Here is a 144,179-nt window from a genome sequence, read left to right as displayed (position 1 = left end):
CAGAGGAGTTTTGGATATTCATCTGTAAGATTTAATATTAAATTAAATTAAAATTTAATATTAAAATTCCTAGATCAACTTAGAACTTCTCAGATGTTTTTAAAAATCATTCATTCTGATACTATAGACTGGTTGAGCTTATGGGACACTGTAGTATTTTATTTCCCAATTCTGCTTCTTTCTGAGATATAGTCTCAATTAATTAATTATGACAATAAGAGAAGTTCCGCCAACCAATGCATTAGATTAATGAACAGGAAGGTGTTTGAAGGACAAGGTTTTCATGTGTGCATAAGGATGATGGTAAAGTGTGCTTCTGTTGGAGCAGCAGAGAGGATAAAATAGCAGGTCTTACATATTTTGTAGTTATCAACCCAGCATGAAACAGTAGCAAGACCAGAGGCTTATCATATAGCCTATCTCAGAGATGCTTGCTTATATCTTCACTAATTTCTTGTATTGGATTGCAGATTTGTCAAGGCAGCACCAGAAATTTTGCCAAAGAGTTCTCTCTTTACAGTTGAGAGCTTGATTAAAACACTATCATTTCAGAAATAAAAATAACCTTATTCTTAAAATCAATAGTGAACCAAGTAACTGTCAGATTGGTTTATTCCCATTTAGAAAGCTTTCAAAAAATCGACTTAAAGCATTGTTTTAACTTGTTTACCTCTATACAAGACATAGATAAGGATGGCTTTGTATTTATTACAAAAATCTGAAAAAAAAATAGCATGTATTACTAGCACTAAAGCTAGATACTGCAAACCAGAATAAAACCAAGCGCAAATACAAAACCCAATTAAACTATTGTTTCAGTGTATTAGCAATTTTATTGAAATACAATAAATGAGACCCTTTGTTTACAGCTGAGTTTCTCAAGAGTACAGAAGGCACTTCAATTGGATTTTATGGAAATTCATTAATCATTAATTCATCTAATTAGTCCAACTTGCAGTTTCTTTGCCTTGTTTGCTTCAATGCTTAATATAAGATGAAGCCCTTAACCAGGCTAGAAAGGCAATCATAATAATCATTTAAAGAAATGGTGTAAACATTAAATTCAGTGAACCATAATTATACATGCAAAACTGGGCTGTTTGTGTCTGTTTTGCATGTGTATTACTGAGAAAACCCTTAGTAGCTATGCATATTTTATTGCAAGCAGCTATAGCAAGGACTGTCACCTCACTGTTCAAAATATGCCACTTCACCAACATGAAAATATGGCTTTTTCTCCAAAGAGCTTATACAGCAGTTTTCACTAAACACTCAACAACTTTAAAAAATAGAAGACTTGGTAGTTCTTATTTAGAACTGGGAATCAATATTTGAAAAATACTATATAAAGATATTTCTGAAGTTGATTGCCGTGGAACAACAGCTTTAACAACAACAATAACAACCATAGATCCAAACATGACAATCCAAATAATTTGTCAACTAATGTCCATGATTTCTACCAGAGAAACAAACACAGAAATTGGCCCATGACACTTATTTTAGATGGAAGGAACCAGACAGGATACTCCACATGTTTAATATTTTTATTTTCAGCAAAATACTTATCCTTTTACTACAAGAAACCAGATCAAAACATTCATTCTTATCACATTATTATTAATGCAGAAGGTGTGCTTCAGTAATGTAGAAGAAAGTTTGAAGTTGGCAGATTCAAGGAAGGGAGGAATGTCTGCTTTGAAATTATTGCAAAAATTGTTAGGAGGGAGAGGAAAGACACCTTGCAACAGCAAGGAGGAGTTTGGAATTTTAAGGCATAACTCAAAATGCAAAAAATTGAAGCAAATCCTGAAGAAGAACATTCATGAAGAGTATTACAGGAGAAGTGCTTTGCCTTTGTCTGAGTGTAGTCAAACATACTGTTTGACATGTAGACAAACATACTGTTTCTGTATGAACTAGCTCAAGTGTTAGTCTAGTGCCTCCTATTATTTCATCATCTGAGGTTCGCTTGGGTACAGCTCATGTGTATAGGTCCTAATGGAAGAGGATAGGTATTCCACATTTACATATTAAATGTAATCTTTCCATTTTCTGGTGTGCCCAATATATCTGCTGTGCCCAATATATCTGCTGACTTTTCCCACCTGAAATTTTCTTCTATATCATACAAGGTCTTTTACCTGTTGTGGTTTGTTTGTTTGTTTTTTGTTTTGTTTTGTGTTTTTTGTTGGTTTTTGTTGTTGTTGTTTTGTTTTGTTTTTAAGTGCAAGTCATCTCAGGAAACCCATAGCCAAATTCCAATAGCAGTCAGGAAGAAGTTTTTTTACAATCAGGGTGGTGTAACACTGGAGCAGGTTGCCCAGAGAGGTGGTAGATGCCCCACCCCAGGAAACATTCAAGGTCAGGTTGGATAAGGCTCTGAGCAACCTGATCTAGTTGAAGATCTCCCTACTCATTGCAGGGAGGTTGCACTAGATGAAGTTTAAAGGTGCCTTCCAATCCCCAAAATTATATGATTCCACAATATTCTGTTTACATTAGGCAACTCCAAAGACAGGAAATAAATCACACAGTTCTGATGCTACTCAGTGCATGGGTTCTGTGCAAGGAGTTTGAAAACTAACTATTACAAAATGTAATTTTATAAGAGAAGGCACTTCCTTAAAAGTATCTGCTACTGGATTTTTTCTTTTTATGGAAAACAGATACAGAAGGCCTACAAAGGCCTAACACTGTTAATTAAGTTCTGTTCTGCCTCCTGTAATGTCAATATTCTGGTTTGAGTTAAAAGATCAAAATCATCATTATTGTTTATAGCAATGAAGAAGAACATAAAATCAGAACAAGGACTTACACAACTTATGCTTCAAACTAGCTTTTAAAATATTATTATTATTATTATTATTATGTCACAAAGAGGAGTCCTTTTGTAGAAATGGCTGTAGGTGACTTCATCTTAATTGTATTTCTGCAATTTCTAAACTAGTGAAAATGCTACTGTGTTTGAAGGCAGGTAGAGGACGGTAAAGCCATCAGTTCTCCCTTACCTGCTATTTCCTATTCAATATGAAAGAAAATTAATCTAAAATTAGAGCAGCAATTCACAGTTCTTGTCAATGTGCCACATTGTTCCCATGTTCATAGACTACCAGTACAAATTTCAAAAGTTTCAGGAAGGACTGACAATACTTGAGTTGGGACCAGGCAACACTTTCAATACAACAAAATGAGTCAACTCAAAAGTATGCAGCTGAATTCCAGGGACACAGTCTTCTATCAGACTTCCATTGGAGCATAAATACGTATCCAAGTAAGAGAAAGAGGACGTTTAAATAAACACATATAACTGCAAAGATCAGGATGCTATTACAGCATCTGCAAAAGAGAAGATGTAGGAGATGTATGCTGCAATATTTCAATATAATCAGAAATCCACTGGATTCAGCTTTTTCATTATCTGCTTTGATTATCATACGATTTGGCTAAGTCTAGTGCCAGATAATAATCCTTTGTTTCTTAAAAACAAAGTTTCTTTTACTAGTCCTGTTGGAAGGAAATGTATAGACCATGGATTGCATTCCACTTCTGCTATTGGAATGGAACTCGGCACTCCTGAGAACACAAAACCCCTGAAATGACAGTCAATTTCTCTAAACATTTCTCAGTTTTTCTTGAAGTAGCCCTAAGCAGATGGCAAACTGAAAGACTGGCACAGTATCATGCCTGGAAGGTAACTCTGTGGATGACTCACCTGTTTATTAGAGAGTTGAAGACTTTCAAAGAGACAAAGAGAACATGCACCAGTTTCTGAACTGCCTCTGCAACAGCTCTTCTTCATCTATCCAACCTTTCCTCTTCATTTCTTTCAGTGCTATATTGTAGCTCATCACTCAGCCTTGATGGCTCAGTAATAAGTCAGAGAACTATGGTTCAGAATCCTACTCTTCCAAAGAAAACAAAAAGCCAGCTTCAGCTCACTTGGGAAATTAATAGCTCTGCTGAAATTTCCCACTGCTGAAAGTCACCTAACCAAGTCATACATGCTCTCATTAGGAAAAGAAGTTCTCACTTCAGATCCTTCAGAATCCTCCCAGGAATAGCAATCCCTTCTTTTCAAAAGCTTAAAGTCCATTGATGTGACAACAAAATAAATCAAACAAGTAAACAAACCAAAATCCACAACATCAATAACCCCCTAAACACTCAAACCAAACCAAAAGTAAAAAACAAACAAACAAACAAACAAACAACAAAACCAAACCACCAAAACAGTCTTGCCAATATAGCCATGTTGAAAACGCAGCTAATAGAGACTGCCTTTCTTCAGAGGGCAAATCTGTCAGGCCCTAAATGCCAGTTAAGAAATTACGATCCTTTTAATCATCACAGTGTCAGCAACTACCTTCATTCCTGAGCTTAGTTACAGGGTTTTTTCCAATTATTTACCAAATCATAAAACAGAACTTAAGTCAGCTCTCTTTGCTATGAGAGCATTAGAATTTTGTGAAATTGGAGGGAGAGATTATACTGTATGCCAGAGTCTGGGAGAGGACTTATTAATCATTTATTTGTTAAATGGATGAAATCCCATTTCTGGCTCATTTTGCCTATTTCTGTATGGGATTACAAAGCATAACAACCAACCACAGACCTTAGCTGAACAAGTCCACCAGCTTGGTGCAAGTATCAGTGCAACAGCAGGGACACTTACAAGTAGGAGAGAAAAGACTGCATTCATATATCATAGCATAGATACCATGAACTATTCATGAACTGTTCACCAGCAGCGTTCTTCAAGGCTCACAAAATGTGTGTAGCATGCTGGAGGGTGTACAAACATTCGCAGAAGACAACTGTGGTGGCAAAAGTGATCTGTGTTGTGGAATAAAAAAGAGGTTTCTTACACATCATAGACCTCCTCTTCCATGGCATGACTGACCTCTCTACTAAGATGATCAAAGGTGTTGCGTCTCAGGATCTCCCAGCCACGGTGAGAACTAGTTCTGGATGTGCTCCGTGACAATGACAGAGCAGACAGTTCCTTCTTGTACATGATATTGCTATTGATTTCCAGCTTTTCTGAACCTTTGTCATAGTTGTCCCTATCCTGAGCCTTAAATGCTTCTGTGTACCACATCATCTTGTGTTTGTTGGGATCAACTCTGTCTTCAACTCTGTAAGAGGATAAAATATATAAACTGAATGAAGCAGAAACATGCCAGTTTATCAACAAAACCAGTCACAAGAAGCAATCCCCTCCCAAAAATATACTTTCTGACCCAAACATTCCAGAAAATCTACATAGAAACAGGAAACTGATTATAGGCATAGTGCTAGCAGCTACTGGCACACGATTATCTCCTTGAGCACCATCCCCATCACTGACTTTAGTACCCTTATCTGTCTGTGGTTTCCTGTCCTTTAACTGATATCCCAGCCATTATTTGTCCTTACCATTTTGCCAGCTGTAAGCTATTGGCAGACCTACCCCACCTGACTCTAGCTCCAGATCCTTTGTACATACATATATACTCATCCATTTCCTTTGTTCTTGTCTTTTTTCCTCTGATACTCCAGGATGTCTCTGGATGTCACTTCTCTTATTCCGAACTTTTATTTAGCTGCTTCTCTACATCCCATCTGCATATTGGACTGAAGGTGCAGCATATTGGTACCACTTTATGTCTACTTGTTCTATCCAGCAAACCTGAAAATCCACAATGTTCATTTCACAGAATCACAGAATCACAGAATCACAGGATGTTAGGGATTGGAAGGGACCTTGAAAGATCATCTAGTCCAATCCCCCTGCCGGAGCAGGAACACCAGGATGAGGCTACACAGGAAGGCATCCGGGCAGGTTTTCAATCTCTCTAGAGAAGGAGACTACACAACCTCCCTGGGCAGCATGTTCCACTGTTCTGTCACTTTCACTGTGAAGAAGTTTCTTCTGATATTTAAGTGGAACCTCCTGTGCTCCAGTTTGTACTCATTGCTCCTTGTCTTATCATTGGTTGTCACCGAGAAAAGCTTGGCTCCATCCTTGTGACACTCACCCTTTACATATTTACAAACATTAATGAGGTCACTCCCCAGTCTCCTCTTCTCCAAGCTCAAGAGCCCCAGCTCCCTCAGCCTTTCCTCACACAGGAGATGCTCCACTCCCTTAATCATCTTCATGGATCTGCACTGGACTCTCTTAAGCAGTTCCCTGTCCTTCCTGAACTGAGGGGCCCAGAACTGGACACAATATTCCAGATGTGGTCTCACCAGGGCAGAGTAGAGGGGGAGGAAAATCTCTCTCAACCTACTAACCACACCCCTTGTAACACACCCCAGGGTGCCATTTGCCTTCCTGGCCACAAGGGCACGGTGCTGGTTCATGGTCATCCTGCTGTCCACCAGGAACACCAGGTCCCTTTCCCCTACATTGCTCTCTAACAGGTCATTCCCCAACTTATACTGGAAGGTAGGGTTGTTCCTACCCAGGTGCAAGACTCTATCTACACTTGTCGTTGTTATATTTCATTAAATTTTTCCCTGCTCAACTCTCCAGCTTGTCCAGGTCTCCCTGGATGGCAGCACAGCCTTCTGGTGTGTCAGCCACTCCTCCCAGCTTAGTGTCATCGCAAACTTACCAATCATGCACTCTATTCCCCCATCCAAGTTGTTGATGAATATATTGAATAATACTGGTCCCAGTACCGACCCTTGAGGCACTCCACTAGATACAGTCCTCCAACTAGACTCTGCCACATTGACCAGGACTCTCTGGCTTCTTTCCTTCAGCCAGTTTACAGTCCACCTCACTACCTGATCATCCAGACCACACTTCCTCAGTTTAGCAGTGTGGATGCTGTGGGAGACTGTATCAAATGCTTTACTGAAATCAAGGTAGACCACATCCACTGCTTTGCCATCATCTATCCACCTGGTTATGTCCTGATAAAAGTCTGTGAGGTTAAACATGACTCCCCCTTGGTGAAGCCATGTTGACTGCCTCTAATGACCCTCTTATCCTTTATGTGCCTTGAGATGGCGCCAAGGATAAGTTGTTCCATCATCTTTCCAGGGATGGAAGTGAGGTTGACTGGTCTATAATTACCTGGATCCTCCTTCTTGCCCTTTTTAAAGACTGAAGTGACATCTGCTTTCCTCCAGTCCTCAGGCACCTCTCCCATTTCCCAAGACTTCGCAAAGATGATGGAGAATGGCCATCACTTCAGCCAGTTCCTTCAGCACCTGCGGGTGCATCCCATCTGGAACCATGGATTTATGGATGTCCAGCTTGCTTAATTGGTCCCTAACCCAGTCCTCATCAACCAAGGCAGACTCCTCCATTGTCCTGCCTTCCTCTGGGGCCTCAGGGGTATGGGGCTCCTTAGGACAGCCTCCAGCAGAGCAGACAGAGACAAAGAAGGCATTCAGTAACTTTGCCTTCTCTGTATCTTCTGTCACCAGGGCACCCACCCCATTCATCAGTGGGCCTACATTGCCTCTAGTGTTAATTTTATCTGCCATGTATTAGAAGAAGCTCTTTCTGTTGTCCTTGACCCCTCTAGCAAGGTTTAATTCTAAGGAGGCCTTAGCTTTCCTAGTTGCCTCCCTATCACCTCTGACAACAGCCTTATATTCTTCGCAAGATGCCAGCTCCTCCTTCCATGATCTATAAACTCTCCTCTTCCACTTGAGCTTGCCCAGCAGCTCCCTGTTTAACCATGCAGGTCTCCTGGCTCCCTTCCTTGACTTCCTACGTGTCAGGATGCTCTAATCTTGAACTCGGAAGAGGCAGTCCCTGAATGCTAACCAACTATCTTGGGCCACTTTACCTTCAAGTACCCTTGCCCATGGGATTTCCCCTAGCAATTGCTTGAAAAAGCAAAGTTCGCCCTACTGAAGTCCAGGTTGTGATTCCACTTCGTATTCTGTTCCTGTCACATGAGATCCTGAACTCCACCATCTCTTGATCACTGCCAAGGCAGCCCTCAACCTCTACTGCTTCAACCAGACCCTCCTTGTTAGCGAGGATGACATCCAGCAGCGCTCCTCTTCTAGTTGGCTCATCCACCATTTGCATCAGGAAGTTACTATCAATGCACTGGAGGAACCTCCTGGACTGTGGCTGGTTGGCTGAGTAGTTCTTCCAGCAAACATCAGGGTAGTTAAAATTCCCTGCAAGACCCAGGGCCTGTAATTGCGAGGCTGCTTTCAGCTGCCTATAGAAGGCCTCATCAACTTCCTTGCCCTGATCTGGTGGCCTGTAATAGACACCCACAACAGTATCTCCCCTGCCAGCTTGCCCCTTAATTCTCACCCACAGACTCTCAATATGCTCCTCATCTACCTCTGGACAGTACTCAATACATTGTAGTTGCTGTCTCACATGAAGAGCAACTCCACCACCGCACCTTGCCGAACTGTCTTTTCTGAGAAGGACATAGCCATCCATGACCACATTACAGTCATGTGAGCTGTCCCACCATATCTCTGTAATTGCCACCCATTCTCTGCTAAAACTTGCAGAACATCATATTTCATACAGTCACCACACACCACTTAAAGATAATGCAGTTAGAAAAGTTACATGTTCAAATAAAGCTTTTTCTTTTCTTTTCTTTTCTTTTCTTTTCTTTTCTTTTTTTTCTTTTCTTTTCTTTTCTTTTCTTTTCTTTTCTTTTCTTTTCTTTTCTTTTCTTTTCTTTTCTTTTTTCTTTTCTTTTTTTCTTTTCCTTTCCTTTCCTTTCCTTTCCTTTCCTTTCCTTTCCTTTCCTTTCCTTTCCTTTCCTTTCCTTTCCTTTCCTTTCCTTTCCTTTCCTTTCCTTTCCTTTCCTTTCCTTTCCTTTCCTTTCCTTTCCTTTCCTTTCCTTTCCTTTCCTTTCCTTTCCTTTTCTCTTTTCTTCCCTTGCCTTTTCCCTTGCCTTTTCCCTTGCCTTTCCTTGCCTTTCCTTGCCTTTTTTCTTTTTCTTTCCTCATCCTGGTATAAATATTGATTAAAATCAGAAATAATGAGGAATCTAGTGTTATCTAGACAACAGATAGTTTGCTATTTCAGTGCCTAAACTGAAATCATGGACGTAAGACTTGGCCACCTGTTGCAGTTTTTGCAAAGTATAGTTTATTTACTAGGTTCACACCAGAAAGAAATCTTGTCTTTAATTATTCCTGTCCTGTTTTTGAAGAATCTGTAGTGCAGTTCATTGCTGCTGAGTGGCTAATTGATTTATTCTGTCTGTGCCATTTCACACATCTAATAGATAGGGACAGCCAAACGAGCACAGCAGTGAAGCTTTGTGATAGTCATTGTAAGAAGTTCAAAAGAAAAAATCAGGCCTCATAAGCCATGCAACTTCTGGGGTCTGCCTCCTGTGGCTACTGCATAAGAAAACATCAGCTGATTTCTCAAGGAACTGCACAACAGAGCTTTCTGAGAGCTTTCTGTGCTTGTCTATCAGTCACGGAAAGGAAACCAATTGGGGTCTGTATTATGGAAAGGAAGGACTCCAAACATTCCTCACCAGGCCACTGGAAAGGCACTTTATTAACATCCATACATTGGATTTTTCTTCTGGGATCCTTACATGCACACACTGGAAGAGAACTCACCTGAGATACCATCGGTCCCCTAGCCCATAATCCCGCCCACAGATTCCAAAGCGAGGCCAGAGACACCGTGGCAGTTTCCGCTCCAGCATGACAGTAGTAGCAACAACCTTTAGAATTAAAAATAAATAAATAAATAAATAAATAGAAATAACTCAGATGAATTAGAAAGAAATCAGACTATCTTTCAAAACTATCAGTTTCATGAGTACTGACTCATTACTGTACCTCATTATAGCTTATGTGCTAAAGAAAAATCAGAAAGTCAATAAAGTTTATTATAGGAAAATTCACTGTTTTTGTCCTAACTGTGCCGTGTTTTGAGGAAGCAATGGTCCTCTTAAAACACAGTTAAATTTCTTTCCTTTTATACCTGATACGCAATGAGTAGGGTATCTAATTTGCAGGCTAGACAACAGTATTGTATCTTCATTAGCTATCATCAGAACTTACAAATGTGGCCAGAAAACTACATTTAACCATTTGAATTATTGCTTTCTCACAGAAAAATACTAGGAAAATGATTTCCTGTTGAGCAGCTATATAACTGATCTGGTTGATTTTTTTTTGCCTTTTGAGCAAGAAAGTCAGGCCAACTTCTTTTAATGGATCTAAAGATGTTACTGACCTACTTGCAATCACTACTTTGTATTCTATCTCACCTCAGTCAATTACTAAAATTATAATTTAACTTTCAGTTACACAGAAATGGTATTTGTAGAAAAAGATGCACCTTTAATTCTATTTAACAAGAGATTCCATGAGTAAGGAACAAACAGCTAGGGAGACACAGGATGGACAAGAAAGGCTGGATGGGCTTCCAGCTGCTATTTGAAATAAGGTAGGAATACCAGCATAGTAAAGATATACTGGAAGACAATTTCACATGGAAGTTATGCAGAAGAGTATTCTTGCACTGAGACACTTCAGACTTATAGAAAGGATGAAAGAAATTTGGTGGCTGATGTACAGAAACTGTAAAACAGAGTTTAAAGGACATGGTTGCTGTTTTAACCCTTGAGAAAACTGAATGCCAGGGAAAGGTTTTAAAGTACCTCCTTTAGAGAACAGATGACAGAGTAATCGCACTATCTAGCACATTTTCCCTGGACAATATTTCCCCTTCTTTATTCAAAATGAATCCCCTACCACCTAGATTAGATTACCTGGGCTCTCCAGAGCTCATCCCGCTCATGGGCCACTCTCCAGTGGGTGTCACCCATCATGGCAATTAACAGATTGAGCATAAGAAGGGTGGCAATGATGGCGAAGGCAAAGTATACCACACTGTACATAAAAGGCAGGTCCACATCATAGTTGGCAGGGCCATCAATGATAGTGAGGAACAGCTCAAAGGTGGTGAACAAGGACATGGGATAGTTGTAGAACTGCCCAAGGTTTTTTGGATTCTCTGTCTGGAAGATGATGTAAAAAGCTGGAGGAGAGGAACAGGAATAAAAAAAAGAGAATTTAACAATGGGAATCACATTGCAAGGGCAACAACAGGGAAAAAGAGACACTGACAACACAAAGTGGTCTGGGAAGAAGCTGTATGTGTTTCTATGCTAGTGAAGTACCCAACATAACAAAGAAAAATCTCTGACTAGAATCACTGGTCTCCATCATAAAATGACTCAGTATTTCTTTGACTATTTATTTGTGATCTTCTTCTTCCAGGATATAATAGATCTATTTATGTTAATCTCATTTTCTGAATACAAATATCATAAATGCAATGTGTTTTTAAACCTTGACTTACATATAAATAAATATTTGGATTATCCTAATTTCTATTGCCCTGGAAAGAGCAAGAATTGAAAATCAGACTCATGAGAACAGAAGTCAGTACTGGGAAAATGACTGTACTCAAAGAAATAGAAGCTATATATCACATCCACCTTTGCCAGATAACTCAAAGGGCAACCTGAGAATAAATCAAAACACACACACTTAATTCATGCTAAAGAAGTTGTCAGGGGTAACATAATGCTGTTTTCCTTTTGTAGACTCACCTGATGCAAAGCCTAGTATCACCACAGCCATGAGCCAGCAAAAGCGCAGAAGATCTCCAAATATCATCTGTAGAGCAATGGAGGAGTTTGCTTTAGTTGATGAGGACTGGGTTAAGGAGCAGTTAAATAGACTGGACATCCATAAATCCATGAGTCCAGATGGGATGCATCCGCGGGTGCTGAGGGAGCTGGCTGAGGTCATTGCTGGACCGCTCTCCATCATCTTTGCCAAGTCTTGGGAAACGGGAGAGGTGCCCGAGGATTTGAGGAAAGCAAATGTCACTCCAGTCTTCAAAAAGGGCAAGAAGGAGGACCCGGGTAATTATAGACCGGTCAGCCTCACCTCTGTCCCTGGGAAAGTAATGGAACATCTTATCCTTGGTGCCATCTCAAGGCATATCAAGGATAAGAGGGTTCTTAGGGGCAGTCAGCATGGCTTTACCAAGGGTAGGTCATGCTTGACCAACCTCATAGCCTTTTATGAGAATGTAACAAGGTGGATGGATGATGGCAGAGCAGTGGATGTGGTCTACCTTGACTTCAGTAAGGCCTTTGACACTGTCTCCCACAGCATCCTAGTTGCTAAGTTGAGGAGGTGTGGTCTAGACAGTAGAGTAGTGAGGTGGATTACAAACTGGCTTAAGGAGAGAAGCCAGAGAGTGGTAGTCAATGGTGCGAAGTCTAGTTGGAGGCCAGTATCTAGTGGAGTACCTCAGGGGTCTGTACTGGGGCCAGTATTATTCAATATATTCATTAACGATTTAGACGAGGGAATAGAGTGTACTATCAGCAAGTTTGCTGATGACACTAAGCTGGGAGGAGTGGCTGACACGCCAGAAGGCTGTGCTGCCATCCAGCGAGACCTGGACAGGCTGGAGAGTTGGGCGGGGAATAACCTAATGAAATTTAACAAGGAAAAGTGTAGAGTCCTGCATCTGGGCAGGAACAACCCCAGGTTCCAGTATAGGTTGGGAAATTGCATATTAGAGAGCAGTGTAGGGGAAAGGGACCTGGGGGTCCTGGTGGACAACAGGATGACCATGAGCCAGCACTGTGCCCTTGTGGCCAGGAAGGCAAATGGCATCCTGGGGTGTATTAGAAGGGGGGTGGTTAGTAGATCAAGAGAGGTCCTCCTTCCCCTCTACTCTGCCCTGGTGAGACCACATCTGAAATATTGTGTCCAGTTCTGGGCCCCTCAGTTCAAGAAGGACAGGGAACTGCTGGAGAGGGTCCAGCGTAGGGCAACAAAGATGATTAAGGGAGTGGAGCACCTCCCTTATGAGGAAAGGCTGAGGGAGCTGGGTCTCTTTAGTTTGGAGAAGAGGAGGCTGAGGAGTGACCTTATTAATGTTTATAAATATATAAAGGGTGAGTGCCATGAGGATGGAGCCAGGCTCTTCTTGTTGACAAACAATGATAGGACAAGGGGTAATGGGATCAAGCTGGAACACAAGAGGTTCCACTTAAATTTGAGAAAAAACTTCTTCTCAGTAAGGGTGACAGAGCACTGGAACAGGCTGCCCAGGGGGGCTGTGGAGTCTCCTTCTCTGGAGACATTCAAAACCCACCTGGACATGTTCCTGTGCGACCTCACCTAGGCGTTCCTGCTCCAGCAGGGGGATTGGACTAGATGATCTTTTGAGGTCCCTTCCAATCCCAAACATACTGTGATACTGTGATACTGTGATAAGGCCCGCACCAAGTCACAGTGCAATCCTATGTAAATAATCTTCCAGATTATAAAACCATGAGTGTCCAGTATAAAGGAAACTTCTGCAGTAAAGAGAGAATGTAAAGGTCCCAAGCCCTCCACACAGACAAGAATTTGTCAATTTGCCATTTATAATAGGCCTGATGGAGAAAAAGTATTATTTCAGTTCTCTCTGTCTGCAAAGAGATGTCAGAATGTGCATAACAAGCAAGTTTGTGTCTTATACCTTTTGGATCATGATGGTAAAGGGTCCGAGCATCTGGAAGCCTCGTGCGAAGTACATGACATTGCACCATCCTAGCACCAGGGCAAAGGACATGGGGACCACCTCACCAGTTATGCTGGTGAGACGCATCACCATGGTTACTAGAATCATGCAAGCATATGTGATGCTGCAAAGGAAGAAGAAACAGTGAAAAATATCTGGTAAAGAAACCTCACCCTCTTTTTTCTTTTCAAAAATTCCAAGATGGGCACATTTAGCCACCAGCCCCATAGGCAGAGTCCTCTCAGCTCTATCAGCTCTACCTGTCCACTTGCCTAGCTTTCTACACACCAGTTGAGCCAGTAAGAGAAGTAAATCAAGAGAAGGAATACTCTAAAATAATGGAGAAAGTGATTAATCTCACAGAAGACAACAGTGGGGAAAATAAGAGACAATATATTTATTAGACTTAAAAAGTGGTGTACTTACACAATTATGTGAAAAGGCCCTCCTAGGATGGTTTGTCCAAAGTATTTTGCTGCTCCAACTCTAAGGATATCTGGGATCTAAGAGAGACATCCTATTGACCTTAAGACTTGGACGGATTCCACTATACTATTAAATATCATGCTAAGTGCCAATATTCACATGATCTTGGGGTCGGCTGCATCTGCTTTGTTTGCTGGGTCATAGTTTGATTTCTATATTACTTGAAAAACTGAATGTTGAGCCAGGTTGGCCCCTCTCAAAATGTGACAGAGATTGCTGGAAAATCTAAGAATGCTTGGGCACGTTGAGAGACTTTGGTATGAGGTAGAGAGATGTTGCAACACAGAGCTGTGAGCTTGAAGTTCATGTGGATGAGTAGAAACCAGACAAACAGCTGAGCCTCAGAAGTGAAGACTAAAGAGATCTTCTTGGGAATCAAATGAGTTTGTTATAATTCGGACTCACTCTGTTAGTTGTAGTGTAGCCCCAGAGTCCTGAACAAACACAGGAAGAAGGATATATCCTTCCAAAACGTATATGGGCAGAGAGAAAGCTGTTTACAAGCCCCATTTTACTTCAGTTCACCCTGGCATCATCATTTGAGTTTTCTCATATAAATGTTTCAGTCATCTATTTCATACTATAATAAAATCAAGTGGGGGGATGTATTTGTTATAATTTAAAGAACTTTGGTTTCATTTTGTTTTGGTTTTGGTTGTTGTTTTTTGTTTTCTTTTCTTTTCTTTTCTTTGGAGAGTTCACGGTAAGAACAGCTAAACAAGTCCACCTCAGAATTCTGGTTGAGTAAGGGTACTGTTATAGGCCAATACCATCACTGATCTCCAATTAAATATAAACTTCTCTGTGTATGCACAGAAATAATTGCTTTAGCCAGCACCCTTAAACACATGAGTATTTAGGGGTGCTGGGTGGAGAATCTGTAAGAATCTCATGCAACGGCTGGGATTCAGCTGGACCCACAGATGGTGCTAATGAGAACCGTGACTTTACCTGACAGATAGTATTTAGCAGCATGGCCAGTCCTTCTAATTGTGTCTTCCACACGTGGAGTCTTACTAGTAGGTTGTCACACTCTGTTTCATCCAACAGATGCTGTTGACAGAGTCTATTGATATGGTGTATACCAAAGCACTTAGACTAAGCAAATAGCCCCTACCAAGTTGTGAGCAGATATCATGTTTGTCTAGTAGGTAAAATCTGTCTTGATTAAACTTGAGACTATATAGCTCACTGTTTCTTTTACCTCAAGAATCAAAATAACTATAGCTCCAACAACTGTGATCAGCTCCCCCACCAGCCTCAGCTCATCCTCATATGTCACATATGATTCCTGGAAAGAAAAAAAAAAGGTGAAAGAAAATTTAAAAAGAAGATGGGGGAAAATAATGCCCAGTGTTAGTGTAATAAACATGACTAAGCCTGACAAGGTCAGAGGAACCAGCCTAGTCACAGCTATGGAGAATGCTCCTCATTGACAAAGGTCAGCTGACAGACAGAGAAAAGGACAGCTGCAATAGCTGGCAACTCCTACAGACACAGTACCTGCAGCATTTTCTGGACATAAATTGTATTGTCTCTGCTGCTTGTTTTGTTGCCTGTTCGGGGTTTCAGTGGTCGGTAGACACAGCACATAGTGAAGCAGACCATGTAGAGTATATAGAATAAAGTCAGGAAACAGAAATATGGACGACCATACATATTCCACTTCAGGCTCACCAGCTCCTTCACAGGTGTTAGGTCCAAGATCTGGCGTGCCTAAGAATGACAGAAAGAATTAATTGACATAGGGGCATTTGTTTATAAGCATCATTCACAGTTTCCTGGGAGAATGTTAACAAAATATTCTCACCTACTGCATTCAGCATTTTGCAAAATGCAGTGCTCAAGTGAGTTTGGATTTGCTCAGTTTGCCACTAAAGAGCTTTGAAAAAAAAAAGTAAAAAAACATATCCTGCGGAGAACATCTTTTGAGTACCAGTGGGAAGTGCAAGAGAAATATGATAGATAGGGGAGTAAGTTTGTTGTCTGAGTAGGCCTGAATTCATATTAACGCTTGAGACAAACCTATGATCTAGGTCCATGAATACAAATATATGAGGATATGCTACAGAAAATAAGAAGTATTATTGTGGCCTCCAAGATCTGCAGTAGCTGAAGAGCTAAATGTCTACCTTGGAATCAAACGGATCACCTTGATGTGTTTTCAAAACAAAATGTTATTTTTTATTCAGTTATAACCCATAATCTGTTAAAGTGAAAGCAGAACAAAGGTATTTTGTTTATTGGCACCTGCAAGCCCAGAAAATCAGCATGGAATCTTTTTGTGGTTTTCTGTCATCTCACTATTACTGTTAAGGGTCCATCCGCAATTTGGAAGAAATCAGCATAGCTGAACTGAAACTACAATTGCAATGTTTTCCTACAGTTCAAGACTGAGCCTGTAATCCTTCATCTGTCTTCTGTAGATTAGTTCCCTTCTATTTTTTGCCACTTTTAATCCACTTAAGGGTCAGAGAATGTATCTTAGTACCTATTTGTTTATGCATCTCCCTTAATACAAGAAGAACCTGCTTCTGACTAGGGCCTGATACTGGCCTGGGAGGATATGAGAGAATGGAGTGACAGATTGCATTCTTCTAGAGCAGACATCAAGTATTTTTGACCAAACACATATCAAATACAAATGAAAAAAAAAATTATCTATGGATGCAAAAATCATTTATTGCATATTTAAGAGCATTCTGGAAAAAAAAGACATCATAATATCTCGTGGTATTTGGGGACATCTTATCCTCTGAAATTAGGAATCTTGGATCTGCATGCACTATATGTTTTGGGAGGAGATGGGCACCATATTCTTTTTTCTTTTCGGACTATGGTTTAGTCTTCTGGATGACTTCTTAGTTTATTCTGGTTTTTTGACACAGACTTCTTTCCATTGAACTTCTGTATGTATTGCCACACAGAGAAATTTAGAGGATTTTAAATTAAAGCAAGTGAGAGTTTCATAAGCTTCCTCCACATTGTGCAAAGTTCTCCGGGAGCTGAAACTTTTATTAGACAAGTTTGGCTACAATTTTGATAGTTGAAAATAATACAGGATGGATAGAATTGCACAAATTAGAGTGTTTTCTGATTAATTTCCTGCCCTATTAGGGTTATTTAAGGTGATTACAACTGATAGGGTAGTGTAACTTGAGAATCTTACATCTGTCTAAGCTTGCCATTATACTTTCCTGTTATTATCTTAGTGGTCCTTTTACAAGGTTTTGAGCCTGCAACAGAGATAATTCACCTACTTTGTTTGGAGTCATGACCTGGACAAGCAACATCATTAAATGAAGGGGAAAATAATAATAAGCGGTTTTAAAATGCATTGCAGATTAGGATTTCTGAACATAGTTGTGTCTCACAAGGACATTGTGACAGTCAGTCAGTATCACCATTATAGAAAGCTACTTGCTAGAGCTACTCAAGAGCTGCTTTTTACTGATATCTTTGAGCCTGGTGAAAGAGAGAGAACGCTTTACTGAATCACACAATGTCATTTCCTATGGAGTGCTCATACTAAGTTCTTTCAATCATCTGCAAGTTTCACACCTCAGAAGATGTAGCCAGACCATTAAAAAGCTACTAGATTTCATGTGTTCCCTGCAGCACATGGTACAAAGTCCTTGCTCTTTGGATAATATAAAACAGCTTGAACCTTCAAACTCATAATTCATCTCCTTTTATAATCACCATGATCTGCACACAGTACCTCTCTCTTCTTGGTTGAAACAATGAGCTCAAGGAATGACTGATCTTCAGCCCAGGAGTCAATCTCTGTGAGATCATAAAGCACAGAGGTCAAGGGGCCGAAAGACCAGAGAACGTGCTTCCGCTTCTGCATAAGGTATTGAAACATCTGAGAAGAAAAGAATGGGGTGGAGGATATCAGAAATTTCCAGTATACAGTGTATTTGCAATAAAAAAAAATAAAGTTGCCAGAAAACATTAATTACAATGTCTTTTCCTTTAACTTGACAGTTGTTGTGTTTCCCATATCTCTCAGGAACAATTATAGCAGGCTAAGAAGTGAGAGGACTTTTTCTGACTCCCATTTGATAGCTAGCTCATGCTTGAGGTAAAGGATGAGTGATTTTTATTCTAAACTTTAATCAAACTGCTGAAGATATTTGACACTGTTTCACATCATGACAATAGATTTCATATGGAATTATGTGTTGATTAGAAAAAATTATTTTATACTCTTCTACAAATTATCAAGAGAGAGGTGTGGCAAGGGAAATGATCCTGTCCTTTGTGCATCTACAGAGGAAACACTAACCATCTTTTTCTTTTTGTTAAGGGGAAGGATGAGAGTTTACATTAAATAAGGAGTTCTTGACTATGAATAAATGTTGATGCCTGAATAGGTTTCCTATGTGTCACATTTAGGGTAATGAAATCTAAACAACAAAAACAATAATTTCAGTCAGAATTCTAAAAAATTACTTGGAGTGGATCTTTCTGTTAACACCCATTTAATTCAACTCTTCAAAAGTGGGTCAAAAGATTATTCTTTCAGCACTCATTTCTTTAATTAGGGTCAAGAATTTTCTTATGCAGGTTTTCTGGTCCTATATGAGACTTCCAGAAAAAACAAAGAAACAAAACCCCACACCAATACCCCCCAAAACCCCAGCTTGTTATGTATATTCTACCCACTGAGAACATGCAGAAACTCAGTCTGGATTATGTTGTTTCAAGTTCTCTATTTCTGAATAACCTCTTTTGTATGTAGGTAAATGTGTCATTTAAACTTACCACTGTGTTGCCCTCAACTCCAGCCAGTTTGAATGGAGTAAGCCCCTCATTATTAGGAATTAATTCAAGTGATCCTGGTCCATCTTTGTTTCTGTCATAGGAAAGCATCAGGCTGTACATGTGGCAGGCAAATGTCTTATTAGGTTGGAGGACCAGGATGTGAAGAACAGTGTTACCTAAGAAGGAAGCAGACCAGATAAAGAATAGCCCAGCCATTTGCAAAGACTGGCAATTGAATGATGCCATTAACAGTGGCTTTCATTTTCCTCATGTCTCATTCCACAGCTGTTTGTAATGAGAGAAAAATATGTGCATACACAGATGACAGAATCTTATTTAAAGTGTCCAGATCCACTGCATACAACTCACAGGACCCCACAGCACATACCCAGATAATCTTGAGCTCTAATGTCAGCTCCATTTTCAATGAGCAACTGTACAATTTCCTCATTTCCCACACAGGCAGCAAATGATAAAACATGTTCGCCTGCAAAGAAAGGAATGGAGAGAAAGATTAAGACCACAGGAGGCAGGAGAGGTTGAAGCATGCAAGTGAAATCTATCCATGCTATGAAGCCAGAGGTTATGAAAGGAAGAGTTCGTTCAGTTGACCTGTAAATTTTCTGACCTATTCTTCATCTTACTCAGAAAGGAAAAGAAGACCTGCTTCACACAACACTAAAAGGAAGAAATATTATTTTCAGATTATTTTCATAAGAAGGTTGACACGTAAGTTGCAGTATATGCTGCTAGGAAGAAATAAGTTATAATTCTTGTGCATTTTTTATTTTTTGTATACATGAAAATATATAAAAGGTGCATAATTTATATATTTATATTTATGTAGTATGCACACACTCAGATGGAGTCTTACAGCCTGCTAAAAGGTGTGTGACTGATGACACTTGGAGACAGGAGCCTCTGTTTATCTGATTTAGATGGGAAACAAAGAAAGCTTCCCTCATCACTCCACTGATTCCCTTCCATAGCAAGCAAGGGGAGAAGATAAGGCTGTACCGAAATAGAGAAGACTCTGGGATCTGTGCCTGAAGAAGTTCCCAGTGGCTCGTGCTGTGCAGGCATTGGCCCCTCTCTTGAGTAAAGCCTTCACCAAAGTGACATTCTGGTTCACTGCTGCAATGTGGAGAGCTGTCTGCCCTGTAGGACACAGAAATAAACCCTTGCCTTCCAAGAAAGCAGTTTCAGGTTGATCAGTAGCCTCTTGTTTCACATTTCACTCATGGTAAATCTAAGTTTTTTGGAACTGCATCCATAGTGGTTACATGATTTAGCTTTGAAGTTATCCCTGTTGTGTGCAGAAGGTTGGACTACAGATTGTCCACAGGTCCCATGCTATTTGAATATTTTAGGAATTAATGAATAGTGACTTTACAACACGACCAAAAAACCCCAACAGGATGCATCTTCCAGGTTTTTTCAGGGGCGGGGACGGGGTGGGGTAGGGAGAAGGGGGGAAATGGATGTGCCACACTCTTCCAGGAAGCACACTGAAAGCTCATGTCTGGCAGAAAGGACTATGCTTTCCTTCAAGGTACATGAAGGCCAGGTCAAGACAGAGCTCCCAAAGAAGACTTGGCCTAATCCATAAAACTAGGTATTAGAATTTTTTAAACTCCACTTTTATTATTTTAGAGGTTTCAAGACCCTGTTTTGCATATCTGTGTAGTCAATCGGAACCATTCTTTAAAAACTTGGCTCAGAGTCTAGATTCAAAAGCAGTGGCCACATTGGCTTTCAGTCCCTATTCTTTGCCAACCAAAGAACCATTTATTCTCCTTTCAGAGGAGATCAGGTAGTTGGCCCATTTGTTACATGTCTATGACAAACAGCAAGCTGTATATATCCTTGCAATCCCATTACAGCCAACAGGCCCACCTGGGATTAAGGGTTTATCAATTACACGTTTGCAAATGTGTGTACTTGAGTTTAATATAATTCCACCTTCCACAAATGGTCAGGAGCCATTTGTATGTTGGTTTTGCTATATAGCAGTCGAGCAATATATTGAACCAGGAGCAGTATAAGCCACTTCCCTAAATGTGTGGGTAGTACTTCCTCTCTCCCCCTACAGATCCTGCCCATCCTAATTCCCTGAGATGTTACCTTCATAGAGCTCTGATGTCATCCTCTCATTGACAAGCTCAGGAGCTGCTTCCATCAGTGTCACTGCAGCCTCCACATTATCATACCAGGCAGCTACATGAAGTGCAGTCTCTCCCACCGCACCTGAAAACAGTAAGAGAAGCATATGAGTCATCTAGATATTCACTATATGGATTTATTGGTGTTGAGAGTTATGGGAGTGTTAGATCCTCCTTTGAGTACTTCCAGGTGGTGCTGCATCATATGTCATGATAACAGCCACATAAATACGTAGTCTTCACCCAATCAAAATCTGAAAGCTGAACAGAGTTTTCAGGTGCCTGTAAAGTGACAGCAGACTTAGGTGTGAAGTGAATGGACACACAGCCCTCCCACAGCAAATCACCTCCCTCAGGCCCTCTTACAAAAAAGGCCTGTTTGAGCTGTAAACCTCTGATTTTCACCATTCCTTCAGGGTTTGATGAGCTCTCCAAGTTAGAAAACACACTTTGTTGCAAAGCTGAGTCTGCTAACAGAGATGTTTCATCAAACTAACAAACATACAAATCGTTGTAGCAGGCTCTTGTCTTCCACAGAAAACAATTTGTTGAGTTACCTCTCTGATAAATATCACATGTTCTGTCAGTGAGAAGTTTCCTAATAGCTGGGAGGTTGTTCTCTTTGGCAGCCTGGAGGAGTGGAGTTTCCCAAATCCTGTAGTCAAGAAAAAGTATGTGATAAGAAATACTGTCAAACACATCGTGCCTCTCTGCAGAGCTCAAGACTGTGTGTATCTTCAACATTTTTACTGAAAGATCAGGAATGCATACTTACCATCGGAGGTATTTTTTTGAATGAAAAAAAAAAAAGAAAAACACCTGCAACAGCAAACAAGTGCAGTATGGTGGCGGCAGAGGGAAAGATAGGAGAAAGGAATAACCAAAATCTTTCTGGTTTATACGGCCCTCATTTTTGAGCCACAGAAGATAGCAAACGATGGCTGGGTCACTCTGATACCCCTCCTGCCAGTAGACCAGTTACTTCAGGTGCCAGAAAAAGCCAGTAGTTTTTCTACACAGCGCAATAAATTAAAAAAGGATCAATATCTGATTACTCCCATAATGGCTGGAAAATAAAAAGTACAAACAAGAATTTCCCCTGTGTCATAACAATGCTTCCTATGGTACAGTTAAAAGAGTGTGCTCTGAAATGTAGTTCCTCATCACACAAAGTTATGAGGAAAAATTTGAAAGTTTAGCTGTTCTATTTTTTTCTCTGATGCTGAGAAAATGGAGGAATTTGTCGAGAACTGATATGTATGCCTGTCCTGGGAACAAGCATGCCATCAAACAAGTTCTAGACTGAAAGGTTCACTTACAGTTGAAGAGTGTCCTTGGGTATTCCATGAGGCTCTGGTTTATTTCAGTAGATTCTCTGGGGCTAATGAAGAATTGACAAGTACAGTCACCAAATTTTGACTTCACAACAAGGTCTTTTGATGTAACAGCAGGCTAAGGGAGGTGATCCTCGCCCTCTGCTCATTTCTGGTAAGGTCATAGCCAGAGTCCTTTGTCTGTTTCTAGGATCCCCAGTACAAAAGACATAGGGAGCTACTGGAGAGAGTTCAGTGAAGGACTCAAAAGATGATTATGAATCTGGAGCACTTCTCATATGACAAAAGGCTGAGAGAGCTGGAACTCTTTGGCCTAGGGAAGAGAAGGCTTGGGTGGGGTTCTTATCAATGTGTATAACTACATGACGAGAGGATGCAAAGAGTTACCTGCAATGCCTACTTGCTCAGCATCCAACCAAGTTTGCCAATGTTCAAAATAATGAGTTGGCCACTCAAAAATCACAAAGAAAAAATAGAAGAAAATCTACTAATTTGGGGTAAATATTTCTATTATCCTTAAATATATTCAGAGTTGTCTTTTAATTCATAAAATGTGTCTTGCAGTAGAGTTTTTTTATTTTTCTTTTTATACAAATAAAGAATTCTAAGTAGTTCAAGATTTAAGGGGAAGAAAGACCCTCAAAACCAAAGAAACAGCCTACATCTCATGAATTTTCAGCATGAAATAGAAATAGATTCCTCTTTCCAAATAGAATAAATTTAGTTTTAAGTCTCTGTTCAGATGCAAATTTTGTGTTTTATCTCATCTCTGCTTTCTTATAATACAGATGTTTAATTTGTTGTTAATTATCTAGCATGGTTCAGGTGAAGCTGTAATGTGTGATACGGAATAGGTCTAAGGAATACAGTACAACGATGACAAATTCAAGCTGATATGAACAAGGATAATGTGAGCCCTCATTTTCCTGCCAGCCCCAGCCTGTCCTTTTACTACAAACTAACAGCCACCAATAGACTGGATATTAGTCTCAAATACATACAGGAAAAAAAAAGCAATCCTGTAGGACAAATATATTAGTCCAAACATATACCTGGACAGATATTAAATGTTTCATCCTTGTGATGTCCCAGATTTCTTCCTTGTATTCTGGTATTATTAATATTTAGTTACAAGATTTGGAGGTTACACTTCTTTATAAGGTAAATACTATTTATATATAAATAACAGGCATTTTGCATTAAGTGATAACACTAATGTTAGAATACATCATCTATGAATATAGCTCTAAAGCCACAAGAAAACCCACGTCAGAGAAAAAGAGAGAATGTGATAGAATCATAAAATAGTTTGGGTTGGAAGGGACCTTCAAAGCTCATCTAGTCCAACCCCCCTGCAATGAGCAGGGACATCTTCAACTAGATGAACATTACTTAAAGCCCTGTCCAGCCTGGTCTTGAATGTTTCCAGGGATGGGGCATCTACTACCTCTCTGCACAACCTGTTCCAGTATTTTACCACCCTTATTGTAAAAAATTTCCTCCTCATGCCTAGCCTGAATCTTCCCTCCTTAAATTTAAAACCAAAACCCCTTGTCCTATAATAACAGGCCCTGCTAAAAAGTTTGTCCCCTTCTTTCTTTTGGGCCCCTTTTAAGTACTGAAAGGCTGCAGCAAGGTCTCCCTGGAGCCTTCTCTTCTCCAGGCTGAACAACCCCAACTCTCTCGACCTGTCTTCATAGGAGAGATGTTCCATCCATTTGATCATTTTTGTGACCCTCCTCTGGCCCCTCTCCCATAGGTACACATCTTTCCTGTACTGAGGGCTCCAGAGCTGGACACTGGACTCCAGGTGGAGGGGCAGAATCACCACCCCTGACCTATTGGCCATGTTGCTTTTGGTGAAGTCCAAGATACAATCGGCCTTCTGGTCTGCAAATGGGCCTTCTGGGCTATAAGTGCACATTGCCGGCTCACGTCCAGTCTTTCATCCACCAGTGTCCTCCAGTCCTTCTCCACAGGGCTGCTCTCAATTCTTTCATCCCCCAGCTTGTATTGATACCTGGGGTTGCCCGAACCCAGGTGCAGGACCTTGCACTTGGCCTTGCTGAACCTCATGAGTATCACATGGACCCACTTCTCGAGCTTGTCCAGGTCCCCCAGGATGGCATCCCGTTCCCCAGATCTGTCAACTGCACCATTCAGCTTGGTGTCATCTGCGAACTTGCTGACGGTGCACTTGATTCCAATATCTATGTCACTAATGAAGATATTAAACAGTACTGCTCCCAGTACGGACCCCTGAGTGACACCACTTGTTACTGATGTCCATCCAGACATTGTGCCATTGACCACTACTGTCTGGGTGCAACCATCCAGCCATTTCCTCATCCACCAAACAGTTCACCCATCAAATCTGTATATCTCCAATTTAGAGGGAAGGATGTTGTGAGGGACCATGGCAAAGGCTTTACAGAAGTCCAGATAGATGACATCCGTAGCCCTTCCTTTGTCCACTGAGGTAGTTACTCCATTGTAGAAGGCCACTAGGTTGGCCATGCAAGACTTGTGCTTTGTGAAGCCATGTTGGCTGTCTTTAATCATCTGCCTGTCCCTCATGTGCCTTAGCATAGCCTCTAGGAGGATACGTTCCATGATACACCCAGGCATAGATGTGATGCTGACAGGTTGGTAGTTCCCAGGGTCCTCCTTTCTACTCTTTTTAAAAATGGGTGCAATGTTTCCCTTTTTCCAGTCACCAGAAACTCTACCTGACTGCCATGACTTCTCAAATATCATGGAGAGTGGTTTGGCAGCTACATCAGCCAATTCCCTCAGAACTCTGCGATACATCTCATCAGGTCCCATGGACTTAGGTATATTCAGATTCCTTTAGTGGTCACAAACCAGATCCTCACAGTGGGAGGGACTTTGCTCCCCCAGTCTCTGTCTTGCAGATCATTTTCCACTCTAGAAGCATGGGAAGAGATGTTGCCCATCAAGACTGAGGCAAAAATGTTCTTGAGTACTTTAGCCTTCTCCTTGTTTGTTGTCACCAGTTTACCAGTCTTGCTTATCTGAGGGGACATGGTTTCTCTGACCTTCCTTTTCTGGGTGACATACCTGTAGCAGACTTTCTTGTTCTTTGTGTCCCTTGCCAAGTTCAGTTCAAGCTGTGCCTTGGCCTTCCTGACCCCATATCTGCACAACTGGGCAGTGTCCGTATACTCTTCCCACAATCTCTGTCCCTGTTTCCACTGCCTGTGCATTTCCTTCTTGCCCTTTAGTTTGACCAGCAGGTCTCAATGCAGCCATGCCAGCCTCTTGCCCTCCTTTCCCAATTTCTAACACCTGGGGATCGCCAGCTCTTGTGCTCTATGAAAAACGTCCTTAAAGATCTGCCAGTTCTGTTCTGCTCCTTTGTCCCGGAGGGCAGTTTCCCAGGGGAACCTGTTGACTATCTCCTTGAAGAGCTGGAAGTTGGCTTTCCTAAAATTCAGGGTCCAGACTTTACTCTTCACCTGTCCCACATCCCTCGGTACTGTAAACTCCATGAGCACGTGATCACTGCAGCTCAGACTGCCTCCAGTCTTGACGTCACCAATTAGCTCTCTTGCATTGTATATAAATATAAATGACCCAATGCACAAAATATTTTCTCAGAACTTGTACTTATTAGGCATATGTTGATTTAAAAATAAAACCAGGGGAAAACAGGCAACATAAATTCTGTCTTACAGAAATATATACTTATTACTTTAAATTATTTTTTATGAACAACAGAATCTTGAAACAAAGCAAAAAATTGATATGTCATTATCTCTGGATTTAATCTGAAATGTGTGAGTATTCCACACCTTTATAGCAGAAGGATACTGACACTTAAGAGAATTTGGGAGACAAAGCAAAACAAAAAGAAGCGCCACATTACACAGATAAATAGGAATAATTTAAGTAAGTGTAAATTAATTAATGGGCATGGTCTACAGGTAATAAAAGTATAATTGAACATTATATTTATCATTCCATAACAGGAGCATTTCCTATCAACAACAGCACCCCATTATCTAAGTCACTGGAAACTAGTAGAAAAACTCTGAAGAACAGAGGAGAAATAATAGTCTTCAGAATATAAAGAATCATCCTGAACAAACCAGGGAGCCATTCTGAGATATTTGTATGTGTCCTTCAAACTCCTAGCCTTGCTGCTTTGTGAAACATTCTTTATTTAGCCTTCTGATGTGTCAGTTGCATTAGTTGCTAATTACAAGATGATTTGATGTAAACATTGCATCTAGGATCAGACAAATAGGAACAAAATAAAGAAGCACTCTGAGCAAAAGTTGTAAGATTCAATATCAGTGAAGCAAGCTTGCCATCTCTGCTATTATTTTAGCTGAGAAAGACTATGTTCCTGGAGAATGTAAGTTTCAGTGGCAGGAAGTGGGAAGGAGGTGAGGTTTCAATGATATAAACAGTGCTACAATTAACATGTTGATGCTTTACTGGGTAGACCTTTATCCCTCAAATGACCTCACAAGAGGAGGCAGGATTGTGCAAGAAATAATGTGGGAGGACACAAACAATACCTTCTCACAAAATTCTCCAAAGCCCTTGTAAACAACCAACTAAATTACAAGCCTGCTAAAAGGACACACCTAATAACTACTATACCCAGCTTTCAGAAATTTAGGGCAAAATTGTCAAACCTTTCTACTTGTTGTAGGAACCTCCAACCAGACTTAAAGAACCAGATATCTCAGGCCAAATAGCAAGCTGGTGAAGAATCCAGAAGTGTTGGTAAATGTTATGGCACACTGCCTCTGATATCTCCAAAGTCCATGACTTACATGTTTATAACATTTGCATTTACTCTTATTTAATTTTCTGTCCCCATCTGAGGCTCTCATTGAAAATATACCATTATCATTATCAGCTCATTTGTAATGCATTACGGAAATGTGTTGAGCTTATATATATGTGAAGTACTAGGTGAGCCACATTCACTAATATAAAAAATAAAACAAAGTCACCTGAATCTAGAACCTTCAAAACGTTTTATTTTTTAAAGTTCTGTATATCTAACCCATTTTCTTCCTGACACACCAAGCACAGCATAAATTTTACATTTTACAGCTCTAGTTCCTGTGTGTCAAAGCAGCAGCAGCTAAAATCTGTAACCTAGTCTCCTAACAGAGCTGCCTACAGTAGGCGCTTGCTTTCCATAACATACAATTATGTCAGTGGATGGAGAAGGTAGCTTTCAGAGAATGATTCAGCAGAGACCTATTTAGATACTCTAAATCATTCTCTTCATCAGCTCTGAAGTTAAGGGACACTAAGCTCCTAATTTAGCCAGCTAAGTTAGGTCTGTAACACTAGGCAGCACTGATGTTGCTTTACAGGGTCAGTTTAGGATAAGCACGGCTACATAGCTAACCAGTAGTTCTGATGGGCAATGAAAACCACAACAGTATCTGCATGGACGTGCTCCTGGTTTCTTCTTGCTGAGCTAAGGAATGCAGCTGTGTTGAGGCACCTAGTAAGCCTTGATCATGTGTTACTATATCAGCCAGTTGTCTTAACAGATGATTCAATCATACACTCAGGAACTGCGAGTTGTTTTTCAATATAGGTGAGGACAAAATCAGGAACACCCAAAAATGCATTGTGAAACAAAGAGAAGATAGAATGTAGGTCAGATTCTGACTGAAAGAGTCATGTAAAATAGTTTTAAACAAGGTTAAGGATTTCACAAGCACTTTTTGCTGGTAATACAGCAAATTTACAGTTTCTTCAGCAGTTCTTTGGGAGTGTATCCTGCTCATTACACTTATAAAGAGATAAAGAGTGCAAAGACAAGTCTGTAAGTCTTAACCCTGCTATAGAAAGAACAATTTGGATTTACAGCGTTATTCTTTTAAAACAATGAAATATGCTAACTGTTAACTGTCTGGACAACAACCAATCTGAAGATTTTTTTTCAAGGCTGAGCTCACCAGAGGTCCAAGGGAGCATTTCTTTCTCCTCTTTTCCTTCCCTTCTCAGAGGTTACTACTTGAGTCATTCATTGTATGGAATTTTCCTATTGTTTGCCTTAGTTTAAATTTGGAATCTGCTAGCTTTATTCTTTATCCCCTTAGCTATGTCAGTTATTGAGTGTCTAAAGCAATTATTTTTAACTGAGCTATAAATTCATCAGCAGGATATTATTTAATCTTTCTTTTCTTTCCCTGTTGTGCTGTTCAGGATATCCATTCTCAACACTCCATCATGAAATTGCCAAAGGAGACTAATCTTCTCCCTTCCTTCTGCATGTTTTTATAAGTGCGTGCAAGACTTCAGGAGAGCAGAGGAACACTCAGAGGAAGCTAACCAGCTAGAAAGAGGATAAGTGCAATCATCTAACAAGATGCTGAAGAATGAGTTTGAAAGTAAAAGCATGAAGTGAAAGGGAGACAGATAGCAGGGGCTATGACAATCAACACAGGGACAAGCTCAGCCAGTTTCTTCAGTGCTGACAGCAAGACTCAGAAAGTTAACTGGAACCTCTTGTGTATGTATGTCAAAGCACCTTCAGCTGACAGTAAACAGGCTTCTCTGGAAATAAATTAAACAGGTTACTAAATGCTGATGCTACTAGACAAGAAACGGACAGGGAAGTCATATCCCTTCAGATATTTACCTGTCTACCACACTAAGCAATAGAAATCTTGCTTAGTCACTTCCAGGAAGGTAATCTCAATGCACTAATCTCCTTTTTTAATTCTGCATCTGAGACCATCCTAAGAATAATCTTATGCAAGAACTGGATTAACAGTTCAACAGATGTTAGTTATGATTTATTATCACTGAGTTATTCGTAAAACAAATTTATTCTCTGAAGTATAACTTCATCCTGCATAAAAACTTCCAAGCCTCTTCAATAGGGATTTTTTTTCAGTTTTGTTCAACATTGTGTTTTTCACCCCATGTCTAATTAGTTTTGTTTAACAACTTTTTCATTTGGGGTGGGTTTTTTTTCAGAGCACAATTTTCATGTTTAATTCTTCACAAGGAAGCCTATAGCCAGGTTTAAGAAGACTAAGCTTAAGCTTTAAGTTTCCTAAATCTATGAGTCTAACGCACACGTTAGACACTGAGGTCAGCTTTGTGTTTGTCTGTGCACTGTTGTGGAAATGGGGAAATGCGAGTTCTGGAGGACCTTTAGGCTTGTGAAATTAAGGAGGCTTGTTTTCCATTGTTAGACTCAAAACTTCCATTTGGATGAAAGCGTAACAGTGCAAGAAAAGGCCAGAAATTCTGCCAATGATGCCTTTGACTTTAGTTTACATGCAGCAGCAGAGTTTCCAACAGGTTGTTCTTTGCATCTTGACTACTCAGAAGCACCGTTATTGAAACATATTACAAATGAAGTAGTAGAACTGGGAGTTGGCATCTTTAATTCATGGTCACCTTTGAAAGCAAAGGAACCAGTTAATACTGACAGGCATTGTGGATTTTTAGACAGGACAGTCCTATGCTAATTTATGCACCGAAAACTCAGTAATGCTGTTTAGACAAATGAACAGCAAAACTATGATTACATCTCTCATCTCCTACAAACCTGAAAAGCTAGAAGCTGTCTAGAAGCTGTCTAGAAGCTGATGGCTCTTGGTGTCCCTGTACAACTCTTAAGCAACTCACTTTATATCAGCTGAGCTACTTTATATTTGTGCTGTGTATGTTTTCAGGGTAAGCGAAACACTTCACTAATATGTCTGTGAGACTAAAAAAGCAAATTTTCCCGAGCACCTGTAATGCATCATTTCTCATAGCATAGATTAGATTTCTATATATTTTTTAAATGTACCACACTAGTTAAATGGTTTATTGTCATTAGAATAATTAAGCCTCAGAGCACCCCATGAAGTCCAGGTGATACCACTAATCCTTAAACAGCAGCTTGAGAGAGAAGAAACACAAAGAAGATAGATTTTGTATCCATCAAAATTATAGAGGCAGGCAACAGCAGAAAGAAAAATATAACATAATTGTCCTGGATCCAAGCTCTAATTTATTAGTTACTTTTTATCAAGAGTGCAATTGTCATGTGGTGGGATTTCTAATATTACATGCTAGGGAGATTTCGTTCACATTTCCTTAGATAACTGAAAGCCAAACTAAAAAAATAAATCAGGCAATGGCTCTCATAATTTCCAGAACAGCTATTAGACTATGAAAGACATGTGATTTCTTTTCACCTCTATCAGGCCTGAATTTTCATAAATGTTTATCTCTTGGTTCCCCATAATTATGAACTATGTTGGATTTTTATATTCATATGCTCCAAGCTATGTAGATAGCAGAATTTACTTCTACAGATAATTCTAGAAAGGATGAATGTGACCACTGCCCCTGAGACTCCACACTGAGCTACAGGCTATATAAAAAGGAGAGTCTTGGACAGAAACCAGCAGAGTAAGGTAAAATAAAATCAAAGTCCTCTTTAATATTAGGGGATTGTATAAAATTTCCTGAATTTGGATATCCATTTGGGAAGTGTTACACAGTGCAAAGAAATGCCTCACTGTGAATAATGCTGAGGTCAACTGCCAATAAGATTCAAGGAACTATTACACATGAAGAAAGAGAATGAACAACAGTTCCAGTGAAGGTGAGAACTACCGTAACAGTTAGCTTTCAGGTATTGCCATCACCAGTTGTAGAAGAGAGGAAAAAGCGCTGTTCTCTTGCAGACTTTCTTGTGTGTTGTCAGAGCATACTAGTTAAATAGTAAAGTATTTACCACTGGTTTTCAATAAGATAACAGTAGAATTTAATTGCTGCTTATTACTGTATGTATTCCAGCACCATTAACACTAAGAACTCTAGTTGAAGCCACAACACTGCATCTAGAAATGGCAAAGGTAAACAAAACACTGCACTTCCACACAATAAAATGAGAAGGTGAAGTAAATGTCCTCTTGGCTTACAACATTTTTTCCACAAAAGAAAAGGTTTTATAAGAGTAGTTCCCATAGACATGTCACCACAGAAGGTTCTCCTGTTGTGTTTTTCTATCCGTACATAATTAAGAATATGAAAGCAATAAAACTGATTCCAGTACTCTGCAAAATGTTCATTTTATTTCTTATCAAACTCAGGGCATCTGTGGGGACAAGAAAGAGAAGAAAAGAGTAGTATAAAAAGAGGGAGAAATGGTCCTGTCTCTCTTTAGGAAAAGAGTGTCCACATAGTGGCACCATGTAATTTCTGACCAAATAGCAGAAAGCTAATTTACGCTAGATGAAAGCCGTCGGAAACACATAGATCTGAAATGGAAGGGAACAATCGTGTCCCCATGCAACTCTGATTCCACAGACAATGATATCATATGCACTATATGTGTTGTTATGCAGAATTGTATAAGGAAACACAGAAATGTTAGGTTTGGGGACCACTGGCATTGTACTGTAGTGACCTAAGTGAAGTTTATGAAGAATGGTTTATATGCCCAACACCTTTTCTGTTCTTCTCTATCAGTAGCAACACACAAGATATCCATGGGCCTGCAGCATAAGACCGATGAGGACTGTCAAGCTAAGAGAAGGTTGCATGACAACCTAGTAGCATCCTATGTGAAAGGGAGCAACAAAAAGGAAGAAGCCAGACCCTCCTTGGTAACAGCAGGTGGTAAAAACAGGGCCTATAGCATCAAATGATGATTTTGGAGGTTCAGGCTGAACATCAGGAAAAAAAAAAAATCACTGGAAGGTTACTGCAAGACTGTAAGAGGTACCTAAAGATATGGTGGAATCTCTGTCCTGGTAGGCTTTCAATACTGAGCTAGACAAAGCCAAAGAAATGCGATCTGTTGCTGGCCAGAAATAGTTCAGCATCAAGTGAGAGGTTAGAGAGTGAGAAACCCTCACATATGTAGATATTTCTTTTTTACACATTCATTTTGATGTTACAGAATCTGCTGAGAACTTATTTTTCAGTTGCCTGTGGTGCTTTTTATGAACATACCAAAATGTAAACACTTCATTATTCTGTGGATACACTATTGTTCCACTGTTGCTCCCATTTTAAGTGTATTTAAGTGCCACTGCTCTTAAGTAAAATAGAACAGGCTTTTGTTATTTGGTCAAAAGATAGATGATGATATATGTAAGTTCCTTCCCTAAAGACAGCTATGTAGATTTGTCCCTCTTAAAGGTACTATCCTACTTAATTCTATACGTATATGTGTGTATACATACATACATAGGTACAGATAGATAGACTTTGCCCCACACAGCCATGTTTTTGTCCCCAGAGATGTCCAGAGTTTTGTGAGGAAAGAAGAAACATTTTTTAGAAGGGACTGGAAGCAATTTATTATTTGAGTACTACAGCATTTATGCATGCAGAAATGACAACAACAGCAACAAAAATGTTTCAGCTGTATTTCCATAAATTCTCCTGTATTCCTGTGTGAGGAAGGAGCAACCCTGCACAGCAGCATCAAACAGTCTAGATTCAGTATCTACATGTGAACACACGGGCAATCTTGATAATGTAAGGTCTAAGAGGAGTCACTGTACATGTTGACCCCCAGGCAGTGGGGGTGAGAAACAGCACCTCTACCCAGGAAGTCACTGACCACCACAATGTGGAACAAAATTAAGCACACTCTATCTGACAGTAAGGGTAACCTTTAGAGAGACAGAAAGCAGAATCCTTGCAAAAAAACCCCACCATTTCAGTTGACTGCAACATATATGTCACACACATGCTTAATAATTTAGAAAACCCAAACCAACTCTCATGCATTTTCTTATGAGCTTTACCAATGAAGCAGGAAAGACAGGAGTGTACGTTATTTATTTGTGATTGAAGTCCTATACTCAGGGTAATTCAATTGAAACCTAGTAAACCCATTTGTGAAAGCAGATAAGATTGGAACTCCAGAAGCATTCCACCTTGAAAGAAGAAATCTGATAAAGTGCTCCAGGGTTGTTTAAAGTTTATCTACTGGAAGAAAAGCCTAGGGAAAAAGAGAGAAACAGCTACAGGGAAAGGGCAGCAGAAGAAAGGCAAGACAAGAAGGCTGAAATGCACGGTACCTTTTCTGCTGAAGTAAGTAGATTTCATCCAGATGTTTATCCCATGACTTTTTGCCTTGCAGCTTCTGGCTTAGTCCGTTCCAGATTTGGAAATAGAAGGGCTTACTGTCCCCAAATAAAGGTACCCCCATAGCATGTCCCTTTTTTTCTCTCCTGCCTAGATGTCTGAAAGCTAGCAATCTTCACTTTGGAAAAGGTCAGGGAAGGATCACTACAGGCCACCACTCCTCCGCCCCCAGTCTGTTACTTACAGAGGACACTGTCTGGCAGCTGCATCAGGTGACCCAAGTACATATAAAAACACAAAATAAAACACTTATCCCTGGCAGACCACACCTTGAGCCTCATCAGTTACTTAGTTTCCAAAATAGCCCAGCTCAAAGTCATGTCTGATTTAAAAGTAGCTCACTAGCAGCCTTACCCCTCACAAGGACCCTATGCAGCACTGAAGAATTCATACAGCATCAATGTACTAGGCTTCTAGTATTTTGTTTCCAAAGTCTACAATTTAAAAGTAATCATCCTCCTTACATATCTCTGAATTCCTGAACAAGTCAGGCAAAACACCTTTTTGGTGAGTGAGCTTGTGAGAACGTGCCCTAAAAGACACTGTGCTCTGGGAAGGTAGCATAGGGGAGGACACACCTCCCACCTCAGTCATCTGCAAATCCCATTAAAGAAATCATAATTATAGACTCCACCTTCTCTGCGTCAAACAAAATCATTTAACAATTTGGAAGAAGAGTTTATGTAGATTAATGTGTAAACTTAGCATATTTAATTTTCCTTTAGTGTTCTACAGTGTTTCTTTATGTTTCTTCCAGAAAAGCTTATTTATTCTGTTCAGGGTGCCCACACCTAGGCAGAATCAGTAGGTAAGGGAGAAAAGTGTGTAAACCAATTGGGCTGAGTCATCTCTTTCAAACTCCTCATTCATTCAGAGGTTGCTTAGACTTACCAAACCAGGCTTCACATCCAAACTCCTGCAAACTTGTGATATATTCTATCCTATCAAAATATAAATCACCACACAGAAAAAAAACAATCCTTTATGGCAAACTTGAGTTGTATCCTGAAACATAAGAATCACCGAATTGTCCAGTTCTAGGAAGAAGTGTCATAATGGGAAACAAAATATTACTTGCTAAATTGAGAGGTTAGAATGTAATACCAACCAGATATTATAAGCAAAATGTGAGTGATTTTTAACAATGCCAATAATTTATTGCTTCTAACATTCTTGAGGGTGGAAAGCAATTCCAGTCAAAGTTGAGAAAGATATTTAGACACTGAAATATTAAGTGCCTATGACAGACAAACACAATTGCTATTTTCCTGGGCTCTTCTCCCAAGGAGAGAATACTTTCTGCTGTCTCTCCAAGGAGAAAAAGCCCTAGAAGACTGGCATCAGTGGAAGCGAACAGTGACATTCTTTTTTTTGGGCAGCAATACAGCAGCTCTAAGGTTGAAGAAACGAATAACAGTCAGAAAGCAGGTTGAGGAGAGAGTTTTCAGCTAACGATGAAGGCAACAGCTGCAGCAGGCAGGGCAGCTCAAACAACTGCAAACCAGCATCTCAGGTGTACTCCCCACATTGTCATGGAGGGCTCATTACAGTTCTCATTATAGCTTCAGATTACAGTAAATCTTACTCAATAGTTATCCTTTATCCACTTGTATGGACATGAAGTCTTAGAACTTCAAAAGAGTGTTTTCTTGTAATTCATGATAGAGGTCATTTTCCAAGGCAGTAGAATACAGAGACGAAAGACAGATGAAATATGTAGGAATATTGCATGGACCAAAGGCTCTTTAATAGATCATGGCTGTACCTCCAAATCACTATTGGACTTTCAGTCTAGCAGGAGGCTGTAAAGTTTTTCAAAAACTAAAGACCTGAGAAGGCCTAGTAGTGAAGGGGTGGATTATAAGTCTGTACAGTTTTGGTGTATATGGTTTCCCACATACCTGAGATCTGCTTTTAGTCCTCTGTATCCCTTCCCGTGGCTCCCAAGTCATACTGTGACTCTGGCTCCCAGACCTCTTTCTCAAGGCCTACCTTCAGCTCCTGACATTATTCTAGCTCTACCCAACCCTTGTTTGAGGCTGCTACTGCAAATAGGGTTTTCATCCAAGCTGCCAGTGATGCCTTTTCCTGCTGTGTGTCTTGACTTCTGTTATTTCTGACTTGGGCTGATTCTGACTGACCCGATTTCTGGCATCTTTTGACTCCACCTTGGCCCTACCTAACAGATATGACAGCTGATGACAAAAACTTCTTACACACAATTTCTCTCCTATGTCCATAGGCTATGAGTAGCAATGTAAGCATGAAGAAACATGAAGTACAACTTCACCAAATGTGTTCCTCACACAACAGTGTCTACCACCAAAAAATTAGGATAGGTTGATGTTGGTTCTGTGCAGTTCAGTCACCCCTTGGTTCTAGGGGATCTATCAATATTGTATATGTCACAGTTAGGATGTGCTGCCCTTTGTAGAGTTATAGAAACCATGTAAGTAAGACAATATGTGGAAATAATTCAGGAAGGAATTCCTATTTTCACATTTGCTGCTGGTGATTGTAATCTTGTCAGATACACTACTCTACACTTTTTTTTATAGTGCATTGCAATTCTTTTAAGTCAGCCCAGGTTTTTTTGTTTTGGTTTGGGTTTTTCTTCATTTGTTTTGGTTGTTGTTGTTGTTGTTTTTAATAGCATAAATCTGAACAGCTGAGTATGGATGAATAGACTTTTCTTGACCCTGGAACTCAAGTTAGCCTTTTCCAGTAACAAGGCTGAAAGGGAAAAAATTATTACACAGAAATTATAGAAAAAGGAAAATTTTCTGCAGTCTCCAGTTTTCACTTCATCTCAGTCACTTATCCAGTTCTTTCTTTCTTTCAAAATTATATCAAAATGGCTAATACTTGGCCTACTGTAAAAGTAATTTCAGTGCTAATGTAGAGACAGACATAATTTGCACAGTACATGGCATGGATTCCTTTCCTTCTGAATGGCTCTGACTCTTACATTCCATGTTCTCACAAAACTGTTAACCTTCCTGGAAATTCTGAGTGCTGAAGGTATGTAGGATTAAATCCAATGTGCTTATCTGGTAATAAATGAGGATGGGTATGTGTGTTCTTTTTTCTCTGTCTCTGTTTTTCTCTTACAGTTTCTTTAGATGGGGGGAATTGCAAAAGCTGGGTGACATTTTGAACTTACTACAAAGATGTAAGTGTAATCCTAGTCTTTCACAAAATCCATGAGAATGTGAGCTGTGATTAGCAGGCAACAGGGAAGAGAAAGGGCAATGTAAATGTAAGGAAGCCTGTTGAACCTAAAGGAGAAACAATATTAGCTGTACATGGTAGAAGTCTCTCATTTTTATCTTCTGTAAACGTTTTGAAGTTTTCTGTTAAGCACAGAAAATTATGTAATGAATGCTATCAGTAAAACTTACCCAAATTGGCTTTTGAAGAGAAAGGAAAAAACAGAAAGTCAACTTATTTATTATGATGAATTGAAATTCTCTTTTACATTTGCCTTCCACGTTTGCCCCCTAAATCCATGTTGAGCATTCAGTAGACAAATAAATTAGCATAACTAGATGTTTAACACACCTTCAGAGCATCATACAGCCACTGAGTAGCCAAGTTGTATTAGGTAGTCTATAGCCACCCCAAGCTGTCTATGTCAGGGATAAGTATTGCTCCAACCCTTCTGCTGATAGCACAAAGATTTGCCCATTTTGCTGTCTTAGGGACAGCATTAGAGCGAGAGGCTCCCAGGTCATTTCAGAAGCTCTTATTCTTCCACTGCATATTTCTCCCTGTCTTGTTCCATATATTCTTTCCAAATCACATATATTCTAAAACTTTAAAAATAAAATTACATTTTCTATTTTCTTCTCCAATTCACAAAAAAAAAATTCACCTTACCTCTTGGAAAAATTTGCTGTTAAGATATTCTCACTTCGGAAATTACAAGATAAATTCTGTTGCTTCAGCAAAGGCAAAAAAACGAAGTGCATGGATTCCATACCCAAGTTTAGGCTACCATCTTAAGAGTAAAAGTGGAAGTACAGCCTACAACCAGACTTCAGTCTTTCAACATCACATCACATCACATTTCTGTTTTTTTTCCTTCCATGCACATTTCTCGTTGTTTCTGAGTACAGACATTACACAGAACAGAAAGTCAAGAACTCACCAAATCAGCAGTAAGCAGTGATGTAGTATCTCTGTGTGTATAATGGGTAATCTGCCATCTGAGAAGGCTGTAATAATGACTAGTCAACAACAGCTTAATGTATTAGAGATACATTAGGGAATCCTGTAGGACTGTGATATTTCCAGCCGTTCAAGTTGTAGGATCTTACTTGTGTAGCACAAGAAAGCAAAGTTATGGATGCAAATGCACAGTATTATGTGCAGTTTCATTTCACAGAACTGAGTGGTGATATATATCAAAAACCAAAACTAAGTAAGAAAGGAAAATACCTAGATATTCCAGAAGAAGCATACCACCAGTGTTATCTCCACCAACCTTCGAAACTCTTGTATTCGCAAGATCTCATCTACTATGTAAATAGGAATTACTTAACCACCAGTAAGTCACAGTTAACTCATAAATAGAAGTAACTTTATAATACATTGTAAACTATATCAGGGCATACGTGTCCTTTAAGGATCTATTAAGCCATCGGGATACATTATGCAACTAATACTGACGTGTAATTATGTGCATGCCATCTCCTGGCCTGAAGGACTGCAAAAGGCTGGAGGCAAGTTTGTTTAAAATAAAACTTCATCCTGAATTATCTTAATAGTGTGCATTAGTAGTGTGTGAATTTGTGTGTAGTAAGATTTTTTTTAGTTTGAAGAGCGGATACTCAGTGTTTGACTGGGATAACATTGTTACTTGAACAACACACACCATCTCTCACAGCCTCCTCATAGGCAAGCTCAGGAAGTGCAGGCTGGATGAATGCTTAGTGAGATGGATCATGAACTGGTTGGATGGCAGAGCACAGAGGGTTGTGATCAACGGTGCAAGGTCTGATTGGAGGCCTATAGTTAGTGGGATTCCCCAGGAGTCAGTATTAGGTCCAGTCCTGTTCAACCTGTTCATCAATGACCTAGATGAAGAGACTGAGTGCACCCTCAGCAAGTTTGCTGATGATACTGGGAGAAAGGGCTGACATACCAAAAGGCTGTGCTGCCATTCAACAAGATCACAACAGGTTGGAGTTCAACAACACCAAGTTTAGAGTCCTGTACCCAGGGAGGAATAACCACGTCAGTACAGGTTAGGGGTGGACCTGCTGGAAAGCAGCACTGCAGAGAAGCACTTGGGAGTTTGGGTGGACAACAGATCAACCATGAGCCAGCAATGTGCGCTTGTGGGCAAGAAAGTGAATGGTATCCTGAGGTGCATTAAGAAGAGTGTGACCAACAGGTTGAAGGAGTTTATCCTCCCCCTCTACTCTGCCCTGGTGAGGCTGCAGCTGGAGTACTTCATCCCATTCTGGGCTACCCAGTTTAAGAAGGACAAGGATTTACTGGAGGGAGTCCAGCGGTGGGCTACTAAGATGATTCAGGTCCTAGAGCACCTTTCTTATGAAGGCTGACTGAGACAGCTGGGTCTGTTCAGCCTGGTGAAGAGAAGGTTGAGAGGGGATCTCATCAATGTTTATAAATATCTCAAGGCTGGACGTCAAGATGATGGAACCAGACTCCTTTCAGTGGTGATAATTCATACTATGAGGGGTAACGGGCACAGACTGAAGCATAGGAGGTTCCATCTAAACACAAGGAGAAACTTCTTTCTGTTGAGGGTGACAGACCACTGGAACAGGCTGCCCAGAGAGGCTGTGGAGTCTGCTTCTCTGGAGACATTCAAAACATGCCTGGACACATTCCTGTGCAATCTACTCTAGGTGAACCTGCTTTAGCAGACAGCTTGGACTAGATGATCTCCAGAGGTCATTTCCTACCTTAACCATTCTGTGAACTGCTTGGAAGTGGATCAAGAGAACAGCAGCCAACAGAACACTTTAAGTAGTAACTCATGTAAGGAATATACTTCACCTTTATTTAGGGATGAAAATCAGAGTGACACCTGTGCATTTTTGAAGGACATCTATATTTATCTGACTAATTAGCTAATAAGTCTGTTTAAGAAGAGACCTGAAGTGGAGTGGGTTTCCACCTCTTGGCTTGGAGCAGCAGAATCAAGGCCAACTACTATGTCAGGAGAGCAGACAGGAAATGTGGATTGTGAGTGGTTTATTTGTATGACAACAGGTGACACTCCTTAGCACTTGGAACACACAGCTCTGAGTTGTCCAAAGCATCGTTAGGGAGCTCCTGAATATATATTTTGGTGGAAGAGGGACAATTTTGAAGGTAACTGCTGATAACAAAGGTTCAACATTTGTTCTGGATAACATGGGAAATCTGGGCCCTGTTAAATGTTTGTCTTTGAGAACATTGCTGATGACTTGGTAGAGCCATTTGACTATACATCACAGATTATGGGACATGCTACAAATGTCTGCAACCTGTGAAATTCCAGAGCAGAGTCAAAATATTTTACATCTTTTTATTCCCCCCTTCCACTTTGTTTAGGTTCCCGAGTGTATTAAAAGGCTTTAATGGCCCTGAACAGCCTCATCTAGGGTCTCCACCCACACATTCCTCACCTCAAAGCCTGTCCAGCCTCCCAGGTTCCCTAGGGGTAGCTTGGACCCTTTCCTCTGCCCTGCTCTGCCCTACCCCACCCCAAAGCTTGTCAAGCATTGGGTGAATTTTTGCCCCCCTTTTGTAGTATGTTGAGGTTTTCTTCACATTCATGTTATCCAATTAGACTTCATCAGCCAATGAATTTTGGGCATGATATAGCAGATCACCTGAAGGAGCTACAAGAGCTGTATTTGCATTGGTGATTTGTCACAACTTAACAAAGCAACCAACAAAGCACTACATATTTGATATAATAAAGTGGTATTAGGAGATGACTCTGTAGTAACCTCACTTCTCCCTCATTCAGTCCTTATGTCCCAATATGGAGGTGGGGCCACTGTACATCCACAATCACTAAACACAAACTCAAGGCTCAGTGTAATGACCAACAATTGAATAACAAGCATAAATGCATATTTTATTTTGGCTATTCCCAACAATCTCAGTAGGTGTCCTGGGTTTTAACCTACTTATCTATGAAACACAACAAGAGCTACTGTAGGGGTGGTATGCATCTTTTGACATTTCTCTTTGCCCTATGTGTTAGTTAGCAGAGACTGACTGCCCTCTACTGGTTTGAAGAATGTTTGTTCACATTATTAATGGTACCACAAATACATTCAAAGTACCAAGGCTGCCTTTGATAAGTTTGCAGATGACACTAAAGTGTGAGGAGTGGTTGCTATGCAGGAGAGCAGGACTGCCATTCAGCGACTCCTCAACAAAATGAAGTAAGAGGCCAACAGGAAGCTCATGGAGTTCAACAAAGACAAATGCCCAGTCCTGGGTCTTGGATAGAAAAACCTCTACATGTCAGTAGAGGCAAGGGAAAGACTGGTTGGTGAGCATCTCTACAGAAAAGAATCTGCAAGTTGAATGTAAGCCAACAGTGTGTCCTTGCAGCAACGAAGGTCAACCACATGTTGGACTGCATTAGCACTACCGTAAGCAGTATGTCAAGCAAAATTATTATTCCATTTCAGAGAGGTTACGTTGCATATATGAGACTGCATCCACAGCTGGGCCCCCTAGTGCAGGAGAGATATTGGCAAACTGGAGCATGTCAAACAGAGGGCCACTAAGACAGACAACACTGTTTGAGGAGAGAATGAGGGAGTAGGTTTTGTTTATCATGGAGGTAGCTAAAGAGGGCAGAGGGTTTGGGGTGGTGTGGGCAGGGGAAGGTACAGGTCTAATTGCAGTGTATAACTACCTTAAGCAAGGTCATAGAGTAGATAGAACCAGACTCTTCTCAGAGGCACCAAGGACAAAAAGCAACAACTTTCAAACACTGCAGTGAGAATGGTTCAGCACTGGAATAGATTGTCAAGAGGATGGTGAAATCTTCATCCTTTGAGCTTTTTAAAACTCAGTTGAACAAGACTCTGAGCAAGCTGATTTAGTTTTGATGTTGGCACTGCTTTGAGCAAGGACAGAGTACAGCCTTTTTACCTGTAGAACCTGTAGAAGTGCTTTTAAAAACTAAAAATTTGACAACTCTTTAAAATTTACATTTTTTAAATAACATATGAACTTCCTGTATCTGATCATTACCTGTTCACTGATATAGGCACATGCTAAAGCTGTACAGACACTACAGTTAACATCACTGTCATCTTATTCAAGCATTAGCCAAAGAAGATACTGGAGATGAACAACTGTCCAGTAAATGTGACTCTGTTGTCCTTCAGGGTTTTCTGTGTGAACCAGCTTTATTTGTATTTTCAGCACTTGCTGAGACCTGAATACTGCTTAGAAACATACTTCAATTTGTGATACAGTCATGAGTTGTTGTAACTAAATCAACGAATTGTACTTAAAAGTAGCAAAGAGCTAAAGCTGCATCTCTCATTTCTGCTGAAAAATAATTTTTAAAGGTTGACCTTAGGAAACAAGAAAAAATTCACTTTGTTGTATTATTTTTTAAATTATTTTCTGAACTTATATGTATGAGATTTGGAGGGTTTTTATTTTGCTTAAATAAATTTACAAGATCCAAATTTGCAAGGAAAAAAGTATAATTCACCATTTATAACACCTGGAAAACAACTGTCTTCCCAAGATGTACCCTCTACCAAATAATTTTCACCTTGACCTGTTTGGAGTATATATACACATCAAGGGTACAACAACATTGTAGTCACCGTTGGATCTCTGTGTATTAGGTAAAGGATTTTGAATGAGAATCTGCCACCTAGCAGCCACAGCAGCTTAGAATTCAGTGTAAACTAATAGTGCTACCACCAGCCAAGCTAGCTAATTGGGAGCTAGCTCAGGTAATCTCACCATTACAGACTGTTGGGTAAATCTGCTTCAACAGGACCCTTTTAGCTTTCTTCGCACGCAAGATTCCCCTATGAACTGTTCTGCTTCTTAATCTGGTATCTCTTGAAAAATGCATAATCATTGCACTTAGGAAGAAGCAACTTCTCCTCTGTTCCTTGTGATTTCAGAGTCAAGTTACTGGAGGTTCAAAGCCACTGGTCTCCAAAAAAATAAAACAGCAGCATCATTTTGGGGGGAAAAGACCTCTTGAGACATCCAGTGTAAACCCCCACTTAGAGTGGGACCTTCACAAACACTATATCAGATCAGCTGAAGCTCCCAAGTAGATGATTTCCCCTTAGCATGGCAGAGTAACTAACATTAGGACCCAAGTATTTGCCCATCTTCTGATTTTAAGCCTGTAAGATCAGAGGTCACTTTGCTAGAACTATTGTAAGAACATTGTATCTGCATGACCTTCATACAAACCCTGGGGAAAAGACCACAAAGTATTTTTCCATCTGAACATCCCCTGTGCACCCACGGCATTTTTCCATAATTTGCCCTTTAGAGTCACAAAGTTTGCAAGAAATGTTAACAAAATACATCTCTTCCATTTGGCTCCTACTGTATGTGTGACTGCCAAGGAAAATTATGTATTAAAGTCTTCTCTGCCTCCTAAATTCCTTCTGAAGTCAACTGCAAACTCACAATCTATTCTCATGTGATACCGTATACAAACTTCATTTGAAAACTGATTACTTCTGTTACAGACCAGATCATTAGATTAGTGTTTTGGTTCCAGTCTTTAAAAAGTGTAAAGTCACCTCTTGTGCTTTTCTTCTTTAGGCTACATAGTGTTTTTAATCTTTCATCGTTTGGAAACTTCCTTTTCCAAACAATTTGACACATTTTCATTTCCACTATCCAGTAACAAATCTCTCACACCTGTTTCTTTTTCAGAAATAATGTTAATCAGAACTTGGAGTATGGGAAACCTGTACATATAATCAATATGTTAACGCTTATAAAACCTATAGAAATTATTTCACCAGCTCATTTCCACAGTTCACAAAATACTGCTGATTTGCAGACCCAGGAGTGCTCTGCAGCTATTTCATGGATGCTTTTAACTCCCTAAAATTTTTTAGTTAAAAGTGCATTTGAAAAGGGTACATTATTGTCAAGGAGAAGTTGAGGACTGATTGTTACTGATTAGTTAAAAAAGAAATGGAAGTGACTATACTAACAATATAAATTTAAACTATTTTACCAAACTTATATGAACTGATAGTTCCTTCAACTATTGCAGCTATGTCTGAAACTACCTATACTGAATTCTTTGCCATGGTATGAACACAAGCTCTTACCTGCATTTTTAGTTCACATGCTGACATACAGTGTGTATTTCATAAACATATATTAGTGATGACTCTATGAATTAGGGCAATCATTCAGCTACTTTTTTTATTATTATTATTATTACCTGTGGGAGATATATTTTAAATAATGAATAGAGAAATTATAACCTGGCAATAAATTATGAGATAATTTAACACTAAATAATTTAAATTGTCAGAGGTTTTCCACAGCTGTGTACCCTAGGAGATGTCAATATACATTGAAACCTTACCCAAATGAACAAATGACTTGAAAAAACAGGAGTAAGTTACCATAAGGCTAATAAAATATAATTTTGCAATTTTTAGAAAACTTCTCACTATCAGAAAGTAAAGAAATTTCTACCATTTCTACCATTTTAACTTTTGTGTCAGTTATTTAATATTGTCTGTGCTCTGTGTACTATTATCCCTTCCTATGAAACTATATAAAATATTTTTATATTAAAAGCATGCTGATAGTGTTATGTAGAAAAAGCAAACATTCAAAGGCATGACTAGAAAGTCATAGGGAGAAAACCTGACAATTTTAACTTTTAACTATGCTATTTCACCCCACCTTTGTGGTTCATCTTCACAAAAAAAACTCTTGTGAATCTGCTATCTTTGGAAAAAATGAAGAACAACAACAAAAAAATCATCAAAACAACTTCTGCTCTTTGTTTCCCAGAGCTAGACTACCAGAGACACATATATAGCTGAGCTCAGGTGCTGCATTGGTGCGCATGGTTCCAATTGCAGAACATACAGATCAAATTACAAGCTGGGCATCACATTAGTAAGACTGTTATGGGAAGAATGCACATTCTAGCATCTTCTGCTCTCTGTTGCAATTCTGGGAAAGCATGACACTATTATGGTACTAGAGAGTACTGCCACAACTATGTTTTCAGAGCTTTTTAATTTGCCTTATAAACAGGACACATCATTTGTTGTCGTTATCAATGTATTCCCATTTTGGAAGGAATATCTGTAAAAGAGAAAGCCTCAGCTTTAAAAGAGCTTTAGCCAATAGTTAAAGGTCAAGCACATTATAGAAGATGTAGATAATGCACTGCATCTAAGATCATATCTTTGAAGCTGCAGCCATTATTTTTCCAGTCTGTCCTGCAACACAGTTAGTTTAAATGCTTCACAGTGGGACACAAGTACTTCTTTCCGCCTCTCCAGACAACTCTGTGTACACGGTTCAAATAATTTACCAAGAAATAGCATCAAAGCAGTCAATTTTGGGTTCACTGGTTTTGTTACAGCAAACTGGAAGTAAAAAAAAAAAGGGCATTCTAAAACTTCTAGAGTACAGTATTGTGGATCTACCTGCAATGCTTGTAACACTCCCAATAGCTAGTACACATGCAGAGACTACTTCAGCAAAATCTTAGCTCCAAATGAGCTATTTTGCAACTAACTTCTTTTCTAAATCAGAATACAGTCATGTTTAAAGGAACGGTGCAAGCTCTTACATCTGCCTACTCTGTTACAGCAAGTCAGTATTACAAACCCAGGCTTATAAATACTGGAGGAAGAAACAGTAAGACCAGAAATTCAGAAGTGAAAGTCACTGAGGCTAACATACAGTGTTACATTTAGAAAACACAATTAAAATAAAAATACTAAGTCTCATTTTCTTAACAATCATATTTGTTTAAACACAGAATTATGTATTTAGTTTACTTAATATTAAGTATTCTTCCTTGCTAGTCAGAGTGACTGAAATATATTGCATGACACAGATTGTGCAGCTTCAGGAGCAGTTCATAGTAACACCTGGCAACAGTGAACTTTCTTACAAACTACCTGTTTATCTTGGATCTCCATCTTGTCATTGTACTGCCCTCATTTACCCCAAACAAAATTACAGCCTGGAAGGAGTCTGTAGTGGTGATTTGTGTACCTTATCTAATGCATAGTTACACCATGTGGTCAACTCTGGGAAATGTTCAAGAGAAATTAAGACAAAACCTTGTATGATAGCCCATTCATAAAGAAAACATGTCAGAACAATGTCACTGATGTTTTGCTTGGGGAGAAAGGTATTCAAGACCCTTATAATGCACCTAATGACTTTTGCATTCCCATGGTAACTATATCATTGCATTTCTATGTACTTTTGACAGGTGCATGGAGAGTTTCCTCACATTGTCATTTGCAGGAACCCTAGGCATATGTAGTCTCTACCCATTTGGAGGTCTCATTTTGTTGCCATAATAATATATATTCATTTACTAAACAATAATGACTAATTATATTTATTTATTAGTCTAAATAAATAATAATGAAACTGCATATTTTCCTGTATGGACTTCAGATCACTTCACAAATGAAGAAAAGCATTAATATCTACATCATAAAAGCTGCATAAAAAACCAGAAGGATGGATATCTAGAGATTCCATAGGTAATGAACATATCTTGCATTTTACAAGCTCTACAATGCCTTCTGCACAAAGCCTACGGTGCATGTTGGACTGAGTCACTGAATTTTGCCAGCTTTTTAAAAAGTGACTTTCCAGATTTCATTATTAAAAAAGGAACCCTGAAAATATTTATCAAACATATTCAGACAGCAGAAGGCAAAGAAAATTTCTCATACTGTGTTTCCTATAATCTCAGAGATAGTTTATTGTTTTTCTTAAGAACTTTCTGTTTTTCTGAAATAATAAGATGTTGAAACTCTTTTGAAGTAATTTATGTTGTATGTTGTGTCTATATTTGGCCAGGGTAGTCTGAAGTAAATCAGAGAAAAAACATAAGGATGCTTTAAAACAAACTGAATAATATCATTATAATGGACACTTCAACATTTATTGAATTAATATAGAGCTGGTTATGATTGCCATAAATATATTTGGATAAATGATGTGAGGCTTGAGAGGCCAGACAGAAAGACACTTCAAGAGTTAAAGCTTCTATAAGGCTTCTCTAAGTGTCTATTACAGGTCACCAGATCATGATGAGAAAATTGATGAGGCCTTCTACAGACAGCTGAGAGCAGCCTCATAGCCCTGGTTGTCGTGGGGGATTTTAGCTACCCTGATGTTTGCTGGAAGGACTACTTAGCAGCCAGCCACAGTCCAGGAGGTTCCTCCAGTGCATTGACAATAACTTTCTGATGCAAATGGTGGAGGACCTAACTAGGAGAGCTGCACTTCTGGATCTCATCCTCACTAACAAGGAGGATCTGGTTTAAACGGTAAAGGCTGAGGGCTGCCTTGGTTACAGCATCCATGAAATGGTGGAGTTCAGGCTCTCATGTGGTAGGAACAGAATATCAAGCAGAATTGCAATGCTGAACTTCAGCAGGGCGAACTTTGGCCTTATTAAGCAACTGCTAGGGGAAATCCCATGGGCAAGGCTGCTTGAAGGTAAAGGGGCCCAAGATAGTTGGTTAGCATTCAGGGACTGCTTCTTCCGAGCTCAAGATCAGAGCATCCCGACACATAGGAAGTCAAGGAAGGGAGCCAGGAGACCTGCTTGGTTAAACAGAGAACTGCTGGGCAAGTTCAAGTGGAAGAGGAGAGTTTACAGATCATGGAAGGAAGGGCTGGCCTCTTGGGAAGAATAAGGCTGCTGTCAGAGGTGATAGGGAGGCAACTAGGAAAGCTAAGGCCTGCTTAGAATTAAACCTTGCTAGAGGGGTCAAGGACAACAGGAAGAGCTTCTTCCAATACATGGCAAATAAAACTAACACTAGAGGCAATGTAGGCCCACTGATGAATGGGGTGGGTGCCCTCGTGACAGAAGATACAGAGAAGGCAGAGTTACTGAATGCCTTCTTTGTCTCTGTCTACTCTGCCGGAGGCTGTCCTGAGGAACCCCATATCCCTAAGGCCCCAGAGGAAGGCAGGACAATGGAGGAGTCTGCCTTGCTTGATGAGGACTGTGTTAAGGACCAGTTAAGCATTCTGGACATCCATAAATCCATGGTTCCAGATGGGATGCATCTTTAGGTGCTGAGGAAGCTGGCTGAAGTTATTGCTAGGCCATTATCGATTATCTTTACTAAGTTTTGGGAAACGGGAGAGGTGCCTGAGGACTGAAGGAAAGCAGATGTCACTTCAGTCTTTAAAAAGGGCAAGAAGGGGGACCCGGGTAACTATGGACTGGTCAGCCTCACTTCCATCCCTGGAAAGCTGATGGAACAACTTATCCTTGGTGCCATCTCAAGTCATGTTAAGGATAAGAATGCCATTAGAGGCAGTCAACATGGCTTCACCAAAGGGAAGTTGTGCTTGACCAACCTCATAGACTTCTATGAGGGCATAACCAGGTGGATAGATGATGGCAAAGCAGTGGATATGGTCTACCTTGATTTCAGTAAAGGATGCTCCCGTAGCATCCACACTGCTAAACTGAGGAAGTGTAGTCTGGATGATCAGGTAGTGAGGTGGACTGTGAACTGGCTGAAGGAAAGAAGCCAGAGAGTCATGGTCAATGGGGCAGAGTCTAGTTGGAGGCCTGTATCTAGGGGAGTGCCTCAAGGGTCTGTACTGGGACCAGTACTGTTCAATATATTCATCAGTTACTTGGATGAGGGAATAGAGTGCACTATGAGCAAGTTTGCTGATGACACCAAACTGAGAGGAGTGGCTGACGCACCAGAAGGCTGTGCTGCCATCCAGCGAGACCTAGACAGACTGGAGAGTTGGGTGGGGAAAAATTTAATGAAATATAACAAGGGCAAATGTAGAGTCTTGCATCTGGGTAGGAACAACCCCAGGTGCCAGTATAAGTTAGGGAATGACCTATTAGAGAGTAGTGTAGGGGAAAGGGACCTGGGGTTCCTGGTGGACAGCAGCATGACCATGAGCCAGCACTGTGCCCTTGTGGCCAAGAAGGCCAATGGTATCCTTGGCTGTATTAGAAGGGGTGTGATTAGTAGGTTGAGAGACGTTTTCCTTCCCCTCTACTCTGCCCTGGTGAGACTGCATCTGGAATATTTTGTCCAGTTCTGGGACCCTCAGTTCAAGAAGGACAGGGAACTGCTGAAGAGAGTCCAGCACAGAGTCATGAAGATGATTAAGGGAGAGGAACGTCTCCCTTATGAGGAACGGCTGAGGGAGCTGCATCTCTTTAGCTTGGAGGAGACTGAGGGGTGACCACACTAATGTTTATAAATATGTAAAGGGTGAGTGTCACAAGGTTTGGAGCCAGGCTCTTCTCAGTGACAACCAATGATAGGACAAGGGGCAATGGATACAAACTGGAACACAGAAGGTTCCACTTAAATATGAGATGAAGCTTCTCAGTGAGGGTGACAGAACACTGAAACAGGCTGCTCAGGTAGGTTGTAAAGTCTCCTACTCTGGAGACATTCAAAACCCACCTGGACGCCTTCCTGTGTAATGTCATCTAGATGTTCCTGCTCCAACAGGGGGATTGGACTAGATGATCTTTCGAGGTCCCTTCCAATCCCTAACATTCTGTGATTCTGTGATTCTTCTCTCTAGGCTATGCTGACTCCTCTGCTGCTATTGAAGGCATCAGGTTCTTCATGCATGTCTAAGATGGGGCCCAGCATGCAGTGGAGTAGTCTGATTTAGAAGTTCCTAGCTGTGAACTTCCTCTTTTATCTGAATTCGCTTTCTCTCAAAATTACAAGCAGAGATGTTTATTTCACTCTAATCTAGATATTTAAAAATTAATTAAGTCCGAGTTAGTGTAAGAAGTAATTTATTTGTTCTGTTACAGCTGTTTGAGCTGATTGGGAAGGATTGCCTCCTGGAGGTGACTCTTTCTCTTGCTGTTAAAGACCAGGTTTAATACAGGTTTGATTCACATTTTGTGTCTTGCATATGCTTACACTGTTATTATTTTAAATAATTATTAGCAATCAAGAAAAGAGTAGATGAAAACAGAAATGGCACAAGGAGAGAATAAGAAGAGAAAGTGGCAATACAGCCCATGCTTCAGTAGAAATCCAATTTGCAATGTTTTTTTTAAATCAGCCATTGTCACCATCACTCCCAGCTCAGGAGCTTTGCATTTCCTATTACTATGTCATGGTGAGGTGATTAAACCTCTAGGGTAAGGATGTCATCTTCATCTCTTGCATGGGATGATACAACCTGACTGCTGGTATCTGCTGTTAGAAGCAGCAAGACATTTTCATTTTCAGGATCCAATATTAGTCATAAAAATGATACATTTTGGAACCCCAGACAGGTTTCTGCTCTTTTCCACCCCTCTTTCTAAGTTTTCTATGTACTGGGGACCTTAGAAGCTGTAAACTCTACATGAGAAAGCAAAGAGGGAGAGTGCATGCCTTCCTGCATCATGTATATCATAGTCATGAAAAACAGATTCCATCAAACTAGTTGCCATTCTGATAACAAGCATGACAGAAAAAATAAAAAACCCTGTCTGTCAGAGGGCAACTAGTTTCTCAGAATTTGCAGTGCACTTTTTGAGTCCCTGCAACAGTAGCCATAATAAAGAACTGTCTGCAGTCACTTCACCACAGACCTCCACTCTCAACTGTCAGTGGCCTGAGCTGCAGCAGATTATTCATCTCAAATCCAGAATTTCCAACACTCATAATTCCTGTCTTGCAGCTGCCCTGTCATTCCCACTCTATGATTCTCAAAATCCTTTTCCAGTTCCCTCTGTCCTGCACTGCATCTCATCACTTGTTTCTGTTCTGAGATCTTCATACAGTTCTGATTGTGCCATTCCCCATTATGCTATTCCCTGGCTTTTGTAGTTCTGGGTGCTTCCAAAGGGATCTGCTATCAGTCGTGTTCTGGAGTCCTCCATTACAGACTAGAAATATCCCCAAGTTCTCCATCTGTATCAGTTTTCTGATAATAGCATCAAAAACAACCAGTAGGTGTGTCTTTAGTTGCCTGTTCTCAAAGGAACACAGCCTTGGGGTAGGATGCAGAAATTCACTGATTATGATCTTTTGGTCCATTTCCTTTCTTCCCTCCAGTGGCTCCTTTTTGCCTTGAGGCCCTCACTGCTCCATCTTGGGAATGACTTTACAGCCTCCTTCACCTCCTCATTACAAATCCAATTTGACCTCACACAGGAGAGTCATCTGATGCAGACAGTGATAACCTTCCTGCTATGTTGCCAATTGTCCTGTGCTTCACTGGACCGGAGAGCTGCTATGCTAGATTTTATGCACCAGCTCTTTCAACCTGATGAAGGAGAAAGCATGTATTAACTAGTTTGTCTTATCCCCCTCCCCCAGCCCAATCTAAGAGCAGTAACCAATGTGCTGTATTGGCTTGGATAGTTTGATTTTCTTTGCACCTCAGACTGGGCCATGTTGTAGAATTAGTTAGGAGGGGAAAACATGAAATCTTGGTTGAAATACCCTAGAAAGAGAAATTATTGCTATGACTCTGGTTTGTCCAATTGTTTCGATGTCGTCATCTCTCTCACAAGGTGCTCATTCCCCACCATTCTGGATCCACTGTATGGACAGAGAAATCCATATCCATTGTTCTTTTCTATCTTGCAGCAGCCTCTACTTCAGAGGAGTCCAAAGGCAGTCCTTTGGACCACACTAAGAATCCAGTCCATTGGCTGCAAAAATGCACCTGTAAATGCACCTGTATCTCTTGGTCTGTTTAGAAAAGCACAGCCTTAGGCAGGAACTTGTTGTCCAGTGTAGTCATTGAAATGTCCAGTGCAGCAGAAATAACCATAAAGATTCCAGAAAAGGTCAAAGCCATATGGACTGAGATTTTTGAGTCAAAGTCAAACCTCTTCAAAAGCAGGAAATTATGTTAACCTGCTAGTGTGAAAGCCAGGGGAGCCCAGGCATGAGGAGTCTCAGCTCAAAATATATCCAACTTAGGAAAAATATCCAAGAACTCTTAAACAAATTAGTTTAATTAACCTATTGAAGATAGATTTTTATAATATTGAGCAATCTTTGCTTCTACATGGGATAGCAGTGCTGACAAAATGTGATTTAATTCTGGGAACAAAGTGGAAAAAGAGTCAATATTACTTTAATTCTTTCAACTGTTTTGTTGCTCTATCTTTCTTGTGCTGAATGCATACAAATTGAAATTTCCACATGTACTTGCACCCACACATGCAAAACACTGTAACAGAGACCATCCAGGGAAATATGCATACAAGGTCTGAGATGGATAGCTGAATATCCTACTACTGACAGCCACTCATTTGCTAGACAGTCTGTTTCTGTTTGCCTTTTTTTTTTTTTAAGAATGTTGCATTTGATTTTATGAACCCTTCAGCCATGGAGCTGTGTTTAAGGAGCACTGCTATTATCTTAAATCATTCTCATTTCATATTTCATGTTAGTATATCCCTTTCCTATTTTTATTACACATATTCTTTGCTGGTGAACATATATAACCACAGACAAAGGAAGAGTCAGAACTCTCTGAACTCAAGCAAGGATTGCGTAGTCACTCTGTCCTTTTTAAGGCCATGGCTTCTGTTGGATTTGTAGTGTCTGTGTGTGATCCAATGCAGGCAGATCGCAAGAAACAACCAGAGGCCACTAATGCAATTGCAAAGAGCAAATTTATTTTAGCTACCTTGATACAAGGGGATCTCTGAAACAGTACCTAAGCTCCTGGGCAGAGGTGACAAAAGCGGAGATGCAGATGCTGCAGAATTCAACTCTGGTAGAAGATCACTGGGGTTCACCTGTATTTCAAGGCTTCAAGGCTACTGTGTTCACCTGTATTTCAAGGCTTCAAGCAGGCACAGCCTTTGGCTTTGCTCTGCTCTTTCTCACAACAAAGCAGGAATCTCAGGCATAATGATAAGGTACCTTGGAGTTCCTCACAGGCCTGTGTTATCTAACACAGTGGTTCTACTTGTCAAGCACACGAGGTCAGTAAAATAATTAGTGTGATGTATCTGTTTTTTCTATACCCCAACTGCGGTCACTTGAGCTTATTTACAATGATCCTCCTCACCATTCTTCCGCTATATTCCCACACAGTCCAGCACTCAGTAAAGGGCAGTCTAGACTACCTCTGGCCCACCCCAATCATTCATTCCTACTGCCTAGCCACAGACCAGCATTTGTGTGACTGCACAGTTAACTGGATCCAAAACTCACTCATTAGAAGAGTGACCTAATAAAATCTGTGTTTAAAATGGTTTAGTTACCTAATATGCCTCATTAATGGAGATGCAACAACACTAGCATCAGCACAGGAAAAGATGTAGGACCAAGTGTCCCATGGCAGAATCCCTTACTGAGGCAGGAGGCTGGACTTACACCAGAATGAATATGTCGCCATGACCTCAATAGTAGTATGAGTTGCCATATCTGACATCTGTTTACTTACCTACTTTGGTTAAATAAATAATTTCAGAGGTGCGCATGAGAACTTGAAAGTATTCAACACTCCCTGTGAGGAATGCAAAACACCTTTTATATACAATCTTACACTGAATTAGGTACAGATTCCTTTAGATACAGAGATCTCTGTAGAACATGCCACTTGAAGTTGCCTGACTAGTCACGCTGTAGGACTGAAAATTCCACATTCCAGTCGCACTCCCTCTTACTCTGTCCCATGTGTTCTGTCTTCAGTTCTGTTGAAGCTTCTGTCCTTGTCCTGTGTTAGAGTACATAGCTACTGATACCTGGTATATTGATCTCACTCCATATTCAGTAGGAGACAGTACATGGGAAATTTATACAACCATGTGATACTCAATCATTCAACTTAATGAATATTTCTGAAAAATGGATCTTCTAAGTTCCTGAAGTCTGGTTCTAATCAGCATTTTCTGGGCCAAATGTAAAATCTTTTGAAGACTAGCTAGAAAAAATCCTTTGATGTTTTGTATAACAAGATGAAAATGATCCAGGACCACCAGCTGGTGTAGAAACTCAATGTCTATAAATAAGAGCGTATATATCCTTGCCAGTGCTTACTTCTGTAGTGACTTTCATAGGCCTGGGATCATTATTATCTTGATCTGACAAGATAAATTCTTGACCTGACTAAATTCCAGACAGGTTTTTGGGCATCTCGGAAAAAAATGTGAAGATCTTGAATAAAAAGACCATTATTAATTGTAGAAAATAAAAGGGGAAGCCAGGGTGGGGTGGGGAGAAAAGAGAAAGCCAATGGTAACATAAAACTATGTAAGTTCAGGAGGTATGGAAGATATTTGTTATAGCAAATGTTAGTTGACATTAAATGTGAGTTCAAAAATGATTAGAAAGTTGTCTCATAGGCTACATGGTGGGAAGTCATCATCAGAGTCCTAAAATTTAGAGATTTAATTAAAGTGGGCAATCTGATCTGATAAAGTGAATAGCAAGGGTTAATGAGCGTTAATAAGACATGAGATTTTTTTTTTCCCCTTTAGAACAGAAGCTTGGTAAGGTGAGCTGTTTCTGTATTGCTGTTGTTAGATCACCATCTAGAGGACATTTTTAAAAAACACATGCTTGTCATTCTACTGTGTTTTTTTAAAATTTGTTTCCATTCACAGAGACTGTGTGAGCCAAACATCACAAAATCCTAATAAAGGGTTGAGAACTGAAGTGAGAAAGTAATTACATTTTCCTTTCCCTTTCAGTCAGTTACTTGTGAGCATGTCTTTAAGGGAGAGCTACAGAAATGCTCAGTATTAAGTGTGATTTTTCACATTAGATAGTGTCAGATTTTTATGCTTGTAATCCCTTTCATTCTATTTCTTTTTAACTTTTGAGCAGAGGTATATTCTTATTGATTCCCACAAGCTTTCACACTCTTTTATGTTTTAGGTTAGCTACCTGTGACACAAAATCCACGATGTCTAACAGCATATGACACCTTTGTATGTCAGACAAGCCCAGTGATGTCACAATGTGCCCCAAGTAAGACTGTGGTGCTAGGAAAATCTTGACTCCATTAGCTGGAAGCGGGTGAGGAGCAGAAGTGCTTTGTGCTAGACAGGAAAAGTGGATGGGGGGTAACCCAACTCTGATAGTTTCACTGGGATTTACTATCTGTCTGGTGGCTATGTTCTCAGCCAATTACTGCCCAGTCTTCTGTGATGCCTTCATACCACTGAAAAGCCAGACCATGATTTACACAGCTGAGAATAGACAGCAAGAAGGAATCAGTCCATCAGCAGGTGAGAGGATGGGTTGAAATGAGAGGATGAGAGAGAAGAGGCTTGGAGAGCAAATAAAGGCAGAAAATGAGATGGAGTATGGATACAGAAGCTTGGTTTTGCAAAGACAAAAGCAGAAGAGGAATGAAAAGCAATATGTCAATGGGCACTGAGAGTCAGATGGGAATGGTAGTTATAGGTAGGTATAGGTAGTAATTCTGTTAAGAATACAGATCATTGGGTAAGTCCATAATCACAAGGCAGGATCAAAGTCAAGCCAGGAATAAAAGTCATTAAGCAAGGTCAGGATAAGATCCAATGAAAGAAACCAGGGTCAGCCATGGTTCCATGAATGCCAGGCAAGTCCATAGTGATAAGCCATATTCAAGGTCAAACCAGGAATTCAATTTTGGGTCAGGATCCAGAATAACAGAGATCCATGGCTAGGTACAGCTGCCATGGAGCTGGAGATATACTTGTAACAGACCACAAATAGAGACTGGAGACCCAGACCTCAGCTTAAATTAAGCTCCTGGACCCATGGGCCAAGGGTGGGGGTGAAGGCTCCATTTGAGGCAAGAGCCATTAAGGCCTCTTACTACAGTCATGGCCCTGAAAAGATAAAAGAATGAATCTGGAATGATTCTTAAAACTGAAAGGTACAGGAAAGGATAAAAGGAAGACACAAAGCAATGTGAGTGAGGAGAAAGTGATTTCCAAAATAAAAGATTTCAAAAGACCTTGTTCAGGCAAGAACTCTCTTTTTAATATAAGCAATATGCTTATATTAATATTTAATTATGCTTTGTACTAGTCTTGTTTTATACAATGTTCTGATATTCATTTTGGGAGGCAGTCACATTTGCCACTGTGTTTGCGATCTTTCTTATGCCATCTCTCCTACTATTACTCAGTGTGATGTAGCCTAATATTAAAGTTCTTTGCCCAGAAACTGGTGGTTTCTCAAAATAGAGTCATAAGGAAGCAGGAATTTTGTTCCAAGCCAAGCTTCCTCAGAGTGTTGTAGAACCAGGAAGCCAGAAGCCCTGTAAGAATCTTAGAGGCAAGAGTTAAAGCTTTCTAAGGAGAAAATAAATTCTTAGAACATCCTACCTGCAAGAAAAAGCAAGTGTTGCTAACACACAACTCCCTCTAAAAATCAGACTACTGCTTGAGTCAGCAATATCTAAAACAACTTAAATTGCTCTGTGGCAAGTCAGTAATCACTGCCCCTAGTTCCTGAAAAAAAAAAACTGACTGGCTGTGCACTGACTGGAAAAGACAATGGCTCACTTTAAGATCTGGCAACTTTTCTGAAGTGATCAATACCTCTCAATCTGACATTAGCTCCCTCTTAAAAAAAAAAATATGGAGCTTGCAACATGCTGGCCATTCAAGTACTATTTCCTGGGCTTCTCTTCCTACCTCTATTTCATTGCTCTACTGGACACTTCTCTCCTGTCATTCAGCAATGAAATTGAAGAATAAATATGAGACATTGTCAAACCACACAGAATAACCAGGAAACAGCCATATAGTCATTCAAGAAGAACAAGTCTGAGAAGCAGGACCAGTATGGGAAGAGAGAAAGCAAAATAGGCAATTATCAGGGAGGAAGTGTGTTGAGAAGTGAGGAAATTGGCCAAAGGCATGAGTGAGAAAATGAGGGAAGAGAACGTTAATGGAAGAAAGACACACTTCTAACAAGAGGATGTGAAAGATTGTCTTGATAAAAGAAGGGAAAAGAAAAGTTGTTGCATCTGTTCAGTTCGCCTTCCTGGATGATCACTTCCTACCCTTCTGCAATTGCATGCACTTAGCAGGGTGAAAGCAAGGAAGCTTAGGCCAGGTTTGCACGCTCACATCCATACACATCAAGAAACCACACCTGTGAATTATGAGGATGCTATGGAAATGGTGAGCATAGAGGAATATAAACTGAATGAGGAAGAACAGAAATAAGAAAAGGACAAGGGAACCAGAGTGTGGGAAGGAGTATGAATGAAAAGTTGCTTGGTATGAAGGAAAAAATGGACACACAGTAAGGGTGAAATGGAGTTGAAAATTTAGAAAGGAGGGAGAGAAAAGAGGAAGAGAAGCAGAGGTGAAAAGGATCTGATTATGAAATAACAGAACAAGAAGAAAACTTACATTGTCCCCACCCACCCTCAGTTACAGGGTCAGACCAAATGGAAGAAACGTTTGTGGCCTCATCAACAGGGGAAGGAATGGAGGTGATCAACATGGTGCAGTACGAGGACTCAGAGAGATTGAGGAATTCAGTGGCGGAGGATCTGCTGTTTGATCTGGCTCTTTCCCTGAACACTGGCAGTATTTTTCTCCTTTTTTTATGTGTGATATAAAGCATGAAATAATTTCTCTGGCATGGATGATAACAATTTAAACATCTACCTGTGTTTTATGATCACCTAGCAAGCAGCATGGCTTCTCTTCACCAACCACAGCCCAGGGAACTTGCAATACTGAAGACAGGGGCAGGAATCTTGTGCACATATTGAAGGTGTTTCCTTCTCTCCTTGAGAAACACAAAAAATTCTCAGCACAAGACTAATGCATTTTTTTTCAAAGTCAGACCTCCCTTCTTGCACTACCCATATGTTATCTGTGTAAAAACATTATAGTCAGTAATAAACAAGAATTGATTCAATTCAGCAACTCCAAGGGTGACCCAGTCTTTCAGACAGAATATTCATAAATTTGTCATACACTGTAAGAAAAAATTGCATATTCCAGGGAACTGTCCTCCACATACACTTAATAAGGTAGATACAAGAAAAGTTGAAGACTCCTCAAAAGGCAGACTTTTCAATAGCTTTTGCTTTTTCTATACATTATAAACAAAGAAGCCAATTAGTCTCAGTACAATGAAATAACTTCTATATTACACACAAGGTCTGGTACAATGCTAATCTTCTTAGCATCTAAAAGTAAGACCATCTGGACACACTGCTAGGACAAAATTGATTTAACAAGCGGAGGAAGAGGATACACTGTTTAAATGTATAGATAAGCGCAAGACCAATTTTGCTTTGTTTTGGTTTTAATGATGGATAAATAAATACAATTATTTTGAGGTATTATTTTTTGTTACTTGTGAAGTTCAGCTAAACAGTTGCCGAGGGGAGCTGCTCCAGACCTGATCTGGTCTGCAACAAAACAACAGCAAAGTGGGAGCAAAGCAGATCTCAGTGCAGGCAGGGTTTTCCCAAGGCAGGGGACCAGCAGGGTAGCACCAGGAGCTGACAACTCTTGCAAGAGTCATTGATGAGACCTGGGCGTTGCTGTGGCAGTGGTCACCCTACCTATAAAGAGCAGCCTAGGCAATGCCAGTGACCAGAAGCCCTGTGATCAGAGCAGGGAAACAGAGCGGGATGAGGCAGTTTGCACAGTAGTTCATGCGGAAAGGGCAGGGAAGCTCTGCCAGGTCAACTGGGCAGTAGTGGTATTCACCTGGCAGAAAGCCATGGCTTCTGTAAGGTTGCCCTCCAACACAACTGATGCAGCTGTCCAGACCAAGGCCCAGTGGGAAGATGCTGGCACCCAGGTGTCAGGCTGCAGGGTGTGCCTGGCTCTTACACCAATGCTGGATGGCAGCATTGAACACAGCTGTGGGCAGTGTGCCCAGGTAGAGGAACTCTTCTGCTTAGTGACAGAGCTCCGGGAGGAGGCAAATAATTTGAGGAGTATCAGGGAGTGCAAAAGGGAGATAGACCAGTGGAGTTGCACCCTACCTTCCCTGGGGCAGGCCCAGCAGGTAGACAGGGCACATAGTACAGATTACTCCCTATCCTCTCTCTGCATGGTGCAACACAGTGACTCAAGGGACAGCGGATAATGGCAGCATGCTTCTGCCTGGTGCAGAAGGAATAGGATCTCTGCTGTGACTACCCTACCTTCCCAGGTTCCCTTGTAAAACAAGTATGAGGCTCTGCAAGTGGAAACAAAAAACAATATTGAGGAAGAAGGTTCAACAAAGCTGGAGGTGCTGCAGAGGACAAGTCAGTCTGCACCCGTCATCAAAATTGCTTCTATAAAGAAAAAACGGGTTGTTGTCATAGAAGACTTCTTTCTAAAGGGAACAGAAGGCTCAATATGCAGACCAGACACACTTCTTAGGGAATTCTGCTGCATCCTTGGGGCCAGGGTTAAAGACACGAAGAGAAAACTTCCCGCCCTGGTAAGGCCCTCAGATTAATTTCCACTACTAATTTTTCAGGTAGGCAGCAATGAGACTGCAAAGGGAAATCTGAAGGCAATCAAGAGGAACTTCAGGGCCTTGGGACAACTGGTAAAGGGATCAGGAGCACAAGTAATGTTCTTTTTTTATCCTTCCAGTTGCACAGTACAATGAGGAAAGATAGAGGAAGATCTACTGCTCTTGAGAATGTGCTTTAAGCACTTCTCCTGCTACCCTAAAATATGTTACTTGTTACTTGTTATTCTGTTTTTCCTCTAAAGTAAGTAATACCTAAAATTCAATTTCAGTTAGAAAGTAAAATCCTACAGCAGCTCTACTCCTCTGTTTTGGTGGTAAATATTTACAAATGTACAAATATAGGGATGAGAGAACCAGGTTCAGGATCTAGAGAAATTCTCAGAATTCTAATTGTTCAGTCTTGAGAGACTTCTACAAACCCTTGTGACTTCCCCATGCTCCACCTTCATCCATATCCTCAACCCTAAACTAAGAATAAGAAATGAGAATCTTGTTGGAAAAGAAAGAAGAAAGATAACTGGTACTCAGTTCCCAATCCCCCTCCCACCAATGGGGATGCTTTCCACTTGTCTCTTAGGAGTTTCGCTGATGAAACAAAAAAAGAACAGGGAAGGCCTTTAGTAACCATTATTATTATTTCAGCCTAGAAGCTGGAGCCATGCTGCCTTTCCTACTATCTATCCCCATTTATTGGATAGAGGATAGAGAAGAGCATTCTTCCCTCTCTGGTAACTTACATGAATGGTTTGCACAGTAACCCACAGGATTTCCCTAAGTGCCAATCTTACATGAACAAGTCCTCAAACTCCAGCTTATTGCCCTGCCCATTTAGCATGGCTCTGAGGCTGCTGGATAGAAAGGGAAATGTACTGAATACAGGAACTAATAATGTAATGGTCATGTTTACAACTCCTCAGAAGTTCTTGCCTACTAGACACTGGCTAGTCATCATGATACCTTGAGACTTGTAACACCCCAGAGTTGTGGCATCTGGGACATAGTGCTGAGAGGAGCAGGAGGAGACTTTTTCCCTTATGAGCTCAATTTTGCTACCATCAATTGCTGAGGAAAGTATAAGAAAAAGAGGAATGTAGAGGAGTGAGTAAGAGCCTAGGGACCTTGAGAAGATGGTCATACTGTCATGGATCAGGCCTTCCTCTTCCTGGGGTCATATATCTTGTCCTCCTTTTCCCTGCAGACTACCAGATGTGGCACTTGTTGTCTGAGTTCATTGGGGATCCACTGAAACACTGGAAGTGCTTGGCAAAGTCCTCGCTATTGCTGACAGGCCCCCAGACACGAAGTGGCAAGGGACTGTGCAGATCTGTGTTCTGGGAAGACTGTAGTCTCTCAGGATCCTCATGTCCACACATTGCCTGAAAGAAAGCAAAATACAGAAGTCAGTTTGACTGTTCATCAGTTTCCTGGATGAAGAGACTGAGTGCACCCTCAACAAGTTTGATGATGATACCAAACTGGGAGGAAGGCCTGACACATTAGAAGGCTGTACTGCCATTCAGTGAGACCTCAACAGGCTGGAGGACTGGGCAGAGAATAACCTAATGAAGTTCAACAAGTGTAGGGTCCTGCACCTGGGGAGGAATAACCACAGGCGTCAGTACAGGTTAGGGGTGGACCTGCTGGAAAGCAGCACTGCAGAGAAGGACTTGGGAGTTTGGGTGGACAACAGATCAACCATGAGTCAACAATGTGCGCTTGTGGCCAAAAAGGCCAATGGTATCCTGAGGTGCATTAAGAAGAGTGTGACCAACAGGTTGAAGGAGTTTATCCTCCCCCTCTACTCTGCCCTGGTGAGGCTGCAGCTGGAGTACTCCATCCAGTTCTGGGCTACCCAGTTTAAGAAGGACAAGGATTTACTGGAGGGAGTCCAGCGGTGGGCTACTAAGATGATTCAGGTCCTAGAGCACCTTTCTTGTAAGGAAAGACTGAGGGAGCTGGGTCTGTTCAGGCTGGAGAAGAAAAGGCTGAGAGGGGATCTCATCAATATTTATAAATATCTCAAGGCTGGACGTCAAGATGATGGAACCAGACTCCTTTCAGTGGTGATAATTCATACTATGAGGGGCAACGGGCACAGACTGAAGCATAGGAGGTTCCATCTAAACACATTCTTTCTGTTGAGGGTGACAGACCACTGGAACAGGCTGCCCAGAGAGGCTGTGGAGTCTGCTTCTCTGGAGACATTCAAAACATGCCTGGACACATTCCTGTGCAATCTACTCTAGGTGAACCTGCTTTAGCAGACAGCTTGGACTAGGTGATCTCCAGAGGTCCCTTCCAACCGTAATCACTCTGTGAAAGTCCTCATGGGAACAAGAATGCTCCTCATGCTTCTGCACACGTGACTGAGGCTGCTGGGTTAAACAAGGAAACACACTTACATGGGTGTCAATAATGTTCAGATCTTTACTTTTACCACCACTGTTTCTGATTGTTTTCCCATTCCCTAAAGTTCTTTGTCCCCATTTCTCTATCTGACAAGCCATCTGCTTTTATTTTCTGTAGTGGGTAGTCCAGAATACAGGGAATTTAGACCACCTTGGAGTTCAGGCTTATGCAACCTTGGACTCCATGTAAAATAATGGTATAGACGTAGTCCCACTATCTAGATTCAGCTTCTTAAGCAAAAGCAGTGAGTACCTATCAAGAAAGGAGAGCACTTACACAACATCCCATTAATACTCAAGAAATTGGAGGAAAGTTATGTGACTTTACTGGTTTTAAACTGGAAATCCAGGTCTTCACTCTCGTGACTTCAATCTTTATTCACTGACAAATGATGCAGTAGCTGCCAGGTTGTCTCTGAAATGCAAATCTTGCCACCAAGACCCAATAATCTGTGATTTCAGAAGTGTTTTTCTACACACTGCTCTGACTTAATAACAATACATGCACAAAACTTTTCCCTTTGCACAATTACAGTGATTTATAAGGATGTGACATCTCTGAACACAGAAATTCAATAACCTACCATAAGGAACTCATCTGTGCAACTACACACAGCTGCACAACTCTGCATAAATCCTTAAACCAGGTTCCCTCAGAAATCTCAAATTGTATGTGCATGTACTTCTAGTTCTTTATCTCTAAATAATATTCTAAACTCTTTTTTTCACTATCAGTTCCTCATAATGACATGACATCTAGTTATTCACCATTACAGAGAGGTGGATGAAGACAACAAGTGCCACATCTGGTAGCCTCCAGGGCTCCAAAGTTCACAGCACTGAAAAATAAACATGAAAAGAGTGCTTTTGAAAATAAAAAGAGGGCAGGTGAGCATTCTTTATAGCTGTTGAGTACAACTGTGAGCTGTACAGGAGCATTCTACTTTGAGAACACACAGAAGCACTTAGTATTTATTGTTTCTTAGAAGTGGTACACTCTGTAACAAGGCAAATACAAGTGTAAATTATTCTACCAATGCTTAAAATTGTACTATGAGCTTGCATTTAAATATTCATAGCTAATAAGCCATCATAATTATGAAGAGTCTGTGAATAAGATTCTGCATTTATTTATTCTAATTACAGGTATTGTTCTTGAGATATATTCTTATTTGCCCACTACTGGCTGAACTGCTACACAAACAGTAACTGCAATGATAATCATAGAAAAGCAGGATGGTTGGAGAAGTAACCTTGCAACAGATGCCTAGTGAAAACTGATACATAAAACTGGCAAAACAAATTAATATAATGAAAATTTTGCTATAATTACTCTGGTCTAGCATTGGTGATCTCACTACAAGAAGAGATTATACTAGAGGCCTCCAGAAGTTCTTTCCAATCAGAGTTTCTATGATTCTGTGCAATGAATGTGGAGTCACACAGTAAGAGTACAATCAAAATGCATTTGCATAATATGAAATGATGGGTTCATTCTTACATGCACTGACTAATGCTGCTGAAGTATGAAACTATTCTTGTAGATCAGTATTACATCACTGGGAACTCAATAGGAAGTGACAAGAATGAAACAACTCATCTTCTCCTAGAACTGCTCTTTCAGGAGCTCTGTTGCTGATACCTAATAATTGTTGCCCAGAGAAGTTCTGGATGCCCCATCATTGGAAGTGGTCAATGCCAGGCTAGATGGGGCTTTGAGCAACTTGATCTAGTGAAAGATGCCCCTGTCATGGAAGGGCAGTTGGACTAGGTATATTTAAAGGTCCCTTCCAACCCAAACCATTCAATGATTCTATAACAATTGTACTGTTTTGCTGACTTCTTATTTTCAAAATTATCCTCACAGTCATCTGAATTGGCTATTGTCCATAAAGTTTAAACTTTGGAGCATCGTCTGAGAAAATGACATGCCAGCTCAACAAAAGCTGTTCAAGTTTGACTTACCAGCCTACTTAACTGGAAGGACAGTGAGAAAAATACATTTTATTAACACTAAACACAAAAGGAATAAGAAGCTGTAGACACTTTTTCATAGAGGAAAAATATGGTAAGTGACAGTCCACACCACTGGATTTTTTTCTATTATTCTTTTGAGGTGTCCTGTTTTTCATACTATAATGAATTCATGAAATACTGCACGATGTCATGCAACTAATTGTAGAAGATCACCATGAAGAAAATAATTACACTGAGACATTTTTCTTTCAAACTTCAACCTCTTGCCACAGTGTAAGCTTATCTTTCAGTACAATGGTATTAGGAGAAATATCTATCCATTAATACACAAAAATGACATCAAATAATATTTTTACAGTCAGCTGTGGTAAATGCTTTTAATATCAGAAAAACATTGCTTATCTGATCTGTGTCTTTCTGGGATGCAGTAAGAAAACTATGTTAAAGACAGACCCATTATAGTTCTTTCTGAAAACAATCAGCTTCCACCTTTGCAGTCCCTCCATACCTGGGAAACTCCATGTGGAAAAAAGGGCTGCAGAACATTCCAGCAGGAAAGACCACCATGTGCTGTGTTATTGAGTAGTATGACTGCACAGCCCAGGGGGACACATGCCAGCTAGAAGCAGAAAAAGAGAAATGAGAGAATGTATTAACCCCTTATCTCATATCTTGCTACTTTCCTCCACTGTGCTTGCAAAAAGTGGCCTGCTCAGTACAACTGTTAATACAGCAGCAGCAAATTATGAAGTTCACACTATCTAGTGTTAAAGGTATTTGAAATAAACCTTTACTTGTTTATGGAAGTCAGAGATAGTAGCTTAGCTTTCATACACATTAAGGGTTTCACCCTCACAACTTCCATGTCAAGTAAGTCAGAGTTAGCAACCTCATGTGAAGTCCTGCACAGATCTTCTCCAGGAGGTGTAAGGTCCCAAGCATGGCTGTCAACGCTGCCTGCCTTCTGAAGCATCCTATGTCCTGCCTTTGAGGTGACTCTGCCAGAATTCACATCATCACAGAGTTTTGCTGCTTGCTTTGCTGCTAAGTCCAGGAGAACCAGCTAGCCCCCTTACTCAAGGCTTCATGGACAAAAAAGATTCTTTTTTTTCAGAGGTCTGGGGCTCCCTCCACAATGGTGGGTTTTTTTGGTAGCATGAACTCAGGCTGAATACAAGACAGGCTGCCAGATTCAAGGCGTTTTTAAGCAGGATGCAGCAGTGCAGCCTTGCAGCAAAGAAGTACAGCAGTACCCTGTCTTGCATTAGGAGAAATGACACTGGCAGGTCTAGAGGGGATTATGTCCCTCTGTTCAGGACTGGTGAAACCACATCTGGAATATTGTGTCCAGTTCTGTGCACTTCCTCCTGACACCTGTCCTCCCTCTCCTTCCACGGTAAAAGAGAGATGTAGACATACAGTTGGACATAGTCCTGAGTGACCTGCTCTAGACGATCCTGCTTTGAGCAAGAGGGTTGGACTAGGTGATTGCCACAGGTCCCTTCCAACCTCAGTCCATGAGCATGTAATTCTGTTATATTTTTCAGATTAGTATCTGGCACTTACTTCTACTGTGAGTGATGCTGAAGGAGTTTCAAATAGGAATTTTCCCTCAGTATTTCCAAGCAAGCCACCACATTGAGGAAAAAAAGTGTCTTCATTTATCTCCAGCTAAGGAAAGAGACAGGTAATGTGACTGTCATAGGACACGAGCAAGGAATGAATCAGACAATATGAAAAAAAGTCCCACAGGTCAAAAGAGGGTTCATCATAAGACAAACCAATGGAACACCTGTGTTTTTTTATCACCCAGTTCTGAAGACCTTCAATTTAAGATATGACAGGAATGTTATCTGCAGGCCAAACAGAACATACAATCAGGCCACAGCCACCCTCTATTAGGCAAGCCACTTCAATAGGAGACAGCATAGGCAACACTCTCTGGGCCCATATGTTCTCAGAAAATAAAAAGCAGGGAATGTGCGTTGCTCCAGAGGTCATAGCCTCTTTTAGCAGCAGACAAGATACTAGTTGGTACAGGTAAACTGCCAATAATGAGGCAAGCAGGTTTACATTATATAGCTCACATTCTGGTATTCCATGTTCAATTTGGAAGTCTGGAGTATGTGAGCTGGATAGCCAATCTTCGCTTGCAGTTTAGAAACCTAAAATAATAACAAAAAAAAAACAAAAGGAAACATGACCAATAGGAGTCTTTACATTCTAGAAGTCCTTTCTAAAGTCTACTTCTAAACAATTTAAAAGAAGATCTGTAAATCAGGCATTGAAAATGACAGCTGCTCTGTTTCAACAAGACATCTTCTCTTGCTACTCTGCTTGCTTAACTCAATGACCTCCAGCCTAATGTTGTTCTACTCTTTCTTTATAGTATTGTTTTCTGGCATTCAGCTTTACAGTTTTTAACCTCTCTAGGTGTATAAATCTGAGTTGTATCTCAATACAATTAATTCAGAGTATCCATGGACAAACAAACACTGACCCTTTCTTTGCCTACACATCAATGTATGATCACACGTCTGATGGCACTTACAAAACCACCTACAGTTCTCAGTGTGTATAAGACATCTGTTTAACATTATGTGCCTGTAGAAGCACGTAGGAATATCTGAAGGTGCAGGCCCCTTCCATTCCTTCTCCAAAGGCTTCAGGGAAAGGAAGACCTCAGTAACTTCTGCCTTCTGCACGCACCAAGACTTTAGCCTCTTGGTGAGTCCATTCATCCATCCACTCCAACTGATCCAGTTGGCCGTAGAGTGTATCTCGGATCTCGGAGAACATCTGCTCAGCCTACCACATAGAAAAGAAGGCATGGTCAGAACTGCAGAAAAACATTGTTCAGACTTAGCTATCATTTTCCCATGTTCCAGCAATTCAACCACAGAATAATGTGATGAAAGAGAAGATTTCAGTTTCTACAATGAATTAGGCTAAAGTTATTTGGCATTCAGTGTTTCCTCACTGGGTTCACTATTCTCTCCAAAACATTTTCATCTTGCCTCTCATGGTAACAATGAAGGAAACATAATTCTTTTTCGTTCAACCCCTTTTGGATCCTAAATGGACCAAATGGTTGCCCCACTTCTTGAGTTAAATGAAAATGCAGTACCTATAAGTATTTCATGCTAGTGTTTCTGTAGTTATGGCAACCTGATTCTCTCCTTCACAAAATTATGTTTTGTGCATTCAGCTTTGTACTCCACTACAAGTTTTCCCATTAAATTTTCTTGGGTTTATTAAATCTTGTCACCTTACACACTGTAAGCTCTTAATAAAACCTGGTGCCTACTATAACTTCCCTCAAAAGAAAAAAGAACTCTGATCATCAAAGAAGAAGAAGAAAAAAAAGAAATCTTTTCCACACTACAGACATGTGTTCCTTTTACTGTGGATCCACTCAGAATGTTTTCCATTGATTTGTTCCTGTACAGCTGGTCATAGGATGGCTCAGTGGCTTCACAATTGAAAATCTTATTTAAATATGTCATATTGGTGATTAATATAATTAATACTGTCATTTCAGGAAGCACACTGAGATTGCATGCATTTTTAGGGCTGACACAGGTATTGGCATTGCACACATGACTTTGCTAACAGTTGAGCTAAATGACATAATAACTGATATTTTAGCAATGACAGCAATGTCTTGTTTTGACATCTTTCATTCAGAAAAAAAAAAAAAAAAAAAAAAAAGGAGGGGAAGTATATAGTACAGGAATATGTAAAGAGGTACAAAACCTACACATGATTTTGCTGTCTTAATATGGTTTAAAGTTGTCATGTCAAAAAAAGAAAGAGATAAAGCTGAACTCCGCCTGGGGGTTAAGAAGATGAATACCTACAAGTTTCTTGGTCTGCTGAGGGAAAATTTCTTGCACAATCATCTGCCCTAGAACTGGCTCAAAGAAAGAGCTGGTATCAGTCAAACACTTCCTCCAGTGCTCAGCTGGGATCTGTAAGAACAGAGAAAGAATTTGAGACACATGAGATTGAGGACAAAGAGATAAGAAGACGGTCAAAAGACATGCACATGTGCAGTCAGTAGCATATAGGCTGCTACCTAAAAGTGACAGCAGTGAATGATGAGTAATGTAGTTCCATTTAAGCTTCCTCAGAAAACTTCAATCAAGTAAAACATTGATTTCCTTATTATTTATCCCACTTTCTCACAAGATTCATATGCTAGCTGAGACAAATACATAGAAGAAAGGTAACCCATGTAACATAGTGCATTTAGCTCTCTGAAGTTTCATGTGTCATTTCTACTCCCACATTTATTTGAAAAAAAAGAAGCACTTAAAGGCCTGGTGAGGGCCATTTTCCTCCCCAAGATCAAAGGAACTCAATCCAGACAAGGCATCAAGAGAACATCCAAAAAGCATGTCCTGGGTTGTGCAGCCACAGGGGAGGCTGAAGAAGATGGTTAATAGCTAGCTCACCATTCTGGATCCCTTTTTTCCATAAATAATCTTAGACAGCTCCAGGTGTGCATCTTGGAATCGACTGTCAAGGGCTGGGGAGAGATTCCCAACCAGACAAACAATAATATAAATGTGAAGGACCCTGTAGGAAAATGACATTTAAAAAGACTGAAGATTGAAGGCTGGTCACTATGAGGCAGAGAAACCCTAGTAACCTGGACAAGGACAATGAAGTACTGTGAATGGTGTGCACCTAGGCCTATCAAAGGAGGAGGATTTGACATGAATCAACCAAAGGAACTCTCTCCTCAGAACATCCTGAAGACTCAAGGGGTAATTGCCTGCTGGGGCACATGATTGTTTATGTGAACTTGGAGAAAGAGCATTTTTAGGACTGTGTGAAACTGAGATTTATTATAGGATGTTTATAGGAAGGATCAAAGGCAGGGAAAGGGAAAGATCATGGTGGATTTGGTGGGGAACACACATGGAAAAAGGGAGAGGAAAGGTGGTAGGAGGGTGGAGCATAAACTTGTAGCTTGCCAGGACATATGTCTGATTAAGCCTTGCATATGGTCACCAGAATCTGTCCTATCTTATTAAATGCTCTTCTTAAATAACATTCTACTCTTCATGTGTGGGAATGGGATGGGATACTGGAGAGAAAATGAGTCTGAGAGTTGACTGCTGGAGGGACTTCGATTGAGGCTAGCTGCTGGAGAGAGCAGGGGTCTGAGAGTTGTCTATTGGAAAGACCAGCAGTTTGGACCAGCTACTGGAGAGATCTGCTTGTATATGAGTGTTTGTAACAGGAAGAGACCAGAGTACCAGCAACCGAAGTAGGGCTGCAAGACTCAGGGATTCATATATCCAGGTGCCAGCAGCCATGGACACCAGGGGATTTGAATATCTAAGACCAGCTATTGGAATGATCCATATTGTGTATGTATATATATATGTGTGCATATATATGTGTGTGTGTGTATATACATATATATATTTCATATATTTCATATTTCATTAGTGCAGATCAATCCTGATCAGCTGGAGAGGAGGAATATGATCATGCCGTCTGAGCTGTTCTTGTTTGTATGAGTCCTATGGGTGGGTGGTTGCCAGTAAAGACATTGTGTTCTATCTTTGTTGATCTGTGTGACACATATGTATATTTATCCATGTGCATGTGTGCATGTACAAGCCTATTGGGAATTTATGGTAAGCCTTAGTGCTGGCTAAACCTGTGAATACAAAGCTGTAGCAGTCTTGCAATTATTAGACTACTGGATTCAGCAGCCTCTAACACAGTCCTCTAATTTATGGCATCTGAAGTTAATATTTCTTGAGACATGAACAACTACAAACATAGATATTGATTCCTACCTTTCTTCATGCCATTGTTCAATGAGCTGTGACATGCCTTTTAAGTAATCCATATCATGCACTGCAATTGGCTGAGAGAGGTTCGTTGGCATAGGATGGAAGACAGTCTGGAGACATGACAGCCAGTCAATAGCAGGTGCCTTTTCCTAGAAGTAAAACAAAGCTTACATGCTGAGCTATGAATCTAAGTTGGCTGACAAGAAATAAGAGGGAAACCAGGATAGTCTCTCTAATAGCCTTAACAGATACTTTCAACATTTTAAGCTGTGTTTATGATGTGGGTATTGATTATAGATGAGAAGGGGAATTGACTTTTTTAATTGAATTAGCAGTGGGGTGAGGAGAGAGTTGTGAGCTTGAAAAATCCAACCGCTGTCAATAAAAGACCTTAAATTAACAGATTATTTAAAGTTCAAGAAACTCCAAGTGTAAATTGCAAGGGAATGGCATCTAAACAGAGTATCTCATATCTCTGTTGATCCAGATCTTCAGAATGTGAATGTCACACGTAATTGTGTTGCTCAATTCCAAAAAGCATTGATACCTGCAGCTCCCTAATGGTAGTTCGAAAGAACAGCATCCCCCTCTGCGGTCTTTCCTGCAGTGGGGTGACAACTCGCTGGAGGTTAGAGATGAAGGACAAGGTAAAGGAAAAGGAATCAGGAGGAACATCCTGTGGCCCTCCAAGTAGGCCCCCCAGTTTCTTCAAATATGAGATATACACACGGAGAACCTGCAATATAGAGCATATGACCAGCAGGAGAAACACGACTGAAAATTAGTCATCCCATCCTTTCACCCATCCATCCAACTATCCATCTTGAATATATAAACCACATTCCAAAACCACTGCAGCCTCATCCCTAAAACTATCTTCTTCACTGCAACATCCCAATGTAATTCTTCATGTGGAATCAATTACCAAGTACAGCTCCTCTCTCAGTGATGAACACTGAATTCCTAAAATGTTACTTTTGTCTCAGCTTACAATTATATTAAACACCAGAATAATTTTAAAGATGTAGGCCTGCCATCTCTGGAGTCAAAAGAGGGAGATGTAGTGATATAATGAGCCAGTCTTTTTGATGGAGAAAAAATGCCAGCTTCTTGCTTCTATGTTCATGAGATATCAAAGAAATACTTGAGATCAGTAGACAGACATATTTTTGAGGACTCTTCTGAAAGAGTCAGACTGAGAAACTGAAATCAATTCAGTTTTTATAAAGTTCAGAAAAATGACAGAGCTGTGATGACACTAACTTTGTTGCAATAACTCCCAAAGCTTGTTTCCCCAACTTACGTTAAAACAGTTTAAAATAACTTTAAAAATGCTAACTACCTCTCCCCCAATACACAGATTTTAAGTTATAAAGGCTTACTTTGGACAAGAGCATTTTTTTAAACATTGATTCAAGGTGAAACCTAGAGGAAAGCACAGGTTCATACTACTTAGCAAATACAAACTGAAACTATAACAATCAGTTTCTAGACTAGAAGTTTTAAACCTGGCATCTAAAAATGCGTCACAAACTATCTTTTTGGAAAAGTAGATTTTTGTAAATAATTTCTTCTGAAGACATTTTCAGAGGTCACTTACCGTAACCCATGGATACAGACCACTCTGTACTAGAAGGCAATTCAAGGAGAGCCCTACAGGAAATAGCTATTTTTACCTTTCTTCTGCCTCTGATATGTTACCTCAAGATAATTTTTCTCTTTGAATTTACTCTCAGGTGGTATCTCAAACTCAGGATGGCCAATCTGCAAAAAGGAATAAAGAAGAAACGTTCATTATTTCCAAAACCACTGGAAATGTGAGGATATGCTCATCAGGCTCTGTTAATTCCTGTGTCACAGAACTTGAAATGTTAATCAATTGCTTTTACTTTTGGAGAATGTTTGCTAAGTAGTAATTTTTGTGGATCTATCATGTTCTGAAGCTCACTTAAAGCTCATTACAAATCTACAGTGACTGTTATCAAATGTAAACCACATTGTTAAGTATTTCTACATGGTCCATTGGTTTTGGCTGGGAAAGAGTTAAATAACTTCATAGTAGTTTGTATGAGGCTGTGTTTTGGTTTTGTGATGAAAGCAGTGTTGATAACAAAGGGATGTTTAAGTTATTGCTGAGCAGTGCTTACACAGTATGAAGGCCTTTTCTGCTCCTCACACCACCAGCAAGTAAGATGGGGGTGCACAAGAAGTTTGGAGGGGACAGTTGGGACAGCTGACCAAAGGGATATTCCATACCATATGACATCATACTCAAAAGTAAATGTGGGAGTCAAGGAGTTTGAACAGGGCTGTCTTTGCTTGGGAACTGACTGGGCAGTGGTCAGTTGGTACTGAGTAACCGGGGGTTTTTTGCATCGCTTCTTTTATTTTTAATTAATTGTTAAACTGTCTTTTTCTCAAGCCATGAATTTTCACACTTTTAACCTTCTAACTTTCTACCTCATCCCACTGGGTGGGGGAGTCAATGAGCAGTTGTGTGATGCTTAGCTACCTACCAGGTTTAAACCACAACAGTGAACTGCAAAATTCATAGTACACTTAGAACTTTTAGAGTTCATTATGGTACTAGTCATACACATGAACATAATAAGAACCAGATCCTTCCTTGAAGAAGTAAAATCTACACTGTCAGGCAGAAGAGATGAGAGAAAGTAAGCAATTTATTTTTCTTCATCTGCTCATGTTTAATTCATAAATCACATAATTATGTAATTTCATGTAATAAAATCAATCAGTTTACTGAAATTAGGACAACTTTCTTCAGGGAAAAGAGGCTTAAGTTGAGCAAGACCAGGAAGATTAGGTCTCCTATGTAACTGACTCTTTATTCCCAGTGTTACCTGTTCATTTTTTTTTCTTTAGTCCACTCACCTGAATAATATTCGTCTTGAGGTCAAAAGGACTAGGTCCCACATAGACTCTGAAAAAGGGAAAAGTGCTGTATCTGCCCATGAGAGTCTGAAGAGTTTCATTAAAATCTTTTGCTTTCCCCATACCTGTGATATTCCATCCACCAAACTAGAGAGGAAGAGAGACAGCATGACAGCAGGTGAGAAAAGCATGTATGATCCATATTTACAAAATCTTTTTTTTCTTTTTTTACTCCTATGAGCTCAGTCATTATGACAACTGAGAGGTGACAAAGCAAATAGCAACAAGGGAAACTCAAGAAGATTTCTACATACCCTGTTGATTTTAAAACAATCTGTTACTTTCACTTAAGGAAAGCAAAGAACTGCAAAATGAGACAGGGAAAATGAAATATAATTATCAACAGAACAAGGTGTACGGGAAAAAAAGCAGGAGAAGAAGGAGAGAGGATAGAACTCTCATTTTTCTAAAGCCATCCAGAAGGACACCAGGGATCAGGGACTACAGGTCCCATCTCCCTGACAAACAGGTTCACAGGGGGCCTGCAGTCACTGTTCCTTCTGCTGGAAGGTTCTGCATCCTCTTGGAGACAGGGCATAAAAGCCCTTCACTGGTAGGGAGAAGTACAATCCTCGCTGGCACTCCCAGAATGGAAAGAGAAGCATTTTCCTCTTTAACAAAACTCCCCTGAAGTCCAGAGTAGTCGATGGCTACCAGATCTTAGACACAAAATTTTAACCCATTTTGTAACATGTAAGGTCATAGGGAAAGATTCAGGTACCTGATGTCAGAAAATAAACCAGCACTTAAAGCTAGAAAATTTATCAGTTAGAAGTTGTGCTGTGAACCATGAGCTTCTTTCAGGACCAGATGCTAGCAAAATTCTACCATGTAGGACCACATGCCTCTAACTTCACACTTCCCTTTTCCCTTCAGGAATTATCTTCTGGAGGGAGAGGAAATAGCATAAGCTTTCACCTGATTTAGGAGGTTCTTCAATGGTTGAGTTCCTTGGGATTCTATCTGTTGGGTATCCATGCAGGAGTGATAGAACTGAACTGCTTTCTCCTTAGCTGAGCCTCTTATTGCAAACTGTGGACCCTCTGAGAAAAAAAAAAAAAAAAAAAAAAAAAAAAAAAAAGTTGGGTCAGTATTAGAGCAGAGAAAGGTTGTAAGCATTTTGATTCAGAACAATCTAGTAAATACATCCACACTTCCCACAGTGACTCAAAGCAAGAGAACTTCTAGTGCCATGATGCTTCCTGAGGCTAAATGTGTGAGTCCTTTGCATGGAAACAGGAGCACAACAGGAAGGTGGTGCATGTCCAGATTTCAGTTCCACATGGAGCCAGGACACATAACCAGAGTACACATTCAGACAAGCACAGAATAAAGGGTCTACTTTTACAAGACAACAGGAAAACATTTTAGGTTGCTGTCAGAATTTTGAAGTGTGGCCTTCAGCTGTTACATTTGACAAGGGGAACTAAAATGCTTGAAATTCAGCTAGTGTAATATGACATGCTCAAGAATAAATCTGTACCCGTAGTGATAGAAGAACAAAGAGACTGGACTCAGTCCCTATTAGGAATGATTGTGCTCTGTTATTAGTTTTCTGAGCTCTGACTGAGTAAGGTGTTGAACGTAACACACCAATCATCTGTCCCTACCTAAAAGCCTTTTCAGGATCAACTGGTTTTCTTCGAACAACATATCAAATATATTTAGTGATTCTTCTGTGGTTTTGCTTGAGTGTTGGCCTCCCCAGCTGCCACAGGCGTATTTCTAGAAATCCTCACAGGGGTCTACAGTGTCATTCCTGGAATTCAGGAGTCCAGCCAACAGTGTAAGATCCAGCTCAGCATCACAGGATCCTAGGCAGGAAATAAACAGGAGAGAACTGAGCAGTGACAGTGGAGAGTGAGAACAACTCCAAACAACAACAACAGAGGAGTTATCTGTGGGACACTTCCCCTGAAAGATTTATTTTTGGTATGAACTCCTTTGTATGCAGACTATTGAATTCCTTCTAAGGTTTTGTTGAATATGAAACAAAGTGTGTTCTGTCTTCTACTTCACAGGAAGACTGCCTTTGCACTTTATAAGAGAGACTCTTTAAATAATGGACAGGTAATCATTCCAGAGGTGGTGTCCTCTGTTCATACTATCTAGGCAGACACAGGCTGGATTATTCTGGCTTCTCATTGTATTTTCTCTGAATCAGCCAAATTTGGCCAAATGATAAACCAGAAGCAATAGATGGTGTCAACACATGAAGCAAAAGGACATAGCACAGAGAAAGTAAGGAGCTTAGTTAACCCCATTGATCTGGATACTGACCTTCATCTACAAATGTCATTCTGCGGGTTTTACCTTGGAACTACCTCCTCACAGTGGACTTACCTGCCAATTTACACTCTTGGTTGACTCAAGCTACTGTCACCAGCCCTGTCTTACTCCCCTCATTGCTGTACTGTGGGGGTGCACACCCTGCTGGTAAAGTCATTATTTCTTGCCTGCCTTCTCATGACTTTCGGGTTCTGTATTGTCTTCCCTTGCCTGCCCTTGCTGCAGCTAAACTGCATTTGCCACCATGTTTGGTATCTATCTTCTTTGTCAAAAACCAGAAAACATAAATCTTTACCAAAATCACAAGAAGAAATGAAACAAAATTCTGCAAGAATTAAGTACCTCACAGAATATACCAGTTCACCTGAGGAAATTAATGAGTCTGCTGTTAATCATTTTCCCTAATATAATATACCTCACAGAATATACCAGTTCACCTGAGGAAATTAATGAGTCTGCTGTTAATCATTTTCCCTAATATAATATACCTCACAGAATATACCAGTTCACCTGAGGAAATTAATGAGTCTGCTGTTAATCATTTTCCCTAATATAATATATACAGTTCTTGTACAAAAGCACTAACAGAAAGAAACAGAAAACAAGACCTCATCATTTTCTATCTTTCAAGCATGCATTTTATTTGATCATTAACAGGACCATCCCAAAAGCATGTCAGCTTACTTGACTCCTGGCAACTGCTAACAAGAGTTAAATACCTAACTGCTTTTCTCCCTTTAAAATCCCATCCTCCTGACTTCTTTAGGCAGGATATGGAATACTTAAATGGAGAGCAAGTACATACAAGTGAATCCTGGAGTTAATAGGTGCTAGATAAAGAACATGATAGTACCAACAAAGTACAGTGTGCAAAGTATAAAGGAGGGAATCTAAATTCCTTTTGTACGCCCTGTAATAAAACACTTTAGCTTTTACTCCTCAAATAAGGAGTAAGTTCCATGATCTAACAGTATGACAGGGAAGTGAGTGAAAGAAAATTTGCTTAGCTGAAAAGGAAGAAGAAAAAGCATTCTTCAACATGGAAGCCCTCATCTGTCACCATTTAGGAGAGAGTGAATGATTGACATTCACAATGCTCCTGACTGCATTTTTGGTTTTTTCACATTGAAAATCTGGTCTATTCCTACTGTGAAATACTTATAATTTTGCAATTCTTTGGTGTCATGTTATCAGAGGACATCTGTTTCTCCCTTTTGAGTACTAAATGGCATGGCAGTGGAGATCCTAACAAGAAATAGGTACTTGAAGACAGTCGCTGCAATTTCTGCCCAACCTCAGGTTAAGAGTAAGTCTATATGGGGCCTATACATTATGTTCCTTTTGAAATGGAAAATGCATCAAATAATAGATTTTTTTTTAAATCTGTAAGAGAATCAGACTGTCCCTCTCATGACTCCAATGTGAAACAGGCAGAGAAGTACCTGGCAGAGAAGTACCTGGCTGAGAACACCTTGCTCCAAGAGAATAGCATACCCCAAAAGAAGAGACAGGAGAGTCAAAATCGGTTGTGTAGCTCTACTTAGAAACTGGATTAAGGTCTGTATTATGTGACCTATAAGGATAAAAAGTGTTCTTCAAACACTTCACCTTCCATAAGGTGTTTTCCTAATCTTGCCTCTGCTATTGGGGTTGGATTTGAGAGAACTTGTGGACCTACATAAACAGAGAAAAAAAGAGGTGGGTAGTCATACTTAGTTGTCCCTTATATCTTTTTCATTATAACAACTTAGAGAAATCTAGACAGACAAATACTTGCTCCTTCAGCACCCTTATATGTATATAGTGCAGTTTCAGTTCTTTGATGCTTTCCTTTTAAGCATGTGCAAGTGGCTCAAATGATCTCACTGTAGCTGAGATCAAATGCCTGTAAAATCACTAAAAGCTGACTTGTAAGTGTTCTCAATTATAAGATGAATATTTTTGAGAGTATGTACTACATGAATTATATTATTCAAATGTGAGCACGACTTAGGCTAGCATAATCTTGACAGATATTGTTATCACTACAGAAAGGACTGTTTGATGCAACTAAATCAACCAAAGAATTTTATTTTCTTTCAGTATCTCCTTCTTTCTGTGAACCATTCCTGAATTCTGCAGGGAGGGTGGTGTTCCTCTGCCCAATTCTTCCCTTGTATTTTCCCAGAGTTTAGTTCTGTCACAGAAAAAAAAAAAAAAAAAAAAAAAAAAAAAGAAGCATCTAACTTTATGAAAATAAAGTAAATTAAAATAAAGACATCAAAGGCAGGGAGACTTAGAGTTATTTTTCACAATTACTTACCAGACAGGTTAGGGGTATTCTTTTTGAGCCAGTAGATTATTCATAAATTAGTGACTGGCTGTTCCCCAAATTGTGTTTATCACATTAGTTATGTGGGTTACATGTTTTCAGACTACTGCCCAAATACTCACAAAAGCTTTGACATTTTCTAAAATTTATATTTTGTCAGCAAATTACACATAAATTGAGCACATTAAATGTCATTTGAGAAATAATATTTTAGTCTGTGTTCAAAATATAGTATCTGCTAACATGAGAAAATAAACAAAAAGTTTGCTGAACTAAATTCTGGACTACTAAAAGTTTGAAGCATAACCAAGGCAAATAACTATTTAAAATTATGACTGTCATCTGGTCTTTATCTCACAGAAATATGAATATGAAAATGGATATACAAACCAAATATTTCTGCGAACTCTTCAACCAGAAAAATACAAACAAAATAATATAAGGTGACCATTTGCATTACAGCCACATCTCTTGCAACACCGAACAACCCTCAATGTAATAAAACATACACATTTCTTTTTTATATATTATTCAGTTACAAAGAAAACCTTACTTGTCTCTATTGTCCTTGAATGTTTTGTACATTTTAGCAACCCTGAGGTCACAGTTCAGTTCAGGGCGATTTGTCTGTAAATCTGCAATTAACATTTTACTAGTTATTTATATAAAACATCAAATCAACAAAAGGACACTGCAATAGATGGGGAGCAATTTGGCTTACCATGTCATTCTTGCATTCAGAAAACTATAACATGTTTACCCACAATCATTTGCGGGGAAAAAATGTGCGTGTTTCTAAAGAAATACTTTCTTGTAATATTTTTTTGAAAAAACAGGGATAAAATAAAAGATGCAAATAATCAGATGATGATTATTATTACTATTACTACTTACTGGTCAGTGCTTCAAATAGTTCTGAATACAGCCTCAGAATGGCTACTAGGATGACTAACAGGAAGGGCAAGGAGCCCTAAATCCTCATACCACATCCCACATCATTAATTCTCAGACCTGGACAAGCCCCTTCTGGATACAAACTGTAAAAACCGAAACTGATCCAGTTCCCTAGAACTATAAGCAATGTAGATCTGACAGGGAAAGAAAAAGACAGGGGTGCAAGGAAGGTACCTCAGCAGACTGCAAGACAGACCTGTTTTCTTACCTCTGGAAGAGTGCCCATCCTTGTCACTGAGCAGGCTTTGCTCCTGCAGTTACCAAAGTTGTAAACTCTGTTTACTTGTTTATTATCAGTCTTCTGTGCCAAGACACGCTGCTACTTTCAGAGACAATCTTTTCTTCCCAGCTTGGCTGATTGCTGTGGGGAGGAGAACAGAGACGAAAAGCTCTGAAAACAACACCCTTAAAGAAAATGGGAGGAAGAGAAACAGATACATTTCTGCAATTCTCCACCCACCTTTTCTGGCAAACACCTCTGCTTCTCAAAAAAATGGGGTTTGTTCCCTTCTGTGTCTCCCTGTGACCCATGTGTCTTTCTGCCTCTTGGAGCTGTTCTGAAATCTTTTTGAAGAGAAGTATGCAATTCTCTATCTCCTCCAGCCTCTTCTCAACTACTTGCTGCTGCTTTTCTCTCCAACAGCTTTAATATCCTGCCCACCCAACAAGCCTGTTTTGTTCTGATATTCTCACTCCTAGTAGTGTGCCTCAACATGCTCTTCTGGGCCCTGGAGGCCTCTGCCTATTGCAAGGTAGTGTGAGTTATGGATCCCAGTGCTCTTTCTCCTGTTAAATTAAGGCCAATGTGCTGACTTCCTGTTTACTCTCTCATCTGCATCTGAAAGTCCATTCAAGGGGTGAACACACATGTATTTCGCATTCTTTTGCATTATGGGCCATGAAATAAATTATTCATTACTGATTCTGTTTACAGCTCTCTGTTGCTTCTCAGGTGATGGCCAGCCTGTCTTTGTTTCCTTAAAGATGCATATTGGAAAGATTGCAGAGGGAATTTTATCTGCTTTGAGGACTGGGAACCAGGATCTTTCCTTGAGACATTAAAAACTGAGTAGTGGACACTGGGACTTGAGACCTTCTCAAGTGGCAGCTGGGAGCTGAGAGAGATGGTGGGAACCCATTGGTGTCAGCTTCTGAAACAAGCAGAATACCAGAGCACAACTGCTTACCTTCCTACCCTGCTAGTCTCTCAGGGGAATACGATGTCTTGGTTCACTAATCTGAAGATAACTGGGTATCCGTTCAGTTGTTCAGAGATTCTAAAATCTTTGGTCTCTGTCCTAAAGTCCAAATCTTCTTCCCACCTTCATCAATCTGATTTTTTCCTATTTGTGTAGTACTTGCATGATTTTGAAACAACATTGGTTATACTGTGACAATAGACTTCTTACATGGCTGAAACTAGTTGCTTACTCCCAGTTTTTTCTACATCTCAAGTCACTGGTGGCTATATATTTCTACGTTTACCAAGTAGCTCTGAATACTGTAAAAAAGTTTGTTGTGTACTGCAGAAAAATGTCCTTGCTGATCTTTCTTTCTTTGTAATAGGTCACTTCCCTTCAACTTAACATCAGAATCCAATTTGCAAATACTTTTTGCATAAATGACTGAGATTTGACTTAGTGGAAGTAAAAAGACACTCTTTTGGTAGTCACAACTCTTGAATCACTGGTAGGAACATCATTGTGATCCATACTGTCTAACAAATAGAGCTAGTCAAATCCCAAATCTTTGTGCAAACTGAGAAATGGGAATGGAATATGTAACAAAAATCAGACCTTATAATCCTTTGTTTCAACATGGCTTTAAGTATTCCATGTTTCTGTAACATTTGCCTTTGAGCCTTTTCCACTCTTCTCTACTTTATATCTTTTCTCACAATAGCTACAGTTCTAGTACTCTCTTACAAAGGCTTTTCAGTAGCTGCGCTGATAGTAAAGACAAAGAAATTGTATGAAAATTTGTGTAGCAACCTGACTCAGTTTAACTGTAAGTGATCTTACAGTAGAGATATCTTTGTAAACTGTCTGGACAGATTTGTTCATGACAATATGCAGTTTATTTATCTGTCTTATCTATATGTCTGAACTCTTCAATCTTCATAATTACAGCATCTCATGGCTCCCAAGCTTGAAGTAATTATGTTTTCTCTAATTAATACTCTCTACGCTTTAGAATTTCTCTGGTCAAGGAATTTATTGCCTTTTTGATTAGGAAATGGCTGTGATCATTTTGAACACAATGTAATTTAAATTAAAGCAAGTAATAAAACCTTGACTGAAGTATTCAGTTTTAATATGAAACTTGAAAAGGCCAAAGAAGCCTTTCAGTCTATATACTGATGGGCTATAATTGGAGTTAACATGGTTTCATGAGCCTGTATCTATTAAAATGGTCCTCTGCCTCCTCTTGATTAAATGCAATTTTTCTACATAATTTGACAAAATGTTACCACACCATATATGATATTGCCACACCATAAGGACTGTCCCCCACACACTATCTAGAAATACTTCGAATGTGTATATGTGGATGATTTTTTTCAGACCTTGTAAACTAATCAGGACACATCTTGAAAAGTATAATATCTGGATCACAACCTTGTTATAAGCGTGTATAGAATGTTTCAGGAAATTAAAATTCACATAGTTTTCTCAGTGAAGAGCACATGTCTTTGAATTGGTACATGTTGCAGTGGTGCTGTGATGATGCTGAGAAAGCTGTCTTGCAAAATCTTGTGGGGAGGTGACCATAATAACATTATATACTGGTTCTAACAGACACTACTGTTGGTTTCCATTGGAAGAGTATGCTCCTGAGTAGTATTCTGCTGCAACAGAGTTTGTTAAATAATTCAGTATGAAAATTTAACTGTTCTGGAGAGAAAGAAGTTGTTTAAAATCTATTGATTCCAAAATTCACGTCTCTCTTTGGAGAGACTGTGAATTTATTTCACATAAATGCTGTGTTCTTGTGCTCTGAGATATCCAGGTGTAAGGCAAAATTATATGACCCACACTTCAGAAGAATCTATTTGAATCTGGTCATTAGCTGAAGCTTAGTAATTCGGATACTTTACAGTACTCAAGCAGAGTTTCTTGCATCTCTCAAAATAAGGACAGAACAAATTTGCATCTGGCAGCAATAAGCCAGGGAAGCATATCTTACATTTTCCTCACTACCAATTGGATATGGAAGTCTTCTTCAAGATAAGTGCCACAGGACAGTGTAGTGTCTGTATGTAAGCCTTGAAAAGGATCAAACCTTGGAGGCAATTGCATTATGGCAGTGTGCAGTCTGACATCTTTATTGAATATGAAGCCAGTAGAACTTTGGGGATCTTGTGAGCTGGGTACACAAAGCGTTCAGGTATACAACAATATGGTGCTGTATATGTGTGGGGTTTTTTTCCTGCTAGCATGTAAGTTTATCAACTACTTAAAGTGAAGACAAAAAGTTTCCCTGTAAACGTTTTCTAGCTACAGAAGCAGGAAGAGCAGTTGAGGGGTGTGTGGAGAGGAGACGTCACAAGTAATCCTTATCGACTGATTCCTTTCTTATCTTTAAGGCACAGATGACAGTTCTGCTCCCTTGAGTCCACAAATTAGCAAGAGGATCTCTGACTTTTTCTCTGTGACAGACTCTTTCTCTTCTTTATACAGTGCACTAGCTTTTCCAAATGTAACACCGATCAGTACATTGAAAAGACTACTGTGTTGGATATACCTTCCAGTTGTCACACATAAAAATGTTTAATGGCAATTGCCTTTAAGATGCCTCTTAGATTTAAATAGATGTATGATTCAAGAAATGTGGAATTATTAGGTGCATTGATGTGTGTTTGGCAGATGTTGTTGCAAGCACTTCTTATATAATACATTGATAATACACGACTAGGAATCTAGGCAGATTTCAGAAAATTATTTTCTTAATAACTGGCCTGATTTGAAGTTCAGACTCTGATCTTCTACATTGCGTGAATAGTAAATTCCCCTGCAACAGTTTGTTAGTGTGAAGTTTTGCTTCATAGATTGATATTCCATCTTCAACCTTCCAAAAATATGTATTTATCACAGATCACACAAAAAATTGCAAGCTTAATGGCATTAAATGAGAGAGAAAAGAGCATTAAACATGATGCAGCAATGTTAATACGACTGGCCATCTTGAAAACTCATGTGGAAAGGTTATCATTTACAAAGAGACTGTACTAAGTTTTAAAACTAACTTGTCTAACTCAAGATTTTCTCTCTCAAACGGTCACTGATGGTACGAGCAGTGACCAGTGTGATTTGTGGATGAAAGCAACATGAAATAAATTATCATTTACATGAAAGACTTTCTGCCAAAGGTTAGTAATATTTTTTGTAACCATCAAAAGCACAAATTTGTTTTGAAAACTTCAGAACACTGTAGCACTGTGAGACTTCGTTGCTTCACTAGAGAAATTCAGAAAACTGGAATCAGGATAACCTGGGAGCCATGAGGGGAGGACTGACAGCAGGAAAAATTCATCTTAAGCAGCCCAGAGTTGAAGCTGCCAGTCAGGAATCTAGCAGAGTGTTCTAACACTGTCACTATGGCGACACAGAGAGGTCCATTTTCTGGTGAAAAACGTTCTCAGAGACCCTTAGTCACATATGCAGATGGGAACTTTTCTCTGCATTTTCCCACTAAATACTTGCTCTCATCTACCTTCAGTTCATCAGGTACATAGAATCATTGAGTCACAGAATGGTTAGGGTTGGAAGATCTTTTAGTCCACTACCCCTGCCATGGTCAGGGACATCTTTTACTAGATCAGGTTGCTTAAAGCCCCATCCAGCCTGACCTTGAACACTTCCTGTGATAGGGTATTCACAACTTCCTTGGGCAACCTGTTCTGCCAATGTATCTGCACCACTTCTTCAACATCTTTATTCAGGAAAAAAGATAGTGAAGTTGCTGATACTTCTAAGCACTAACATCAGTCAAAAGGCTTTAGGTTCAGAAGAGGCAGGAAGAGGTAGAAAGGTTGTAACATGAACTAGCTCAGTGTGTGGTAGTTCGATTATATGGTTGAATCTGTTAAAGATAATGAAAAAAGGTGAGATAACCTGGCCTGTGTGAGTCCTTCAAACTGAAGATTCATCAGTCCATCCAAAAGGAAGAGTATACTCAGACCTAGAAGCCAAGTGGATAGAATGCGTGAAAGGTATGTGAATTAGGAAATAGACAGGAAGGCTAGTCTTGATGACAGAAATTGGATTGGTTTCAGGTACTGCAGAAGTGAAGTCTGAGCATGAAGATAGGAAGGCAGGGAAGATTAGACAAGAAAGCAAGGGAAGGTGAAAGAATTGAAAGTAAGAATGGCTGGAGAAGACATTGAAGATGAAACTACAAAACTCCCATCTTATTTTCTTGAGTTTCCTTGGACATAATCCTGCCCTACATTAATGTCTTGTATCACTTCCTATGCTACTATAAAATCTCACTGGGCACAATCTCTAAGAATAAATAGACTTAATTATAATATTACTTCAGGCTATTGTTAATGATTTTGTAGTTTGTTGCAGTTACTTTAATTTTTTTCTATGCAACTGGCTTGTATTAAAAAAAGATTTTTGTATATAGTTGTATATCTTTTTACACATTCAGATGGAGGGTAAGAAAGAATAAAATCACAGTCCCTGAACACTTAGCATACCTCCTCAATAGCAGGCTTTGTGACTGTTCTAAGGACAAAATAGTTGTTTTACCCTATAAAGTTTTTAGAAAGCTGAAAATGCAGTAGATATACAAATATTGTGACTCAAGCTATAGACAGAGAAACTAAGTGAAGAAATAAGCAAATGAAATGTTTGAGCCCAGCAGACTGCCAGAGCAATTTGTTAGAATTGAGCATGTACCAAGTCTGGTTTTGTTTCCACCACCTTCCGAAACACATCCTAGAAAACATTTTCCATAGTTCTTTAACATGCTAGTTATCTATTTTTTCTTTTACAGTTGCTTACAGACTAATTTAAAAGGACATATGCTCTAAAATTCAGTTCTGATTCTGAAAAATTGGTAGAAAAAAAATCCCAGTTCATATTCAAAATATTCAAAAGTGGTGAATTTAATAACACAAAAGCTATGTCCCATGTTTTACTGCATTAGCCCTACAGATCCAATTGAGATGACAACCTTGTGTGAGATGTGGAGTTGTTAATTAATGTCAATTAATGTCTATTTATGACAAACTCAGGCTAAGCTCTGTGGTTGGTGACAGTAAAGTAGAACTAAGCCTTATAACCTAAATGATATGTGCAAATACGTGAGGTGAAAAGGGCCTTGAATTTCAGAGATAGTGATGCTAACAAGCAGAATCAGTTATGTTTCACATGTAGATTAAGATTTTCTGATGCAGAATCACAAGTCATAACTGTTAAAATGCAACAGTCACTTGACAAAAACTCAGAGACTTGTGTCTCAACATGTATATTTTAACTGGAATGCCACAAGAAATTATGTGAGATCATAGTGTTTGCAGTTAAACTAGAAACTATAGGAATTCCATGGCCACTGGCAATGCTTTAGAAGGTGTCAGGAAGAGCATAGTTTTTCAGTATTTTAGGGGGCAGAAGTACATCCATAGTAGTTACCATTAGTTACAGTTGTGGATCATATATTGAAGTGTCATCAGTCATAAAAATTCTTCTTTTCTGTTCAGTCCTGAAATCTGCTGTCCTTATTTGTATTTTCAATTGTACTTGACACTAAAACTCTTCATATACTTTGCAGTACCACAAATAATGCTTGTGAAATGCATATTAAAAAAACAGAACCCTCAATTTCCTTGCTATGTATTTACACCAAGTTTTCATTGTATATCTTCTCTTCTTATGCCTGTAATCCTGGTTTTTATCTCCAGTTACTGCAGTTTTTCAGCAGTTAAGGCCTAAAATCCGGATTCTGGATACTTCAAGTTCCACTCTTATCTTTCATCCTGACGTAATATGTGGGTTTGAGTAATTTGCTAACCTATCAGTGCATTTGTAAAATGGAGTTGCTGTTATCTGCCCAGAAATATGGCGTATTTTGAAATTAACTGAATAATTTCCTGTGTGACTATGAGGTATATTAAATGCCAAAGACTCCAGTACACAAAGTTAAAAGCCAAACTGAACAGTCTAAATAGATGGTAAAGATTTTACCCCAGACTGACGAAATGGAATCAACTGCATTTTTAGTAGACTTCTATGTAGCTTAATGAGTAAACTGTGCTTTCATTCACTTCTCAAAAGTAGGATCAGAATTCCCTGTGGCATTCCTGCAGCTTCTTGTTCAAACGTTTCTAAAAAGTCTGCCATGGGAATATGTGTGAGGTTTTTTCCTCTAAATTTTAACACTCTAATAGTAAAAAAATCTGAATTTTTTATTATGAAGCCTACCATTACTTGTCCTCCCCATAATGTACATGGAGAAAAGTTTAATCCTGTATCTTCAGAGTTATTTTTTCTATATGTAAGCCCCCTTGCAAATTTCTTCTCTCTAAACTAAACAAGGCTGGTCCTTTCAATTTTTGCATTTAAAAAAAATGTTTGCAGTCCTGCAATGCAGCCTTAACAGAGCTACGTAGAGCAATACAATCCCTTAATTTGTACAGCAAACAAAAATTGCTGTTTGTGTATCCAAGCATGCCATTTGTCTTTTTTTACAATTGTCCTCACAATCTGCTCTACCCACCAGATCCATCTTTGCAGTTCTGCTGACAGCTTCTTCTCCATCCAGTATTTACGTATATGTTTATTCCTATCTGTAACCATTTGTCCATATTTTTTCACCCTACATCTCCAGTTTGTCAAGATGATTTTGAATTCTGAATCTGCGTTCCAAGAACTTTGTGGCCAGTCCAAGCTTGGTGTTATCTGCAGATTTAGTAGTCTCCAAGCACTAGAAAAATAAAATTGAATATTGGATGCTGTATATCAGATATTGTCTTTAAAAGTGCTGAGGGAGATAATAACTTCCCTTAATCTACTGGGTATGCTCCTGTTAAAACAGCCCAGAATACCGTACACTGTATACTTATTCTCTATACATTTACTGAACTACCTTGTATACTTAACTGTCCCTCTACTGTGGTAGTTAATTCTGTTTAAACAAACTGTTTTCTTGATCAAACCCTTCAAATTTACTTGTGTTGAATAGCAATTATATTAGTCATTTTACCACCAGATGGTAGAACAATAGTACTGGGATGGACTTATTGATGGACAGAAGTACTGCCTTAGTGCATATTGTCAGGACCTTGTGTGTATTCCTTCTCCTCCAGTTCTGGAGATTTGGCTGCCTAGATTCAGAACCAACTTTCACAGTGCAGCTGGTTGACCTTAAATCAAATTGCTGTGAGAAGCCTCAGTGGGGCCACTGTTTTCAGGAGCTGCTTCTAAGCAGCTCGTCCTTGGTTTCTACCTGAGCTCTACTGTTAGCTTACCTGCCATTACACATGCTTAGCTGATGTGAATACTGATCCTGACCTGCAGCTGAATTCCTGGCTTATTCTTGGACATGCCATATCACTATGGACTTGTCTGGCAGTCATTGGACTGCTGGCTGACCCTAGTTACCATCAAAGAGTTTATCTGCTATCTTTGCTCATATGCTGTGGTACTGCATGCCTGTTGTGGGGGAGTAATTTAGGGTTTTGCTTGCTGCAGAACAATATTTAGATTGCTCAAAGAGAAGTGTGGCTTAAAAGAGTTCGATGGCAGGTTCGCTCTATTATTTACTGCATGGGGGAAATATGCCAAGCCAAATGCTGCTTACTTTCTCTCCAGGAGCCTGTACCCATTCGCGAAGCAAACTTTCAGACATCTTCCCTTCCTGATAACCATTCACTCCAGAGTCTGTGTCTTGGAATTCTGAAGGCAAACTTTCAGGCGAGGCCTTTATCCATCGTGGTACAAACTTTCATGATCCTTCTCTCCCTGATAACCATTTGCTCTGGAGTCTATATTTTAGAACTTCAGAGGCAAACTTTCAGGCAAGGCCTGATAACTGTATGCAGAGCACACTTTAAGTAAACAAAATTCCCAGAAAAAAAAATTCAATTGAGTAGAATAGCAGGAGGGCTGGCTCCAGCTGGGTACCTGAGCAGAGGTCCAACCCGAGCATAGGAAACCATAGACTTTTATATTTTTACAGACCATTCATACCATGATTCAGTCCAATAGCAATATTTGACTTCAGGGTCTTCTTGCTTCTCATTGGATCTTTTTCTCTGAGTCCATGTGGGCCTTTGTTTATTGTCCATAGCCTTGCAGGTACTGTTTTGTCTAAATAAATCCTTTCTTCTCAGTGAAGTGCAAAATAGGCCCTGTTTTGCAGATGTCTGTAATGTCTCCATGTCAGCCTTGGATCGTTGTTTTTCCCAGTCAGTTCCATTTTTCCCAGCTAAGTGCAAACTAGACCTTGTCTTGAAAGCATTCAGTGTAGTTTGTAGTTGCTTTTTAGTAAATATGAGCAGAACTTTACAGCTTGCAATTTTAGCATATCCAGCTTATCAAGTAACATGAAGCAAAGAGTATATTAAAAATCATACAACCTTATATCTCATAATAATTCATTATATTTAGTATGCATCTACAATTAAATTATTAATATTGAACTTGAATTGGGCTCATACACTGACCTGTTATTAGTAAAACCATTGCCATACAGCCCACTTGTTTAGCAGGGAGAGCTCAAAGTGAGCTCATCCAGGTTGTTGTATTTATAGAACAAAGTGGTTGACTTGTAGTCAACTTGCATACAGTAAGAAAAGTATACATGAGACTCCCTGCACCCACACATTACAGGTGTTCAGTGTGCTGTTGTGCTTCTTTGTGGGTCTCCTGGAAGGAGTTCTTGGCCTGGATACATCTCAGGCCCTTACCTCCTCTGAAGCCTGGACCAAACTGCTGCTAGTTGATGCAGGATGGAGGCAGCAGGATGTGGGGCGTCGAGTGCATCCACCACAATGCCCGACACTGACAGTGTTGGTACGGTCCTTGCCTGCCTTGTGATGATGTTAGCTTCCCAGCTCACCTTCCCTTATGGAGCAGCTCCTCCTGCTGCTCCTTGACAGGCATGACCATTGTAGTCTATGCTTAATCCATAATTTTCCCTCTGTGTGGTGCTCGCAACACCCCCCAGGCCACTTGAGTGCTTGGATACCAGGGGCAAACAGGTCATGTCGGGGAGAAACAATTCCCATGATGCAAGTGCAGTGAGACAAAGCACTGAGGCATCCCCTCTGTAGTTTCAAAACTCCTGCTGAACGGAAAAAGGCACCCCTTCTGCTTGAAAGGGGTAGCAACAACCAGTCATTACTGACAGTCCAATGTACCCATGGCTCCCCTGTTACCTGGACTGTAGCTCGAGCAGGATGGTACAGAATTATATGATCTGAAAAGTTCTGGACATAGATAAATGGTGGAAAGCATAAGAAATCGTTTAATCCTAAGTGTGGTCCGAGTGGAAAATTTACTGAATAAAGTTAGTGAACTCACGACCCTATAAACAGCAATCCCAAAGCAAGACCCTTTGAGCAATTCTGGGGCTGTGATCAGAGTGTCCCCCTGACTAGACATCTGTCAGAACTGACTTCGCAAAAGCTCAATAATAATCTCCTGACAATTATGTGGGGATTCAAAGGCCTAACTTGGTGTAGTCTGCTGGTGAAGATAGGTTTCTCAAGATTCACCAAGTGGTCGTTGAGGATGCTGGACTAAAAGTGAGTAATTTGCTAAATTTGAGAGGGAAATTTGAACTGCAGGTATACCTTCACATATATTCTGCATATATATGCTTAAAGCTAGTTTAATGTGTGCAATTATATTCAAATTGATGGATTAATATGCATTACTGTGTGTAATTTAGTGTGGTTTTTATTATAATCTTGTATGTATGTGTTTTATCTCCACATGTGTGATTATGTGTATATTATCCAATTTATCTCTTTTGTAAGTACAGTGTGACTCTGCTGTCATTGCATCTTTAATTAGGTCACCTTATTGGTTATAAAAAAAATTATTGTTTTAAATCACTTTAATCACTTGTCACCTGTAGATTGAATGTTATTAAAATAATATATTAAACTTGTGATCTTTCTTAATAATTCCTAAATTGCTGATAAATCAAAACAGTGTAAAATTCCATTCTGTGATACTCTGGCCTTTCTCACATTGAGTAGCTTTTAAAATCAGTGTACCCATATTAGGCTCACTATATACAGCCTATGGGGATATGTACTTTTTTAATTGTCTCCATGAAGACTGGGAGTTCACATTCAACTAACACCCATTTGGTCTCTGTAATGTTGTTTTCGACTTATAGGCAGAGAGTCTGGAAGATGAGGTGGGAGACTTCCATCTCCATCTGCATTACAGACTTCGAATTGGCTGCCTAGCAGTCAACACTGAGATGGTAGGGCTACACAATGCAATGGAGGACTTTCTCCACAGGTGTTGGCACCCAAAATATGATATGGTGATGCTTGGTGACAGGCAATAGCTCACTGCATAGAACCTTGAAGGTGACCTTCTTTATGCCAAAATTTGGTACTTCCTGCTGGTTCACCCAAGTGCACAAAACACAGGAACTGGAGGATCATTTTCTGCAGTGCGAAAAAATTCTCTACCCTTCAGCAGCTCATTTTGTCACTTCCTGGAGAAAGAGATCAGTCCAGTACTTTCTAGATAATACCTGAGCAGGAGCATAATTGAGAGTACAGCAGCAGCAGAATCAAAAACAGCAGCTAAAATGGCAGCAGTAACAGTCAGGTTGTCTGTTGCCACACAGGGTAGGCCTGGCCTGGTTTCTGAGGTGTGTAGTGAGTATGTGCATGTGAGTCACTCCAGGTCTTTTAGCCACGGAAACAAAGAGCATTCCCTGGAATGGATCATCAGGACAATAGAAGGTTGTGTGAAACAACTGCAAGTTTTGTAGTTTAAGTGTTACATATGGGATTAATTGTAACATATTAACAGTCTATTAAAACTAATTTAAGAATAATTTTTGTAAGCAATTTACTGACATGATCTGTGTCCAGTTCTCTAATTGCACAAACAAATTGTACCATGAGGATGGTACTGTATATGTTAATAACTACTAACAGACACTAGTACATTGTTACATAATTTCATTAAATGTAGAACTAATCTATCCCATTGAAACTTCACCAGCACAGATGGTATTTATGATACTTGTTTAAAGCAGTCTCTGTACTTACTATTCTTCTTAATTAGAGTCTATAATGTGAGAATTATACTGCTACAGGCTGTTCAGTCTTCTTATTAAATTCTAACTGCTTTCATGTGAGTATACTCCCTGTTTCTTCTGTGTGTGGTCTGCCAGCAAACTTCAAGCTGGTCTTACTGTTGAGTAGAGTAAGAAGTTTAGGAGCTAAGTCTGAGGGTCCAGTCTGAGGATCTGGAGGTAAGCTACTACAGAGACCTGATCCACTGCTTTTTTTCTGTGCCTTGAAATTCAGGGATGAATATTTTAAATATTTAGAGAAAAAGTTTAGAAATCTTATCATATAAAAAGGGACAAACACAAACATGTACATACCACCTCCTTCTTGTTCAAACTTGAAAGAATCATTTTGATCTTCAGAACTGAGATCCTGGCTAAATGCTAAATTAAAAACTAGAGGTAACCACACAATTCTCTGAAGCAAAGGTTATACCATAATGCATCATCATTAATGCAACTTTTCAGAAGCCATTGGATCAGTTCTATCATTATTTGAAATCCTGGACAGTTACTTCCAGGTAATTTTACCATACATGGCTTGAATAAATAGTGATTTCATGACTGCTTGGAATTAATAAACACTGGAGTGAAGAAAATAACAGAGAATCATATTAATTTTTTTTTTTGTATTTTTATTTTAAGGAAAAATTATACAGAAAGAAATAATAGCCATAAAATAAAACACCAAAGTTTCCATGTATAAATTGAAGTATCTCAGAGAAAGTGCACCAAAAACATTTACCTTAGACCGTAATTCAGAGAAGTAACTAAAATTTTACTTTCAATTTGTTTAACTCTTAGGGACAGAGACATTCAATGGATCATAAGATCAAAATATAGTTTATTCTGAAACTGAATGACATCTTAACTTTTCTTACAATATAAATCATATTAGCCTGCACTTGAGCCCTCTCTAAAACCAAATTTTGTTAAATACATCTGTTTCTTTAAAGTACACTTTCCTCAAGTTACACTTTTGTTTGGGAATTTCTGACTGCTGCATCTCCAAAAGCATTTGGACTCACAAGAAAGTAACAAAATGTATGACTAACTTTTGGAAGTTTTTGAAAAATACATTCATAAAGATTCACAAAGGTAAATGTCACTCCAGATTACTTCGTTTCAGATGTTTGTTTAAACAATTGTTGTCTTGAGGTAGAGATTGCTCCTTCTTAAGTCTCAGGTTTAACTTAACCACAGGATACATCTCATTTCTCTGAAACTCAAAATCCCTCAAGCACAGCCCAAGTAAGGAAGAAAGTGGTTTCCTTCTTAACTGCTTGTTTTCCTTCAGACACCACTATTTTTACCATAGCATTAAGTCTATTAGCTCCATCTCTTAGCTCCATCCATGCATTGTTTCAAGATAACAGCAGTTCAAAGGTACATATACATATAGGCCCCAAACAGATTTCGAAGCAGCCCTTATTAACTTTGACCACAAGGCATGTGTTTTTGTGTATGCATGTTTATCTTCCCGGGTGAGCCAGTGCAGGCAGGTCACAAAAACACCTAGAGGCCATGAATGCAATGCAAAAAGCAAATTTATTTTTGTAACCTCACTTCCAGAGATCTCTGAAACACCTAGAGGCCATGAATGCAATGCAAAAAGCAAATTTATTTTTGTAACCTCACTTCCAGAGATCTCTGAAACAGCACCTAAGTTCCCAAACAGAGGTGACACAAGTGGAGACACAGGCACTACAGAATTCAGCACTGGTTGAAGATGAACGAGCCTGCTTATTTTGGCCTGTATATAGGGATTCAGGCAGGCACAGTTTACCAGACCACTTTGATCTTTACCTGCAGGAATCTCAAGGATGTATAATAAGCTGCCCTTAAGACTCTTTTCACAGGCCTGTTATCTAAAAACAGAGGTTCTACTTGTGATTTATGTTTTCTACACCCCAGCTGCAGTTGCTTAAGCATATTTACAGTTATTGTCCTTGTCATTCTTGCACTATTCCCATACACCTCCTCACCCACTTTCACAGACACATGGGACTGAAGGTCTTAAGACATGGTGGAGGCTTTTAGAAACGCATACAGCCTTCTGTACAAAAGGGTTCATATTCTGATTAAATCTATTTAATAGCACTGTAGGACAATATTTAAGAATTTGTTTTTACCTGTAAGCCTGGTAGTTTGGAAGGTTACCAGAAACCTTACTGATGGCACTGTCTGGTAAGCAGAGAGTACAGCAGCTCTTCTTCAACACTACAGAACAACAGTTCCACAGTGGTAGAGACCTGCCTGTCTTTAACGTAATAGAGAGGCTGACAGGGGTAAGCAGCCATGGGGTAGCAAAAGCAGCTGCAGGATGACAGGCACTGAAATGCTGTCTGGCTGTGCTGCATGGAGAGTGGCAAAAGGCAGACAAAGATTTGCCTGGGCTCTGTCCTTTGGCTATGGCAAGGATGGCAATATTTAAGTGCTTCTCTGCAGCAATAGTTAGGAAACTGCAAATGGCAGGCCTAGCAGCTCATCTGTGCTTTTGAGAGAAAGTTCATTTTCTGAATTCCTGCTGAGGCTGCCACTGGGTCTGCTGTGTGAAAGGTTCAGCAAGATTTACTACTGATGTGCCTACAGCTGAGGAAGAAAATGGCATCTCTGTTGCTACCTCACTACCAAAGATTTTGGCAGCAGAAGCCTCAGAAACAGTGCATGTCAACATCCCTGTTTTAGCCCTCCAGAAAAATCTGAGGCAGAGCTTGAAGCAGTTTGTGACAGGAGGGCTTCTTGGTATGCAGATATCAAACCTGCCAGCAGTGAAAACGGAGACAACAAGCTTTTTGTGACCTGCAGATGTGCCAGTGTCCTGGATTATCTGTCCCTATAGATTCCCTGTGTCTACCTGCTGGACAGTAGTACCATAGCCCTGTGCCACTCCCATTCTCTCCCATCCATCTATTACTTTCTCTGCTTCACCTGTGTTTCTCAGAAGATGGTCTCTAACAAATCCTTTCTTTGTTACCTTTCCCATCCTCTCAAAGGGGCTGTACTGCCTCGTTTGTTGCTTACCATGCATCAATGTGCATGCCTGGAATCCTGCAAAAGCTCCTGTGTGGTCCAGGTGATCCAGCACAGAGCTTGCTAATGGGTCTTATTAGCCATCTGCACTACAACTGCTTCCTAAGAGATCTCCCACTAGTCAGGTCTGTACTGCCAGGTATTGAAAACTCTTAGAAATAATTTTTTTATGGACTGCAATGCAGGAGTTTTCTTGCTGACTTCCTACTCTATATACCTCATATTCATGTGCATGGGGAGGGATCCCCCATGCTGCCATGGGGATGGATACTGGCAGGTGTCAAGAAAATCAGAGAGTTCTTCAGCTGCAGGAGAGAGAGATGAGAGGAACCCTGTGAGTACTCCTACACTGCACAATAAGCAAGTAAACTCAAGCACTTAACCTCTGCTCATGGCTCAGATACTGGTTCAGTCTCTAGCTTTGCTTTGGCCCACTTCAAGAGAAGTATGATATAGAGAGAATTCATCCTGTGTAGTGTGGGTGCAACTCAGTCTGTGCCACTTGACATTGTACCCAGGAATCAGTCCCTGACCAACTTTTACTTAGCACTGTAGATAAGATTTCAGCTGATTGCCTCAAAAATGAGATGAGCCTCTAACCACATCCTTCATTCTTTGCTCCAGCAGATGAGAGCCCTAGTGTCTCCACAGTACTTGCTGTCCCAGGTGAGTCTGTATGAAAGCAGTTCCTACACACTGCTCAGCTGTGGGATCCTGCCACATGACCCCTCCAACTAACCTCACTGCATGACCTGTTGATGGCCACTGATTAGCAAGGAAAAGAGTGCTGAGTAAAATCACTCAACATCGTTACTGGAACAGACATAATGGATACCTTGTCTACCTCTCATTAACACATCTGTAGCATTTTTTTCCTCACCCTGACCAGCTTCCAATGGAGTGGCAGTGACTTTGTTTCTTGGAGGTCTGTACCAGGGAGCAGAAGCAGCCTTCTCTGCAAGGGAAGGTCAGCCAGGAAATAAAGTTGACAGCAAGCCAGTTATGAGGCAGGATCATCACCATAGGGTACAGTCCCATAGTACCTGGACGAGAAGAGCAGACTAGGTCTAGTGACTGCAACCAGGTTAAGCCAGCAGTCAGGGCAATCCAGACAGGACCATAGCAAGGTGGTAGGTCCAAGATCAAGCCATAAAGTCAAGTCTGCACATTAGGGTCAGTATCAGCAAATTTCATGGCCAGACCCAAACTTGGCTGCCTAACAGAGACCACAGGCCAATGTCTGAGCTCCTGAGTGGTTCCTGGGCAAAGAATGGGATGCCTCTGGCCAGATTTATCTCTTCTCTTCCTCATGCAGATCTTTCCACAGCAGTCTAACCCAAGGTTATGCTGCTGGAAGGTTATACAGACCTTGAATAGGCAGACAAAGCCCAGTGAGAAGAGAAAGAGGTTGCAGAGTTTGTTGGTGTACTAAGAACCTAAGAGCCTGGATGTCACTGACTTTGGGATTCTGGATAAACACCAGATAGATACCATCAGACAAAAAGAGCATATGTGTCAGTGTCATAAAGAAGCTTGTGTATTTACACTGGTATAAAAGACAGCGCTCTGCAACTTGTTCCAGTTGCCAAGAATGAGTCAAGTAGCCAGAGTTTGATTAGCAGCAGCTTATATTTCTCTGAATTCCTGATTCTAGTGTGAATGAGAGAGTGGGCAGAACTACCAGTGATGGTCATATATAATGTGAAACAAAAATAAATTCAACAGAGGAACCAAGAAATCCTGTAATTAGGATCCTAAGAAAGAGGGTCTTTAAACAACTTCTGCCCATACAGATCTCAAATTTTGACCAAATAAGGAAGCCCTGAGAAAATTTGCATTAAAGACAAAGTCGGTGTCATTTTTTACTCACAGATCTACCACTAGTGATAAACACCACTTCTGTTGATTTTATAGTGAAAGTACAATTTCTCCCAAGCAGATGGATAAGCTACAAATTTAGGGATTTTCTTTGCCTTTTTCTCTTCCAAAGTTATTCATAAAATGACCAATGTTCTTCACTTTCACATTTGTTCAGGTGAGAATTATTTCCCCCCTCCATTTTGCGTACTACTTGGCCGGCACCACCAAAGCTGGCCCCACAGTAAAACAAGACAATACCAGTGATGACATCAGAAGCACGATCATCCTTCATATAAGGTCACAAGCACAATTTTCAAATTTTATTGGAGGATTTGCTTCTTTCAGATTTGAGATTAATCTGTTGATAATGTCTAAAAAGGTGAACAATATTTCTATTGGTTCCCTCACATAGTTCATGTGATTCTATATATTTCCTACTTTGTAGTCATTTGTGAGGCACAGAGAAGACCATGTAGAATTTGGTGTAGGCAGTGCCTAATAGAGAGTGAAGTATCATCTGTCTGTCATCTTGATGGCAACGAGAGGACATCTTTCTACTCCAGTATTGTGGCTGCTTCTCCTCTCCATTCAGTTCTGCCTGGGTAAGTACATAATTTATTTCGCATAAGGCACTGAGATAGGAAAAGAATGTAGATTCAATATAAGTAGGTTGTTATTCCACAAACCTGTAAGGCAAAGTGTCAAGAAAGTGTTTAAACACATTTCTGTCTTTGATTCAATCTCCTTGGTGATCTCAAAAGAAAGAAGGGTAAGCCATTTGTAACAGTTTTGTATTTCACTCAGACATCAGTGACTGGCCATTCTCATAGGAATTTGAGTCCAAGTTTAGTAAAAAGCCAAGCTGTAATGGAAACCACCTGGATATTCTTACTACTGTCTTGCCTCTCCTTTTGAGGTCTGTGTAGTCTTTATTCAACACCAGTTAAAATGATGTTGCTGTGCTCTGTATGTCCAGTGAAGTTTCGCTGGATAACATACCATCCCCTCAGTTGTTCCTGTGTATCTGAAGCTTATTGCTATTTTTCTCTCTACTCTTCTAGAGCTATGCATTCATGTTTGAAGCTGATGATGAGACAGATTTTGGAAACCTCATTTTTGTCTGTGTACACGTGGAGGTGGCACTATAGCATGGTGGTGGTGATTGCATCCCCATACAATGAGCACAAGACTTTATGGTGGCTATTTTGATGTATCATGGCCTTTGTCTTAGTGGTTCTCACCAGTTGCAGATGTAGTCATGGTTCAAATGGATGGGAAGAGGAGGCATGGGCCTTTCTGTGCAAAGGAATGTGAAGAAAAATATTAAATATTTGTATTTAGACATCATTTTAGCAATGGCTGAGTGGCAGCTGAGCAGTACTGTAGAAGTGAGAGTGAGTTTTCTGCCAACTTATTTTTAATAGCAGGGAATAGTAACAGAGTGACTGAACAGCAGATGCAGACAAGAACAGCTTTGCCGTGACACCACCAGAAGCACCTACCACTCCGCCTCTGCCTTGGTGGTGCTCGCGCTCTCCGCGCTGCTTCCGCCCCCTGCTGGTCCCCGGGAGGTTGCAGCGGAGTGCAGGTCCCACGTAGGCAGCTGGTCCCTGCGTAGGCAGCGCAGGCGCTGGTCCCCGCGTAGGCAGCGCGGGGCGCAGGCAGCCGGGCGGCACGGCCACCAGGGAGTGAGCGTGCAACCTGCGAAGGAGCAGGACGCGCCTCCTGAAAACCTGGGCACAGGGATGCAGGACTCATTCTCATGCCTGGCCTATGAGGGGAATCAGGCCTTCATCCAGAGCAAGCCAAAATCTGGTGCCTTCTTATCCAAGCACAACCCTACTCTATGACTAGTACCACTGAATTCAATGAAGGTGCTTGTGAGGCAGGCTATGGAGTGTGAGGAAATACAAAAGAGCATGCCTGTAGGTAACATAAAAAAATCACATAAGATTGGTTACAGCAAATAATAATTGTAATTAGGGAATATTTAAATCTGTTGATTGGGTTGTGCCTGCTTCTGCAACCAGCCTTGCATACTGTCACATGTTGAAAGCATTAGAAGTTGGATTATTGAAAAATTCAAGTGCAGAGAGATCAATCTGTAAAGTGAGGAGCTGTTTGCTTTACTCCTAGATATGGCTAATGGAGATACATTATCTGGTTCCTTTAATTTGAATTATTAATCTAACTTTCCCGAGAAGTTATTTCTGTTAAAAATGTATATATTTTTAGCTAAGAAAACTCTTTTTTGGACTGTGTTCTTTGAATAAACTCTGGGTTGTTTTCCAGAAATTCTTTCAGAAGAGTCTTAAAAGACACATTATGGAAAGATTATACTCCTTTGAGATATGTTGGAAGTCTAAAGGAATTTTGTCATTTTCAGAAGCTTGTGAGAGACTTTCTTACTCAGGAAATCTGAACAGAGAAGATACTTTGCAGAAAAAAAAATAGGTTTTGGAAGTTATTAGTTGTCAGTCACTTGAATCTCCCTTAAACTTTTTTGTGTTTCAAATCTAAATGATAGGTGGGAAATCATGAGGAATTCCAGCAGTGTTAGCAAACAAGACAAAACCTTTGCCTATGTGTCAAAGCAATATATTGTCTGTCTCTGATGAATCAGGAAAGAACCAAGCTACAGACCATATGGAGATGGGGGCAAAACTGCCTTTTATTTTACTACTGCTGGCAGTTTACTCTGGAACAAGAAATGAAACAATGATTAGTTACAGAAGGAAGTGGCTGCGTTAGCACCAGTTCATGGGATAAGACTGACATACTTACAGGGAGCAGAGAGAGCAATTAGATTTGTTTTCAAAAGCAAAGAACAAGTATATATTCTTGTTTCACAATCTCAAGTGACAGCAAGGAGTGTGAAATGTAAGAACACCTTTTGAGGTAGGTAATATTTTGAGATAGGTGATATCATCCACACCAGATTGTTTTGAAAACTCTTAATGGAAAACCCAAGGCTCTTAGTGTAAATAATTTATCTTGATAGGAGATGATATCTGAGAGGTGTCTTTTTGGACAACTTGGAAGATGTGCACGGCTGCATCGTTTTCTGTTCACATCGCTGCCCAGTGCAGTACTGCAGGTTTCTCTTGGTATCTGGTCAGGTTCTGATACTTTTCCTGCTTCTAGTGTAGTCTTACTAACTAAAAATGGTGGTTATCTTAGCTAACCTTTGTGTGACCTTTGGAGAGGTTACTCCTATGAATCATGAGCTGTAGAGTTGATACGAGGATACAGTGAGGGCCAGCTGCTCCAGCTGTGATAACATGTCTGACAGGGTGGGGGCCTCACCAGCCAGGGTCCAGCCCCACAGTACTCAAGAGAGTCAAGTAGGGCAGACCTAGAGGTGGTAGTTGGGTTCAATTCCTGTTGCTAACTTGCCTCAGATCATCAGGCAAGTTCATGGTGATGAGGAAGGTCCAAGATCAAGCTGACAAACCAGTCTGTAGCTCAGATTGCAGATCAACAGGGCCCATGACCAGGCATGGCTGTGCCCAAGTTGAACACAGTTGCACATACAGTGTAGCTCAGGCAGGTCCAGTCCTGGGCTGAAATGGAGACTTTGGCCCATGGGCAGAATATGTGGGTGAAGACCCCAGTTGGGAAAGGGCAAGGCCATTAGTGCAGTTAAGGCACTGACAATTGGATCAAACCTGTCCTATAGATGATTGCTTTCATTTTCCATTGTGTGTTAGGTTTTGAAACACTGCTAATTTGGGACCAAAGTTACTAGGCTTATTATGTGACTGTCCTGTAAACCTTCTCTAGCTACATGGTCAATGTGAATGATCCTCCAGGCCTCAAAAGAAGTTGCCAGCCCTCTTCAGGGATTTACTTGCTCCATAACATGCTGAATTTCAAATCTGATCAAATCGAAGACAAGTCTCAGATGTGGTGGGCAATCTCCTACTGATTCATGTGTGCACTTACCTTGTAGTTTGTCCTTACCCTGGAAATACCAAGGTCCTGAATGTGGTTTTCTACCATTTGATTTTCCACTCATTTTGTCATGTCCTCCTTCATGCTCTAAATGCCAGTGGCTTTCAATTCACATGGTTCAGTAATGCAAACACAGCATTTTCTTTCAATTTTCTCCTTTTAAGTACAAAGAAGTATAAAGCTCATATCCAACAACCTGGTTCCAAGGGGTGCATGAGCCAATAACAATGGTTTACAGACAAACATGATGAGTACAGAATGCTTTAGTTGTCAAGTGACAGACTTACATTTTTTAAAAGTCCCCCAGGTTTCTTAGGTCCATCACAAGAGTTACAGAGCATCCTTTCCTCTGAAACATAATATTCATTTCAAATATTTCAGTATTCTATGTGTAATCCATCTGAGCATTTATATCCAGCAAATAATTACATACCTGTCTTCCTTTCAAGGTGGCCTGTATCCCAGGGTTTAAGGCATGTATCTTTTTGATGTTGTCACTGCTTAAATGTCTGATTACTGCTTGATAAAATCCTTCTTAAAAACCTCTCTTGTGCAGGGGTTGCTGAAACTGGTAGTGTGAAAAAAAGCAGTTACAGCTCTGTTTCCTGAGATCCAGCTGGTAGTGAGGCTAACCTGGAGTCCCAATAGGCACCCACATATGTAACACCCATATACTGATATACAGATATGCACACACACACACATATGCATGGCTGGCCACAGAGACAGAAACATGCAACAGTGACACAAACACGCAACAGTAACACAAACACGAACTGCACCAATGGCCTTATCATGATCAACTGGTGTCACCTCAGCTTCTGTAAGGCTTTTGACGTGGTCCTACACAACATTCTTATCATAAAATATATGAGTTTGATGGATGGACTCTTCAGTGGATAAGGAATTGGCTTTATGGCCACATCCAAAGAGTTGCAGTCAATGGCTCAATGTCCAAATGGAGATCAGCAACAAATGGTGTCCCTCATTGGTCCATACTGGGACCAGTACTGTTCAATATCCTTTTTAATGACATAGGTAATGGGACTGAGTGCACCCTCAGCAACTTTGCAGATGACACAAAGCTGAGTGGTGTAGTTGATATACTTGAGGGAAGGGGTGCCATCCAGAGGGACCTTGAGATGTTTGAGAAATGGGTGAATATGAACCTTACCTCACAAAGTACAATAAAGTCAAGTGCAAGGTCCTGCACCTGGCTCAGGGCAGTCCCTGGGATCAGAACAGACTGGAGAATGAATGGATTGAGATCAGCTCTGTGGAGAAGGACTTGGGGATACTGGTGGGTGACAAATTGGGCACGAGCCAGCAATGTGCCAGAAAGCCGATCATATCTTGAACTGCATCAAAATGAGCACAGTCAGCAGGTCAAGGGAGCCGATTCTGCCCGTCTGCTCTGGTGAGACCCTACCTGGGAGTACTGCATCCAGCTTCGGGGTTCACAGCAAAACAGAGACATGGACCTGTTAAGTGGGTCCAGAGGAGTGCCAGAAAGATGATCAGAGAGATGAAACACCTCTCTTATGAGGAAAGACTGAGTGTTAGAGTTGTTTAGTCTGGAGAAGAGAAGGCTTCAGGAATACCTCCTTGTGGACTTTCAATACTTAAAGGGGCCTTATGAGAAAGATGAAAATAGACTTCTTACTGCAGTCTGTAGTGACTTGACAAGCAGTGACAGATTTAAACTGAAAGAGGGTAGATTTAGATTGGAGATAAGGAAGACATCTTTTACAATTAGATGGTGAGGCTCTGGAACAGGTTGCCCAGAGAAGCTATGGATGCCCCATCTGTGGAAGCATTCAAGGCTGGGTTAGACATGGCTTTCAGAACCTGATCTATTGAAGAGATGTCTGTAGCGAATGAGCCACAAACTCCCAGTAAGGTGCAATGAGAGACCTTTATTACAAACTCAGGCTTGCGTTCATACTTGCTATAGCGCTTGCCCAAGCATTTGCTGATTTGCTTAGTTAGTCATTACATAAGCGACATATTTTGTGTTCTCACCAAAGTTACTGCCATAAACACTTTTTTATCTATATCACACATTATTCTGCTGTCCTTGATGTATTGGTTAGCATACAGTCCCAGTGCTTGTTTCTCATGCTTTGCTTCTTGCAGTTTCTCACAGGCCCCATCTCAGCACACTGCCGCAGATGTCCCTGTCCATGGCAGGGGATTGGAACCAGATGATCTTTAAGGTCCCTTCCAACCCAAACCATTCTGTGATTCTATGTTTCTCTATCTGGCTTTTCAGAATAAAAGCCTATCAGTCGGAAACATGCTAATACATGCAATTTGCATTCCTCCAGACATCCAGCCCATCCAATGCCTGGTCCTAAGTTCTCAGTCTCTGTAGTTGGCTCATGCACAGACACACGTGTAAGTGTGTCTTTGAGTTGACCCCTGACCTTACCAACTCTCTAGTAGTTGGCCTGGACCCTATGGTCCCACTGGGTCCCTAGGTCCCAGAGACATATACACATACACATACACATACACATATTTGACTCCCAGGCCAATTAACTTGCTCACTGGCTAGTCCAGCTTGATATTCACTAGCAATCACACACTGACATGTGGTAACCTCACGCACTCCAGTTGCTGAGATCTGTTGTGGTTTAACACCAGCAGGCAGCTAAACACCACACAGCTGTTTGCTCACTCTCCCCTAGTAGAATGGGTATCACAGTCTGTTTGAATCTCCCAAATGTACAGGACAACATACTCCATGAATTAAACTTCATTTTAGGAGCTCATTAAGAAATACAATAAATAAAGGCAACAATAGGTGCTCATTTCCCCTTTGCCCAAACTAGTCTGCCATGATCATTCGCTGATTCAAGTCATAACATTTCATAACTTATAACCCTAACCCTAACCCTAACCCTAACCCTAACCCTAACCCTAACCCTAACCCTAACCCTAACCCTTGATTTGTGCATCTATGAGCCAAAAAAGAAAAACAAGGGAATTGGTTACCAAGCCAATGGTGAGAGTGCTCATCTGTCCTCCTCCAAAACAATGTGTGCATGCCCTGTGTCACATTGGGAAGCATGAAAGCCTCAGCAGTCTAGCTGCTGTTGGATTTGCTGCAAAGGCTTTTTTGAGTAAGCTGATGATGACCTTCCAGCTCAGAGGTTTGGTCTATATCATTTCCATTAGTTAGCAGATTCTGAAGAAATTGCCAGACAAAGATGATGGCTGCAGGAGCAAGCACTCTGCAGGTAATAATGGCTGCATAATGTCCCTTTAGCTCTTTCTGGCCACCTGTCCCTATGTGGTTCTCTCCCTTTGACCTAATGGCACTGCTCCCGGCGTACATCAGACTTTAGCATGATCTGTGTTAGCCAAAATCTGAGCAGGAGTTGAGTGAACAGTCACAGACTGGGGAGAGAATTGGAAGGGTAAAAATGAGAAAAACTCATGAATTAAGACAAAGGCAATTTAATACATAAAGCAAAATCTGTGTGTGCAAGCAAAGCAAAATGAGGAATTCATTCACTATTTCCAACCTGCTGGCAGATGTTCAGCCATCTCCAGGACAGCGGGGCTCCATCACTGTCACAAGGGAGTAATTTAGGGTTCTGCTTACCGCAGAAAAAATGTTTAGATTTCTCAAAGAGAAGTGGCAGGTTCACTCTATTATTTACTGCATGGGGGAAATATGCCAAGCCAAATGCTGCTTACCGTCTCTCCCAGAGCCTGTACCCATTCACAAAGCACACTTTCAGGTGTCTTTCCACCCTGATAACCATTCATTCTGGAGTCTGTGCCTTGGAGTTCCGGATGCAAACTTTCAGGCGAGGCCTGTATCCATCACAATACAAACTTTTGCTCTGGATTCTATATTTTAGAACTCCAGAGGCAAACTTTCAGGCAAGGCCTGGTAACTGTATGCAGAGTACACTTTCAGGCAACAAAATTCTCAGAAAAAACAAATAAAAGTTAATGGAGTAGAATAGTAGGACGGCTGGCTCCAGCTGGTTAGCTGTGTAGAGGTCCCACCCGAGCACAGAAAACCATAGACTTTTATATCTTTACAGACCACTTTCGGGTCTTCTTGCTTCTCACTGGATCTTTTCCACTGATCTCACATGTGCCTTTGCTTTGTTCAACTGTAGACATTGCTTATTGTCCATAGCCTTGCAGATACTGTTTTGCCTGAATAAATCCTTTCTTCTCAGCAAAGTGCAAAACAAGTCCCTTTCTGTAGATGTCTGTTATATCCCTGTGTTAGCCTTTGATTGGGAAATGTGTATCCATATCAAAGGAAAGAGGCAGACCCGGGAGCAGAGAAAGAAAAGAGGGCTCTTCAGGCATCGGCCCCACACCAAGAGATGGTGGGGCATGAGGAACAACATTTAAGACACGCCTGTCTGTCCTCTGTTTATTCTGCTTTATCTCCTGAGATAGCTTGCCACCTCTCATGAGTAATTCTCTTCTCTTGTCGGGTAGCCCTGACTAGAGGACCATGTGGCTAGGGCAAGAGAGGAGGGAAAGTATATAGAGTATTTGGAACTGAGTTGCAAGTAATAGTTTGTCTGAGAGGAAGAAGTTGAGGCACACAAAGGAAATTGCTTCTTCACATCATACTTAACATGGGAATGAAGAAATTGGTGCTCAGTGACCATTATAAGCTGAATGTCATCATGGCAGAAAAACAAAGGAGGAGTTGATGCTGAAGCTTTTGTGAATCACACAGCAGGGACATTACTCAGCATCTCCCAGCCCTAATGGGTCAGAAGAAGAGAAAGCTCACCTGTCATTAGAAATAGCTTATATTTTAGCAGTGCAGTTAGCTCAAACTTGTAAATACAGACACAACTCCTTGCAAAAAAATACATTTAAGTTGGATTATTTAGAAAGGTGAACTGAATAAATATGATTTTGTAGTAAATTAAGAGTAATAATAATCTCATTAACTGTGATTAGGCACTGTCCTTTCCATAAACTTGCTCTTTCTCTTTGTATGAAGGTGCTGATGAACTGAGGCTGTCAAATGGAACTGGCCGCTGCTCTGGGAGAGTGGAAATAAAACATGAGGGGCAGTGGGGAACTGTGTGTGATGGTGACTGGACCATAAAAGATGCTGATGTTGTTTGTAAGCAACTACTATGTGGATCTGCTGTTCAGGCCCTTAGTCGAGCTTCTTTTGGAGAAGGATCTGGACCAACATGGTTGTATCGAGTTCATTGCCATGGTGACGAATCTACTCTCTGGAACTGCTCACATACAGGATGGGGTGCTTTTACTTGCCCTCATTACTTCGATATTGGAGTGATTTGCTCAGGTAAGAAGTCATCCAACCTTGCATAATAGAAAAATGCTACAAGGCTGAGATCAAACTTTGTTCTAGCTGAATAAAGCCAAGTACTGCACAGAGGTAGCAATTTCTCCATGGTCTCCACTCAGCCAAAGCAAGTTACACAAACATTAAGTCTTCTGCTGACTAAAAGCGTCTATCTCCTTTGCCTGGGCACAGCAATGACATAGAATGGAAGTAGACATAGTACATGACATAGGACAGAATAATAAACACTATTTGTTTCTGCCACAGTTCTCTCAGGCGGCAGGAGAGCAATACTTAATTTGTCTTTGACCAGGAACAGTTGTAGATGGAGAAGCAAGAAAATGCTGTGTTATGCCATACAAATGCCCTTCTTCTCCAGATCTTCATGTAAGCTAAGACAGAACAGTCTGCAATGGCAAACAAATCCAATGTATTTTTTGCTGCCTTGGTCTGCAAGATGTGCTTGGTTTTGCTCTTTGGATAAAGTACCATTGCAAGAGGGCTGTTTGTTTGGTTTTATTTTTCCCAGCTTCAGAATATTATATGTCTCTTTTGATTTTTATAAGGTTCCTGTTAGCCTGTTAATCCAGCCTGTCTAGGTCTCTCTGAATGGCAGAATGCCATTGGGGTTATCTCTCCCTAGTCCCCACACTGATAAGAGTGCACTCCATCGTCTCCTGCAGGTTGTTGGCAAAGATGCTGAACAGAACAGGTCCTAGGAAAGAACCAACAAGTAGTATTCCACTTGTTGCCAGCCCCCAGGTAGAGTGCAGATAGACTCTGAGCCTGACCATCCAATCAGCTATTTAACCATGTAGTTGTCTACCCACACAGACTGTAACATTCTAGTTTTGACACAATCATATTGTGCAAGAACATGTCAAAAGCCTTGTTAAATGAGAGGTGAATGACACACGCTGATCTCCACTCATCCACAAACCCAGTCACTTTTATCAGATAAAGTAATAAGGTTACATGGGCATGATTTACCCTTGGTAAATCCATGCTGACTCTTCCCTTCTATCTTCTTGTGCCCAGAAATTTATTCCAGGAGTATTCACTCCATGTTTTTTCCAGGTACCAAATGGGGCTGACCAGCCTGTAGATCTCCAGACTGTCTTTTTAGACTTTTCTAAAGATGGGTGCAACATTTCCTCTTTCCTCTTTCTGGGCTGCTTCAGCTTCCTATTCATTTGAATAATGAAGTCTGGAGAACACACACTAGTAACTGGCTATTTATTTATTTATTTATTTATTCAAGGATTGCTACTTCTCAAGCATTTGGCAACTGTTCAAAACTCCCCCTTCCTTCTACAGCTTCCCAAGGATTTAGTAGTTTCACATACTAAGAAATAAGCATCCCCACACACCATTTTCTCTCTCGTCAGTGGCATACATGAATTGCTACAATGGCTATTTAGAAGTGTTTGTGGTCCTCAGATAAGTGACATACGTCCTACCCATGAAGGTAAGGGAGTTATTAAATTAGGTCAGTACAACCAACCCTTGATGCTGGATATCTTGTTTGATTTTTTATTTTTTTCCAGGTTTCTCTGGGCTGTCTCTGACTGGAGGGGACACTGCCTGCTCAGGACATCTGCAAGTAAAGCAAGAAGAAACTTGGGCTATGGTCTGCTTGTCACACACTGATTTCAAAACTGCCTCTGTTATATGTAATGAGTTAGAGTGTGGCCAGGCTGTGGATATCTTGAGAGGAACTCACTTTGGAAAGAGACAAGAACTGATCTGGCAAGAAGAGTTTCACTGTGTAGGGAATGAGACCCACCTTGCACACTGTCCCAGGATGCTGCGCCACAGTGAGACATGTTCTCATGATGTCCGTGTTGTATGTTCAGGTGAGACTTTGGACCAATGGATGTAATTTATGTGTCTGATATTTCTTCTTCCTGTCAACCTACAGTTCAGAGCCTCTGCACATTCATGTGGTCCTCAGGGTTCTTGGATGCTTCCCCTATCACACCTTGAGCCATTCAGGGAAGGCAAACAAGTAATACAGAGCAGCCCCACAATGCAGATCTCAAAAGGGCTGTAATTTCTTTTATGCTACTAGACTTATGCACTTAATAGTGCTGAGAATTCCATGTCTTTCTCATATACATAAAAGGAGAGATGTCAGAGCAGGAACACGGAGAAATGAATTTCTTTTCTGTGTTGTCAGTGTGCATGTTAATCCCTGGCACTTCAGTTAATTATAAAACCAGGAGAGGTACCATACCTCCAAGAGGTCAAAGGAGATACAAGTTACAAATTAAATTTATCTAATAAATTTAAAAAAATAAATAAATTGAGTTGTCAGAGACCTGGATGACTTCAGGTGTGACTGCCAGGTAGTGTTATTTAAGAATTCCATACAGTCATGGCTGCTGAGGGCTCTAAATACAGCTAATTAATTGCCAATCACTATAAAAGTGATGATTAGACCTAGCAAACACAACATTTTTCCTGAGGGCACAAATCAAAAGGGGTAAACTGAACACACGGCAGAGCTGCTGGCAACATTCTGTTCACAAAACAAGCCTCGAAACGACTGCAGTTTATGCCCATATCCCAGTCACAGGGCTGCAGTCTGTTTCAAGACTGTCTTGGATGCTGTCCCACTGGCCATGGTGATCTGAGTTCTAGCTGAGGACCTGTGGCAGCCAAATGGCACAGTTCAGGTATCGGTAACTGACAGGTCTTGGCTCCTTCTTCCATCTTGCAAGAGTCACAGCTCAGATTGGAAATCCAGATCTCATTAAGTGGACTATGATGAAAGGACCAGGTAACAGTAAGAAGTAACAGTGTGAGAAGATAGAGGCACTGCATGGAGTTAGCAGCAGGACACCACAGTCCTACCCATTCCACACTTAAATTATTGTAAATATGCTGATGGACATGGCCTGTTGTGCTCAGAGCCTTATGCTATGGCACAGATGAAAGTTGAGAATTGCACACTGCAGTTGCTGCTTACCAGATAATATGAGATGGCCAACTACTGGGAGAGTGCTACTAGTAGCTCCTACTCAGAGTTTCTCACATGCTCCAAATGCATGTCAACGCTGGAACTGCCTCTGCAAGAAAAGATGTTGCAAGATAGCAGCAGCAGTATTGTGTGGGGAAGAGAGAGCAGAGCAGAGGAGAAGAAACTGAACTTAAAGAGTCAAAAAACTTTTAGTCATGTAGTGCAGTCTACACAGACAATATTTTGGTTTTTTCAGAGCTGGCTTATGAGATCCTGGTCTAACATGCCTCCCAGTAACCTGAGACATAGTTAGTGCTTGTTCCTTGCAGCTAGTTCCTTGCAGGTAGATCTCTCTTACAATTTTCACTGCACTAGAAGAAAATAAAAACATAACTGCTAAATTTCTTTATTCCTACTGCAGGCTATGGTGGGTACAGGCTGGCAAACGGCAGTAACACATGTTCAGGGAGAGTAGAGCTTCTTCATGGAGGCACGTGGGGAACCCTGTGTGACTACCTGTGGGATTTACCAGCTGCCAATGCCCTCTGCCAGCATCTGGACTGTGGTGTTGCCCTCCTAATACCAGGTGGAGAGTCCTTCACTAAAGGAAATGGATCTTTCTGGAATGGCACATTCAGCTGCAAGAAGAATGGCTCACACTTGAGAGACTGTCCTGTGCATGTGCTAGGTCATGATGAATGCCCTGCTGGAAATGACGCTCGTGTGGTGTGTTCAGGTGAGCAGCAGAAAGATCTAAGAGGAGAAACTTTAAAACTCCTTCTTTGAGGAAAAATATGGACCCAAAATCCAGAGGGTGTCTGTATTGCCAAGCTCAATCTTTTGCCTGCTGCTACAGGCTTTCCCAGGAGTTGAGGCTGCACTTCACCTGTACAAGCAAGGCGGCTACCTGTGAAGTGCTTCTAGTCTCAGGGAACAGCAAGAACAGGGCTGCTCCACAAGGTAGGATGAGCTGGGGGCAGAGACATGGACAACATAGGCAAGGACAACACAGGCAGTGTCCTTACCCACCAAGACACAATCCAAAGCATCTTCACAGAAGACAGAGGAAGGTACTGATAACAAGATCTATTGGACAGTGCCAGACAAGGCAAAGAAATCAATCAGATGTAGGATCTGACTGGAGACTACAGTCAGGAGTAGCAGGAGAAAAGACTGGAGACATTTACACTAGTCATAGACTGAAGGCCCTGTACAGGTTTAAGTGAGGCTATAGACCAGTAGCCTGAGGATGGAGGCCCTAGGTGAGGCTGGTCAGAACAATTAAGGTCTATTTGTTCACCCAGAGCCTTGAAACCTCATACCCCGAGTTTAAAAATTGCAAAGGGGACAAGATCCTGATTTCTAGTCATTCTTCTCAGTAAAATAGTGCAGACCAAAGTCTAGTTATGAGTATAGAAATACCAGTGGCCCAGTGGAGTCATTGTTACTCCTGAATGCTACGAAAAACTCATTCCCATTTCCCAGTCACTTTCAGGTCATGCCCATGAGTAGTTATGAACATGACGTGTCAGTACTCACTTTCTCTTACATTCAGGGTGTCCAGGGGGCAGGCTGGTGAATGGCACCACATGCTCTGGCAGGGTGGAGATCCGCCATGGAGACATGTGGGGAAGTCTCTGCCGCTCCCACTGGAATTTGCAAGCTGCCAGTGTTCTCTGTCGTCAGCTGAATTGTGGCTATGCAAAGTCAATCCAGACAGGAGACCATTTTGTGGACGGGAATGGGCCTGTGTGGAGAGATGCTTTTCATTGTGAAGGAACAGAGTCCTGCCTGTGGGATTGTGCTCAAGTGACTTTGGGCAATCCAAGCTGTTCAGTCAGAGAAGCAGCCACTGTTATTTGCTCAGGTAAGTCCTTTTATGGATAGTGCAACTTCAGACCAAAGCAGCATTGCTCACTCTGCCAAGTAAATCTGGTAGGTCAGCCTGTCTTTAATGCCCTTTCTTTTCCCACACCCCTCCAACTTTGGTTGCAGCATGAAAACTTTATTTAGTAGAGGGATTCACATTGTTTAAATGTGCCTGACTCCTCATATGATTTAGTCCTTGGGCTGGGGAAGCATTTCTCACTTCCTGTTGCAGACCCTTGCGTGCATAAAAGCAAACACAGACTTTACAGAGGCTGTCTCCTTAAACAGTGGTGAGAATTACTTATTTACCGACATAGAAATTTGTCTTCCATGTCCCTCCTGCATGTTCTATCTACTACAATAGGAGTAGTATTAAATAGATGTTAAAATAAATGTTATTAAATAGATTTTTTTCAATTCTCTTGAGGCCAGGTGTTGCTGAATCACTCAGACTCTCAGGTGGTGAGAGCCGCTGTGATGGGCGACTTGAGGTCTCTCTCCATGGCACGTGGAGCAGAGTCCTCGATGATGACTGGGACATTAAGGATGCTCATGTGGTATGCAGACAGCTCCAGTGTGGAATTGCCCAGAAAGCCTATTACCTTCCAAGGTCTGAGCGTGGCGTGGGCCTTGTGGGCTTAAGAAGTGTCCAGTGTGCTGGAAATGAGACCCAGTTGATGCTCTGTAAGACCTCCCATTCTCAGACAGTACCAACAGGAGTTGCTGAAGATGTTGGTGTGATTTGCTCAGGTGAGTTACAGTACAAAAGGAACAGAATGCTTCCTGGGTTGCCTCTAGCCCACTTTGTGCTGTGGTCTCACCAGATCTTACATAGGCATGGGTCTGAGCTTGTGATACCCACCTGTTTGTATACGCTAAGGGACAAATGATAGTTAAGGAAGCCAGTGTAATTTACATAATGCTATCTTAATCTGAATTTCTGAAAGAATTTATCACAGAATCAAAAAGCAGTAATAAAATACAGAAGTCATAAGAACACTAATTTGGCCATGACTGCCACCCATTCTGACTGTCACTTGGGAATGAAATATATTTTATTATGTGAGCATTTCTAGATACTTGCAGCCCTTCAAAAGTAAATTAGAACTGTTTCTACTCTGATTTTGTAACCAAAACCGTTTCAGAATCTGTCTCTGCATAACTAAATGAGTTTAGATAGAAGACAGCTTCTCAGGATTTCTAATATAAGGTGATGTCCATATATACTCAGTGCGACTAGACACTCCTTCTTGTTTGCAATATCTCACAGGAGTTATTCAGGCATTTACCTGATGGAGAAGTAGGCCTTTCCCTTTATGCAGCTTTAGCATCACAGGTGTTCTCCCCAATAAACCATAACAGAAGACCTCAAATATATAACAAGAACATGATGCCTTAAAAGTGTTTTGAACATATGCCATTACACGGACCTGTGCATTGTCATTATACTGCATGTTGACAGCTGGGTTTTATTCCTGCAGGTAGCAGACAGATCAGGCTGGTGAATGGAACAAATCGCTGTGCTGGGAGAGTAGAGCTTTATCATGATGGTAACTGGGGCACCGTCTGTGATGATAACTGGGATCTACCAGATGCTAATGTTGTTTGCAAACAGCTGGGATGTGGACATGCCATCAAGGCATTTGTCTCTGCTCATTATGGTGAAGGCTCAGGACAGATCTGGCTGGATGATGTGAACTGCACTGGGGCTGAATCTGATCTCTGGGCATGTCCTTTTAGGGCATGGGGCCAGCACAACTGCCAACACAAAGAGGATGCTGGAGTCCTGTGCTCAGGTGCGTTCAGAGAATCTTTTTGTGAGCCTGCAGGTGGAAAGGGGAGGGTTACACGAAGGGGAAGTGGAGAACAGTGGAAATTTGCTTGGACAGTCTCTTGCCCTCTCTTGACTACAAGCATAGTTGGTCAGCACATCTCCTTGATCCCACCAAGATGCAAGGGGTCTACCAAAGTCCTTATCTTGCATTAACACACACACACACAAAGTGTGTGGTAGTGTGGGATATTTGGGGGTTAAATTGGAGAGTTTCTGTAAAAGTTTCCACAGCAAGGGGCTGTGGGTGTTCCTTGTGCAGGAGGAGGTCATCGACTGCCATGTGCCCATTATAGTCAGCTACAGATGGCTCTGAAACTAATGGAAACAACCCACTGTGCATCAAAGCATCAAATAGAGGAGCATATGGTGGATCTGCTCCTGAGTATTTAAGACAGAGTGGCAGCTGCATGACAGAGGAGAAATGAAGGAGAAGTGGAAAAAGACATTTGTGAGGACATAGATGGAGACACAGTTTCCAAGCCAGAGGAGGTATCGTCACAGTGGAAAAGATACATTCCTGAAGGGACTGCAGATTGTGGAGAACCCACACTGGATCAGGTACAACCCCTGAAGGGCCTGCAGCATGTGGAAGGCTCAAGATGGAACAGGCACCAACCCAGAAGGAACTGCAGCCTGTGGAGCATCCATGCTGGAGCAGAGAAAAAAGAATAAAAAGCAGGGAGCAGCAGAAGAAAAATACAACCTCCTGTACTGCCACCTTCACTACAAGAACTAGGAGGGAAAACAAAGGAAGCTAGGACGAATAGTGTTTTTTTAATTATTAGTATTTCATTATTTTTTTCCTCATTACCCAAAGAAATAATTAAGATTATGTTAGGAGAAAAAAAATTAAGTTATATTTCCCAAGTGGGAACTGTTTTGCCCGTCTTAGCAGCCAGTGAATGTGCGAGACACTCAGGCAATCTGGCATGCCCTGGGACTGAAATAACTGTAGTGAGTTCAAATCTCCAGAGAAGTGTTGATTCTGATATTGGAAATTTGTCATGGTGTGATGTTGGAGAGGAGAGGGGGAAAGGTATGGACTACGTGTAAACAGGTGAGAAATTGAGAGTGTGACAGACCTTGTTGCAGGGGAAGGTGGCTGGGAAGAACTCCAGTGGCCTAGAGCAACAATATCAGCCCTGGAGATGCAAAGGGGTTATGCTACTTGTGAAAACACAAAAGAGGGGTGTGTTGCTTTGCTGTGGGATACACCAGAGCCTACCATATACTCATAGCAGGGCTTCAAGAGGCACTGGGATAGCTTATCAGAGCTGGAGAACCTGGTTGACAGTCTCTGTCAGAGAAATGGTCTGGTAAAAGAGGAGGATGATTCTGGTTGGAAGTTAGCAGATAGTAGCACTGAAATGGTCAAATATCAAGCTTCCAGCTGCTTATGGGAGCACGTAGAGACTGAATTGACTGACCTGGAGGGGGACTCTCACACCTTGGAGGGGAAACTAAGGGCTCATGATGAATTAAAAATTGAGTCCTTTCAGGCAGCTTTAGTCACAGTAATTAAGAAGCTCTACAGAAAAGGGTACGCTGCTCCCCAGACTGTGACCACTCAGTGGGTCTTTACTCTGAGTGTAAATCACAGAATCACAGAATGGTTAGGTTTGGAAGGTACCTTTGGAGATAATCTAGTCCAGGCCACTTGCTAAAGCAGGTACACCTAGAGTAGATTGCACAGGAATGTGTCCAGGCGGGTCTTGAATGTCTCCAGAGAAGGAGACTCCACAACATCTCTGGTCAGCCTGTTCCAGCACTCTGTCACCCTCAATGGAAAGAAGTTTCTCCTTATATTCAGATGGAACCTCCTATGCTTCAGTCTGTGCCCACTGCCCCTCATCCCATCATTGGGCACCACTGAAAGGAGTCTGGTGCCGTCGTCTTGACATCCAGCCTTGAGATCAACATTGATGAGATTCCCTCTCAACCTTCTCTTCTCCAGGTTGAACAGCCACAGGTATCTCAGTCTGCCTTCATAAGAAAGATGCTCTAGGCCCCTAATCATCTTTGTGGCCCACTGCTGGACTTCCTCTGGTAATTCCTTATCCTTCTTAAACTGGGGAGCCCAGAACTGGATGCAGTACTCCAGATGCAGCCTCACCAGGGCAGAGTAGAGAAGGAGAATAACCTCGACCTTCTCGTCACACACTTCCTAATGCACCTCAGGATACTGTTGGCCTTCTTGGCCACAAGGGCATATTGTTGACTCATGGTCAACCTGTTGTCCACCCAAACTCCCAAGTCCTTCTCTGCAGTGCTGCTTTTCAGCAGGTCCGCCATTAACCTGCACTGGTGCCTGGGGTTGTTCCTTCTCAAGTGCAAGACCCTATAATTGCCGTTGTTGAACTTCATTAGGTTCTTCTTTGCTCAGTCCTCCAACCTGTCCAGGTCTCACTGAATGACAGCACAGCCTTCTGGTGTGTTGACCCTTCCTCACAGTTTGGTATCACCAGCAAATTTGCTGAGGCTACACTCAGTGTCTTCATCCAGGTCATTGATGAACAGGTTGAACAGGACTGGACATAACACTGACCCCTGGGGAACCCCACTAACTACAGGCCTCCAACCACACTTCACACCATTGATCACAACCCTCTGAGCTCTGCCATCCAGCCAGTTTATGATCCACCTCACTGTGCATTCATCCAGCCTGCACTTACTGAGCTTGCCTATGAAGAGATTGTGAGTGACAGTGTCAAAAGCCTTGCTGAAGCCAAGGTAGAAAACATCCACTGCTCCTCCTTTGTCTACCCAGCCAGTCATAGTGAAACGAAGAAATAAAATTAACAGTAGAGTCAATTATACTGTTGAGTGGCATTCTTTATTGACAGTGCAGAGAAGCTCTGGGGATCATAAGTGCTCCAAAGACTGGATGCTCTTGTGTTGCTTATATTCGCATAATTATTACATATGTATTACAATTTTTGAAAATTTCAACATACATCTATTCTAAGAAATAATCTATGATGTTATAATTATTTAGTTTCTTACTTACAATACATCTATTAATTATTAGTTAAATATAAACTAAGCACTCTGCTTCTAAACAATGTATTACTTAATCTTCTGCCTCCCTCCTGTCATGCAGAACGTTCTAAAACTTGAAAAATATCCCCTCATTTTACAAGTGGTCAGAAAGCATTTATCTCATGTCAGTTGGTTAATGATGGATATACCTTTTGTAACTGAATCACAGTATGCATTAATTTGGCAGCTTCTCTTCAATAGAAGGCTATTAGGTTGGTCAAACATGTTTACCCTTTGGTGAACCCATGCTCACTACTCCTGATAACCTTCTTTTCCTCCACATCCTTGGAGATGACATCCAGAATGAGTTGTTTCATCACCTTTCCAGGGATGGAGGTGAAGGTGACTGGCCTGTAGTTTCCTGTGTCATCCTTCTTGCCCTTTTTGAAGACTGGAGTGATGTTGGCTTTCTTCCAGTCCTCAGGCACCTCTCCTGTTCTCCAAGACCTTTCAAAGATGATGGAGAGTGGCTTTGCAACAGCATCTGCCAACTTTCTCATGCATCCCATCAGGGTCCATGAATTTGTGGATGTCCAGTTTGTGTGAACGATCTCTTACCTTGATCTTCCTCAACCAAGGGAAAGTCTTCTTTTTGCCAGACCTTCTCTTCTATCTCTATGGTCTGGGATATCTGAGGCCCAGTTTTAGCAGTAAAGACAGAAGCGAAGAAGGCATTCAGTAATTCTGCCTTCTCTGTATCATCTGTCACCAGGGAACCCTCCTCATTCAGCAGCAGACCTACATTTTAGCTAACCTTCCTTTTGCTGCTGATATACGTGAGGAAGTCCTTCTTGTTGTCTTTGACATCCCTGGCCAATTTTGCTTCCAAGTAGAGTATGACCTTTCTCACTGCATCCCTGCATACTCTAAAAGCTTCCTTGTATTCCTCCCAGGTGTCCCTTTTTCCACATTACATAAACATCCTTCTTCCACCTGAGTTTTGACTGGAGTTCCTTATTCATCCATGCTGACCTCTCACTCCCTTTACTTGATTTTTTCCTCATAGGCATGCATCAGTCTTGGGCTTGGAGGAAGTGATGTTTGCATATTAGCCAGCTCTCTTGGGCCCCCCTACCTTATAGAGCCCTAGTCCATGGGATTCGTCCAAGCAGGACCATGAGGAGGCCAAAATTCACCCTGCTGAAGTCCATGGGTTTAGTCCTACTTATTTTCCTGCTTCCTCCACAGAGGATACTGAACTCCACCATCTCATGGTTGCTGCAGCCAAGGCTGCCTCCACCCTTGACATCTCCAACCAGTTCTTCTTGGTTTGTTAGGAAAAGGTCGAGCAGCAGGCCCCTCCTCGTTGGCTTCTCCACCATCTGTGTCAAAAAGTTGTCATTAATGATCTGTAGGAACCTCCTGGACTGTGCATGCTTAGCTGTGTTGCCCACCTAGCAGATGTCAGGGTGACTGAAGTCTCCTGTGAGAACCAGGGTATGTGATCATGAGGCTATTTCCAGCTGTCTGTAGAAAGCCTCATCAATTTCCTCCTCCTGATCAGGTTGCCTTTAGTAAACACCCACAACAGTGTGCCCCCTTATTAGTTTGTCTCTTAATTTTTACCCATGGGGATTCAACTCATTCTCTCGCCCAGGCAGAGTTCAAGACATTCAAGTTGCTCTCTCACATAAAGTGCAAGACCTCCACCTTGCCTTGCTGGCCTGTCTTTCCTGAAATGTACATAGCCCTCTATGACAACATACCAGTCATGTGAGCTGTCCCACCACATCTCCGTAATAGCAATGAGATCATGGCCCTGTGAACACACACAAATCCCTAATTCTTCTCTAATTGTTCCCATGCTACGTGCGTTAGTGTATAGACACTTCAGGGAAGTACTCAAGCATGCGGGTTTCTCATGAAAGGTGCAGAAAGATCTACTTCAGCCATGTGTACCCTTGAGGTGGTTGGCCCTCTTGTTCTCATTTTGAGAGGCAGCTAAGGAATATTTGTCACTGCTCTGATTGGTCTGGCACGTTTCCCAGTTGCATGTGATTGCGTGAGCATCACCACATCAGAGCCCACACCCCAAGCTCATCAGTTTAAAGCCTGCTTCACCTCACACCTCTGTGCTGGCTGTCTCATCCCACAGCATGTCACAGGCAAGACCCATTATATCCCCATCCCCCATCATATCTAGTTTTAAGCCCTGTCAATAAACCCTGAGAAATTTTCAGAAACTTACAGTCACTGCTCTGCAGTGGCTATGGCATTTCTGGGACACCAGGGCATATGAGATACAGCTGAAAGCTTGAGACAGCAGGACTTCGGGGAGTTTGGGCATAAGCTACTTCTAAACTGTCCTGAACACTGTGATCACTAACGCTAGGCACAGTCACTAATGCCTCTCTTGTACAACCTGGTGGGATGCCCTGTTGATGAAGGAGTGAGCTATGTATACTGTTGTGGAGTAAGGATGCCAAAAGAAGAGTGAAAGCTAACAGCATGGATGCAGATAATACTGAGGATCCAGCAGTATGGTTAATCTCAGGAAACACATCAAGAGAAAATGAGAATTCTGCATGTCCCTCTTCAACACACTGGCACTTAAGGATGCATCTGAAAGAAAAGGCAGACTGGGCTTTTCTTATCCTTTCATAGACCTAGTACTGTGAGCACAGGAGAGAGGTGAGAGCTTATTTAAACCATTCCCTTCTGCTGCCCCTGCCTCTGGACCACACAGTACTCTGGCAACTGATTTGAACTTACTGCATCAAGGGGGGTTCTCCCTCACCCTGGCAGTGGATGAAGTTTACCAAAGTTATTAGACTTTCCAGATAGGCAGACAAGTACTCTTGTCTCAACAATTTTGTGCCCTAGTGAATACCTAATCATAGCGACATCCAGTGCACCTCATTGTCCTCTCTGTATAGCAGTGATAAACAAATAGTTATTGGAGTAACTGGAGGAGAAACATGCCCAGCTCTGGAGGAAGGGAACCTAAGCTTGAATAGATGGGTTTGGTACACTTTGCTTGTTGTCACTGGCCCTACTGCCCTTGTAATCTTTGGCACTGACTTTCTTAACCACTGGAGATGGATGGATGGGACACAAAGGCCTTGGGTTTTTTGGAATAGGCAGTGTGGCTTGCACAGGTGAGAAGCAGCTATGGGACTACCCAGGACTCTCTTATCACCCAAACATTGCTGAATTTGCTTAAACAGACCCAGGTGTCCGTCCCTTAGCAATCTAAGTAAATTGCTGAAAGCAGTATCAAACTGACCAAGAGTCCACCAATGAAATCCCCAAAATAATTGCTCCTCTGAAAAAAAACAAGGGATGTTCTTAAACACACAGTCACCTTACAACAGTCCTGTGTGGAGGTCTACTGGAGAATGATGGCTTACAATAGATGTTAGAGCTCTGAAAGAAGTCACGCCCATTAGCTGTTACAGCTCCAGACACATCACAGCTATTGTATAAGCTGGAAGCCAAAGAATATACCTGGTATGTTATAACTGATATTGAAAATGTTGTGGTTTTTTTTCAATCCCACTTGTCAAAAAAGGAAAACCTCAATTTTCCTTCATCTGGAATGGTGTGCAGTACACCTGGAACCAGCTGTCCCAAGGATGGAAACACAACCCTTGCTACCTGCCATGGCATCATCAATCAAAATTTGAAGCAAGAGAACTCCAAAGAACTTTTCCTCTACATTGATGATGTACTGATTGGAGGAACAAGTCCAGACTATATATGGTATATATTCCTAGTTTCATGCAAATGGCACAAATATTTTTCTTTCTCTATATCCCTGATATGAGTATGTTAAAATTACATGAATGTCACTAAGTAAAGGGCTATAGGAAATCATGACCTCTCTCAGTGCTGGATTTGTCATTAAAACTATAAAGGCCCCATCAAGAAATACAGGATTTAGGCATGCAAAATGGATGGAGATATATGCCATCTGACCAAATTGCTTGGATAAGGACTGTGGACCACCATATAATAAGAACCCAGGCCTTCTTGGGCATCACTGGGTTTTGATGTGTATATATCCTTGGTTACAGCCAATTGAACAAACCTGAAAAAATGACCTGAAAAATGACCTGAAATAAGCCTCATTTTGAGTGGGAAGAGGAACACCAGCAAGCCTTCAAGCTGATCAGCAGAAGACAGTCCATGCCATTAAGAACTAAATGGGTAGGTTAGCTATATATATATATAAGTTGTCATATACAAATGCAAGAAAGACAAACATTACATGGAATGGAGTTTGTGGCAATGAGTATCTCAAGAGATGAGAGACACTGTTGGAACTCTGGAGTCAAAGCCACAGAGGAGCAAAAGATAAATGCTTCCCTCTAGAACAAGAAGTCCCAGCTGCATATGCAGGGGGTACCAGTGCCACTGAAGCAAGTTCAGAGCAGTCATTGTGGTTACATCCTAGACTAGATGTCCTGAATTCTAAGTTCAAGGATTCAAAACTACTGAGGGAAGACTGACCACAACTACATGACAAAAAAGGCTATGATACTTTGACAATCTGCACATATTGGTTCTTTGGACCAGGATTAGTTGAATTTACTAAGTCAATGGCCAGCAAAACAGTAGTATGAGGAAGACAAAACACCTTTGGCTGTCAGAGTCCTAACATTTGACAAAAAGTACTGAAACTAAACAAAAGTTGGTTCACTGATGGATCCTGTAAAAGCACAGCAGGAAACAGGAGGTGGAAATCCTTGGAACACCTCTACAAGAGAAGCTGTCATCTGGAAGGAGGCTTGAACAAGGCCTTGAAAATAGCCTCGGAACATGCTCACAAGCATCAACAGACCCACATATACAGACTCCTGGATGGTGAATAATGTGGTAAGGAAGTCGTTTAAATAATGAATTGTGATAACTGGCAGCAATGAGGAAAACCATTTTGAGCAGAAGTATGGAAAGTAGTATGACAGCTGCTTCACGGAAGACCCGCTTAGTTTGTCATGCTAATAATGCATATATCCCAAATTAAAAGGCAACTCAGGAAGAAAAACACAGCAACCAAGCTGACCAGCTAGCTCAACCTATCAGTAGAGATTTGGGATGGGACATAAAGGAAAACTACTTTTAGATAGATGAGCCTATGAAAATGCAGAACATGATGCAAGCTATCAAGGACAGAGAAGGGTGCTTAGGCTTCTCTTGGGAAGATATAATGCAAGCAATTAGGTTATGTGATGTCTGTGGAATAACACAACGTATACCATGAGGGATGAAACAGCGTGGACTGTGAAAGAAATGAATGTTTGGAGATTTCTGGCAAGTGGATTATATAGGCCAACCCCTTCCTCCCCAGCACCACTGGCAGATGTTATGTTCTCATAGTGGTAGAGCATAAAAAAGGTGACTAGAAGCTTTCTCCACTCAGACAGCAAACACAGGTAGCACGCTAGAAGAAATAAACATATCTATTGGCACCATGGAATGCTGCTTAGGCAGGAATCAGACAATTTAAGTCATTACAAAAATGAAACCATTCAAGAATGAGTAGAGCAGGTATACCGCCAGGTAGCTGGAAAAGTTAGAGCTGTGCAATGGTTTAATTAAATCTGTGCTAAAAACACTAGGGAAGGAGTCTATCAGGGAATGTCACATCCTAACCTTCCTCATCTGCAGGAAGATGCATGGTTAGTTAACCCAGAGGCCGGAACTTGTCGTAGCAGCCCAAAAGAAAACCTGAGTTCAACTGGGTGATAAAGTACCAGCAAGCCCTGAGGATACTTGAATAGGGAGGCCTGCAACAGCTGAAATCCCTAAGGAAGTGGTCTCTGTTGTTTGAAGAGCAGGGTTTACTTACTGGTTGGTCTTTGGAAGAAGAACAATGAAACATGTGCCTTTACATAAAGTAAATAGAAGAGAGTAATTTTATTTCACTTCATGAACTACGTTCTTGTTCGTGTGTTTGGCAGGGACAAGGTCTGAAGTTTGTAATAAATATATGTTGAGATTGGTGCGATGTTAACTCCTATAATGTGGTTCTCAGCGTAAAGGGTATTTTGTTGACTATATGTGCACATTGTTACAATGTCAATACCTATTGTTCGGGGCTAAAGGTAGAGTTTACAATGCATGCATTTTATGATTATTATGATGGTAGAGTTTATAATGGATGGATGTTCAAACCTTTCTTAAATGGGTGTTTCACAGAGGTAAGGGGTGAAATGTACTGGCTATAAGTAGGCAGTGTTTCAGTCATCAGGGTCTGCAGGGGTGCCCTGTGCTTCTGCAGGGAAGCCATTCCAGATGGCTCTGAAATTATTGTAAGCAAGTCACTGCACACCAAATCTTGAACAAATCAAAGGAGCACATGGCATCTATCCTTCAACATACCAAAGAAATATGCCTGCAACTGTGGGGTGTGGCCATCACTGTTGTTTGTTGATGTAGATGATGGTGAATGCTGACTAGCAGACGACCACTGTATGACTTTTGGTTTTAAGTGTTTGTCACTTTTAGACTGGTTTCCTCTGCCACTTTCTCATTCAGACTGATGAACAGGATTGTTAGCAGATTCTGGATTTCACTTGTCATGGGCAAGTTCCTAGTAGAATCAGGTCCCCCTAATTCAATTTTTATGTCTTCACTTCTAGAGTTCCTGGCCCTGAGGCTGGTGGATGGCAATGATTGTGCCGGGAGGCTGGAAGTTTTCTACAATGGGACATGGGGAAGCATTTGCTCCAATCGGATGTCTCAACTCATTGCAACAATTGTGTGCAAACACCTGAACTGCGGAGATGGTGGGGAAATCGCAAGAGACTTCACATATGGCAGAGGTTCTGGGCCCACATGGCTGGACCACATTGAGTGTACTGAGCAACACAGCTCTCTCTGGCAATGTCAGTCAGACCCCTGGGATCCTCATTCATGTGATAACCGAGCAGAAGAGACACATATTTCTTGCACTGGTAATTAAAAATGTATCTTTACAGGATTGCCCAGACATATGCATAAATCTATGCATGCATATATGGCATTGTAGTAATTGCTTCATGTTTGTTTGTTATCTGATATACGTTACTTCTGGTTTCATGCAAATGGCACAAACATTTTTCTTTGTTCATATCCCTGATGTAAGTGAGTGACTTAAAATTACACGGAGTGCATTTACCCAGTGGAAATCTTGAGGAAGTCCCTGATATGATGGTGCCATTGCATATTTTTAAAGCAAAAATCTGTGACACACAGTCGGTCTCTGAGACCTGAGATAGGATCAAACTTCTCAAGCAGACTTCTCAAAAAGTCTAGAGGCATGTATGTGTTTCTACATGTATTGAGGCATATCACTGCATATGTACATGTTCATGTGTGCATGCACTTAGCCATGGACAAGTGTATAAATTAGTTCAGTTCTAAAGGTTCATTTCTAATGCCTGCTCTTATGACAGTATTTCATATCTGTGGGTTCCCACTATAACATAAATTAATTCTAGATGACATTCAGATCTCCTGAAAGGGATTGCAGCTGTCTCACACAAGAAAGCAAGCATAGTCATCAGGAAGATTACTTTATTCACAACAATAGCCAAACAGTGATCCCCAAGAAATAAATAGGCAGTATAAATCTAACAGGAAAAAAATAACTTGATGATTAATTTTCTGGCATTTTATACTCCCTCAGTCTTTTCAGAGAATAATCGAATTATTTACTTCAGTATTTAAATTCTGCAGGAAGAAAAGAGGCAAAGTCTCCAGCCACATTTTCTGAGTGTCCAAACTCTACAAGTTGTTCAGGTACCTCTATGTCTTTGTTTCTCCTTATTGGTCCCTACAGACCTTCCTGCTTTTTCAGCAATGGAGAAGGTTTCTGTGTTTTGCAGACAAAGACAAGTTACGAGTCATAGGAAGAGAGGATGGATGTTCAGGCAGAGTGGAGATTTGGCACCAAGGCTCTTGGGGAACAGTCTGTGATGATTCCTGGGACATGGCAGACGCTGATGTTGTATGCAGACAGCTGGGTTGCGGATCTGCTGTGTCTGCTCTGAGCGAAGCGGCATTTGGGGAAGGGAGTGGTCCTATCTGGTTGGAAAAGGTGCACTGTAAAGGAACAGAGCTGTCTCTTTGGGACTGTCCTGCCAAGCCCTTGTTCAGCAAAAACTGTGATCATAAGGAAGATGCTGCTGTGGATTGCTCTGGTTAGTGACTGGTCCTTTGATTCATTAAACAGATCTGGGAAGGAGGTGGGTAGAAGAACATTATGTCAGCTGTACATTCCAGTGACTAGCCTCTTCACAATTTTGACTGCAGGAAGCTCACAAAGGATGTGGAGATGTTCTCCCTATTTTTCACACTTGCCTCTTCCTTAATCTGGACTCACCTTCCTTTTGCAGGTATGACAGAAATGACAGCCTCACCCACTAGAGCAGGTAAAACATTCCTTCTTCCCTCTTTCATTCTCCAGTCAAATGAGCATTTAATGTCCATGATACTTGCACAGCAGGTAAATCAGCAGTATATTCTAGCCCCTCAGAAAGCATCTCCCACAGCCTTTTGTAAAGGAGAGCCAAGTGGCGCTATGCCCAGCTGCTGAATTCTAGGTGCTTAAGCAAAACCCACAACTGGGTAGCAGGTGACCAGCCTCCTTCTGCTAGAATGGGCACAGCAGGAGGCTACAGAGAAGCAGTGCTTTGGGTCACCTGATTCTCTACCTGTTGACTCTCCATTTCCATTCAGATCCTCCACGCCACCCTGCAACAGAGAGGACAAGAATTTCAACACCTGTCATCATCTGCATTTTTCTGGGGGCCCTTCTCTGCCTGGTCCTTGCCATTCTTGCTGGACAGATCCAAAATGCCAGGGCACAGCAGAGAGGTAGGTCTCTCAGGACTGATGTGAAATGCCTCCTTGACATGGCTGGCAAGTGTTTAGTTGGTTGGGTAGCCTGGGGGACAGTTGACTAAGATGAATGGCATCTACTGCCACACTGAGATTTCTACTTACAATCTGGTAGTGAAAGAGTTCAGCAATGCTTATCCTTAGTCAGCACCTTTTGGTGAATTTCTGGGTACCAACCAGGCTATATAGATCCCTTTAGGTCACTTCTCCTTTTTATGACCCCATCCTGAGTATGAACAAAGACTGTGTGAGTGATTATTGCCTTTTACTTTCAGGCTCCAGAGTATCCTATGACCCATTCTCTGAGGCTGTCTATGAAGAGATCAACTATAACCTGATGATGGAAAAGCAGGGCATCACTGGCCTCCCAGGTCTGTGGGTCTTGCTTTTGTAAAGGGAAAACAACTGAGGCTAGTTCTTCCTTGTGGCCCAATCTGATACTTTGCAGCTTCCAAATCTACTACAAAACAGAAAATTCCTAGATTTGAGAAGGGGGGTTTCGTGACCACTGAACTCTGCCAATTCCTCTCACAGGGACAATTCATTTGTGCCACAGAACATAGATCAGTTTAAGTCAAACAAACAAACCCAAACAAACAACAGACAAAAGGCCTTTGCTGCAATTATTTAAAGCAGGAACAAATAATGAAATAACTTATATCTCCCTCCCAGCAGCTATGTGTATCTATAGGCTTCTTCCTGTTGACTGCTTTCCTCCCTTTATGGCTCGCCTCCCCTGTGAGCCATGAGAGGTGTTATGGGGCCCCTGAGGGATTTCTTAGCTATTCCACTGTAAGCTCTTTACCTTGCAGGAGTAATACTGCCCAAGAATCTCCTTGACTTGGGTCGTATTACTGCAGCTTACTCTTTTCCTCATTATATAGTCTTAGCAACCAAGGAGAGTTTAATCTGGTATCACACACTTTCTCATTTGCCTAGATCATGTTTCAGAGAGTTCAAAAACAAAGGTACCGTTTTATAATGGGGACAGTGATGAAGAAAATAGTCCTGGAGCAACTCAAGGAAATGGAAGATGGGAATCCTACAAAGAAAGAGACTGAAAATCAGGGTAGCTTTTAATTTCCAAAGCACTTTTGGTGATTAAAGCTTTTTTCTTGCTGCACCTCATGTCCACTAGGGATGTTTTGATGTGAACCAAAAATTTTTGTTTAACTCTTGTGGTGGAAGAATCATACAATCTTGTATGCAACTGCTAGTCTTCTGTATAAGAAGCTGAAACTAAATGTTCGCTGGTAGTATTGCACCCTTTACAGGATCCAGTCACACGAATCCAACAAGTGCTTTTCCCAGAAACTGCAACTCCAACAGCTTGTAAACGGTTGTTCCATTTTGCAGGTAAATGAGGAGAATTAAAACAGAGGAAAAACATGTGCCAAATAAGAACATTGATATGCCATTGGAGTTGATTAGGGAATTTTAATCTCAGTGATATGAAAAACATGCAGTTTGCCAGACATGGTGGTTTGGTTTTCTGGGGATTGCTTTGTGTTTTTTTTATTTGTTTGTTTTTTCTTTAGTCACAAAACCTGAGGGAGAGCAAGTGTTAGGAGACTGTGTTTTTCTAGATCTGATCCTAGCTATTGCCCGGCCTCAGAGAGTTTAACTGTCAAACGCACAAGCAGTTTTGGATCTCAGCTGCCCATCTCCCTGACTCTCTGTTGTACTATGTCTTTAATTTTGTTTTCTATAGTTTTTCTTGTATTAAGGCTATTTTATTATCTAAAATTAAACTAAAACCTATTCTTTTCCTTACGTGCTTTGAAATGCTTATCAAGAGGACAATTAATTCAAATAAGATCTATTTTTCTTATTCATATTGAACATTGAGTACTACGTAAAAAGTGAAATAGTGCTTTAACTGACTTATAATTTTATATATGTATTATTTGTATGTCTTTGTCTGTATATAACACTAGAAAACAGTGAAAACTGAGGGAACTGAGGGATGTCTTTCACTTAAGTACAGACCACAGGACTAGCTGCCCCTGAGGAATCAGAGAGCTGGCTACTCACAGAATTGAGTTTGATGGATAAGGAATTGGCTGTATGGCCACACCCAAAGAGTTGCAGTCCAAATGGAAGTTAGTAGCAAGTGGTGTCCCTCGTGGGTCCCTATTGGAACCATTAATGTTCCATATACTTATTAATGGCATAAGTAGTGGGATTGAGTGCACCCTCAGCAAGTTTGTGGATGACGCCAAGCTGAGTAGTGCAGTTTGAGGGAAGGGGTGCCAACCAAAGATACACTGAGAGGTTTGAGAAATGAGAAAAATACGAACCTCACCTCATGAAGTTCAACAAGGCCAAGTACAAGGCCCTGAACCTGGGTCAAGGCAATCCCCAGGATCAGTACAGACTGGGGGATGAATGGATTGAGAGCAGCCCTGCAGAGAAAGACCTGGGGGTACTGGTGGGTGACAAACGGAACATGAGCTGACAATGTGCACCTGCAGCCCAGAAAGCCAATCATATCCTGGGCTGCATCAAAAGGAGTGTGGCCAGTGGGTCAAGTGAGGCGATTCTGCTCCTCTACTCCACTGTAGCGAGACCCCACCAGGAGTACTGCATCCAGCCCAGGAGCCCTCAGTACAGGAAAGATATGGACGTTTTGGAGAGGGTCCAGAGGAGGCCACAAAAATTATCAGTGATGGAGCACCTCTCCTATGGAGAAAGGCTGAGAGAGTTGTTCAGCATCGGAAAGAGAACTGCAGATATTTTTCTCCAAAGGTCTACCCTGAGTTTGTAGCCACATGTCCATAGGCAAATGGCCAAGGGTAGCTACTTAGATAGACAATTTGTCATTGTGCAATTATGAAATGCAATGGGGAATCTTACCCTGAAATAAACCCTGTCACTAACTGCCTCCTTCTCCAGATGAGAAGAAATGGCCTCAAGTTGCACCAGGGAAGGTTTAGACTGGATATTTCTTCACAGAAAGGGTTGGGAAGCAGTGGAACAGGCTGCCCAGGGAAATGGTGGAGTCATCATCTCTGGAGGTGTTTAAAAGATGTATAGGCTCTTAGCAACATAGTTTAGTGCTAGATTTAGGTTATAGTTGGACTCTGTGATCTTAAGGGTCTCTTCTAAACAAAATGATTCTATGATTCTATTATCTTCTTTCCCCTTCTGTCCCTCCTCCATGCTGATTTTCACTTTCTACCTGTCACAGCAATGTGTAACAATTATTGAAGCTATATCATTGTTGTCTGGAATACCTTAGAGTCCTCAGGAGGATTCTTGATTTATTATCTTTCATTACCATCATGCTTTATCACTGGATCATCAGCTACTGCTTTCTCTAGTGGAAGATCTCTCCCTGTTATAGCTAATACATCTACTGTTGCAGAGATGTCTCCACTGCCTGGAAGTGCTCTGGAAGATGGCTACGATGATGTGGCAGAAGCTCCTGGACCTCAAGACACTTCTCTTTCTGGGCAGAATGAGCAGGAATTCATTGGGATCCCTGAGGAAAGTGACAGAAACAAGAATTCACGGACAGGTGAGGCCAGAAGAGCAATGTTGTTAGTTTTCATAATCTGTAGCTACCGTGCTGAACTCAGGAAAAATCAAGGTGGAGGGTACCTCAAGGTATCACCTAGATTTTATCTAACCACTGTCAGGAAGAAACACTGCCTGCCTACACAAAGACTAGGTTAGATGGAGGATGGATTCATCTAGGCTTTTATTCTAGCACTAAATTTTGTCCAGCCCACCTATTTAAAAAAAAAAAAAAAAAAAAAAAAAGACTTTTCTTTCTCTGTGCACTTAATGTAACTGTGGAACACCTTCTGATCGCGGTCTGGCTCTGGTTGCTGGCAGTTAGATCTCCACACACACAGAGAATGGAGAGCCCCCCTAGTTAGGAAAGCAGTTAGAAATGGAGTTCAGTTAGAAGACAGGATAGATGCTGCTGATCAGATCAAAGGCATGGCGAAACATGCGTACTGGCCAGCAGCCTGTTTACATGTCACCAGTCCCTTTTATCCCCTTATCATTCTATTTTCTCATGTCTGTTTCTCCCCAGACTACACTGATCCCTCCTTCTCTCTGCTTTTGTTTCCTCTTCTAAGAAGCCCATAGTAAGTTGTCCAATCCTAAAATGCTCTTCCCCTGTAACTCATAATAAGTCTCATATCTTTGTGGGCAACAACACCCCTCAGTAAGTAAGGTGGGTTACATCCTTTTAATGGGTTTCAAACACAGACAATGGGCTGAGCGCTCTCCTGTGAGGAGCCAGATCAGGGCACACTTGGATGGAGAAGGAGAGATCTACTAAATTTGCAATGTGTCAGATGACACCTGAGACAGTAAAATGGAGTTGTATGATTTAGGAATTTTGAAGAATTGCCTTTATTAGCAGTGTTTAAAACTACATCAGTAACCTGTTTTCTGGGAACACTAGGCTTGATCCTTGCAGATGTGTACATGTAGAGGGAGGCAGGATAAGACAAGAATTCCTCTGGGCTTCCACAACCATGCATGTCTGTGGTTCTAAATTCTAAAGGAAACAATGGACAGCTCATGCTGCCAGCTGCATAAACTGCAAAGGTAATACATACAAGATGTGCATTTATCTCAGTGTTCTTCCCTTCTTGTTTTCAGACTGGAGTTCTAATGTGTCAGGAAACAGGACCTCTGAGTCTGAGAGACATTCATCCCCTGCTCTTGAAAATATGGGCTACAACAACATTGAAGAGCTGGGACACTGACACAGACTGCTGAGCTGTACTGGTCACTTTTGGAAATACACCTCTGTTCATAAAATGCAAATGGGGTACTAGCAGAACTGCAAAAACCTGCATTTACGATTAGTTTACCTAAGTTTTGTTTATTTGCAGAGAAGTGATTACATATTTAGAAGAAATACAAGCATGACTGTTAAGAAAATCTTTCTAATTTCCCTTATAATTTCTTGTTGCCGAGACTGTGTGGACGCTTTTTGCTTTTTATTTCTAAATATGTTCACTGACATTTTTTTTTCCTACTGAGTTAATTTTTCAGCTTAAGATATTTTCTTATAAGAAAATGTTTAAATTTGTCCTCAAATTTATGCTTGTCCTCCCAGGTACACAGGGCAGATTTCTGGAGATTATTAGGAATGCAGACTGAACTGCAAGAAAATAATACATCTTCTGTTTCATCTTTTGAGTATTCCTGCTTGTCCCACAGAAAGCGATGACTAGATGTAATTTTCTAGATAGTGCTTAGTGAGATGAGAAACTCAGCAAGAGGTTATTCTTGTCCTCACTTCAGATGCAGGTCTGTCATTTGAATTATGTACAACTGATTCATCCATTTGATTGGAGTGAAAAGCTTCTCTTTTCTCCTTCTATACCATCATGACTTATTGTCTCCCAAAGTCATACCAATTACAGAGTAAGAGAAAGTCTGATTTCTTTCCACAAATTGCAAGTGTTCATACCTATATGTGTCTGTTATATAATTTCTTTTACTCATATGAAGGCAGACTGAAAAAGTCCTCATGTTGATAGAAGGTGAAGTATTGTTGTCTTGACTCCCAATAAAATTTCTTTTGGGTACCGAAAGTCTCCCTTGCATTGTCATCTCTCTTGGCCTCATTTATCCCTCAAAATCTGAGCCCTGTCCTTCTAGTAAGCACTCCGTCTTCACCCAATTTATTCAAGAATGTGAAGGAATTGTTTATTAACCATATTCAGACCAGCTATCTCAAAAGATGTGAAACTTCAACATGGATGTGGATCAGATGATAAATGCAGACTGTTGAGAATTTATGCAGTCCTAAGATTACATTCAGCCCTTTGAAGGCAACCGTGAGGCTGATGTGGCCCCTGGTGAAAATGAGTTTGACAGCCCTGGCCTAGAGCATGCCAGAGTAATAATGTGTCTAGAAGAAATACCTGCGAGAGTCACCATAATCTAGATTAGACTCCCATTTGTACATAAAAACAACGATTATCCTCGCCATCATGATACATAAAGAAATGTGAGTTTGTCCCAAACAGCTGAGAAGACACACAGAAAAGCAAACTCCTTCCCAAACAATTTAATTAATCTCATTACTCGAGCCTCAGGACACCATACAACCCTGTGCCAAGGACTGAGGCAGAAGAGGCTGCACTGGGATGAAGTGAATACTTCTTCGTATTCAGTGAGTATCCTGTCAAATCTACATTTCCATGGATGTCTCCCTCTCAGCACTGAATGGAGCTTCCTGTGGAATATTGTGGGAGCATAGGAGTACTCTGTACTGTTATGATTCTGTGATGCATAGGATGTTTGTGCAACTTTATCCATTCTGACCTGGACTGAAAGTAGCGAAGAAGAAATTCAAAAGGGAAGACAAGTCTGCCAAAGGCAAGTCACTTTATTAAAAGTGATCCTAAGGGAGAGTAATCACCTCGACATCTAGCTCCAGGCAAGAGTCATTTACTTCTTAAAATACTAAATACTAAAATACTAAAATGAATGTACTCTCAAAAAGGAGATGGGAAGTAGCAAGATAATATTCTGCCACTACATACTATGTACTGTTTTCAATGCGATATTGGAATATACTTGACAAGATTTTTAAATATCATGAAGAGATAGAAAGAGACTTCCAGATTACTTGACTGGTCTATATAACATAATAATAATAAAGGATAATACAAAAAAAAAAAAAAAAAAAAAAAAAAGGAAAAATAGTGATTATTTCTGTGCTTTAGACTGTAGCATAAGAAAAATCTTTAAAAAATGTAAGTGAACATAGAAAGAATGGTTCATAACTACTAATTTTCTAGCTAACATTCTGGACTGCCTCACTGAGTCAGCTCCCGGCTTCACTTCTCTGGAGCCTCCTCTCCTCCTGCCTCGCCATGGAGGCACAGGCTCGCTCCCGCTCCCGTCACTCCTCTTCCTCTCAAGCCGGACTTAAAAGGAGAGACAGCAAAGGGCACTTCACAGCTGGGACTCAGCCTCAGGCACGCCGTGGCAGCGGCACACGGAAAGACGGCAGCAACGAGCCAAGAAGGCCGAAGGGCGACTGCGGCCTACGGAGCGGAAGGACACCCCGCCTCCGCCACCGCCCCTCGCCTGCCCCGGGGGAGGTGCTGGGGAGCGCTGGGTAGTGGCCGCTGGAAGGTAGGGGAGAGGACGGGAAGCTGTTCGGGATGGGACGGACGGTCGTGGAGCTCTTCTACGATGTGGTATCCCCTTACTCCTGGTTGGGGTTTGAGGTGAGATGGAGGGAACCCGTTCTGGATGCGCCCCGCTCTCCTCCCGCGGCCCGAGCCTCTGCCGCGGCCCGCTGCGGCTGCTGAGCGCCGGGACGGACGGGCTCCGGCAGCCACTCCAGCCGCAGCCTCCCCTTGAGGAGGCGGTCGAAGGGCATTTTGTCCGGCCGACTCGCGGTGCCTTCTCACCCTGCTGCAGTTAGCGCCCTCCCCACCTAATGTTTCGGGTTTATTTTTATCTCGCTTGTAAAGGGTATTTCTGTTTCTTCCTCACGTAATCAGGAACACTTAAGGAAGCATGTCTCAGCCAAATGGTAGCATAGCCTGTGCTATGGGAGTTCTTGGGAACATTTTGCTTTAGGGATAGTTTTGATGCTTAGCAAGTGCCATTTGTCCACTCACGATCTTGATCTTTTCCTTATTTAACCTTGCGGTTCTTTCCATTTTTCCGAGATCAGAGTTCACTGGCAGCATCCAGAAAAGGATTTGAGGACTATCACTAATATAATAGAAGAAGATTCATCTGCCCTGTTTATTTCATGCTTTAGCTTATTTCCTAGCTGCATGCAGTTCTACAGACACATCCCCTGAGTGATAATCTGGCACTGCTTTTTTTATGTTGCAGGTACTCTGCAGGTACCAGCACATCTGGAATATTGATCTGCGCTTTCGTCCAGCTTTCCTTGGTGGCATAATGCAAGCAACTGGTAGGCAATATAGGGCAATGAACCCTGTAGGAAAAAAAAAACAACCTTCACTAGGAGATGACTAGTGGGCAAGCTCTTAGTGACTGCAGAGTCCTAGCTTTAAATTAAGTTTTGGCACTGATAGTGAATTAATTATAGGATTGTGGATCTCAGTAGTGACTGAGAAATAAGGCACAAATAACTTCGTACTGTTGCAGCTACACAACCTCTGATTGTTTGAGGGTTATATGGTCTATGCCAAATCTTACCAGCTCTAAACCAGGATAATAATTTGATATGGAATGTTTTTTTAAAGTTTTGCCTTGCATTCAAACCTGAATTTATTTGTGGAACTCTTGCACTTTGTAATATGCATGAAGGATCGTATGCCATAAAATGGTACTTGTGACCTTATTAGAACAAATTAATCACTGAGACTTATAATTCATAAATCATGAAACTAACAAGTCTCTACATTTGTTTATCCACACATTAGTAGTTGTTTACCTTAAAAGTCATTTGTCTGAATCAGTATAAATCCCTGCTAGGACATTTATACTTTGGTTTAAAGCTGGTTCTGCTAACTTAAAGGGTTGATGTGTGCAAAATCAAAATAAATCATGTTTAAACATTATCTTTGAAAATGCTGTGTATGTTTCAGTAAGCCAATATGAAATTATACTCTTCTGTAGGCACATGTATGGATGAAGTCTAATTTGTCCAGTTTTGTTTTGTACAGTGTTATTATAATACAGTTGAAAATCTCAACAGAAGCTTTTTTCTGGAAGGTAACAAGCCCCCAGCAATGTTGCCAAAGCGTGCAGAATACCTGCTGAAGGATATAAAAAGGATGGCAGAATACTACCAAGTGCCTGTACGAATTTCAGGAGATGACTTCCAACGTATTCTTGGTAAAAGTAAGTAAGAAACAGCTTATCTGGTATCTTTCAACTCCACCACTTCTGATTCAAATTCTCCCTTCCAGTAAAGGTGAAGATGAATTCTCTGGCCACAGCCAGATGAAGTCTTTACATTTTTAACCATAAAAGGAACTTGTGGAGAAATATGCTGATGAATTATAATAGCATGGAAGATACTTTAAATCAACATAAGCTTTACTGTTTGAGGACTGTTACAGGGAAGATCGTACTGTTCTTAGGTATGATTAGCACTTGTGCTGACCATATCTGTGCCTGATCCTGTGCCTAGTTTCAGTATGTTTCTCTGTCTCCCTCCTAATCACAGGCACTCTTGGGGCCATGCGCTTTGTCACAGCCATTGACATGACACAACCACGATACTTAGAACCCTTATCTAGGGAGTTCTGGATACGTTTTTGGTCACAGGTCAGTATTTTATGAAGCCAACTTGATCCTTTCTCTGCTGTCCTGTCCCAGTTCATTGAAATGTACAATTTGAGCAAGAGAAAGGGGAGTGTCTTTTAATGAAAAGTCATAGCAGGAAACTTAAGGCCATAGTGGTTCAGAAGCCATTACAAGAGAAGAACTAGTTTATAGTCAGCTTAATTTGCCCTTTTTTTAGGTATGTATGATGACTCCTATGGACTCAGTGGATCAGTAGTTCATATCAGAAAGTACTTAATACATTCCTAGATTATGTGAATTAAAACTTTTTCTGAGGAAATTTTTCCAGCAACTAGTATTGTTTTTATTTCTATTTTTGTAGAAAACTTGCTTTAAAGTCTAGAGCTAAGCTTTTGTTCTTAAGTACTGAATTACTTATTTTATTCTCTTACCAGCATGAAGATATCAGCCAGCCGGAGAATATATTGGCTGTAAGTGTCTCCTTTTTGTTGGTGATTCTGCATTTCTGATACAGATTCTTATTGGTAGCTTGGATCAGGATACACATGAAGACAGCTTAGTCAAATGATCACTTGGAGTTCTAGAAAAAAGTGGATTTAATTGCCCTAGCAGCTATGATTGGAATGGGTTTTTTTTGGTCATGCTTTGAATGACACTTGGAACCAGAATCTCCCTTTTTGTTAATTCATGTGGCAAGATACCCAGGATGGACAACGAATTATCTGTTAATACTGTTTTATTAACATTAGTGAAAGTATGAACAGTGTCTCCAGAATGCACTGAGGTTTTGCTGCTTTATGAAATCATCAGGTAAATTCAGCATGTCATGGAAGTGACTTTCTTTGGTGTGATGGAGCCAGGCTTTACTGTTAAGTTCAGTGCTTTATTGCCCTATTACACGCTTAGAAATTGTACTCATTAGATTAATTTTCTTTTACTGTTTAGGTTCTATTACAGTTAAAACTGTAATGGCATGTAAGTTAGTTTACCATGAGATCCTCTTTAAGGGCTCCATTTCTACCTTATTTTATTTTTCAAGTTCTAGGACTGTGAAGAAAAGAGAGGAATTTTCCATGGCTAGTCTCTCGTATCCAGCTTCCCTATTTGAAACCTGAAACTTGCAGTCTTGCCATTTCCCCAGAGGCTAGTCCTTGCATTTCATCTTAGTGTACCCCCTTACCAGAATTTCAGCAAATGTTTGCACTTCACCTTTTCAAGAGGCAAGATTTGAAGGGTATAATTTACTGTGGTATGTTAACCCTGGCAGGCAGCTAAGCACTACACAGATACTTGCTCGTTTCTACCTGCTGCCCAGTGGAATGGGAAAGAAGAAAGGAACAATAAAAGGAAGAAAACTTGTGGGTAGACATAAAATTGCTTAATAAGCAAAGGAGAAGTGGAAGAAGACAGAAAGAAAACAAAACATGTGATGCAGAGGCAATCACTTATCACCTCCTGTGGGCAGACCAGTGCCCAGCCAGTGCCCAAGCAAAAGGTGACTAACCTCTCTAAACTCCCCTCCCACTTTTGATTACTGAGTATGATGTTATAGGGCATGGAACATCTCTTTTGTTTAGTTTAGGTGATCTGCTTTGCTGTGTCCTCCCCAACCTCTTGTGCACCCCCAAGCTGTTCACTGGGGGTGTGGGAGGGGAGAGTGAGGAACAGAGAAGGCCTTAACATTCCACAAACATTGTTCAAAAACAGCTAAAACATTAGTGTGTTATCAGCATGTGTTTGATCACAAATCTAAACCACAGAACCCTATGAGCTATGAAGAAAATTAACTCCATCCCAGCCAGACCCAGTACATAAATATATACAGAACATCCTTGCATCATCATTTAAATAAAGATAAAGCAAGGATTTGCAGAACTTCAGAGAAAAAAAACTCTATATTCAGAAAGATCTTTATGTATTTTAGTCACTGTTTGGTGGTTTGTGAGTATTCACCTGTGCTGAGCAAGGCAGGAAAGGTAGACATCTCCTTGTTTGCTTGTGTCTGTTTTAATTCACACCCTGAAGCAAGTACTAAACATTCCTGTCTTGTGGAAATACGCCATCCAAAGCTGGATTAAGGGTGCCAGCCATTTAATCTGAGTCTTTATAGGTGAATTTATTTTACGAACAATTACAAAAAATTGAATGTTGTTTATTTGATACAGTTCCTTTGTATTTTTTTTTTACTTCTTTTTTTTTTAGTCAGCAATAACTTCACATAAATTACTGTAGAAGACATGTATAGTCTTTGAATCCTGCCCTGGTCGCGTTAAATACCCCTTCTGCCCTAAATGGTGAGAGCCAGATACTACATTTCTCCGTAAATATTGCAGTCTAAGCACCATGGCTACCAAGCATACAAAGCATTTTTATTCTGCTCCAGTGCTATACCTTTTTATCTCATATCAAGCAGTGTCAAAAAGAGCTCATATCTCTCTGATGTGGAAGTAGAAGGTATAAGAAAACGTGGATGCTAAATGAAAAGTCATTGGGAGAAAAAAAAAAAAAAACCAGAAAGAATCATTAACACCTGCATGCAGAGGATGGATTACTGGTCTGTGTGCAATACTTTTTTTCAAAAGTTTTTGGTTTGGTTTTTGGTTTGGTTTTGTTGGTGGTTTTTTTATTGTTTTTTTAAGAAAAAAAAAGATATGTCATCAGGTAGATGTCATGGAAGTTAACATTGTTTGTGAAATACTTTATTAAAACAGGTACTTGTAACTTTGATGTTACCCGATAAACATGTGATCTTTACCCTGGGCCACTTTATCTCCTGTGTGGCAGAGATACAGAGGAGGCTAAAAAGATACATTAATAACACTAGCAACTCTTTGACCTCTGTGAGCTGCAGTCTCTTTCATGCAGTATCACTTATAGTTCCTATGTGGCCACATTTGTCACACAAACTGTTTTGTCAGACTTGTACAGTAAGATTTTTTTTTTTTCAGAACACGTGCTTTTTTTGGTAAGTTATCTGTTAAGTCATTGGATCAGAGGTTAAACTCCTTCTCTCTCTCTTTCTCTCTCTGTTTATCTCTGTTTAGGAACTCCTGAAAAGAAAAAAAGTTCAGACTTAGGGCTTGGAAGTTTAAAATATCCTTCTACTTTTTATCTGAGAGTTGAAAAACTATGAATGGGTTGGGAATACAGCAAGACAGTTGTGCAAAAAGTGCCTCAAGGGTATTTTGTACTTTTTTTCTAATAAACCGTGGGTGATAACACTGAAGATTAAATTAATTAGACCATAGTAGGAAACAGAATATTTACTGTTAGAGTACTCTTAATTATATCATGTCTTCTCAGGTTGCAGGACAGGCTGGGCTATCATCAGAGGTTGCCCAGAAACAACTTGAAATGATTTCATCCTCTGCAGTGAAGAATCGACTGAAAGAGACAACAGAGGAAGCAATAAAATATGGGGTAAGATGCTTCCAATCCCATTTGTCATGACAGCTGTGCACTCCTTCCTTATTAACAATACTGGCAAGCAAAGAACAATGAAGGTGATGATTAGAAAGCACTTGTGCTAGGTTGGCCAAGGTAGGGTGAATTTTCACAAGGTAGCTTTGGGGACACACAGCCAGGACAGCTGACCCAAAACTAGACAAAGGGATATTCGATCCCAATAAGGTCATGATCAGTTATAAAATGGGGGTTGGCCAGGGGGTAGTCTCTCTCTCACTGTTGGGGAGCAGGGCAGTCTAGGACACTCTCTGGACTGCGTGGTTTGGTGCTGTTGTGTTTTGGGCACAAGCTGCTGTCTGGGACCCAGGGTAGAGGCAGGGAGGTTTCAATATAGGCTGTGGTTGGGGAATCCATGATTGCTGCTTCACAGGAATAGTTTGCCCAGAAAAGGTGGATGGCATACAGGGATTACCATGTGGTGAGAGATTGTGCTGTGTATCCCTCACTTTGTATATTCCTTCATTATTATTATTGTTGTTGTTGTTGTGGGGGTTTTTTCTTTCTTTTCCACTGTTCTGTTAAACTGTTCTTATCCCAACCCACGAGTTTCGCCTTTTGTTTCCTGATTCTCCTCCCATCCCAACCAGGGGCAGGGGAGGGATAAGCACATGATTTTAGTTGCCAGCTGAGGATGTGGCTAAACTGCAACAGGACTATATAGACCATCTCTCTTAGTTGGTCTTTGCTTTTTGAACATGCAAAAGCTAACTCACTGCTATTGGTAATTTATTGCATTTTCATCTGGGAAACCAAGGTTGACCTATTTAGCTCATTCCAGTCAGACGACAAGGATAGGGAGCTACAAGGCCAGTAATAAGAGATACCATTTATCACTACTTGACATAAAGCCGTGGATTTATCAGGCTGCTTTTTTGTTCCTTCAAAAGGGCACACAGGCTCTGGAGAGTCCTTTACTTTTTTATAGCTCCATTAGATTCATCTTTAAGAATGAAAGAGGTGAAAAGAAGAGAAGGAAAAAAAGTCAAAAGTTTTTACTTTTTATTCCTGAAGATTGATCATGTGCCTGCAAAAATTTCTCTCATTATAAAATTCTCTGTTTCATCTCCATGATGTCAATAGGCATTTGGGATGCCTGCTGTTGTGGCACATTTTAATGGGGAACCTCATCTCTTTTTTGGCTCCGATCGTTTAGAGCTGCTAGGCAGCATTATAGGTGAGTATATTTAATAACATCACTTTTGATTTCATGCTTTCACCCTCTTTTATTGAAATATGTAATACAGCTAAATAAAACGCTCTTTGTGTCTTTCAAATATTAAAGAATGTTGGGTATACTTCTCATGGGATGAAACTGCTGACTGGAGTGTATCTCAGTAGAGTCAGAGTGACCAAAGATGTAGTCCTTTTCAAAACAAGAAGTAACTTGAGTTTTCCATTCTCTCTTGGTTTCAAGGCTTTGTGTGACACATGCCATTCTGAAGTTACTATTGACACTCTTTTGTTTTTCAGTATGTTCATGTTTAACCTTTTGGTACTGGGCATTAGATCTTGGCTAAGATTAAGACTATGGCTGATACTTTTTTTTTTTTCCATTTAATATCTGTTCCTTCTTAATAAAAAGCACATTAGCACAGCTCCCAAAACCATAACTTATAATTATGCAAATACATGACTTTTTAACAGAAATTTGTATATTGGCCATCGTTCTTTTCATTTTGCTGTTAATAAAATATGAACTCTTAAAGAGAATTTGAATAGGTTGTGATAACTAATAAAACTTAGTCATCTGCTTTTAAGTGAGTTAGAGGGCATTTTGATTATTTATCTCAAGATCTGGCAGGAGAGACATCACAATAAAGAGTTATGCACATAATTAGCTCTGATGCATTTATTGAAAAACTTCAGCAGAAAATCTTAATTAATGTAAATTAAAATTAGTCATAGGCCTAAAAATAAGGGAATTTTTTGGAGGCTTATATTCTTTTCTGATGGGTTTCCGATTAAAAAAAATATTCTTGATGAAAATGAGAATGAGGAAGATTAACTTCACAACACGCACTATGGTAGTCACTAATCCTGATTGGAATGTTGTGGCCTGGTTTCTAGTCTCAACTCTAAGAACTGGAACAGATTTTCTTTTTGTTTCTCTGACTCCCCAGCCTTCCACCATTTTCTTTTCCTTAGCCCCAGCCCCTCAAAAAAGGAGTCCTAAAAAATATTGGCTTCACCCTCATGTGGGTTGCCACAGACCTGCAGAATCTCTTATCTGTGAAGAGGAAAGTAATTCTTCTGTGCAGCTTCAGTTGTGACTAGACAGCGAAGGATTTTTGGAGCTGGCCAAACAAGATAAAAATCTGTATTCCATCATCAGTATTTACCCTTGGAAAGAGGAGCAGGACCAGTCATCATACTGCAGAAATGTGACTGGCAAATCACTTCTACATATTAAAATTTATCTTTTGTGCTGGTTTGTCTTGCAGGTGAAAAATGGCAGGGGCCAGTTCCATCAGTTCCAAGCCCCAAGATGTGAAAAGTCCTGGGGAGATATATAAAAGGGAAAATATATATGTACATGGTCAGTCTTCAGATTATCTGAATGTATCTGGTTTTATGAAGAGGTGGCTTTCTCGTCCTTAACAGTTCACTTTACAGCTCAGTCCTATCTCTAATTAGGAAAAAGTTCAAGGTTTGCCAGTATTACCAGTCTGGTGAGGTCTTTACCAATACAAATGTGCTTCTTTTCTTTCAAAAGATTAATGATTAACATTAAAGATTAAATATTTAACTTCTTATGGATTAAACATTGTTATTTCCCCATTAGTTCAGTTTCTCTTACCCTAAAAGCATGAGGATTAATCACAGTATCACAGTATCACAGTATGTTTGGGATTGGAAGGGACCTCAAAAGATCATCTAGTCCAGTCCCCCTGCTGGAGCAGGAACGCCTAGGTGAGGTCACAAAGGAACATGTCCAGGCGGGTTTTGAATGTCTCCAGAGAAGGAGACTCCACAACCTCTCTGGGCAGCCTGTTCCAGTGCTCTGTCACCCTTACTGAGAAGAAGTTTTTTCTCAAATTTAAGTGGAACCTCTTGTGTTCCAGCTTGATCCCATTACCCCTTGTCCTATCATTGTTTGCCACCAAGAAGAGCCTGGCTCCATCCTCATGGCACTCACCCTTTATATATTTATAAACATTAATAAGGTCACCCCTCAGTCTCCTCTTCTCCAAACTAAAGAGACCCAGCTCCCTCAGCCTTTCCTCATAAGGGAGGTGCTCCACTCCCTTAATCATCTTTGTTGCCCTGTGCTGGACCCTCTCCAGCAGTTCCCTGTCCTTCTTGAACTGAGGGGCCCAGAACTGGACACAATATTCCAGATGTGGTCTCACCAGGGCGGAGTAGAGGGGAAGGAGGACCTCTCTTGATCTACTAACCACCCCCCTTATTTGTTGTCATGGGACTGTGATCTCTGGATTTCTCGTGTCCTGCTTGTCCTTTAGAAACACACACAGCCAAAGAAAAGCTGGCCACATTCTCCTTTTATTTTAAGTCAAAGGTACTACATAGGCAGTAAAACTACAGGACAAGCTATTCATGCTTCCTTTTACTCTGTAGCATGGCAGTTGGAGTGGACGCGAGAGAGAAAAGTGGGAGAGGGACAACTCAAGCCCAAAGAAAAATCTGGGGAAGCAATCAGAAATTTTGAAAGATACTGTTCCCCTCCTGAACAGTATTTTACACACCTTGCTCTGCAGTGACTGACATTTGAGGAGACCACCACACACATGGATTCTCAGGCACAAACCCCAGACCTTGCAGGGGTTTTTTACTAACATCAGTTTTACAATAATGTCTGTGGAGGACAGTGGTGAATCCCATGTAAGTTTAGTTGGTAACTGAACCAGACTGTGTTTTGCTTCCTCAAGGATCACCTAATTGTTGCCTATCCAAGAACGGTTTGGTTATGGCAATGAGAGGCTTCCCCTCATATAGACTGCAGTGGGAAAGATAGGCAAACAACATTTAAACCAAAACACTTCATTTTTCACTCTCACTTCTAATTACAGTAGTTAGAAATAGTTTGGAGCTGGTCCTATATTGGCTGATTTGGAATAACACACTCAAATGAATTTGGTTCGTATGAGGCTTGATTTCTCAATGATTCCTAGCTGTCTCTGACACATCACTGAAGGAAGCAGAAGAACTAGCAGCAGCTGGAATTCCATTTTTTGTTTCTTTCTGAACTTTAAGGTAAAGCATATTCATGCTTGTTCACTTGAACAGCAAATCCTGGACCAAAGCATCAGAAAAATAATCTATATCCCTCATGTTCTTACAGCTGTAAGTATTGTGGAAGTATCATTTGTTCTTCTTACACCTCTTTTAGCTTTTCAGGAAATATCCTATAATTTGAAAACTCCTTCCTCCTTTCCACCAGCACAACCATTAGTCTTTGGGCAAATCCAGCCTGGAATTGAAGGAAACTTTCATAAGATATGTGAGAGGCTACATTCATTTAGGAGCTAGAATGACAAGGAAGTTATCATGATGAGGAAAAGGCTGAGGTACTTAATGCCTTCTTACCTCAGTTTTTAATAGTAAGACCAGTTGTGATCCAGCTACCCAGCCCCCTGAGCTGGAAGACAGGGGGCAGAATGAGGCCCACATAATCCAAGGGGAAATGGTTAACGACCTGCTACATCACTTAGACATGCACAAGTCTATGGGGCCAGATGGGATCCAGCCAAAGGTACCGAAGGAGCTGGCACAGCTGCTCACCAAACCACTTTCCATCATTTATCAGCCGTCCTGGCTAACCAGGGAGGTCCCAGTTGACTAGAGGTTAGCAAATGTGATGCCAATCTACAAGAACAGCTGGAAGGATCCAGGGAAATACAGGCCTGTCAGCATGACCTCAGTGCTAGGGACGGTTATGGAGCAAATTTTCTTGAGTGCCATCATATGGCATGCACAGGACAACCATGCAATCAGTCCCAGTAACCATGAAAAATTATGAAAAGCAGGTCCTGCTTGACTAACATGATCTCCTTCTGTGACGAGGTGATGTGTTTAGTGGATGAGGGAAAGGCTGTGGATGTTGTCTACCTGGACATCAGTAAAGCCTTGAACACTGTTTCCCACAGCATTCTCATGGAGAACATGGCTGGTCATGGCTTGGACTGGTGCACTCTTCATTGGTAAATAACTTGCTGGATGGCCAGACCCAAGGAGTTGTGATGGGCAGAGTCAAATCCAGCTGGTCACAAGTGGTGTTCCCCAGAACTCACTATTGGGGCCAGTTCTGTTTAATATCTTTATCAGTGATCTGGTCAAGGGAATCAAGCGTACTCTCAGTAAGTTTGCAGGTGACACCAAGTTGGGTGGGAGTTTTGACCTGCACAGAGACAGGAAGGCTCTACATAGGGATCTGGAGCAGCCAGACCAATGGGCTGAGGCCAACTATATGAGGTACAGTATGGCCAAGTGCTGGGTCTTGCACTTAAGCCACAACAACCCCATGCAACGCTACAGGCTTGGGAAAGAGTGGCTGAAAAGCTGGCTGGTGGAAAAGTACTTGGGGGTGGAGGTTGACAGCCAGCTGATCATGAGCCAGCTGTGTGCCCAGGTGGCCAAAATGGCCAACAGCATCCTGGCTTGTATCAGGAATAGTGTGGCCAGCAGGACTAGAAAAGTGATCGTCCCCCTGTACTCAGCACTGATGAGGCCCCACCTTGAATACTGTGTTCAGTTTTGGGCTCCTCACTATAAGAAAGACATTGATGTGCTGGAGAGAGTGCAGAGAAGGGCAATGAAACTGGTGAAGGGTCTGACGAGGAGCAGCTGAGGGAACTGGGGCTGTTTAGCCTGGAGAAAAGGCAGCTAAGGGGAGACCTTATCACCCTATAAAACTACCTGAAAGGAGGTTGTCATGAGGAGGGTGTCAGTCTCTTTTCCAAGGTAATAAGTGGTAGGACAAGAGGAAATGGCCTCAAATTGTGCCAGGGGAGGTTTAGTTTGGATATTTGGAAAAATTTCTTCACAGAAAAGGTTGTCAGGCATTGTAACAGCTAGCCCAGGGAAGTGGTGGAGTCTCTATCCCTGGAGGTGTTTAAAAGATGCATAGATGAGGTTCTTAGGAGCATGGATTAGAGGTGGACTTGACAGTGTTAGGTTAATGGTTGGACCTGATGATCTTAAAGGTGTTTTCCAACCAAAACAATTCAATGCTTCTATCTATGTGGATGCCATAGGTTTCTCTGAGTCCCTTGAAGCCATGTTAAATATTTTTTTTTATCATTTCCCCTTGAAATCTGCTAGTCTCCAATTTGTGCTGTCAAACAGATTTTGAGGTTGTGATAAAAATTGAATGACTGAAACATCACTTTAAGCTAGATCACCTCACTGACGTGGGGCCACTGCCATGGGCAGTGCTGTCTCATAAATGAAGTTTTGTGGAGGTAATGAACTCAGCTGGGGAGAATGCAAGGAATATATTGAAATAATCCCATGTTGAAAGCCAAGGTCATAAGAAACTTTGTCCTTTGAACAAGCTTGGCTGAAAAAATACAGCCTTTGTGACAGAACATTGTTGATTTGGCAGATGGACTGAATGAGATACGTATTTCCCCAAATTACCTTAAAGGCCCTTAGACCTACTTGAAATCAGTGGAAATTAAATGCTCAAAGCCTTGGGTACTAAAATAGTACTTAAACACTACGAAGATTAGCAAAATCTAAATTCAGGCTTTTCCTTACATTACTTATTGCCTGTGACTAGTAAGTGGTTACAGCCTTTGCATTTCTATCAGTGAGTATGCATATTGTTGCAATTCTGACTCTATACTTGCTTTGTGCAAAAGTTGCCTGCTTGGGAGCAGAGCTTTGAGGAAGTTCTGCCTCCTGATTAGGCAACCTTACTCCTGCGTTACAGAGACCTGATTGTGAGCACAAGCTCTTGGCAGACACTCTGATGATTATCCCAGTAAACAGTGGCTGGCAGCTCTACTGTCATTCTCAGTACTTATCTTTGGCAGTAGTCTCATCACTGAATACCAGCTTCTTTACATCGCTTCACTTTCAGATCTGCTGTCTGTAAATGTCACTCTGCTGTAACACCAATGGCTGCCACCACACTGAGTGGAACTGTTTATCTGGCTGCTCTGAATACCACCAGGGCAGCTAAAAGCTGAGCATTACTTGAAAAAACATTGAGGATCTAAACTGTTGTGTCTTTTTACTAGGCATTGGGGCAGATGTTAAGCCTTAATAAGAACTGCCAATTATTTAGGAATAGCTGGAATAATTTTCTTCCATAAAGATGGCACCTCTTCTACTTAGCTATATGCCAAACTAGCTCCTGAGAGTCTCATATCAGTTGCAAAGTAGCATGCTGTTTAGCTGTCAAGCCAGAGAAAATACTGGGCAAGGAAAGGGACTTCAAGCCAAAAGAGAGACTCTCAGGGACATAGGCAAAACTGGACTATGAACTCTAGGGAACAAACTTGGAGTTCTGTTCCCCTTTGCTCTATCACAGACCTCAGTAGGACATCCAGTCCTACTTCCCATGTCTTGAAAAGCTGTGAAATTGGAATGGAGATGTAGGTTCCACCAATACTAGGCGGAAAGCAAACAAGCAAGCATAGAGATAGGTTCAAAGTCACAAAATGAGGAAAAGAAAGTGGTTCAGTAAAATAATGAAACCATAGGAAGCAGAGGATAGCTGCAGAGAAAGGTAGATGGCATCTGAGCAAAGGAAACCCAACAATAAAGGAGAGAATAAAACTGAACATAGACTTAGGGCAGAGAGAGGTGTTTCAATGAGAAATGCTGTCCCCAGAGAGGGAGCAGGTAACAAAGAAAGGTAGATTGAAAAGTCCAGAGCCAGCTGGCCATGGAAGATCATTTGAGGAAGGATTAGGATTAACTGTATTTACTGTGAAGGCTTACAATACTTGCTGTACTCTTTCAGTGAGACCAAGGATAGCCCAGCGGCCTGTCTCCACCCTGAACCACAGGTCTACAGCACTTCTCCATGTCTGACACCTGTGCTCCTCACCCAGTGTGCACCGAGACAGTCCTCCAGCAGTCACCTCACACATAGCACAACATGGAGGCCTGCAGAACAAGGCAGTTCTTTAACCCTCCCCTGCAAGCACCTTCTTATTGTGCTTTCAACCCTCAGCAAGTAAAGTCTCTTAAATTAAGTCTCTTCCTCCCATCCTTATCTCTGTGCAAGTGATAAGGAAATCTTTTATTAAAGCACTTCCTGACCTCTGCTGCTGAGCATCTGCTTTGCTGCCTTCTCCTTTTCTAGTGGAGCCAGCAACACAGCTGGAAGGAAGCAACCTGCTTCCTAGAAGGGAGCCAAGCACAGAACAATAAAGAAATAATCAAAAGGATATCCCAGGAGCTGAACACATAGCTGGTTTTACCTCAAAATTTTCATGGATCTGTGGCTAAGAACCCTGCTTCTATACAACTTAATCTTCTGTCTGCACGTCCTCGTGCTGGAGGACCTAAATTTGACAAATATCCCTTCGTTCTGCAGGTAGTTAGAGAGCAGGTATCATGGCATTGCTTGAGGATGGGTAAGTCCTTTGTACCTTGTCCACAGTCTATATTGCTTCAGCAGCTTCCATTCCTATCGCTTCTGTGTCCACACACAAGCAGGGGAGAGGTCTGCTCCATATATGCAGAAACTCTTCCCCAAACACTCACAGTTGTGCACATGCTACAGCTCTTGTATAAATAAGACTCCAAATAAACGCACGAGCCTGTACACCCCATCGGACCATCTC

The 144,179-nt window shown here is 40.9% G+C and overlaps 4 protein-coding genes across 16 annotated transcripts; 2 read left to right on the top strand and 2 right to left on the bottom strand.

The window, feature by feature from the left end:
- Positions 1 to 4,864: 4,864 nt before the first annotated feature.
- Positions 4,865 to 33,486, bottom strand: LOC308043122 (transient receptor potential cation channel subfamily V member 5-like; the record flags this gene model as incomplete). The annotated part of the gene is made up of 15 exons (XM_080349022.1): positions 4,865 to 5,138; positions 9,568 to 9,674; positions 10,731 to 10,999; positions 11,577 to 11,643; positions 13,514 to 13,679; positions 13,982 to 14,058; positions 15,246 to 15,332; positions 15,545 to 15,757; positions 17,763 to 17,909; positions 18,812 to 18,987; positions 19,200 to 19,298; positions 19,829 to 19,969; positions 20,936 to 21,058; positions 21,531 to 21,628; positions 33,356 to 33,486. The coding sequence occupies 15 exons, from the start codon at positions 33,484 to 33,486 to the stop codon at positions 4,865 to 4,867; spliced, it is 2,175 nt and encodes a 724-aa protein (XP_080205148.1).
- An 18,773-nt stretch (positions 33,487 to 52,259) lies between these two features.
- Positions 52,260 to 78,675, bottom strand: LOC308037775 (kell blood group glycoprotein homolog). Of its 13 annotated transcripts, none has more exons than XR_013921850.1 (18): positions 78,230 to 78,672; positions 77,978 to 78,130; positions 75,962 to 76,680; positions 73,826 to 74,029; positions 73,134 to 73,258; positions 72,156 to 72,302; positions 70,965 to 71,027; positions 69,811 to 69,999; positions 69,267 to 69,412; positions 67,905 to 68,028; positions 67,308 to 67,418; positions 66,157 to 66,255; positions 65,535 to 65,612; positions 65,014 to 65,118; positions 63,956 to 64,066; positions 60,181 to 60,438; positions 53,058 to 57,361; positions 52,260 to 52,438 (listed from the first exon to the last, which is right to left on the bottom strand). XR_013921850.1 is itself a non-coding variant. In XM_080339777.1 (17 exons), the coding sequence occupies exons 5-17, from the start codon at positions 73,866 to 73,868 to the stop codon at positions 60,262 to 60,264; spliced, it is 1,518 nt and encodes a 505-aa protein (XP_080195903.1). In that variant the 5' UTR covers positions 73,869 to 74,029; positions 75,962 to 76,680; positions 77,369 to 77,450; positions 77,978 to 78,130; positions 78,230 to 78,671; the 3' UTR covers positions 57,398 to 60,261. The 13 variants fall into 13 exon arrangements, 8 of the variants coding, with proteins under 8 accessions (XP_080195903.1, XP_080195898.1, XP_080195902.1 ...); XR_013921851.1 differs by having other exon boundaries at positions 52,260 to 53,330; positions 57,238 to 57,361; XR_013921852.1 differs by having other exon boundaries at positions 52,260 to 53,120; positions 57,238 to 57,361.
- Positions 78,676 to 95,470: 16,795 nt separating this feature from the next.
- LOC308037764 (antigen WC1.1-like) lies at positions 95,471 to 127,520 on the top strand (the record flags this gene model as incomplete). The annotated part of the gene is made up of 16 exons (XM_080339761.1): positions 95,471 to 95,540; positions 103,886 to 104,200; positions 105,748 to 106,056; positions 107,584 to 107,898; positions 108,718 to 109,029; positions 109,464 to 109,781; positions 110,513 to 110,827; positions 120,489 to 120,803; positions 121,567 to 121,629; positions 121,716 to 122,030; positions 122,226 to 122,261; positions 122,569 to 122,706; positions 123,006 to 123,101; positions 123,670 to 123,753; positions 126,098 to 126,250; positions 127,354 to 127,520. 16 exons carry the CDS (start codon positions 95,471 to 95,473, stop codon positions 127,458 to 127,460), a joined length of 3,261 nt encoding a protein of 1,086 aa, XP_080195887.1. The 3' UTR covers positions 127,461 to 127,520.
- A 1,461-nt stretch (positions 127,521 to 128,981) lies between these two features.
- On the top strand, positions 128,982 to 138,050 carry LOC308053066 (glutathione S-transferase kappa 1-like). The gene is made up of 8 exons (XM_080363805.1): positions 128,982 to 129,947; positions 130,570 to 130,651; positions 131,419 to 131,547; positions 131,876 to 131,976; positions 132,390 to 132,425; positions 135,259 to 135,375; positions 136,501 to 136,594; positions 137,862 to 138,050. Exons 1-8 carry the CDS (start codon positions 129,882 to 129,884, stop codon positions 137,909 to 137,911), a joined length of 675 nt encoding a protein of 224 aa, XP_080219931.1. The 5' UTR covers positions 128,982 to 129,881; the 3' UTR covers positions 137,912 to 138,050.
- Positions 138,051 to 144,179: the final 6,129 nt, after the last annotated feature.

The sequence above is a fragment of the Nesoenas mayeri genome (genome assembly GCF_963082525.1).
Source record: "Nesoenas mayeri genome assembly, chromosome: 1".
NCBI classification, from domain to species: domain Eukaryota; kingdom Metazoa; phylum Chordata; class Aves; order Columbiformes; family Columbidae; genus Nesoenas; species Nesoenas mayeri.
Note: the sequence above shows the minus strand (reverse complement) of the source record. Positions and strands in the feature narration are given on the sequence as shown.

Excerpts from the sequence above, each read along its gene's own strand:
- LOC308037775 (XM_080339777.1), bottom strand. The coding sequence starts at position 73,868 with ATGTTGTTCGAAGAAAACCAGTTGATCCTGAAAAGGCTTTTAG. Across the intron at positions 70,000-70,964 it reads AAGAGAAAAATTATCTTGAG|GTTCTCCGTGTGTATATCTC; the intron begins GTAACATATCAG and ends TCTATATTGCAG. Across the intron at positions 65,613-66,156 it reads ACCAAGAGGCTAAAGTCTTG|GTTTCTAAACTGCAAGCGAA; the intron begins GTGCGTGCAGAA and ends TTATTATTTTAG.
- LOC308053066 (XM_080363805.1), top strand. The coding sequence starts at position 129,882 with ATGGGACGGACGGTCGTGGAGCTCTTCTACGATGTGGTATCCCCTTAC. Across the intron at positions 129,948-130,569 it reads ACTCCTGGTTGGGGTTTGAG|GTACTCTGCAGGTACCAGCA; the intron begins GTGAGATGGAGG and ends TTTATGTTGCAG. Across the intron at positions 130,652-131,418 it reads TGGCATAATGCAAGCAACTG|GTAACAAGCCCCCAGCAATG; the intron begins GTAGGCAATATA and ends TTTTTCTGGAAG.